This window comes from Phoca vitulina, unplaced genomic scaffold (assembly GCF_004348235.1).
Source record: "Phoca vitulina isolate PV1807 unplaced genomic scaffold, GSC_HSeal_1.0 scaffold31, whole genome shotgun sequence".
In the NCBI taxonomy this organism is placed as follows: Eukaryota; Metazoa; Chordata; class Mammalia; order Carnivora; family Phocidae; genus Phoca; species Phoca vitulina.
The window spans coordinates 7,307,129-7,435,378 of record NW_022589734.1 but is presented as its reverse complement, the minus strand read 5'-3'; the positions used below and the strand labels follow the sequence as shown (position 1 = coordinate 7,435,378).

General features: G+C 41.9%; 1 protein-coding gene across 1 annotated transcript; it reads right to left on the bottom strand.

The window, feature by feature from the left end:
* Window positions 1–6,645: 6,645 nt before the first annotated feature.
* On the bottom strand, window positions 6,646–64,384 carry LY86 (lymphocyte antigen 86). The gene is made up of 5 exons (XM_032424962.1): window positions 64,244–64,384; window positions 32,922–33,008; window positions 31,450–31,578; window positions 10,946–10,998; window positions 6,646–7,032 (listed from the first exon to the last, which is right to left on the bottom strand). The coding sequence occupies exons 1-5, from the start codon at window positions 64,368–64,370 to the stop codon at window positions 6,949–6,951; spliced, it is 480 nt and encodes a 159-aa protein (XP_032280853.1). The 5' UTR covers window positions 64,371–64,384; the 3' UTR covers window positions 6,646–6,948.
* Window positions 64,385–128,250: the final 63,866 nt, after the last annotated feature.

Sequence of the window (128,250 nt, the reverse complement as noted above, 5' to 3'; positions counted from 1 at the left end):
TTTCTTTCTTTCTTTCTTTCTTTCTTTCTTTCTTTCTTTCTTTCTTTCCTTTTGAATATATTAACATAACATGGTATAAATTTAAGGTGTACAATTTGTTAATTCAATATATTTATATATTGTAATATGATTGTCATTGTAGTGATATTTAGCACCTCTATCACATTATATAATTGTCTTTTCTTCTAAGTGGTTTGGATAACTAAGCATTAGTAGGAGGAGTTTCTGTGTTAAGCTGTCTTTCAATTACTTCCATTTCATTACCAAAAATGAGGTGAGAAAAGGAAAGAAAAGATGTGCTATGGTCTGAGTGTCTGGGTCCCCCCCCCCCCCGCCCCGCCCAAATTCATGTTGAAACCTACCCGCAGGATGATGGTATTTGGAGGTGGGCATTTGGGAGATAATTAGGTCATGAGAGTGGAACCCTCATTAATGGGATTAGGGCCCTTATAGAAAGGACCTCAGAGAGCACCCTGGCCCCTTCCACATTGTGAGGACACAGCAAGGAGACAATTGTCGGTGACCCAGGAAGAAGGCTCTTACCAGACACTGAACGTGCCGGCACCTTGATCTTGGAATTCCCAGCCTCCAGAACTGTGAGCAATACATTTCTGTTGTTTCTACGCTCCTTATTCTATGATATTTTTGTTACCGCAGCCCAAAGGGATGGAAACTGGAGGAGAAGTTACAAAGAACATGATCTTGGCTGCGGTGAACATTGTGGAGCATGAGTGTGACTACGTGGGCTCTGGAAAGTAAATGTGGGAAGAAAGCTGCGGGGCACAGAGCCAGGTGGCTTTGGGCTCTGACTGTCCGGGCCTCCTGGCTGCTACAGCCACTGTGTCTGCCCCAAATTTCCTAGCACCTCCCCGCTCCCTGCCCCCTGCCTCTCCAGTCTCTGGTCCCCTTCTCACTATTCAGATTTCCACACTGCCTCCTTGTTCAGAGGCATCCCCTCACTCTCCTTCCTTCATCCATCCCTGCACAGAACCGTCCTGTACTGGGTCAGTCCCATACTTCTCACCACGAAGGGGACTCAGACAACAAGTTAAACATGAAAGGGGTGAAGGCACACTTGGTAAAGAGCATAACTTCTTGCCAGAGAGGGATGGATGGAAAGGAGTTGCTCAGGAGGGTGACAAGGGCACCCTTTGGCAGGGAGATGGGCTCAGACTGGGATCTGGGTCCGCAGTAAGTTTTAATAAACGCTTGCTAATTCATTGATTTTCAGGGATCACAACTAAGCATTAATAGAAAAGCCTGTGCTCGGGTGAAAGTCTCTTTTATTATATACCCTATTTCATTTAAAATTGAACTCATTTTCTAATGACTGCAGAAATGCAGTATGTCCCAGCCCTTAAGAATGAAACGCCAGGTTGATAGCTGAGAGATAGCTCAGAGAACTAGAACTGAGACTGCTTCTTTCATGGGCACCCGGATCTCTAATCCCAACCATCCTTCGAGGGCCAGTTCATGGCTCCTTCTACCACAAAGCCAACCCGTACATTCTCCCCATGAAGCCACAGTGTTTTGCTCCTCTCTCCGGTTACCTACCATGGGCTATCCATCATAAAAGATTATGATACCTTCCTTCTTTCCTTTTCCTAAAATATAAGCTGATGGTAGACAGGAATTATGTATTATTCATTTTTATATGCATACATAAATACATCAGTATTTTATATAATGTGCTTAATACAGTGGTCAGCAAGTAGTTAGTGCTGGATAAATATTTACTGATGGAAGAAAGGAAGGAAGGAAGGAAGGAAAGAAGGAAGGAATGAAGGAAGGAAGTGAAAAAGCCAGGCTATCCTGGACTATTCATCCAATTCATCCAGATGGGTTTGAAAGTGAATGACCGAGGAATTTTTACTTATTTGTTCATTTATTTTTGGTTGTTGCTGAAGACAGGGAAAGTACCTGTGCTCAGATAATTGTTAGCTTCCAAACAACTGTATTATTATTGTTGTCTTTGTCATTGTTTCGACTTCCCAGATGTCTTTCTACGCCCATACATTTAATCAGTCATAGTTTATCTTTATGTGGAAACCTGATCCTATCCTTTGATATTTCAGTAATATTCTCTGGCCCCTTCCCAAATTTTCTTCCACCATGTCTGAATAGAGAAAAGGAGGGGAAGCCACAATTGAATGGTATGGCCTTTCATGGCATGGATGTTTTCTCTTTCCAGACCTTGGTTGGGTTTCAGGGAATCCACAAAAATATCAGCTGGGGAGGGGGGGAGAAATCATTGTTTTCAGCTGAAATAACTTCAATGCATACATTCTTTTCTGCAAGAGTGAAGAGACCAAGATACTGGAGGAAAGAATTTGGTTTTGAAAGGTTTTGAAACGAGCAGGAAATTAGACAGAGGAACTCGTTTTGCTGACTGAGAAAAATGCCCCTGATTCAAATCTGAAATTGAACCACTGAGATGATAAAACCCCTCCCTAACAAATCCGGGTTAAAATCAGGATGTGGCCCTTTCCTTCTCTCCCCAGCTATTTTGGGTTATCTTTGCTGAAGGCAAATGTAATTGTTAAATGTGCAGATGTTACATTTAGTTCTTCCTGTCTTGCATGTGTATCTCTTTGCTTTTTTTTTTTTTTTCCCTTTTACAAGAAACAACTTTAATTAACGATGACATACGTTTTCTTTCCTCCGGCCTGTTTGGTCTGGTTATAATGTTTCTATTTGGGGGGAAACTTGTACCTGAATGTTTGTCTTATAGTCTCTTCAGAGTTCAGCGTTCTAGCAGGTAGCTCAGGGAACATGCCCGGTCCCTTCTTTCTTAGAAGAAAGAAATCAAGGTGCCAAGGGACCACTTCAGCTCTTAAAAAGGAATGTGGGCTTATAGGTGAAGGCAGGGCTCAAAGATCATTTGCCTCAATAGAGTAGGAGGGACAGGAGAGGGAAATTAGGGAACTGGGCTTTGGCTCCAAGGTGAATACCTACCTCTTCTGGACAGAATGGTTTGTGTCCTTCCAAAGTCACATGTTGAAATCTTAACTCCCAGTATGATGGTATTTGGAGGTGGTGCCTTTGGGAGGTGGTTAGATCATGAGGGTGGAGCCCTCATGGATGAAATTAGTGACCCCATGACAAAGGTCCCGGAGAGCTACCTTGCACGGCCTCCACGTGCAAGGAGAACACAGCTCCTATAAACCGGGAAGCAGAGTCTCATCACATTGAATCTGCCAGCAACCTTGATCTTGGACTTCCAACCTCCAAAGCTGTGACAAATAAATATCTGTTGTTTATAAAGCACTCAGGCTATGGTATTCCTGTCATAGCAGCCCAGAGGGACTAGGCACCACCTTAGCAGAATAATAACTCACTTTTATTGAGTTACATGCCAGGCACTGTTGTAAGTGCTTGCCATGCATTCTCTCCTTTAATTCTCAGTACTTCTATAGGTACTTCTATAAGGTGGGTATTATTGCTGACACTTGCGGGTGAGCCAGCCAAGGTTAGAGAATTAAGTCACTCACTCCATTAGCAGGTAGGAGAGAGTTAGAACCGCAGTGCTGGCCTAATTCCAGACATGCTCCCAACTACCCAGCATCTTTCCCCCTTTTCTCCCTTTCCCCCTTTCCAACTCACCCAGTTTCCACTTAGGGACAAGGGTGGTTCCAATGGGGCTAACTCCAATCCAGCGCTGGGTCGGGTCGCATGAGACCTAGCACTCAGAATGAATGCAGGACTTCCGTGAGAGAGCTGTCTCTCTCCCTTTGTACATTGGACAGGTGTGAAACTATTTGCTCTTATAGGAAAGACTGTCCAAGGGTGAAACCAATATTCAGGGAGGCCAGAGGTGCAAGAATCTTGGAGAAATAGAGGTGAAGCACTGATGACAAGTGTGAACCTCTGCAGCAAACCGAGGCTGATGCTAGAAACATGTCGGGGCTCAGCAATCACAGGGGCCAACGGGGTTTTGTATGTGTAAACCAGACTGAGTTGAGTGTCTGTTCCTTATGCCCAAACATTCTAAGTGATGTGATCACACCGCCCAAATGGATATTCAGCTTTCTGCCTGGGCCCTAGTCTTGGGTACTGGCATTTCCTTCCCACCATATATGTGTGCGTGTATATATATATATATATATATATATATATATATATATATATGTTTATATTTATATATATTTATATATTTGGTGGGAAGGTTATAAGGTGTATATATATACCCTGTAACCATACACACACACGCACACACACACATACACACACACACACAATTGACTGTCGAACGACATGGGTTTGAACTGTGAGGGTCCACTTATATGCTGATTTTTTTCAATACAGTGCAGCATTCTATTTTTTTTTTTTTTTCAGTGCAGCATTCTAAATGTATTTCCTCTTCCTTACGTTTTCTTAACATTTTCTTTTCTCTAGCTTACTTTATTGTAAGAACTCAATATTTAATACACAGAACATACAAAATATGTGTTAATTGACTATGTGGTCGGTAAAGCTTCTGGTCAACAGTAGGCTCTTAGTAGTTAAGTTTTTGGAGTCAGAAGTTATACATAGATTTTCAGCTGCATGAGGGCTTGCTGTCTGTAATGTCTGTGTTGTTGAAGGGTTAACTGTTTATGTGGATACAGAGAGTTTCCCTTAAATTATAAGGAGGAGCCTGTGGATGCCCAGAACAGGGCAGCTGTCTGATTTCCACAAGTGTTTTTGGGAACAGAGCATCATCTTGAATCAAACTGAGTTTTTTGGTTTGTTTGTTTGTTTGCTTGTTTTGTTCCTGTTTTTGTTTTCCCTCAGGGAAGTTTACTGAGGAGAAATGCTTAGAATGTTTTATAGTGATTTTGAAACAGTAGGAGCTCTGCTTATAAGAAAATGAGACACAACTTAAGTTCTTTGTCAGTGTGCCCTCCACACTTCGCCTGCAAAGCAGGCACACGAAGAGGTGGTCAGCCCCAGAGAGCTTGCCTTGGGGTTGCCCACCTCCCCCTTAATGCCTCTGGCTTCCTCGGATGGAGTTCCAAACTTCATCTTCATTCCTGTGATCAGCCAGAATGTCACGTAGTGATAATGATTCCTGCATTTCTCCTACCAAGACGGAGCCAGGGAAAAACTTTCTCTTTCTAACTTGCAGGAGAGGAACTCATAGTGAAATTTAAGGTCCATGATAGGACACTAAGGACAAACAGATCTTGGGGCAGGGAAACACCTTCTTTTCCTCTCAAGTTAATCCTTGAGTGCGGCTGCGGTGTGTGGGGCCAGCCCTGTACATGGAAATCCCCTGTTTCATCCAAACCCGTAGGTCTGAACACGCCCCCAACCCACACACATACACACACGCTTACACACATGTACACATATTGTCAATGAATTATAAGAAGATGACAAAGAACAGGAAAGGGAAAGGGAACAGAGGAATTTCAGAAAAATGAAAAGTGAGCTCATTTCCGATTGCTTGTCCCTGCCTCTGGAAGGCTGTGGCCACTGTCCTAAGCTGTTGGAACACGTGAGTACTCAGAACCTCCGCGCAGCCTTTACTCCACACATAAGGATGCTTACGGGAGAGGGAGCAGGGGAATGTCTCACTAGAGGGAATGGCAAAGGATCAGAAATTCAGTCTGCTGTTGGTGTGCATAAAAGGATCACACCCGTGTGTGTTCAGAGGTCTGCTCCCCGGCCGGGCATTAACCACAGTATGTCTTCTTTCTCGAGCATTAATGGGTGTAAGTAAGGACACTGCTATAATTTTGTTTCTCCATAACCCAAAAAACCTTAGATGCTGGTTTTAAAGTTTTAATTCACCAGGCATTTACAGCCTGCTATTCTGGGTAGTTTAATTATGTACAGATGGTAATTAATAGCAATGAACATTTTTAAACTTTGGATTTTTTGCCTTTTCATCTCTAACATAGTGGTATTTTATGGATCTCAAAGACCTGCAAATGATAAAGTCAACCCAGTCACCTGATGCCAGTCCCCCGGGCAGGAGCAAGAGGGCCAGACGTTGGGCCCAGGGACACTGGGAGGATCAGGGTGGGGAGGGGGGCACGGGAGGGTGTCAGAGCTGTGGAACCCACCGTGTGATTCTGCACGTCCTGGGACAGAAAAAGACGGGGTGGCCAGAATGGCTCTGAGAGCGGATAGCAACCTGCGCGTTTACGGAGGCCCTTGGAGGTGTTTCTGAATGCAAATGAACACGCCCACTGATCGACATGGCTTTTTAATATTTCAGGGGACCGCAAGCTCCACACCGTCTGTTTTGCTCCCTGGAGTAGCCTCAGTGCTGAACACAGGGCCCAGGACTTCAGTGTTCAGCAGGTACACATCAAGAATTAATGAATGCATTAATGAGAGCCATGACGTGCTGAGGCCAAGGACAGCCATGCTTGGGGGATGATGATATAATGAGGTTTGGCCAGGCGGGATTTGGATGTCGTTCTTTCTAAGGTTTTATCGGCTCCTCTGTCCTTGTGGCCAAAGGGCCTGGAGCTTGCTCAGGAGGAGGGGGAGGACAAGGGGCACATTTTGCCAGCTCTCTAATTCCAGCCAGTCGGTCAACCTCCTCAAACTCTTGGAACTACTTACGCTTCGCCAGCACCTGGCGCTTTGTCTGGAGGAAATTACACTGTAACTACGGTCTTGCACTAAGAGCCTTTGAACAAACCATGAGGAACAACAGTGGGCCAGCTTTCTTTATTCTGGGTAACAGGGGAAGTGCTCCTGCGGAGCTGTTTCTGCAGGTGAGTCTGGCCATGTGGAGGAGGACGGGCCCACAGGATGGCGTCGAGACTACCAGGAGGTGACTCAGCAGCACATACATGCGTGGAGTCTGAGGACGTCTGGTCCTGGGGCTAAAACCTGCGCCTGCCCCTCTGCTGAGCCTCTCCATCGTCGGCTGGTTTTGCTTACAGAGCAGGGTCAGCTTGAGCAGCTTGTGGTTCCCAGCAGACACAGTGTGCTCCAAGTTTCAGCTGCTCAGGAGCAAATGACAGTGGCATTGGCACAGGCCACGGTGGCACGGTGTTCATTATACAGTTCCAGCAAAACCTGGTATTCTCCCTGGAAAGGACGCAGGGAAAGCATGAGATGTGTGACCCACAAAGCAATCCATCATTCCACTGGTAGTCATCAAGCCCCTCCTAGGTGCCGGCACTGTTTTAGACCCTGGGGATAAAGTAGAACCAGGCAAACCAAACTCACTTTGTGGCGCTTACGGGGCTCCCCGGGACAGACAGACAATGTACCCGATCCTTCACTATGGGTGCTGTGCTCATGCTGGTGCCCGAGACAGAACGCAGGCAGGGAAGTGGGGGTGGGGGGGTGGGCGGGGAAGTGCTGGGCCAGGCAGGGTGGGGCTGGGCTAGTGCTGGTGGGCAGTTTTAAGCAGGGTGGTCCAGGCAGGTCCCGCTGCAAAGGTGACTTTTGGGCAAAGACCTGAAGAAGATGGGGAGCACCCCCGCTGCTCTGAGGGCTGGCACCCTGTGTGTGAGGAACAGGGAGGACGCCCACGGGGCTGCAGGGAGAGAGAACCACAGGAGGAGGGAGAGGACATGAGTCAGGGATGGCCTCGCGGGCCATGGTGAGGACACTGGCTTCCACCCTGACAGGGACACAGGTCATGAGAGGAGTGGCCTGATCACATGCATATCATAATAGGATCCTTCCGGCCACCCACAGAGCCGGTATGGGCAGAGAGTGGAAGCACTTAAGACCAGGTGGGAGACCACCCTGGCTGGAGCAGACAGGCAGAGATGAGGAGAGGAATCCAGACTGGATTCTGGATAGATTTTGAAAGAAGAGCCAATAATGATTTACCGAGGAAACTCATGTGGGTGGCAGAGAAAGAGAGGGGCTGAGGGTGATGCCAAAGATCTTGGCCTGAGCAACTGGAAGGATGAAGTGTCATTTGCTGAAACAGAGAAGACCTCTGGGGGATCAAAATTCAACTGCACAAAACCAGAATGCTCTATGAGAAAAAGTATTGCCACCTTTTAGGGTTCCTTTCTGGCAATGACACTCCACAGAGGATTCTCTTTGTCTGTGCTTAGTGGTTGGGCTGAATGTGAACTTGCAGAAAAACCCATGTGTCGGTTCCGTGCCAAAGCCCCGCCCCAGCCCCCGGAAGCCACGTGGTGGTGACATGTCTGTAGGCTCACCAGCCTGGAGAGAGATGCTCTGGGCCGTGGGAGGTAGTGGTAAGCAGGGCAAAGGGCCCAGGAGGGAAGGATCTCAAGAGATTCCTGGCACATCTTTCAAGTGCCTGTCACCCAGAGAAGAAAAGGGGTTTAATCTGTATAAGCCGGAGGGAAGGAATAAATCAGACCACTGGATGGAGGTTGCATGAGAGGCAGTTTTTGTTAGAGAAGAATAACTTTCTAGCAATTAGCAGAGGTCCAGGAGCGAGCGGGTTCCCCAACAATGAAAACTGCATTCGGCAGAGCCAGGCTGTACTCTTGAATGGTGGCTGAGGTGAGAGGGTTGCTCAGAGTGTCCCGTAGGGTGCCACTCAGCTTGAGGATCTGTGACAGCACAGACTCCCATGAGGCTGGCTGCCCAAATATGAGCAGCTGCGATTTCAGAAGCAGTATAGGAATTTAAGTGAAGCAGTGTGAAAGTTAGAGAATTCATTATGAGTAGAGAGCAGTTCAAATGTGCATCTGTTCGTGGCCCCCTCACCATCACCTTCTTTACGTTTAGTGTCCATGTGCCTTCAGGTACACACCGCCCAAAATTATTGAAAACCAAATGAATTTTTCGTTATTGCCTTATAAGCCTAAGAAAAGATGTAGTATTTGCAGGAAGGTTTCTAGATTATGAATTCCATACTTACATTCCACACATGCATACATACATACGAGATACGCATACTCTGGTTTAGGAGGCAAGAGAATTTGGGCAACTGTGCTCATCAGCAGGGAGGTGGAGGGACACGCTAAGAGGACAAGAGGGGCAGAGTAGGGACAAGGGTCAGAGAGCGGCAGCCTCTCTGCTGTTGAGGAGAGCCCTGAATTTGTGGGTCAGGAATTTACAGTCGTATCCTTGGCACTTACGAAGATTAGGCTCCACACATTTTGGAAGCCCAAAGGATCTCTAAACTCTAATTCAGAAAACAAGTCATGGATTTGCAGGGCTCTGGGCAGGACTTCAGTCAGGGCCAAGGGACTGGCTGTGTTAAAAAGAAAGTAACACCAAGACACTGAAGATTGAGTGCTGAGTGGAAAAGCTTCCAGCCAAGCAGGGATGGAATTAGCACAGAGCCCATCTCTGGGGGATTTGGTGGGAGGAGGGGATCCAGGGCAGGTCTTTTAAAACCAGAAGGCTCACACTGTCTCTGTCCCATATTAGGAAGCAAAGTCTCTGCGCCTTGCTGGCTGGCTGTCAGCCAAGGAAGCCGGGCTGGCCGCAGCTGGCCCTCAACCAGCGTGGGAGCCCATGTTGAGATTAAGGCGGGCAGCTGTCTCTGTTGCGTAGGTGACAGGTTGCATGTGTCCCACTTGGGTCATGCCCCCTGTCAATTTTGGCCAGGTGTCAGCAGGCTGGATGCAGTCAGGGCTGGCCAGGTTTCTGCTTCTTAGGCCCAAACCTCAGAAGGGGAAGAGGACCAATGGATGCCTAAACAACCATGCCCATGGCAGGGACCCCGGAGCCTGGCTTGGTCCTCATGTTGGACAACATGGCTGAGCACTGTCACTGGTTGAAGAACACGGGTCCTGCACTCACCCAGGCATCCTAGCGGAATGCAATAAAGCTTTTTTTTACATCTCTGCCAGATTTTCCTTTCAAAGGGATTCTGTGCCTTTAAGAAGTTCTTTTCCTTTCTATTTCACAGCAATTCCTAAAGAACACTGTCTTAAAAAAAAAAAAAAGCCAATAATGCAAGATGAAAATCAATTGTTTGCAAATTTTAAGTCAATCTCCAGTGGGAGGGGGGATGGAGGGATTCAGAAGGAAAATAGAGAAGGAAAAAGAGCTCAAATGGCAAAGATTTCAAGAAAAAACTAGCTGGGAGAATTTTGGTCCCACATTCTAGAAGTGAAGGGAGTTTGCAAGACTCTAATATTTTACTGAAAGGTCTGCAGAGAAGACTCTGGAGAACCCTGGAGGGGGAAGGTGAAGCTGGAAACTTCCCATCTGCAAAGGCAACACTAGAGAATGTTCTTGAGACATGAGGGCTTGCACCTTCAGAACCCAAAGCCTGGGACAGAACGGAAACACACACGAGAAATGAAACAAAGTTAAACAAATTCGTTATGCAGAAGGAGACCCTTCCCCAGAGTCATACACAGGTTTTTTTGAAAACTGAGAGGATGAGGTTGAAACAAAAAACATAGTTATTACATCTTTGTGATTCCTTTTATGATGTCACATAAGATTGTCTCAAGAGTAGCATATTGAAAATGTATTGCTTATGTCAGAGATGCTTGAATTCAGCCATTTAATAAGGTCACATTATTTTGCATAAAAAGGAGTTAGTGGAAAACTTGACTCTTAGCTGTGAGTATTGCCAGTGAATGCTCAGGTGGGGGCATTTTATTCACCTGGTGGCAGCCATGAGTAATAGTGCAAGCCCGGAACCTGGGAGCTTATAAGCCCTCATGGTTGTATGTGTGTTTTTTTTCCTCCGAACAGCCAGCCTCACTGACAGCCCACACCCCAGCAACTTTAGCCCATGCAGTCCCCGAGGACACAGGCAATCCTGCAGGATGGGACGCGGGCATCCCTCTCCGCGGGAGCTGTCTGCCCAGAGGATCCCAGAGGGTCAATCGGAACATAAAATGTTAAATACCAAAATGGCAAAATCAGTGTTTAAGCATTTGTAAGTGCCCACCATGAGGTAACAGCTTTTTTGTAGAAGGGTTTTCTTAGTGATGGCCAATGGAATATGTTTAAACTTAATTCCCTCCTCCTCCTCTAAGAAACTGCTCAATACAATAATTAACTAACAGAGCGAAACAGAAAACCAAGATCTTACCTGGGGAATTTCAAATCCAGGATTATTGATGGGGCCGGCATAATAAATCTGCTCTGAAACATATACAAAACAGACATAATGTTACTCAATCATATTAAACAAAAATGATTTGCTCATATTATCTGTGCTCGCCGTGCACTAGGGATCCAGTGATGGAAAAGAAGGTCTCTGTCCACACAGTTGCTCATATTCTACGGAGGACACTGACAGCATGTAAATCACTAAACCTGGATTGTAGAAAGTGCTAGAAGAAGACATGCTGGCTGTGTGAGAGGCAGATGGTGTGATGGTTAAGAGACCAGGCTGGAGTTGGGCTGTGTGGGGTTCAATCCTGAGACTGCCTATGATATCTGTTTGATTTTGGATAGTCATTACCCCTTTGGGCTCAGTTTCCTTTTTTAGAATGGGTATAATAATGACAATAATTCATGGTTGTATGAATTCCACTTCCTCGAGCTTTGAGGATTCAAATAATTAATCAATGTAAAGCGCTAATAACAATGTCTGGAAAGCACTCAATAAATAATTTGCTAAAATAACAAACTAGGAGACACCATGTTTTGTTGGATGGCTGGCCAGGGAAGGCATCTCTAAGGAGATGATATTTGAGCTAAGCCCTGGGGAGGGGAATGAGGCAATGTTCAGTAGCTCTGATATAAGAATGGGAGAGGGTAGATGGTTGGGTAGTTTTACTGGGCAAGAATGATAAGGAGAAAAAGTGCAGGCTATTGGGAATAGACTTCTAATAATAGATCATGGACTCTAAGAAGGGTAAGGAAGTAAATGAAGGCAGGGTGGGTTGCTAGTAGAAACAGTGGTAGAGTCAGTTGAATGGGGTTTCCATCATTGCCATCAAGGTCCTAGAATGCATGTGCTGGAAGGACATGGTGAAGCCAGGGAGCAGAAGGCTTGGCACTGAGATTTCAGAAGTGGTGCATTTACTGGGGATGACAACACACAGAGTTGATGTGGGAGTCAGTGGTTGAGGTGGAATGATGGAAAATGTTCGTGGAGGTCAAGCTGCTGGGACGTTATGGTAGTGGGTGGGCCATTCATGTCAATACTGAATATTGAAACCATGCCCAGCTCCTTGTATGGTGACTGCCATCTGTGGGACTCTCCAACCCCATGCACTTAACACGTAAGCACAGTGCCTAAGAGCACAGACTCTGGGGTCAGATTGTCTGTGCTGAGCTTGAATTTTGGCTCCTCTTCTTATTAGTTGGGCAAGTCACCTAATCTTACTGTGCCTCAGTTTCCTCATCAGGAAATGAGGCGGGGGTTATAATAATATTCACCTCACAGAGTTGTCATGAGCATCACATGAGTTAATGCAAGTAAAACTCTTTGCACAGCACCTGGCCCATGGCGAGCAGTCAATGTTTGTCATTAATACATTCACTCATCAGTCTGCACTACGGGGCATCCACCCAATGCAGGCCAGGCGCTATGCCAGGTGCTAGATACAACGGTAGATGAGAATATTATGTGAACCATTTGAATCACTGGCCACCCAGAATTGTAATCACCTGTTTACAGGCTGCTTCCTTCAGTAGCCTGTGCCTTCTTGTTTGCATAGCTCCCGGTACATTGCAAAGTCGAACACACAGCAGGGTGCAATATAGGGTTGTTAGAGAGGTTGTTGAATGAGCAGATCTAGAGCCAGGACGACGTGGGTTTGCCAGCCCACTTCATTCTTGCTCCTGCTATTGTGACCCTCTCCCTGCTGGAAAGCTCTGGGCCTGGGCTATGCTGACACAAGAGACTGGGTTAGGGAATGAGCCATCAGAGCAGCCAATCTGGTGACGAGGGTGGAGGGATGGTGGAGGATGGTGGAGTTGAATAAATGGTTATTGGTTTATTGATGGCATCAGGTATTGAGCTCTCTTAATAGCACAGTGACTTCCTGCCTCACATAGCCCCTGGTGCCTAACCACTGCTCAGGAAATACTTGGAGACCGACCAAACTCTCTCCTTGAAAAGGGGCTTTGGGGCCAGGGGCAGTGGCTGGTGCGTGAGCAGCTGCCTACACGGAATAATATTAGGGGAGTGAGGGTAATCCTTTTTGAAAAAGGCCTCTCCAGGCAATCTGAACCTGACCTTCTACCAGAACACCCATTCTTAGCATAGCCTTTGGCTTCTGTTAAATGCTCATGCCCCCAACTTATCTAGCCTTCCTTGCCATGGTCAATTTCTTGTACCTGGCGAGGATAATGTGCAAACATGGTGGGTACCAGAGGGACAACATTCCTATTTCACTGCACTAAATGAACTGATCCATTTATGTTTTTAAAGGAAATACATATTTGGTTGTGGCTATAAGCAAGAGTTTAATCGGAAGCTACTTCTCTGCTTGATGTGGTTTTAGAAATAGAGATGTTGAAGTTCTGGATCTTATCCTTAAGGATCTTCCTGTGCAACTGGGAAAGATACAATGACGAGCTGTACAGAAAGTTAACTGTGCCAGAAGTGAGCGGTGTATGTGGGCGGTGATTCTAACAAGTGCAGGGAGTTCAGAGGGGGCTGCCTGGGATTCAGTTGTCGGGCTGGCATGCTGTACAACCCGAGGGCATACCACTCACGTTATAATCTACGGGAGTGGTGCCCCCTGGAGTTGTGCAAGGCAGGGGCCCAGCTACCAGTACACCATTCCTTTTTAGGAAATTCTCTCTTCGCCAGTGGATAGTCTCTGACCAAAGCCAGAACAATCTGAGCAGGAAGACAAAGAAGAGACGCAGGGCCAATCTATCCTGGCAAGAGATGGTTTGTTTTATTTCAACTCACCAGTATCTAGGGTTGTTTGCTTTCTGCCTAGTGGTGTAGCCTTTGCACTGCTTCTTTGACTCCTAGATAGCCTTTCAGAAAATCCCTTTGCTTTTGTTGGCAGGAATGGATTTCTGCCGCTCACAGCTCATGGACTGTGAATGCTATGGGCATGAACCAGTCAAGATCACTCACGCAGGCCATCAAACTATGGGACGCAGGACGCAGGAGCGGAGCCCAAGAATGGGGAGTGAGTGTGCCTGTGCATGTCTGGTCTGGGTGGGTTCCCTTGGACACATTTTACCCCTGCTTTATGCATCTACTGATTGTTCTAAGGTGGCGTAGTGCAAAGCGCTTGACCTTGGAAGTAGACAGAACTGACTTTAGGACCCAGCTCTCCTATTTGCCAGCTCAGTGTCCATCCCACAAATCAATTTCTGCACTTGCAAGATGGAAATGGAAATGTCTTTCCTGCAGGGCATTGGGGGGACCAGAGAATTGTATGTAAACTTGCTGAGAAAAGTGGGGTCCTCAGTAAGGCCAGGGTCGGTAGTTATTAGTTGTATTATTATCTACTGGATGGAAAGAAGGGTAACACCCTGAAGACTCACTTGGATGTCAAGGAACGCATCAGGCCTAGGTTTTGGAACCTTTTGGCAGAGGCAACAGCTAGTGAATCCCGTTGGTGCCTTTTGTTTAAAAAATGGATGCGGACAGCTCTTTGAAGAATCACATTAGAATGATATCTAACATTCTATTATGCTGATTTTATGCTCCAAGATTTACGAATTTGTCTTTCAAATGAAGAGGTTCTTTACTGGGCTGAGAGGTTTTCATTAAATCTGTCTCTCACACTTTACAGTTTCATTTGGAGCTTTTTGGGGGGTCTGTGAAGTTCCTGAGAATGGCTGCAGGTAGCTCATGGAACTGTCTTTTTTTTTTTTTTTTTTTTAACCTAATGAAACAACACCTAAAATTAAATTCTCGCCCCTTCCATTCTTAGATCCTCCCCAATTCTGAGATTCCTTTAATTAACATTCTCACACTCCAGGAACTATAAAAAGAGCCCCAGTATATCTGTACCCACTCCTTCCTTTCCTCCATTTGAAATCTTTATCAGTTTTTGGTGTGCTGTGGATTAAAGAAATCCACCTCCCCGGTTCTGAACACATGAAGTCACTTCTGCGAAGCGGCTTTGTTTCTGACCCAGATCTTCGTGTGGTTGGCACATAGTGTCTTTTTCAGAAAGGGAATTGATTTTTAAATTGTGGGAATAAAAGGTCCCAAAGGGTTTTGGATTCGATGGACGTGAGGCTCTGGGCTGCCTTCTGCTCTACAGCCTTTTATCCTCCGGGAGCAGCACGGATGCCCGCCTGGAAGCGCTCCCCGAATGCGTGGGTTCTGTCCCAGGCATTCTCCCCATTTCCTAGCCCTTCCTAGTATCTTACTGCAATTGCCTCCAGTCTTCCAAATTTATTACAAAAATGCCATCAATATTTAAGCACCCTGAGGGTGCTTGACAGTGTAAAAATACTTAAGAGTTACAATTTATCATAAATAGGCCAATTAGTATATTCAGAACAAAGATTTTAAAAATCATCATTTATTTATTTACTCGAGCTTTGAGTCTTTTTCCTACCTGCCAGGCCCAGTTGAGGGGGATCTTTGGGGAAGCTGTGCTGAACTAGGAGGACACAGGGTTCGGCCTGCCTTCCAGGGAGTGGGGGCGCCTCGGGAGCTGGGGAGGCCCCCTGACAAGGGCTCCTGTGGGCAGTGGTCCCACAGTGAAGATGGAGTAGGGAGAGTGTTCCAAGCAGACCAAGAGCCTCGTCTCTGGAGTGAGAGGGAGCGAGCACATTACTTCATCTTAGTGAGCTCTAAATATAATCTTCACTCCTCTCCCTGCCTCCGGGCATTTCCTTTAAGACACCCAAGTCTGGCAGATGGCTAAGGCCTGGGCACGGCTCCTCATCTCCTCCCTGATTTTAGCTCTGCTTTTTTTCAGTCTCTGACCCTGCAGGGTGTAGAAAATGCTTCCTGGCCCCACAGGGCGCTGAGCTAGTTGCTGCTTAGGGCGCTCGTTTAAATTCATAATGAGCTTGCCTGCGTGGGGAGTCTGAGGAGTGTCCCCTGCCTCCGGGGTGAATTTGGCTGTAGACAGACTCCCTGTGGGCCTGAAAGCCTTAAGGTTTCTTCTGGGTGTCAAAGGACGGATTCCAGGCGGTGTGGGCAGGTGGCTCCAGGCTTGGTCCAGGCCAATCTTTATTACTTATTATTTATTATTATTATTATTATTTTTTGGTGTGTCCGCCTTTGTCAGCTCTCTATCCCCTGGGCCATTTCGCCTTTTATTCTCCAGAGCCTGGGACTTCGTTATGGCTCTCCTGAGGGCCGGCCACCGGACTGCAGTGTGGGAAGCACGCCTGTGCCACCTCAGAAGTGATCTGAGTGTCTGCGTGCAGTTGCCCAGGCTGCGGGCCGAGGGGGTGGGTGGGGGCACAAATCCAGCTCCTGCCCAAGGGGCCAGGCTCTGCAGCCTGGGGCTGGGCTGGGTCCCACCCGCAGATCCTTCTGCTGTCCTGGCCACATCCCCTAGCCAGTTTTGAGATCAGGGAAGCCTTGGTATCATCATGGTGCCTCGGATATTGTCCCAGGTCAAGAGCCTGCCACCTCTCCATATTTTCCCGCTGTACAGTGGCCCGCATAGGACAACCGCAGGGACGTTATCCTCTGCAAGCCCTCAACCCAGGAAGACTGGAATCTGGGGATACATTCCACAACCTTCAGAGGGACAATTCTGACATGCACACTGTGGTTCCCCAAGGATCCCAGTGGGGCAGAGCCCTAGTTCCCATCCTGGTAATCAGTTGCCCATTTATCCCTTCCTGGCTTTTCCTCCTGCCCTGAGTCCCTGGAGCTCCTCGCTCATGCCTGCTTTCTGCCATTGCTTCCTAATAACTCCCCACCCCCAAGTCCTTGTCTCTGGCTTTGCGGGGGAATCCCAAACTACCAACACTTCCTGGCAGAAGGTGAACTTTTTCCTAATTTGTACCAAGGCCCCATATGAGCTAGGGATGGTCTTGGAAAGCTGGCTGCCGATATATTTGGGCCTGACTGTGATGATGGAGCCACCCAGCCTAGAAGCTAAATCTGAGCACCCTCGAAGCTACTCTCTGACTTCTGCACCAAAGAGCGGGAAGAAGAATGAATGTCCTGGATTGTCCTTGAGAAGGCTCAGAGCCTCACATTTTGGAAAAGACAGGAGTTGAGAGAGAGGGACAAGTTGTTGAAGACCACACTGGGTGGGTGGGTGGCTGTGAGGGAGCTGGCAAGCTTGGGAAAGAGGGAGCAGAGAAGGAGGGGGAGAGGTGCCTGGCTGGCCTCTCGGTTTCTAGGTTCTTCATTCAGTTCATGGACTCTTACTGTCCCTGAGCAGTGGGCCACTGCGGGCCAGTGCGGTGTAACCTGTAATAAATGAGGTGTAGTCTATAAACTGATTTGAAGCTTTGGGATTCCTGGGCATATCAGATGACCCTTTTATTGGGAGAATTTTTCCTGTTGCTACTGGGAGCTCAGTCATTAGAACACATTCAATTTTGTTTCTAAACCTATCTTGAGATGTCCAGTATGTTGTTTGGCCCCTTTGGTCAGTTCTGGGCATCCTAGCTGTGGTCCTTTTCAAAATTACAACTGTACTTTGGAGCTCATAAGTATCGGATTAGAGTTTGGATTACTACATCTTAGCTTTGTCTGTACTACTTCGATATCTTTCACTGTTCATTCAAATGGACTTATGAGATCTTTGTTTTGGCCTTTTACTACTAGAGAAACTTAATGTTATTTACAACTTGAAAGCATTCACTGTGTCCTTGCAATGGATCATTTATAAAACTATGAAGTCAGAACCTTCCCAGGGCTTCCTTGTTCATGGCCCCACTACTTACACCTCTCTGGTGATTCAGAGACACACTTGCCATCCCTATTCTTTTTTTTCCTAATCACATATTGGCTTTCTCTTAGTAATAAAGTCTTATGAAGGCCTCATTGCTATCTCACCCTCTTTCTCTGCTGGAATGATTCCAACGCATGGGTCATAGAATTGACTTCTAGCTAAATAGCTTCTCTTGTGAGTAGGGTCTATGGCAGGTGGGAACTTTATGGGGTCTCAGACAGGGTGACAGTAATAGCCCAACAAGGTAAACCTTTTCTGAGCAATGATATGATCCCTTAACAGAAAAACTTGTATCTCTCTTCAGGTAAATGAGTGACTGCATCATCTGTGAAGTTCTCCAAGCAGTTTGACTTCTGTGAGGGCATTTTCATTGAAAACATAGAGTTTGGGTTTTCCTTGGATTATGCACAATTAGTTGGTCTTTTTATGGGGTACACAGAGGTCAGACAAGGTGGGTTGGTTTTCCATTCAGGAGTTGTGCAGGCTACTAATGCCCACCCTTCAAGATGTCCATGTCCTCATGCCCAGAGCCTGTGAGTATGTTACCTTCGAGGCAAAAGGGACTTTGTGGATAGAATTATGCTAAGGATTTTGAGATGGGGAGATTAACCTGGATTATCTGGGTGAGTTCGGTGAGATCACAAGGTGGTTACAAGCCAAGGAATTCTTCTAGAAGCTGAAAAAAGGCAAGGAAATGGATTCTCCCCTGAAGCCTCCGGAAGGAACATAGCCCTACTGACACTTTGATTTTAGACTTCTGACATCCCAAACTACAAGAGAATAAATTTGTGTTACAAATTACTAAATTTTTGGTCATTTGTTAAAACAGCAGTAGGAAACTAACACAGCAGTCTTGGATTAAGAGAGGAGGCTCCACGTGATCGACCTGAGAAGGGGCCAAGAGTGATGGCTTGTTTGAATTTGGGTCCCCAACAAAGGGCCCTTCAGAACCATGACATCAGCATAACCCAAGATTTCGGCAAAAGAGAAGGTACTTGGGATTACAGCTTGGGCTGGAGAGTGAAATTTCCAATATACATTCACACACTTGCATTCAGGATAGACTGTTAAAAAAAATTAGAGCAATATAGAAACTACTAGGTCAGTGATGTCTAATGATGTTCTGCAAAGATGGAAATGTTCCATATCTGCATCATCAAAATATGATAGCCTCTAGCTAAACACAGCTAGTGTGACTGATGACCTGAATTTTTAATTTAATTCAAATGTAAATAATTTAAATAGCCACATGTGACTAGTGGCTATCATATTGGATAGTTTTAGGCCAGCGCTGTCTAATAGAAATATAATGTGAGCCACATACATAATTTAAAATTTTCTAGTAGCCACATTTTACAAAAAAGAAGAAAGTGAAATTAATTTAAGAATATAAATATATTTTAACCCCCATCTTAAAATATTATAATTTCAATATGTAACCAATATAAAGATATTAACGATTTATTTGGAAGTCTTTTTTTCATACTTTTTTTTGCACAAAATCTTCAAAATTTAATGTGTATTCTACACTTAAAACACGTCTCGCTCTGGACTGGCCACATTTCTGGTGCCCAATAGCCACATGTGGCTAGTGGCTACTGTACCAAATGGTGCCAATTATTTATTTTTTAAGAAGATTTATTTATTTATTTAGGTTAGAGAGAGAAAGTGAGTGCACATTGTGGGAGGGGCAGAGGCAGAGGGAGAGAGAGAATCCCAAGCAAACTCCTCATTGAGCACCGAGCCCGATGTGGGGCTCAATCCCACAATGCTGAGATTATGACCTGAGCCGAAATCAAGAGTTGGATGCTTAACTGACTGAGCCACCCAGGTACCGTACTCCCCAGACATTGCCAATTATTAAGTCATTGGTGAGGATTTGGGGCCCAGAAGGTGACATGATTTGTTTCCTAGTTTATTCCTCCTACAAGACCTTTTGGTCTTTGCTGCTCAGTTTCCCTCCAAGAGATACATAACTTCTGGCAGTGAGAAGGGAAAGAGAATTTAAATTTTTTCCCCTACCAACTTATTTCTGAATTTCAGTGGATAAATACTTAATGTAACTCTCAAAATATAACTCGTGAATTGGTGGGCTGATTGGATTTCCAGAAATGGATATGAAGAAGACAGTACTGGGGAGAAAGAGGAGAAATTGAATTGATCTCCAGAAACCTGGGGCAGACGCAGGAAAGAGCAGTGTGGTGGGAAATAATGAAATAGACATTGCAGAGGGTGGCCTTTCTCAAATTGGGGTTCTCCAGGGTCCATGCACATTGGAGCTCTCAGGATGTTTGTTAAAATGCAAATACCAGCAGCCCATGGGATCAGAGTTTTGGAGTGGTCCAGGGAGCTGGGAGTTGGCCTTCTTAATTGGCTTCGTAAATGATTATTACATTAAAGTGTGGGAGTTCTTGAGCCAGATTTTTGAAAATCTACAACAGGCTGGGAATTCATAAAGGAGCTTGTATTGTCTTAGAAAATTAAAAATGCTGGGGCGCCTGGGTGGCTCAGTCATTAAGCGTCTGCCTTCGGCTCAGGTCATGATCCCAGGGTCCTGGGATCGAGTCCCGCATCGGGCTCCCTGCTCGGCGGGAGGCCTGCTTCTCCCTCTCCCACTCCCCCTGCTTGTGTTCCTGCTCTCGCTATCTCTCTCTCTGTCAAATAAATAATAAAAAAAAAAAAGAAAATTAAAAATGCTTTGGTCCTAGGTCATCATTAGTTTAAATATGCTGGGTTCGACTAAACTGAAACTGTGACTGATGGCAAAGGACAGTTCAAACACATTATTGGCTCTTACAGATGGGCTTGAATTTGTTTATAGATAGAGAGAAATTTCTCAGGGTGTAGGATTCCTTAATAGGCAATATTGTTCCTTTTTTTTTTTTTTTTTTTTGTAGCAAGAAAAAGTCCTCTTTTGCTTGGTTGTTGCTGGTACCCTCTCCAGGGTGATCAATGTTCGTACTTCTATTTTTTGCGGTTTAAGAGTGAGAGTTTTCTGCTAGTGCATCACGAACCACTGTTTCTGTTGACTCTCTCCATCAGTTTGCAGCAGTGGTGGCTACCCAGCACATCCACAGCTGCTTGAAGGATGCAGACAAAGAATAAAACATGAAGAGAAGAAGGGCTGAAGGCTGAGGCGATGATGCTTCAAATGTCCAATGCCAGGAGAAACGCAAACGGCGGTCTGTCCGCAGAGGCACAAGGAGTCCACGGAGACTCTGCTGTGTCGGCCACCAGAGGGTACACAGCTTGGACTGGAGTCATGTTCCTGCTACCTCTGAGGAGAAAGGTCTTCAACTTCCGAGCCTTGAAAGCTCTGCTGGCCCTGAAGCCCTTGTTAAAATGCAGACTTCCGCTCTGAGATGGATGACTTCAGGGGCCCAGAGCCCTTGCTTGAGAAATCCTTAATCAGCTGCATGAAGTAGCTTCCATTTATCATGCATTGAGTGCTTACTCTGTGCCAGACTTTGTTCTAAGGGCTTTGCATGTATTACCCCATCTTATCCTTCTAACGCTCCCATGCGGTCACTCGTAATTTCCTTATTGTACACATGAAGAAAGTGATGCTTTTCAGAGAGATTGAGTAATTCGCTTGAAGTCACATAAACAGGTGGCAGTGATGGTCCAACTCTGGGCTGGTTTAGCTTCCAGCCCTTTGCTTATCCCTAACTAGGCTAGTGGTTCTCAAAGTGTGGTCCCTGGACCAGTGTCATCAACCTCACCTGGGGACTTGTAAGAAATGTAAATTTTAAGCCTCTCTAGATGTACTGAATTGAAGATTGGGGGTGGGTCCAACAATCTGTGGTTGACAAGTCCTCCAGATGATATGATGTATGTGCCAGTTTGAGAACCACTGGGCTGGGCCAAGCCTCCTGCTTTCCCAGGCAGCCCTGCAGTGTGATGAGGCAGGCCCCAGAAAATTCTTGGAGAATAATACTGGGGTTGGTAGCGTGCTCCTACAGCAACACAATGACAGTGGGGTTGGTAATGGCAGGAGAAACTGCAATTTCCCAGGTGGCTGAGGACCATCACCCCCCTCCATGGGTCTGTTGATTCATCCAAGGGAAGTTGGAACCAAGACACACGAGTTCCCATCTAAGCTCCTTTGTCATCCGGGGAAAGAGGACCAGAAGCTGGGATCAGGAGAGATCGAGAAGGAAGTTACAGGGACAGCAGAGCAGGAAGCCTGAAGCAAAGGAGCTTGCAGAAGGAGGTGGCCTAAAATGGCCCAGAAATCAAAGGTAAGCAAACAGGTGGGACAGAGACAGGGACAATCCAGAGAAGGCATATTTTAAAATTGAGTCCTCAGATAAAGCCGCTGGTTCTCCTTCTCTTAGAGCAGAAATCAATGACCGTATTCCTGGGGCTTGCATTCGTTAGTGTGTGTGCAGTGAATGTGAAACAGTTGAAAAGTGAGGCTCACGGTGGGGGTGCCTTGCTGTGGGCATGCTTTATAGAGATTGTCAGGACCGTCGGTGTAGATTAATGGTGGAAACTCTTCAAGGCGGCACTGGCCTGGAAGGTGTTTTTGCCCTGTCTTCTACTACAGCAGTGCAAGGCACAGGCATTTTGCAGAAAGCATCTGTGGGAATTCTTCCAAATCTAGCCAATTTCCAAATTTCCTCCATTTCACAGACCCATGAAAAAAAAGCATATAGAAACAGAGAGAGCTAGGGCAATAGAAATCTAGCTGATGAGATCTGAACTGCTCATCTAGATAGAACGGTTCAGACCGAATTCAGAATCATTATAGGCAGTGAGGTTGAGACGTTTCTGCAATTAATATAAATGATGTTCAGAGGATGGCCAGGTGCACTCGTTCAGCATCAACCAGGACAGATGACAGACACCTGAGCTAACAAAGGGGAGGGAGGACAGGTAGCCAACATGAGCATCCCCTATGCTTCTGCCTTTGTCTTATTTGTATATGTAAAATCAATGCATATTATAGCAGAATCCCTTAGCTGCTGTCAGAGATAATATCTGCCTTGTGGGAAATATCATGTCAGACTTTATATACAGTTCTCAGGGGACCTACTCTGCTGTATATTGAAATTCATCTAATTACAATGCATTCCCCACTCTGGACAAACACTTAAAGTAGGAACGTTCAGATTTACATAAAAGATAAACCAGGGAGCAATTATTTCCTTGACTAAAGGGTTCTCCAGCTTGTAAAAGGTGTCACTGTAATATTTATTTTAATTACAAGCTTTCCAGATGCAGTTAAAATTAAGTCGGCAGCTAATTTGTTTCTGTAGCTCACATATTGCCATGAAGTGTATCAGTATCCACTGGATGTATCTCCTAACAGATTTTGCTGCTTCTGCAAGGTGGTGAGCCTACCCAGAGTGAGACAGGTGCACCGTGCACTAGCAGTTCTTGTGAAGACTGTTGATTTCTGCACCTTCCTGGGATTCTGACATGACATCATCCCTGGGATTCTAATATTCTTGATATGACATCAAGTCGTCCCAGCTTTTCATTGTGCTTCAGCCATGTCAGTCATGGCTGCCAAGGTCTCAGGGAGAAGCCCTTGACCCATGGGTGTCCTACTTTAAAATCATATATACCTAGTGTACACACGCTTGCACGCACACACACGCACACATGCACACACGCACACGCGCACACAAATGCACACATGCACACACACACAGATGTACTTATTTAACTCTTTCAAGGCTTTATTTTAATTTCAGTTGGTTTTGGCAAGAGGTTGGGTGCAACTAATATCCACATGTTAATCCATGAAGCAATAAACAAATCATTTTTGAAAGCCAATTGTTACCTAGTGCTGTGAAAACAGGGCTCTTTGCCTGGGTTGAACTCATAGAGGTTTGGCCAGAATCAAGTCTGACGGCTGATGTGTCTTTGCCATCAAGAGTGAAATTCCTGTGTTCATTCTATTTACTTTAGGGTCTTAATCTAGGTTTTTGCCCAAACCTCCAGGTTCATTACAGTTGAGAATCTTGTTTCTACATAGCCCTACACTCCATATTCTGGACAGCCAAAACATGAGCCACTCTGTTCCTTTGAGTGCCCCCACCCCACTTTCCATTGGGGTGGAGTGTGTCCGGCAGGGGCTTCTTCCTACTTTCCAGATTGACACTACGGTTTCATGTTCAACACTAAGTCCTACAATCAGTTTTATGCTGTATTTTTAATTTCATCCTCATCTTCCTGAGACAGGATATTCTAGGACAGTTGCTGAACAAAGTGAACCCCAATTTGTCGAGAATGGATATCAAAGTATGTTGGCCTCATGATAAATCAGAAGGGAATGAAAGGGACTTCAGTGAACTCAACAGATTTCCAAGCCGGAGCTATGGGGTCTCGTTTGTGGTGGAAGCTAGTGTCAACAAATCCAAATTTTGGAAGAAGTTTCTATGTCAGATGATGGTGGGGTAGTCTTGTTGGGGCCACGGGGACAAACCACACCTCTGTGGAGAGATGTCACATTTCCAGGAAGGAAGTGGACATTTCCACTTCCACTCATTCTGGAAGGAAGTCAAGCCAGGAGCATAGAATGAGAATGTTAGAGGCTGGCCTAAGACCAAGATAAGAAAACAAAATAGAACAGAAAGACACAAGAAGAGACTTCCTCATTTACTCCTCATGAAATCCTGGGATCCTGAGTGGGTGGCAGAGTGTCAGTTTGGCTGCCCCCAGCTTCGGGTGAGCTGGTTTGAGTCAAAATCCTCACTAGGCTTGTTTCTGTGGGAGACCCTAGCCTGGGTACGTACAGCAGCTGCGGGTCCCTCAAGCTGCTCCGCCCCCTGCCTCAAGGTCCCTCAGGTGGGGGAGGAGGCAGAGAGACATATCATTGCTATGTGTATGGCTTTCTAACGTTCCAGGCATGTGACGCATGTTTTCTTTTTTAGTATTCACTATTACCCGAAAAAGAATTATGGCCACTCCCGTTTATAGATGAAGCAACTGAGAATGAGACAGGTCAAATGATCCTCCAGAAAGAAGGGCCTTCTGTCCCCAGCCCGTAAATGGCAGCTGTGGGAGGGGAGGAGACCATCCATTTCTGGCATTTTCAAACAGGGCTCTTTTTTCCCCTACCATCAGCTCTCACATCAGTCTTTACATTAAGTCCCCTTTCTTTGTCCCAAATCTGACTTGTTGGCACTGGCAAAACATAGTTTAAAGCAAAGTTGTTAACATTTTCCAGAGTAACCTAATCTGAATTTATCTTGAACCTTAGGTGCGTGCTCACCGTAGTGAAAGCCAGATAGTACCTGTGCTCAGTAATTCTGGCTAAGAGCCCTGAATTCTCATTTTCCTCATAGCTGTTGTTCTCAAGCCTTAGCATGAGCCTATGGTCTGTGGTCCAAATACCCCTAACGTTTCTTTTTCTGAGGCCGTGAGCTAAGAATGGTTTTTACATTTTTAAATGGATCAAAAAAATCAAAAGAAGAATAATATTTAACAACACAGAAAAATTACATGAAATTTACATTTCAGTGTCCGCAAATAAAGTTTTATTGGCACACAGCCATGTCCATTCATTTCTATATTGTTTGTAGCTACTTTTGTGTGCAGAGACCATATGAATATATGGCCTGCAAAGCTTAAAATATTTACTACCTTACCCTTTACAGAAAAAGTTTGCTGATCTGTGACCCAAAGGGCTTGTTAAAAGACAGAGTGCTAAGCTCCGACCCTAGAGTTTCTAATTTAATAAGTCTGGGTGGTGACCAAAAATATGCATTTCTGATAATTCCGTAGATGATGCTGATGTTGCTGGTCTAGGGAACACACTTTGGGAACCACTACCTTATATAATGGCTGGTTATGCCCAAAATGATTATTTGATTCCTATAATTTTGTTGTGCCTTTTAAATCCTTGTTTCCAATTCTAGTGGAGGGCTGAAATGAGTCATACTTCTCCAGCAGTATCTTCTTGATGTTCAAAGAGAATATGTAACAGATAGGTTTAGAGCAAGTTCCTGGAGCTCAGCTTCCTGGAGAGAAACTCAGTTCTACCACTTGCTGGCTTTGTGACCTTGGGTAAGTTTCTTAACCCCTTTGGAACTCAGTTTCTTCATCTGTTGATGCGAGGATACTAACAATAGTTTCTATCCTTCAGAAGGTTGGTGCAAGCAATAAATTAGTTAATATACATAACATACCTGTGAAGGTTCCTGGCACATATTATTAAATGCTGTAATAATACTAGTTGTTATTGAACCATCCCTACCTAATGGGCTAAGGTAGGACTCCTCAAACTTGGCAGAGTGTTGGAATCACCTGGTTTGGGTCGTACCTCTCAAGATGCTGATTTAACTGGTCTGGGGTGTGGGGTGTTGGGATCTTCAAAAGTGTAAAGGGAAATTTCAATGGAGCACAACCCAATAAAAATATGACAGCCGCATGTATAATTTTACATTCTTTTAGCAGCCATGTTTAAGAAGGTGAAATTAATTTTAATAATATGTCAACAATCATGTTTTATTGTTGATAAATAATAAATGGTATAGTACTTATATATTTAATTTAACAGAGTAAGTCTCAAATATTATAATTTCAACATGTAACCAATAGAACAATGATTGAGATCTTTCACGTCTTTTGTTTTCCTATTGAGTCTTCGAAGTCAAGCCTGAACTTTACATTTATAGCCCATCTCAATTTAGAGTGGCTACATTTCTGTGGCTGGATAGCCACATGTGGCCACCACAAAGAACAGTGTGGGTCTAACTAATGTACAGCCAAGATTGAGATCCACTGGAGTAAGGGCACAGTTGGCCATTGTGGACCTGCCCAAAGCTATGGAGCTTCTACTGACATTACTGCTCTCTCCTTAGGGGTAGTCATCAGGTGTGTTCATTAGGACATTCAATTAAATCCCAGTGTAGTCTTAAAAACTGATGTCAATTTGAGAGCATCAAGATCAAGTAAAGCAAATAAGTCTACATGACCCAATGCCACCAAAGGCAAGAAAGGCAGGAAGGGAACATTAACAGAGAACAAAGTAAAACAGTGACCTGCTTTGGTTCCTTCTCAATGAACCCACAGCTGGGTAAAGGGGAATGTGAGTATCCCAGAAAAAAATATGGAATGGATATTGAAAGATCTCTTGGCATTCTATGCCACAGGTTGACTCAGAACTTTCTAACTCCAAGTATTGTTGAATATTAAGTAGGTGATGATTCTTTTTGAAAAGAGGAAGAGGAATAAGAGAATTCATGCTATCTATTCTTTGAGAGGAGGGGGTGGGGGGGGTGGGTTAGCCTGATGATGGGTGTTAAGAACGGCGCGTATTGCAATGAGCACTGGGTGTTACACACAAACAATGAATCATGGAACACTACATCAAAAACTAATGAAGTACTGTATGGTGATGATATAACATAATAAAAAATAAGTTAAAAAAAGAAAAGAATAACCTTGTAAATTTATTATGAAAGCAAAAGAGATTTCCAAAAAGATGAGAACAAAGATCTGTAGTTCCACCACTTAGAGATAACCACGATTAGCACCTAAGTGTATACTATTTCAGAGCTCGACGGTGCATGCACTTAACACATTTTACTAAAAACAGTATCTAATAGTGAGTACTCTTTTATGCAAGCTTCTTTGTCATTCACAGAATTTTTGAGTATATTTTCAAGTAATTTAATAATTTCCTGCAACATCATTTAAGAGCACAGCACATCTAACCTGTGTTTGGCTGAACAATGATCTGCTTAATCAATCCCCTATAACTGGACATATAGGCTATTGCCCTCAAACTGCTAATCACACCATAATAGCTAATGCCAAAAGAACATCGCTTGGTCTTTCAATCCAATGAGCTCCTGCCTTAGAGCTAGCTGGGAAAGATGCAGAAGGAAAGGATACAACATTTTATCCATGCAGTCTCAGTAAGCCTGACCCATTTTGTAGTTTATCTGGCTTGGAGAACAACCAGCAGGGTGCAAGGTGCAGAGGAATGCATAGTGATGCCTTGGAAATGATAGCAAACAAATGATATCAAACACCTTCGTGTGCCACCTGCAGTAGACACCAAGCTTTCTCACTGCTCCGCTAAGGACCTGCAAACCCCAGAGGGACTCTGTTTCCTGCTTAATATGTCAACAGCAGCTTGTGCTTGGGTTTGAATTGGCTTCAGCTCTCCACTTTTTCCCTCTCCGGTCTTAGAAATTAATCACTTCTTTCAATAGAATCATTCCTGCAATAGGTTTGTGGGCGGGTTAAAGAAAAATGTAATAACCCAAGAAGCCTCTAAATTTAAGATGTTAGTTTTTCTGGCTTATATAATTTACATAATTATTTGTCCATGCATCATTTGTATATCAGTTTTGTGATTGCTTTATACGATATGAAATTTCCTGGCAATTCCCCGAGTGCTGGCTTCTCAGGCTGCCTATGCAGGTTTTAGCCCTGCAGCAATAAAGCAAATAAATAGCTATAGGGCTGCCCGGCATTCAGATAAGGAAAGCACCACCCTTCTGAGCTGCTGAACTGAATTGGCCATCTTAGTTTGGGGGAACAAAATCTCTTCTGTTTTATTAATTCTATTAAAACTATTCATAGGGAAAAAAACAGGTTTTATTAAACTCGGAGGACCAAGATAATTCACTGTTTGCTAGGATTTTATCTTTCTGGCATGTATAAGCATCATTAGATAGTCACTTTTAAGGTGAGCTGGTATATTGCATTCAATCTGTCATATAAAAATTCAATAAAACAACATTTATTGCATCTTTATTCTGTGCCAGGCTCTCTTTGCCAAGTCTCCAGTGACAGAGGGGAGCAAGAATATTCCTGCCTTCAAGGAGTTCACAGTTTAAGGAGGCAAACACTCACACACACACACAATAGGATGTGATTCTAGCTGAGATAAGTAGGAACGTGATGCTCCAGGAACATCCAGAGGGAGTGATTCATTTGGCTGAGTCTAGTCTGCTTCTCCAGTCCCATCAGATCTGTGTTTGAGAAGACTACCCTGCCAGCAGTAAGGAGGCAGGAAGATCAAGTGGGACCCCATTTCCATCATTCAGGAGGGAGCAAGGGAGACTTGATTCAGGAAATAGAAGGAAGTACAAATGAAGGTTGGCACAGTATTCGTTCTTTCTTACCAAGCTCGTAGCGCTTCCAAGTGTACTTGTTTCCACATTTGGGTTCAAGAACACTTATTTTGGGTAAAAATTGGAAAGATAAGCAAAAGACAGGTGATAAAACTGTAGACACTGGCTATAGAAGAGGTTAACTAGGGACCAACTCATGAAGAGTTCACCATGCCAAGGAACGATATGAATGTACCCAATCAATCAAAAATATTTCTAGTAAGTTCAGAGAGAAAAACTGACTCACCAGTCTATGGTATGTTAGCTAGGAAGAAAAATGTCCCTATTTGAAACAAAGTCAGATCACTGGCCAAAAAGAGTTCTTAAACGATGACTTTAAATAAACTCCTGGCCAGTCAGAATGGCTAAAATTAACAAGTCAGGAAATGACAGATGTTGGCGGGGATGCGGAGAAAGGGGAACCCTCCTACACTGTTGGTGGGAATGCAAGCTGGTGCAGCCACTCTGGAAAACAGTATGGAGGTTCTTCAAAAAGTTGAAAATAAAGCTACCATATGATCCAGCAATTGCACTACTGGGTATTTACCCCAAAGATACAAATGTAGGGATCCGAAGGGGTATGTGCACCCCGATGTTTATAGCAGCAATGTCCACAATAACCAAACTGTGGAAAGAGCCAAGATGTCCATCGACAGATGAATGGATAAAGAAGATGTGGTATATGTATACCATGGAATATTATGCAGCCATCAAAAGGAATGAGATCTTGCCATTTGCAACGACGTGGATGGAACTGGAGGGTATTATGCTGAGCGAAATAAGTCAGTCAGAGAAAGACATGTATCATCTAACCTCACTGATATGAGGAATTCTCAGGAAACAAACTGAGGGTTGCTGGAGTGGTGGGGGGTGGGATGGATGGGGTGGCTGGGTGATGGACATTGGGGAGGGTATGTGCTATGGTGAGTGCTGTGAATTGTGCAAGACTGTTGAATCACAGATCTGTACCTCTGAAACAAATAATACGTTATATGTTAAAAAAAAAAGAAGAAGATAGCAGGAAGGGAAGAATGAAGGGGGGAAATCGGAGGGGGAGACAAACCATGAGAGATGATGGACTCTGAGAAACAAACTGAGGGTTCTAGAGGGGAGGAGGGTGGGAGGATGGGTTAGCCTGGTGATGGGTATTAAAGAGGGCACGTTCTGCATGGAGCACTGGGTGTTATATGCAAATAATGAATCATGGAACACTACATCAAAAAAAAAAAAAATCAATTAAAAAAAAATAAACTCCTGGCCAAAAGGCACAGTTTCTTGTTTCTTCTTTGGTTGATCCATTCCTTAGCCAATAAGATTGTGGGTCCCGGAGCCAGCTCGCCTGGGTTTGAACCAGGGCTCCCTCACTAGCTCTGTGACTTGGCATTAGAGTGTTAATAGTACTAACTCATAAGGCTGGGGTAGAAAGTAAATGACTGACTGGATGTGAAGCTCTTAGAACAGTGCCCGGCACGAATGCTTACTGGTGCGGGTTCTTTCCATCTGCATGCGTGCTTGAGTGCTCAGTACTGAGTACTCTCCGTGTAGCAGGCACATTTGAAGTCCTGGGCATAAAGACCAAGATGCTCCTACCCCAACCTGAAGAAGCTCATCATCTACTGAGGATGACAAACGGGAATAAATGATTGTGCCAATATGGTTATGCACCCCACACTTTGGGGAACGAAGAAGAGGTTGAGGAGGGAGGGCTGAGCTGAGGCCTCAGCTTCAGGGAGCCTGCGCTTTCTTAAATTTCCTGTTTTCTTTTCCTGCACAAACTTTCTCTGTCTGCACCCATTAGTTATGTGAAGGGAACCCCAATTTCTTCTATATCCTTTGTTTAGAAAGCACAATTGGGTAATTACACTGGCTTCCTTGAATGAGGAAATAAATAAGTGGATGTTTCTGGTGTGTGGGGTTAGGGGTGCACTCCCCCTTGGCCCCTGGGACGGGGAAGAATGCCCTGGGAAGGGGGAGGAGAGTGACTTCTGGAAGGATAGTCACAGATCAGACCCATGTTTTAGTTAAATAAACAAAGGTATCTCAGGGCCTTGGTGAAGATGCTGGGAGAGGAGAAGACACAGAGGGAGGTGAGGACTGGCTGGAATGAGGTTCTTATGTTCCTTGGGGTATGTACAGCACGGGGGTAGGCAGCTAGTGAATTGAAAAAAGGAACAGATGATGTCATGGTTTTATGCTGTGTACTTTGAGTCTAGCTACCTAATGCCCCCATTAGTCAACGACTCAACTGGGCAAGACCACAATAAAACAGTGACATTTAGAAAGCTTCATTTTTTTTTTCTTTTTCTCAGAGTCCATTGCCATATTGAGGAGACCCTGTCACTAAAGAGATTGCTGAGGAGAAACCTGGAGATACTTCGCATCTCAGTGGATTTGGGGAAGCTGTTGGTTCTTCATGATGCCAGCCCTTTTTTTTTTTTTTTTTTTTTGCAAGGTGCCACCAGGAACAGTAACATTTTTCTATTTGTAAAGTGTCTCACATGCATGTTTCACTTGGTATTTATACTTAGTATATAAGGTAGGTCCTGTGAAATGAGCTTCATGGTTATTTTTATATGACACACGCTGATAAGCAAGGTTAAGCTTGTCCTAAGGTGAGGGGTGGAACCCCCAGGGCTCCAGCCTCAACTGGAAGCCATTGCTCATCCCTCTCTGGACCCTAGCAAGAGTCAGCAAGACAGACAGCTTACCCCCTTTCCTTCTTCCGCAGAAAGAAAACTTGGGTAGATCCTCTTCACAGACGGGATAGGAGTAATTCAAAATGGATGATCCTTTAGTGAAGAGAGCTATGTCAAGAAACAGCTCTTTGATGTCCTCTCCTAAAGGGAAAGAAAAGATCGGCTTTACTATTAGAGTGGGTTTAGTTTCGTATCAAAGCATTCAACATTTATAAAGCATGAGCCAAAAGGCCTTTTATTTCCAGAAGCCTGCCCTGTGGGAACAATTTTATTCCTTCCTTCGTTCCTTCGTTCCTTCGTTCCTTCGTTCCTTTGTTCCTTCCTTCCCTCCCTCTTCCCTCCCCCCTTCCTTCCTTCGTTCCTTCGTTCCTTCATTCCTTTTTTTTTTTTGTAAAACAGCACGTAAGCAATGCTACAGGGGATAATGGCCGGAGACCTAGGTATGAATATGCCCTTTTATGAACTTGATCTGTTTGGAGCAAGGTAGGCACACTGTTGTGCTTCTCTGCCCAGATGCTCTGGCCCCTCAAGGAGATGGCTGCAGGTCCGGCTTCTACAACTTTCCAGCTGCAGTATTTGCAGTATTACGTGCCTCTCCTGAGAGCGGTTGGATGGGGTCACCCCCCACCCCCGCAGTTGCTAGGTAGATATTGTATCATATTACACAGGAAGCTTTAGGGTGCTCTGCCTTTTTCTCCACTCCTCCTTTTATGTTCCCTCTACTCCTCTTTTTATTCCTCTTTGATTACTCAGCTGCTGCTATAGAATCCAGATATTGGGCAAGGTTCTGGAAATACGAAGATGCACGAGAGTTCTTGGTCGCCAGCAACGTTCCCTCCATTTCTCTGGAATGATTCCACACGCTAAGTTTATTAAGTCCTTCTGTTCTGGTTTTGATAAAACTGCTTTAGAAGGGAGATACTCTAGTAGCTATAGCAATATAATGACTAAGTGTAAAGTCATGTCCAAATAAAAATAAACAATCAACATCCTAGCTCATTAATTGGGGTGGAGGGAGAAGTATTACATATTTTTCCCTTTGTCAAAGGTTTAAGAACTTGCACCAGCTATTTGGGAAATGAAATAAATTAAATGATAAGCCATACTGCTGGTGGTAGACTTGTTTGTTGCTGAGATAACAAAGCAAAAGCTCTCTCTCACATAGACATCAATATTTAGGCTTGACGTATTATCTTCTTTTTGTTGTTGGATTTACGGATTCTGGGTGCTGATATCATCCAAATGAATGCTTCAAGTCTTTTCAGTACAAGAGCACAGCATTCAGTGGGAGTTCCACTGTATCTAGATGTTACCCAGAGAGAGAAGTAAAAATGAAGAAGGAAATAGGGTTGTCCAGAGAGTGGTGGGGACAGTAGCTTAGCCAGCCACTTAGCCAGCTACTGTAGTTAATGGAAGTAATTGCGGTGTGTGGGCCAGGAAGAGATTGTGCGATGTTTTATTTCATGTCAATATTCTTTACTTACTCAGAATGATTCCAAATCTAATGTTGAGATTTGACTTTAAATGTTTAGAACACTGGTCAACAGAAAAGCCAAAATCTTGTAATGGATCTGCCAAGAAGAACACAACAGATTAGGTGTGAGTACATTGTATGCTCTGCAAAGTTCCATTAAAAATTCACACCAAGGATATCATTTCTTTTCCTACATGAATCACTAAAATTGATTCAAAAACATATTGTCCAGCACTTTGTTTTTGCATAAACTCCTGATGCCATCAATAATCCTTCCAAGTCTCTCCATAGTTAATGTTGATCAATGCCATGTTCCAATGGCAGGCTCTCAATCTGAAATGAGCACAGGGTCTTGATGGGTGGGTTATACCCTTACTTAACATTTTTATCATTGCTTGAATTCTTGTGGTTCCTGAACTTTTGGCCTTAAAATTGCTCACTGATTATTTGAAACATTTCATAAAGCATTTATTACATAATTAAAAAGAGAGAAATATATGAAGATTTTCAAAGTTAGGACTTGCCTTTATAATTTTGTCCCTTCCCACCTCAGTCAATGTAATAATTTTTTTCCCAAACAGTCCATTATATGCAAGGTATTGTGCTAGATATGATAGGGACTGCAAAGATAATGTCTTTTACACATACCTTCTGCTCACTCAGAAAGCTCCAGAGGCTCATCTATCCCTCAGAATAAAGTCAGGAAATGTCCTACTGGCCCCACCTTCCATACTCCACATCATGAATCCATCCTCCATTTTTTGAGGTCAGGTAATCACCCAGCAAATTCACACCACGGTTACTTGCTCACTCGCTTTCTTTAATCTGTAATGGTCTTACCCTTTTGGCTGTGGTCTAAGTGAGGTCTTGGTCATTCTCATCTTTTTTTATGAGGGTTTCCCTGATCATCCCCCAAACGTTTTTTGGCTTCTCTGAATTCTTAAAATAGTTTTGTCTGAAATATTTTTTCAAAGTGTATGAACATGTATTACTTTGTACTCTGCTCTTCGACTCATCCTACAACACTTAACCTAAAACACGAAACTCCCGAAAGACAGGAGTTGGGTTTTTGTTTTGTTTGTTTTGGTTTGGTTTCTATTTCCTTTTCCTTTATGTTTCCCACTGGGTCTTAGAGCGAACTGATTTTTTTTTTTTAAATTTTTTTATTGTTATGTTAATCCCCATACATTACATCATTCGTTTTAGATATAGTGTTCCATGATTCATTGTTTGTGCATAACACCCAGTGCTCCATGCAGAACGTGCCCTCCTCAATACCCATCACCAGGCTAACCCATCCTCCCAACCCCCTCCCCTCTAGAACCCTCAGTTTGTTTTTCAGAGTCCATTGTCATAGAGAGAACTGATTTTAACTGAGTTGTCCTCATCACTGAGCTGTGCACTTTATAAGAGCTTTCTGTTTAATCCTCCAGACTCCCCAGTGCATAGCGCAGAGCCCCTCAGTCAGACACATGGAAAGCACCCCATATGCGTAGGTAACGAGAGGATGTACGGACCATGTGTCCCTCAGCTCCAAATCCAGCCTTCTGAGGTCCACTGTGTAGAGATGGGGCTCTCCGTAATCACATTTCTCCTTTGCCATCTGCCAGCAGAGGTGAGAGAGGGAGACTGAGGCTGAGCAGGGGAAGGAATCTGCTCCTTCTTCCATACTTGCTGGTCCTTGAGAGTGTCACCTGGAGATGGCCTGGCACCCTGGTAGTGGCAATTGGTTCCAGTGTCCAGCTCTCTTCTGCACCTTCTCGGAATCAGTGGAGGCTCAGCTGCGTGGGCTCCTAAGCTTCTGTTAGGACAGTTTCTGCTGCAGACAGTCCCCATCCCCAGCAATCTGTGCCTCAGCTCCACAGGGCCCTTCTTTGAAGCCTCCGGGTTGTGATAACTCCAGCCTCTGCCCTCTGTTCTCCCAACCCTCAGGGTGCTCGCTGCTGACCATTGACATGGTCTGTATTTTCCCCAGGGGACCCAGACTCTTAGGACAAATGACAATCTTGAGAGATAGCTATGATTTTCCTCCTTTCACAGATGGAAAATATAGACTCAGAGAGGTTATATTAACTTATCCGGGTCCCAGAGCTATAAGGTGGTAGAGTCAAGATTCGAACCCAGACTTAAACAACAAACAAAAAATGACAGCCCAGGATTGTGCACAAGTATTCACCAAGTAGAGCCTCAAAGCTGTATGTTAATGATTTAATTTGTAAGATGGCCTGGAATATTTTGTGCATGGGCATATGGCATGTGATAATTCTGTTTCATAACTGGTTTTAATTTCAGCTTAGCTATGAGCTCACATTTGTCAATGATGGTGTTCCAGACACTTTTATCATCCACATTGCTGACCTGGAAGATATGTAATTGTCTGTGGTATCTGCCATGGGAATGATCACTAGGCTATTTTGCCTTTCAAATCTAATCTAAGGTGCAGTTTTGTTTGATCAAACCCTCTTGGATCTGGCCATTCATTTTCCTGGGGAAAGGCCATTTTCTCTTATGCTCATTTTCCTTCTTCATAAGCACCTTTGTGCTGTCCCACGCTTCTCTCAGCTTGGGAAATGGGAGCAGGAGGTATGGAGACAATTGTCCCTGCTACATATTTGGCACTCAGTATTGAAAAAGAGAGGCCAACTGACAGACATTCAGGAAAGTGCATCCACAGAACTGTGAATCAATTCAAACTGCTGTCAAAGGAAAGATCCTAGAGCTACATACGTATCCCTTAGCTGATTAGCAGTTACAGAATTGCACTGTATGTTTATCGATATTTTAAAAGTACAGATAGAAAGAATAAACTAAGGGCAGGAGAAGGAAGTAAAACATCTTGGTACTGGAAAAATACTGTTAGGAAAATAATCTTAATAGGGAACAAAGTCACAGAGAAAGCAGTAGGTTGCTTCTCTCTGAGGATGTGTATGTATATAAAAACATTAAGGCAGTTTGTTTCAAAAGTGCTTAGGGGCTTGGTGATCTTTCCCAGCAGTTGTATGTTATGTTTGTTCTATATTTGAGATCTAATTTTATATCTGAGACAGACTATGCAGTTTGCAGTTGTCTTGGGGGAAGTGACATCAGTTCTTCCTGTCCCCCAGGACGCATGTCCTTCCCTGTGTTAATATGTATTTTCACTCAGGCTCCATATTGCCTTGTATTTTCCTTATACCTTTGCCATTCCTCTACTAGAGATGCTGTAAGGCAGGCTCCCAGCCTCAGGGCTTAGCACACTGTCTGAATATTATGCTAAGTTCCAAGTGCTTGTTTGCTGAATAAAAAAGGTTATATACGTAGTAAACTTGTAGAGAATTCTAAGGCAGGTTTTCTCAACCTTGGCACTATTGACATTTTGGATCAGATAATCCTTTTTTTGTGGGGGTTGTAGGATGTTAGCAGCATTTTCGGCCTCTACCCTACAGATACCAGCAGGCTCCCCAACGCCCCCAATCCAGTTGTGACAACCAAAGATGTCTCCAGACATTCAAACTGCTGTCAAAGGAAAGATCCTAGAGCTACATACGTATCCCTTAGCTGATTAGCAGTTACAGAATTGCACTGTACGTTTATCGATATTTTAAAAGTACAGATAGAAAGAATAAACTAAGGGCAGGAGAAGGAAGTAAAACATCTTGGTACTGGAAAAATACTGTTAGGAAAATAATCTTAATAGGGAACAAAGTCACAGAGAAAGCAGTAGGTTGCTTCTCTCTGAGGATGTGTATGTATATAAAAACATATGTGTTTTGTCCCTGGAGGACAAAACCTGCCTCTGGTGGAGAACCACTGCTTTTAAGAACTGTCTTCTCAATCACCAGACAAGTGCCTCAGACTCATGTACCAAAATAAAAGATGGTGGGTTGCATTTTTTAAGTAGTCCTTCTTATGTAATATGAGAGCTGCGGGGGGGGGGTGGGTGAGAGGGGGTACTCCCTTGGACACTTGCCTCAAGTAATTTTTAATACATATAAATTGGATTATCTGAACTTGGATCTTCTGAAGGAATGAAATTGGAAAGTTAATGAGAGCTGGTGTTCCTGGGCTGGGAGGGCAAAGATAAATGTTTCCTCTAGACACTTCATTGTAGAACAGCAAATGAGCTGAGAAAAGAGGCTAAAGCTTCATCGTGCCATATACAATCTTTTCATCTTGAGTACTCTTTCCCTAGCCTCTGTGTGATGCCCCGCTTCTGTCAGTTCTGTCGACATCCATGGCTTCTGACCAAGGGAGGATGGTGGTTGCAGTGAGTGAGCCCAGCATGTTCTCAAACTGCCCCCACTGTTCCTTGCCTCTGGGACACTTGTATGTGGAAGGCAGGCTCCTCTGAACAGCTGAGAGCAAATCGTGGTAAGGGTGAGGAAGAGGATCCGGGTGTGTATCTGCCTTGCATATTAAGGGCAGTGACAGTCCAATGCATCTTGGGGCTATTTTCCTCCTCATTCATAAGGTAGAAGAGATTAGATAAACAGGTGGGCTAAGTGTGGGCAGGGTCTTAACAAATCTCAGCTCCAGAACAATTTTTGTGCCTTAAGCTCTGTTGGTGGGCTGTGCTCTCCTAGTCTGGACTGGAGCTGGGCAGTTGTCCAGGAAAGGACAAGCTTGCCTTGGTAGTTTCTAGCCGGTTCTGGGCCTCAACTGGAACCGGGGAATAGAACACAGAACCCAACAGCACAGGCTCTGGATATGCAATTCCTCACTGGAAGGTGGTGGAGGCATAAGCATGATGGGTCTGGGGGAGGTGGTACCCTCTGCTGGGTTCCCTGCTGGTGTGTTCTCCGGCGTGGGTTGCTGTCCTGGAGTCTATGGGCGTCACCTGACAGGAACATGCTGCCTGTTTGCTGGGTGGTTTGAGGGGCCAACTCTCATGCTACTATTTTTCATATATCATGAGTCTGCTAGAAGGTTTTTTTTTTTTTACCTTATATTTTGAATAATTACATTCTCATAGAAAGTTTAGAAAGATACAGAGAGATTTCACTTAACCTTCACTCTGCTTTCCCCCATTGTAACATCTTACATATAATATAGTACAGTATCAAAACCAAGACACTGACATTGGTCCGATGAACAGGGCTTATTCAGATTGTACCAGGTTTTATATACATTTATGTTGTGTGTGTGTGTGCGCACATGTGTGTATGCACGCAGGTGCACGTGCATGCTTTTACAGTTTGATTGCTTAAGCTTTACAAACTGTTGCCACCCTGAAACAGAGCTGACACTCCTCCAGCCCCACCTCCACTAGCCTTCCCACATCTCTGCCAGGTCCATCCTTAGGCTTGTCCATGTTCTTCCTGCTGCGGGAAGGCAATGTCTCTCTCTCTTTCTCTACCTCTCTTCCTCTCTCTCCCTTGTGTGACTGCGGGTGGGTGTGGGCTGACAAGTTGGAAATCTGCAGGGCAGGTCAGCATGCTAGAAACTCAGGCTGCATTTCTAAGGTGCAGTCTTGCAACTGAGTTGCTTCTTCTGGAAACTTCAGTATTTTCTCTGAAGGCCTTCAACTGACTGGAGGAGTCCCATCCACATTATGGAGGATAACCAGCTTTAATCAAAGTTTATTGATTGTGAATGTTAATCACATCCATGTAATGCCTTCACAGAAACATCTTGATCAAACAGATGGGCACCAGAGCCTAGCCAAGTTGATGCATAGAATTCATCATCACAGGGTGCATTTTGTGCTGTATTGCTAGAACCCTCAATAACCCTTCCAACTGTGTGTTCACAATCCTTCTTGCTCTTATATGGTCCATAGTTAACTTGGGAATCAAATGTCTCTGAGTGGTTCCATATGTTTCTGGGATGGATATACTGAGCCCCCTACCAGTGGCAGGCACGATGCTGAGTGCTTGGGATATAGAGATTTGAAGAAGCCATCTGAGTTTTCAGGAGTATAAGAATAGGGATGTCCTGGTCCATGGAATCACAAAGAGTGAGCCTGTAACTGTGCTTGGGAGTCATTGATGATTGTAGAGGGAGAGGGTGACATGATCTGATCTGTGCTTTTCTTACCTGCAATAATTTCTCTCCCTTCTGTCCAAACCCTGACCCCTTTGAGAGATGTTACCTCATTCCACCAGCTTCTTTCTCTTTATTCCTATGAATTTATGATCTATGCTGATTATTTAGCATGTAACATGGACTACATTGTGTAGTTACTCAATGCTTTATATCATAATGCCTTGCCTTCTCAACCAGTGTCAGATCCTCGAGGCCAGGACCTCGTTATTATATGTTATTATATCATATTCTGTTCTCTTATAGTTTGATGACTCCTCCTCCTCTCATCATATCTAACACCCACCTCCAATGGCAGATGCTAACTCAGTGTTTGCTGGATAAATGGCTCTGACTTTTATTCTCTACTTTCTGAAAACATGTTCACTTCTGTCTGCAGCATAAAAATCAGTTTGGCCAATTTCCAGTAAATGTCTTCAGAGAGGTTTAGACCTCACATAGGAAAACTTTGATTGCCTTTTCTTCTGGTCTTCTGCACCTTCACAATCCAGCTCAACCAAGCCCTCCCCAGGATTCCAACTGGGGTTCCCTCATTTGTCCTTCCCCTGGTCTCTCATAGCACCCTGTGTATAGCTCTATCATTGTGAGTGTGGTAATGATCACTAGTTTGCATCCTTAGAATGCACCAGGGTACGAGCTGTGAGTGGTCAGGAACTATGCTGTGTTTATGCATCATCAGATAACCAGCATCCAGTCTAGTGGGCAAGGCCCAGCATGTCAAACTGTTGGATATGTAGATGGAAATGAGAGAAAGTCAGATAGTTTGATGATCCAGAAGGGTAGTTGAGCTTTCACTTCCAGCTTTGGTGGGGGCCAGCAATTACTGGGAAAGTCTGAGTTGTGAGGACTGATATCAATCTCTCTCTCCCTATACCCAGAAGGCTCTCTTGGAAGGTGCTAGTGCATTAACTTTATCATCACAATAATGGGAATTTTGCTGTGGCACTTAGGATGGAGTTTCTGAGTGTGGTTGAAAATCTAGGCCTAGGCCAAATAGTAGCAGATACTCCTCTGTCATCTTTGAATCCCCCCTCGCAAACCCAAAATAACAAACAGACCTTGCTTTTGACTTCTTCCCTTAATTTGGATGATTACTGATTCTGCAAGTTTGTATTCCGTTTACTCTACAGGCCCACTTGTACATGGATCTGGAAGTTCCCTTTCTTGCATGGCCATATTTTGACTGGGGTGTTTTAATTTGCTTGTGTGATTCACAGGACAACTTTCAAGGGTCACTGCAGATCCCTAAGAAGAGGATGGTGTGTCAGGCTCCATGTGTAAGTGAGATGCCTTTGCTGGAAATTCATTACCATGGCAACAAAAAATTAACTCTCCTCCTTTCTGTCCTTGGTGCCACTAGTGCATTTCTTGTACCCCTTCCCTCAGACCCCTTTCCTGCCTTTGAAGATAAGGAAGTGACTTACAACGTGCTAAATGTATTCTAGCTATGTTGCTCTGTTATTTTCTGATCTCCCCTCGTTTCTGCCTTTCAAATCTTGTCGCTATAGGACAGCACAGGGAGGCCCCCTGATGGGACAGTATTTCAAATAACAGCAGCTCCACCCTGTTCCACTGTCTTTGGTGGTATTTCCTTGGGAACTGACCCGCCTGCCAAAGTCAGGTCTATGACTTTGTTCTTGTTTTATCTTGGGTATGCAGATGGCGGATTCAAACTGCTTACATATGGTTCTTGATATTAAACACAACAAAAATGGAAGGAACACCATCACCTTGGAATGCCACCTGTTTGTAATATAAGAGGCCAAGAACTACAACACTCTTCAGCTGCCTGGTAACATTGATGAATGTGTTCTTGAGTGTGAGGATATGTTTGTGCTGCTAAATTCACAATTCAGATCCCTTACTTGTGTGCTTCTAACCGGGAAACACACGGAATCCATGGGAATTCATTATTGACAAAAAAAGGGCTGTGAACCTGAGCTGCCCCCTTGACATCTGAATCACACTCCCCTGGAATGACCTGAGATCGGCTTCCATCAGATTAAGAGGTGATGGTTTTCGACTCAAAATAGAAACATTAGAGACTGTAAAGAGATAAATGGTAATGAAGATGAGCTTCGATCCAAAAGACCTGGACAAATGTCTCACAAAAAATAACGACCCATTTGAGGCTGTTGTGCTTGAACTTTTGCATCTTAAAGAGTAGATTGACAATGAACTCTAAATGCACAGATTTATTCTGTGTTATCCATGGTTCCACTTAGCGCAGAATCTTAACGTGAGGCTGAGAGGAACTTGAACTTGTCTCCTCGCTGGCAGAAAGTGTATTTTAGTGGCTCAAGGATGGGAATTCCTACTTAGCTTCTCATTCATCTTACTGCATACCTGACATACGGCTGGAAGAGCACCTGACCTTGGGGACACAAAGCAAATCAGAAGATGCTTCTGCTCTCATTTGGATGATAACACTTCCAGCATCTAATTATAATACTACAGGACCAAATACACTCAATAAAAGATACATGTATACTCTAAACCTCTTATTTTACAGTCAATGTATAGTCATCATTTTGTGGTCTTCTGTGTGCAAGGCACACACTCCATACTACTTGACCCAATCCCTCTTCATTTAAAACTCAGTCTTACTGATAGTGTTGCCATTCATTCTTTCAATAGTATTTATTAACTGTTTAATATGTGCTGGACACTGCTAGTGTCTGTGGGACCAGGGTGAGGCAGGAACCTTTTGACCAGGCCAGTCTACCCAGAGCCCTACTGTTGATTGACTAGTGACCAAATTACCAGGGCTTCCCCAAGTCTAGAAGCATCCAAGGAACTTGCCTGTTCTGTTTGGTATAGATAATTATTTAATTTTCTGTTCCTAATCTGGAGTCAACCCATATGGGATAGAAAACTGGAGAAAAGTTAGATTGTTCTTGTTTCTTTTGTTTTTAATGGAAAATTAGACCTCAGAACACATGTCTCTACTATATTTCAAGGGTGAGGATTTGCATTTCACTAGCAGATAAACTTTTTCCCTGGGAAGGAGCCCGGGGAAGCCTTACACTCCTTGGCTTAGGAATGTCAGGAACCGTGACAGTGTTTGGTGACACCGAGACACAACAAGGATGCACCTGTCATATTTCATTTCTGCATTTCCTGCAAATCTGTCTGTTTTCTGACAGGGGACAAGAACCGGGCCATGATGTACAGGTGGTTTACCTGATTATGTGTGGCTATGAAGATGAACTCTGGGACTGTTCTTTAAATGCTGGGCACGCTGAAAAGGAATTCTCTCCTGCTTCTGGAAGCCATGAACTAGGTATGGTTTAAAAGAAAAAGCTAAGGCATTTGTCCTCAGCATCTGGGATTATGGAATATGAAGCATAAGTGAGTAGGGGCTGGTAAACTGGCTGAGATCTAACATCTGACATCAACCCTGTCTTTGCTCATTTATAGAACTGGATTTGAAGCCAAAGGATCAGGTGGTTCTAAGACATATATGAATCATTGACTCTGTCCCCTGTCTTGTGGGTGACCAGGACATTGGGTATTAATATCCCCATTTTGTGATTGAAGAGGTTGAGATCTAGGGCAGTGAAATGACTGATTCCAGTCTCCAGACTCAGCCTGCTGTGGTTCTGCCCTCATACTGCCAAATGTAAGAGACAAACAGCAAGGGAGGTCGACTGACTAAGAGAAGGAAACAGAGCTTTGGACAGAGGCAAAATGAGTTCAAACGCACACACCAAGACCCTGTTCCTCTTATGTCTCAGGCTGATCACAAGGAGGGACAAGGAGGCAGAACTAGCTCCCCAGTTTTGCTAGGCTTGCTGGCTAGGCTCGCTTGCAAGGATTGTTTGCTAGGATTGCGTACATAGCTGACTTATTCTGCAAAACGGCAGGCATTTCTCAACCTAAAGGACACTGGTAAAAGCACAGATGAAAAAGCAAGGGCGTTAGAGGGTTTTTGTAAGAATTAAGAAAAATAATTCATGAAACATCGAGGCCCGTGGTACCCACATTGTAGATATTCAATCATTGGGCAAAAAAAGGGTAGATTCTGTTAGGAGAGCAATGTTGACTCTACTTCTTGTGGTCGTAGAAAACGAAACCAACTACTTCTTTTTAAAATTTTCTTTATCCCCCCCTTCATTTTTCCCTTCCTTCTCCTAACATAACATAATACAATAAAAGTAAAAATAAAATTTTCTTTTTCACGTTAAGAGCACTTTAGGTTTAATATAATTTAGTAAAGTTCAATAGATATTTCTGAAATAAAACCTGGATGTCAGCTAGGGCCTCTCAGCCCTTGAGATATAAATAGGATCTCATTGAACCCGGTTAGTGGTTGGGGATGTTCTTCAGTACTGACTCTCAAACGTGGCCATACACTGGAATCCCCTGGGGAGCGCTGTAAAAATAGTGATGCCTGGGTCTTGTCCTAGACATTCTGGATACTGCCTGGGCATCACGATTCTTATATACTTCTATTGTCCAGCCTTGTTTGAAAACCACTGTCATAAGCCACACCAGGTTGTGTGCTCATTCCCTGAGCTTAGGATCACATGGGTGGGCTTCTAGATCTACTATGTATCACTCCAGGCTGAAAGTTTAACCCCTTCATGGATTTCCTAAGAAATGTCCTCATAAACCTTTTCACAAATTTTATAGATTTTATGAAGATTGCTGGGGGGAAGAGGGGAAGGGTTCACTATATTGCTGGCTCCCTCCCTCCCTGTCTTCATCTCTCTTCTTTCTCTGGAGAAACAACAAAATATTTCCCATTGTCTCGGTGCTGAGGGCTTGGGAGGACCCCAGGCACCTCAGGGCCTCAGCAGCTACCCCAGTGACTTGTAAAGGAATTCTTTCAAGAAAGGCAGGGCTCTGCTTAGTTAGAATTCTTGGAACAGCCCCTAAGAGATTTTTTTTCTATTTTATTTCAGGAACATCGACTCAATGCTGAACACTAACCCAGGCATGGAAAGGTTTGAGATGGGGGCTCAGGGACCAAGAGGATAGAGCTAAACAAGGTAGACACTGAGGGCTGTTGGGGGAAGAGGGAGCATAAGGTGGAGGGCACGTGAGGGGAAGTGGGAAGTGCGGGCTGGGAGAAGCCCAGCCGTCAGGACAGGTGGGCCACCTGTTTGGGCTCGCTCAGACCTCTGCGCTTAGATGAGAGCAATCTCTTGGGGTAGGGATCCGAGGGATCCCTGAAATTAAAACCCAAAAACCAGCTTGTGATTATAAATGAAACACATTCTGGCCTTAAGGAAATGATTAAGAAATCAGCTGTGTCTTTTGTGGCCTTAATTGGCTTTACTCTCCTCTGCCCTCTGTGTCCATAAAGGTGACCGAGGTCCACGGTCAGTCTCAGAAGCTTTGAGTGTCATTCTTGGCAGAGTGAGCCGTGTTGTGTATGTTCGGTGTCTCTCCATAAACCTTCATGACCTTTGGGGATGGAATGTCAACTCATCCCCCTACTTCGTACTGAGCATTTTTTTTCTTCTTAGGAGGCTGCCTGTGTCCCAGGACACAGGCCCAAATACAGGCTACACAGAAAGAACAACCTCTTTATTTTCAGCAGAGAGGTAAGGTTTAAGCTATAAACTCTCCAGACAATATCTCTATAAGAATTTAAGAATGAAAAAAAAATACAGTCCAATTTCTGAATTCTCCACTCCGGTAACATCTTGTTTTGTCTGATTATGCTATGTAATAGGTACTGGGTAATTGTTTGTTGAGTGAATAAAGGAATGTTGATAAACAATCAGACAGGGGGAAGTAAAGGGATTAAAGTGATTTGGGAAAAGGTCCACCTGCTCCTTTACCTCCCCAAATGTTTTGCTAACACATTTCCCTTTTAATAAGTCTCAATCTCAATCCGTCCTCTCCTAATACAAGGGGACATAAAGATCATGTTTCCCCCATAGTTCTCAGTTCCTCCAGTGAGACTGTGTTTGGGACACATATTGGAAGTCAGAGCAGCCCATAGAGCCTGCTAGCAATTGGACTTTTCCTATTTTTGGTGGATGCCCAGAAAATGGAGTAGAGATGCTACTTCAACAGGGGAGACAAGAAACCTAATACCACTTGTTTATTGATCTGATCACAAACATGTTTGGAGCTCCTACCATGGGCTGAGCACTCTGCAGGGTGTGGGGGTTACAAAGACCAGTTAGTTTTTAGGCATAACCCCTGACTTTTTGGAAGGACAAAGGAAAGGTAAACAGACAATCTCCACACAGCGTAGCTACAAGGCGCAGTGAAGAACAAGGAAGGTGTGCATAATCCAGCATGGGTGGTCACAGATGGCCACAAAGTAGATGATGCCAGAGCTTAGACTTGCCAGGCGCAGAGTCGGCCGGGAGGGTCATCGGTGGTCACTCTTGTAGCTCTGACCACAGGCAGGTGCTGTTTGAAGCACTATACGTGTATTAGCTCGAATCCTTGCAAAAGCCTTAAGGGGCTCATTATCTCTATGTTAGAGTCTGGAGAACTGAGGCAAGGAGGATTTAAGGAAAGTGTCCAGGGTCACACATCTGGAAGGGGTTGGAGTATGAACCCAGGTAGATTGTCTACAGGTACTCTTTCTCCAAGAAACTCGGGGCAGAGAGAACAACATATGTAGAAACTCTGAAGTCCCAAAGAGCATGTAATTTCTGGGAACTTCACATTTGCCAACAAAGCCCTTAGGCCATTCTACGTTTGCGGCGTTCACCTTGAATATTATAAATGCAGCCAGTTCAGGGGTGCCTGGGTGGCTCAGTCGATTAAGCATCCAATTCTTTGTTTCAGGTCAGGTCATGATCCCAGGGTTGTGGGATGGAGCCCCACATCGGGGTTCTCGCTTGGCGGGGAGTCTGCTTATCCTTCTCCCTCTGCTTCTGCTTCTCCCCTCGCTCTTTCTCTCTCTCTCAAATAAATAAATAAATAGATAAATAAATAAAATCTTTAAAAATAAATGCAACTAGTCCAGGTTCTTCAAAGACTTGAGGTCAGAAGTGGGTGGTGATTGTTTCAACATACACAGACCTTAAAGATCCTAGGGTCACCTCCGGAAGGATCCTGGAAAGTCCAGAAGACTTAATTTTCTTGCTTCAATTGTTTAGAATGGTACTGGAAAGATCGATTTCTGCCTTCTTCCTATTTCCCAAGAAGCAGCCAACCTTGATGAAGCACAGGGTTCTGTGGCTGTTGGGGTTAAGAAGGGCCTCTGCCCTCAATCGCTGGCCTGCATCTTGCAGGTGAGCTCTGAGTTCTCACAGTGTCTCTGGCTTTGCTGATCATCTGCCCATCGTGTAGAATTGCATGACTGTATCACTGATGTCCAGTTTGACACAAAACCAGTTTACCCTTTGCAGCCCTTAAATACCACCCCCCCACACATATGCACACATCCCACAAAAACAAAAACCCCAGCCCTGTCTCACTTTGGCCTTCTAGGCGAACCATTTGAGGGGACTCTTTCTAGAAGTACTAGGAATAGCTACTACCCAGAATTTAAGTCAAGGTGACAGCTAGCCATTACTCCACCTCACTGAGTTCTCTTTCCTTACCTGTAGGAGACACTTGGCACCACTTTAAGCTTCACACTTCCTTCTGGTGCCGGTCTCTCAGACGCCCGAAAGGCGGGGGCCATGGAGTCTGCACTGTGGGGCTCGGCATCTGCACTGTCGACAGAACCCCCGAAAGCAAGATGCAGGGCGTTGGGCTCAAAAAGCCCAGGTCTTTTTTTTTTTAACTTTTTATTTTGCAATAATGATAGATTTACAAGAAGTTGCAAAAAAAGAGTACAGAGTCCTGTGTATCCTTGACCCGCCTCCCTTCATGGTGACATCTTACACAACTGGATCTCAGAACCAAGGCATCAGCACTGGTACCATCTACAGACTGGTTTTTTGCATGCATGCACGTGAGTATGTGCACACATGTGTATGTGTGGTTCTATGTAATTGTATCGCATGTAAACACCACCACAATCAAGAAACAGACACAAAGGATCTCTCCTCGTGTTCCCTTTGAAAATTATCCCCTTGCCTACCCCTAGTAACCACTAATCTGTTTCCCATCAATATAATTTTGCCATCTCGAGAATGTTATATAAATGGATCCATCAGTATGTAACCTTTTGAGATAGGATTTTTTTTTTTCATTTGGCGTAATGTCCTTGAGATCATTTGGATGGTGATGTGTATCAATAGCTCATGCATGTTTAATCCTGAGCTGGATTCTGCAGTATGGATGTATCATGGTTTGTTTAACCATTCACTTGCTGAAGGACATTTGGCCAGTTTGGGGCTATTACAAATAAAGCTCTTGTGATCTTTCACGTACAGGTTTTATATAGACATAGTTTTCATTTCTCTGGGATAAATACCCAGTACTGGGATGGCTGTGTAATATGGTAAATGTATATTTAGTTTTCTAAGAAACAGCCCCACTGTTTTCCAGAGCAGCTATACATTTTACGTTCTCTCCAGTGATGTAGGCAGGTCCTTTTAAAGAAAAATTCTTGCTAGAGAAGCTTGTTCCCTGGGGAAAAATCAGAGGAGGAGCTTCTAGTGCAGGACGGGGTCAATAACTTCTATACCTGCTCAACCTTGGAGATTGTGACGAGACTCCCTCCATGACATGAGAAGAATGTTCCCAGGAATGATTCAAACACTGGGAGCCATGAAGGGCGCAGCAGCCACAGTTAATTATTGCTAATGCCCCTATGGGGTGAGTAGGCTTGGATGACTGTGGTAGGGAGCTTCCTTCCTTAGCCACCAGCCTTCCTTCCCAATGCCGCACTCGGGGCCCCGGAGGCAGTTTTGGCCACACTCCATCATACGGCGGCCTGCAGAACAAGTGTTAATTCTTGAGATTTGTTTCCCTAATGCTTTCTGGTATGAGATCAACTTGATATATTTTTCATCCCCCTTGGGTACTGCTCTCCCCACCTGTGGTAATGAATTGTCCATGCTTCCTCCAATCCCCCATCAGACTCACAAGAGGAAAAAAATCAATTTACACTTTTCCTAGGAAGCAAGCCTATAGACAGAGCTGACATGTTGTCTCAGTCTGTAGGGCTGCCATGACAAAATGCCACAGATGGGGGGGGGGGGGCTTCAACAACAGACATTTATTTCTCACAGCTCTGGAGGTTGGATGTTCACGGTGCTGGCTGATGCGGTTTGTGGTGAGGGTCCTCCTCCTGTGTAGAGATGGCCACCTTCTCCATGTGTGTTCACGTGGTAGAGACAAGGTGAGCTTGCTCTGGTCTCTTCCTCTTATAAGGACACTAGTCCTAGCATGGAGCCCCCTCACATGATCTCGTCCAACGCTAATCACCTCCTAATACCATTGGAGGTAACCAATGGTATTGTGATTTAGGGCGTCAACATATGAATTTTGGGGGGATACAAACATTCGGTCTTTAACATGTGTAAAGACCCTCCTCTTCACTGGTAGCATGTTGGCAAAAAGACATTCAGTTGACACTCTCTACATGTGACCACCTTGACTTAGAATGAAGAGCAGGGCGCCCTCACAGAGAGGCATCTGAAGGAAAAGGAAGTGTTCAAGGAGGATCACCGGCTCCTTCTTCACTAGAGAATAAGAGGCACAGGATCTCCAGGGCATGAAATCAATGCCTCCTAAAGATACCATGGAGATTTCCTGAGATGGTGAAGCAGGTACCAGACTTTCTACCGGAGTGTCTTGTACTGAAATCAGGGAAGTAGAATTCCTCATTCCTCAAACCAGTTCACCATTTCTTCCAGTATCCCCCACATTGTGAGATGGAGACAGAATAGGTCTGCTGGATGTCTCAGCTCTGCAATAGAGCTCTCCCTGATGGGGAGGAGGGAGATGTTTCTATGGGAAACTTCTCACTAGCACTTTGTCACTTGTGTGACATAGACCACCCCATGGCATGAATAATATAGGACTACAAGCACTTACAAGTCATTGCCAGAGGAGGAAAGAACCAGCTGCCTTTGGCTTGGCAGCCCCTCTGCCAGCAAAATAAACTCCTAAGCAAAGAAAGGGCTCATTTCTTGGCTTCCCAAATCAACACAATCCTACTACTTCCCTCCTGGTTAGAGGATTAAAAATACTTTTGCTAAAAATGACAACAAAAAAAGAATTATATTGGAAGATAGCAAACTGACAGGAAAAATAAGATGGGAAACCCGACTTCAGATTAATAAATGAGAATAGTGCACCTGCCGAATGCCCACAGCCTTCCTGCCCACCCCCCATTCCCACACTCAGGTTAAATGCACCACATGTTGATCACAGCAAAATTTTAGGTAGACCCCTGACTCAACTCCACCTTTCTGTTTCACATCATTGATGTAACCATTTGGATATTGTTCAGCCTTTTCTTGCCATCTGTTCATGTGTTTTCAGAACATAACATTTAAAAACTGTTATTGTGTGAAAGCATTACTAGATAAGACTGGTTCCAAATACTTTCTCCCGGGCTGAAACCTGAGAAAAGTGGAAAGAAAAGTCCTGAGCTGGGAAACCTTTTCTGATACAAAGAGATATAAATTATAGGTGCTGCCAACAGCTTGTAATTATAAAAAATTGGAAGCAACCAAAATATTAATCAAAAGGAGAATGGATACAATTGTAGTCAATACAAGTAATTATATACTCTGCAGCTGTGAAAATGAATTAACCAAAGCTACGCATGCTAGCTATCGCCTGGAATAATGTCAGACCTTGGTCCCCAAAGAAATTGTTCAGGCAGCTCTCTTATTAATTCCAATAATTTTTAGATTAGGTTTTTCTGCATGGCCAGTCCTATTGTATGCATATAATAACATTTTTGTTCCCTCCTTTTAAGTCCTTAAGTATTATATTTTTCTTGTCTTACTGTGCTGGCTGGGGCCTTCCGTGCACTGATGGATAGAAGTGGGGATGATGGGCATGCTTATCTCCTTCTTGGTTTTAAAGGAATTGCTTTCAGCATTTCACCATTAAATCTGATGTTCACTGTGGGTCTATATTTTAGGTCTATAGTTTAGATGTAAAAATCAGAGAGCTGATTTTTATTTTATTTTTTTTAAGTAGGCTCCACACCCAGCATGGAGCCCAACATGGAGCTTGAACCCACAACCCTGAGATCAAGACCTGAGCTGAGATCAAGAGTCAGACGCTTAACTGACTGAGCCACCCAGGTGCCCCCAGAGAGCTGAATTTTAAAGTTCAATCTAGTATTCTTTTTAAAAAAATCAGTTTACCTTAGTCGATTTATATATATGAGAATCTCTTATACATTTGTAATTATTTCTCATTTATAGTTGGGTTTTCGTTCCTTAATGCCCTGATCTTTATATGCTCCTTTGTCTCCTTCTTTCTAACATTCTTTTGGATTGACTCAAGCGTTTAATTTTTTTTTTTTAACTAATTTGAAAGTAATATACTATATTGCTAGTTTTAAAAATAATTACCCTTGAATTTCGAACATGAAAATTCTACTTAATAAAGCTTAAAATGAAACATTACCTTTTTTTCTTTTTGGTTTTTTTTTGGCATTTATTTATTTATTTATTTCTTATTGTGGTAAAAAACACATGGCATTAGATTTATCATCTTAATCATTTTTAAGCATACAGTTCAGTAATGTTAAGTATAGTCACGCTGTTGTGTAACCATACGACAATAGAACTTTTTCATTTTGCAAAAGTAAACATGATTTTAGCCCTCTTCCTGAAAAATACAAGGACAAGGTCATCAGAGTGCTTTATGTCCCATCACCAGCTCCTTCCTTCACGTGCTATTATTATCCTGTAGTTTGTGCTGAATTATTGCTTTGTGGTAGGGAGCCTCCAATACCACTCCCAGCTGTCCCTGCTCCTAATTCACACCCTTATGTAAAGCTTTCCCCTGAGACCCAGTGACTTGCTTCTAAGCAGTAGAGCATGGCAAATGTGTTGGGATGTTGCTTCTGAAATTAGGTTACCAAAAAAAAAAAAAAAAATCTGCCTTTCTTGCCCTCTCATACTCTCTTGCTTAGAGCCTTTGCTCTGTGGGAGCATGGTGCCGTGTTGTGAGTGGCCCTGTAGAGAGACTTCCGTGGCAAAGAACTGAAGCTTCTGGCCAACAGCCACCGAGGACCTGAATCCTGCTAACAGCCCTGTGAGTGAGCTTGGAGTCACCTTCTGGGGCCTGACTCTAGCCACATACTCATAGGAGTTTGGGAGCAGATCTTCTGTCAATCAAGCCTCAGGATGGTTGCAGCCCAGACCAACCCCTTGATCAGCATTTCAAGAGACCCCATGTCAGGCACACCCAACTAAACCACACCTGAACTCCTGCAGAGAGTCTGTGGTTTGAAGCTGCTAGGTTTTAGAGTAATTTGTTATGCAACAGTGGAAAGCAAATACATTCCCTTTTCAAATTGGACATTATTATCATCCTTACATCCATTGCTTATTTGAGTTTCCTAAATCTTTGCTTGCCATTCCAACTTGTATGTCCGAACTCACTTCTGAGAGATCATTTTATTTCTTTCTGAAGTATCCTTTGGAAAGTTCCTTTACTGAGAATCTTTGGCAGGCAAACTCCAGATTTTGTTTGTTCAAAAAAAGTCTGTAATTTAATTTCTAGGCTTGGGGTTTCCTGGATCATGAAGATGATAGAAATTTGGGCCCCAAACCTATGGGCTCTTTCATCTGCAGCTGCTAATTCTCAGGGAAAACTTATTTCTCCAGAGACCGGGTCAGTTAGATAAGTTTCCTTGTCTTCTGCTTTTGCTGAATTATTATTTTTTTCTTATTCACTTTTTAAAATTGTGGATATAACTTTCTGAAGGACTGAGCTTCGTGGAGGGGTCAATTTCCCATCTTGCACAGCACAGGACTATGCTACCAAACTCCCACACAGCCACTGAAGCCTGAGTTCTGGTTCCTGGAGACGGACAAATTTTCTGAGGGTGGACAAGTCTTAAGTGCCAGTTTTCCTCTACATTTGGGCTTTCTCTTTCTTTTGGTTCCTGGAGACTTCCTATATTTTCTTACAAGATTCAGCTATGCTTTCAAAAATCGACACTTGATACCTACTAGCAAGCCTGTGCTTTGTTCAACCACTGGTTCAAATAAACCAAGAGCCATTGGCGATTTTTCTTCAGGTCTTTTTTTTTTTTTAGCAAACACACTCATATAAGAACTGCTCTTTAATTTAGTTAAAACCAAAGCCAAGTGTGCGGCAGAAAAGCTATTGTTCACCCTGGAAAAATTATCTTCCTGACCACTCTCCACACCACTTGGATCCCAAACAGCTCAGTGTAAGTCAGGCTAGAAATTAGAGTCTCTGGGGGAACTGAGGCTCCTACTACTTCCCTTTTGGAATAGCTTTTATCCTGGATTCAGACCCAAGCCAGCTGACTCCACCGGAGTGGGGGCCAAAGGATTTGGGCATTTAGGCATTTGCCTGATGGCTGAAGTTGGCTGTACTTAACAAGCTTTTCTACATATGGAGAAAAGGCCAGAAGAAACAGGACACTGGCATCAAGTTTTAGGACTTTAGGGGCCCAAGTCACCTATCATATGTTAATCAGGTGTCCCCTGTCCCGGTTATTTGTCTCCTAACTGTTGAGGTTCCTAATTTATGAGGTTCAGACCACAGAACAAGGCAGCTCTATTCTAAACATGCTCTTGCTTTCACTGCTTTATAAAACCATATCATTTCTTTTTTTTTATTATTGGGTTATGTTAATCACCATACATTACGTCATTAGTTTTTGACGTAGTGTTCCATGATTCATTGTTTGTGCATAACACCCAGTGCTCCATGCAGAACGTGCCCTCCTCAATACCCATCACCAGGCTAACCCATCCTCCCACCCCCCTCCCCTCTAGAACCCTCAGTTTTGTTTTTCAGAGCCCATCGTCTCTCAAAAACCATGTCATTTCTAAGAAAGGTCTGCAATCAGTACATTTATGGAGCCATTGGTCCTCTCAATATTATAAGAAGACCCCATAGGTCTTCTGTATATACAAAGGCTCTTGTTTCATAGGATCCTGGGCAAGAAAGGATGTGGACAAATTGCCTTAAGAGAAGGGCTGCATAGAAAGAGGATTTTTTGCACTTTGGAGATATAGGTATGAAAGAGAGGTCTGATCTTGCTGTATGTGAGGTCTTTGACTTGAAATTGTGTGAGTTCACCCATCATGGCTTTTATGTTGTGAGAGGAAGCAGAGCTGACCTGGGAGATCCCGTTGTGTTCAGCTGCCATGAAGCTTTGTGGCTATGGTTAGGACACACTGCCTCTCTGGCTCAAGTTGTTCTGAATGAGGAGGCAGTTGGATGGAAGTCCTGAGGGTCTGTCTGGCCAGGACACTTCCCAATTCTGTAAGAGGTCCCCAGTCTACCCTCAGCCTGTAGACAAAGAAAGGCAGAATGCTGACCTCTCTCTATGTGCCTGCAAATGCCAAGCTTGGGGAGAAATAGATGGTCATGTGACACACATGACCACAATAGATGCCATAAGGCAGACTGTCAGAAACTGATCCTTGGCCTCACAGATCAGTAGAGCTTCTCTAGTACCTCACCCTGTGTGTCCCTCTCCTCTATCTGTAGCTGTCCAGCCACTGTGAACTATGATTAGCTACCCTGGCCTTGGACCTGTAAACAGACAGCAAGGAAATGCTAGTGTTGCGTGCATGCTCATCCCTGACTGAGGAGGGTAGGGTGGGAGGACACCCCTGGGAACTTGCTCTCTGCTGGTTGGTGAAACGCAATTAGCAATACCAGACAGTTGCTGGGAAGAGACAGAAAGACAGTGCTTGTTGTTTTGAGCTCTTGAAGACCTTGTCTCTTATGACTCGTCTTTGAGAATTACTTAGCCGGCATGTCTGGGAGCTGCAGCGCTAACAATGGCAGGAAGGAAGTCGGGTCACATCCCAAGCACTAGATGAGCACGTAGCCTCATTCTTAGTTCTTTGGGGATTCAGGGTGTTTCCACCCCTATGGATAGATCAGAGAGAACAATGCACTTTTCTCTACCTTTGGGAGTAGGTAAGAGTAAGGACCAAGAGTTGTGACTGAGCCAGAAAAAAAAATGGAACAGAAGGACTGATGAGCTTGAGGGGTCTCATATAAAATTCGGATAGAAAGCTGGACGACAATCAAATCAGCACCAGCAGTCACAGAGAAGATACAAGTAAAAGGACAATTCAGTGCTATCTTCAAAGCTGATGAGTCAGCTAAATGTTGTGCAGATGAGTCTCAACTGTGCAAAGTCTATCATTTCTTCTAAACAACCCCTCTAATTATACATTTGACATTACCATGGGTGGTGTAAGTTCCCCGGAATGCTGACAGACCAGGTTAATGTATAATAATGCTAGGACGGTGAGTAACATCCCAATGACCCTGGGAAACACACATCTTTTGTGGAAAAAGCACCAGAATACAGGGAACTTTGTGCAAGGAAGGGGCTTCAAGTCTTCAAGTTGTACTAGGTCAAGTTTCAGTAAAGAGAGCTTGCTGACCAGCCATCGATCCCACAGTCAATGGACTGGTAACTTGGAACCTGTATCCTTGGCTAGTCTGAGGTGATATCTTTGGTCTGGGGCATCCTAGACACCTAGGAAAATACTGAAGTAAGTATGACTATAACCCCAGGATGATGTAAGAATACAGGTAAGAGTAAATATCACTGTAACAATGTTAAAGACATAAATGTAAACCCACGTTACCGATATTTTGAAAGATACTGTAGTCTAACAACAAACGGTAGTAAGTGGAATACATTGTGATAATTTGTGTCTGCTTGCCTGCTTTTAAAGATTTTAAAGCATTTAAGGAAATCTGTTTTAGGTTAAATACTCAAGACAATCCTATTAATAAACATGTGACCAATGTATGTGTGTCTGCAATAAAATTAATTTGTTTAATTTACAAAAATTTCACTTAATTGTACAAGTAGTATTTAATGTTTAAGGGGGTTTTATAATACAGTACAGGAAGATTAAACTGAGCACTAAAATATATGGAGGAGCCTTGAATAGGAAAGATCCCAGCTATGGGACAAGATTCTAATGGCTAACAGGCAGAGGGAACGCTGATCATTCTGTTCTGGATTTCTCACTGGGGCTGGCTCAGTTCCCACCTGGCCATAAGGGGCTATGTCAGGCTTCAAATAAGGGAGCCCACTGGCAACACTTCTTCGACTGTAAATTGTGCTTGGAAGCAGCATTTTCTGGGCTGAGGATCTTTTCTTTCTCCTGCTAGCCATTGGGTTGGTTACCACTCACTTCTGTCCTGAAGGCAGAGAGGCGTGGAGGGCAGTGGTACAGAATTTCAAGAAGGGACACACAATGATGCCTTCTCGGATCCCAAAAGGAGGCTGGCGGATGTGACTTGCACATTGCCCACCGTGCATGAATCATCCATCGGCTGCGCCCACGTGGATGGTTAAAGAGTTGTTTCTGGTGGACCCCAGAGTACCTCTTCCGATGCTCACTTGGCTTCTGTAGGGTCCCAGAACAGAGCTACTGGATCAGGGGCCTGAGATATCACTTTACAAGGCATCCCAGAAAAGACCGAACACGTCGGTGTTCACACGGCACACGGTTCCAGCGCTGGTCACCCTTTTCTTTCCATTAAAATGCCACCCGTGTTGTTTGGGGTTTTGGAGGGGAGCATCTGTCTCCCGCCAAACCCCAATATGTGTGACCAGCACTGCTCCTGTGTTGTGCCTTCCAGCTTGCTCTTACCAGCGTGGCAGGGGGCTCTGCCAGGTTCTCCAGCTGCACAGTTTGGGGCCGGAAAGGGGCTCTTTCACCTTCACCTCCCTTGACCTGGACAAAACAAGCTGCTTTGGTCCCCCGCACTCCCCCTTCTGCAGTCGCAAGTCTGAAGCCTTGCCCCGGACCTCACACTGTGGCGGCTTCGGGAATATATCGTCTGTGTTGTAGTCTGCACAGAAATAGCTGCAGAGCTGGACAGACAGTCTTCCCCCATCTCTACCTCTTCAAAGATTCTACTCCAAAACACGAGCAAAGCCGCTTCTCACGGTTTTGCTTGAGGATGGAAAGAGCAGTGAACAGCACCCAGGAAGACATTTCCTGCTGGCACCGAGGAGTCTTTTAGACTTACTCTTGGCTTTTTTCCCTCTCTTTAGGTCCCTAGTCATTAAGGGACTCCGCATCTCTTTTAAAAAGTGCTCGGGAGGATTCACACCGCCTTGGAGGTCTGGCTGAAAGGACCTCACAGAAACGGGCAGGAGGAGTTCTGTGGCTTGGTAGCAAGAGCTCACCTACGAGATTTGTTCTCCTCCAGCCTCTGTTCACTTTCAACTTTTTCCTCTTCCCACCTTTGAAAGTCTGCATCTCAATGTTGACACTCATATATATATATATAGATGCTCATATAAATATATATATATATTTTAAAAATAATTTTCCCATCTCTAAAAGTCTGCGTCTCAATGTTGACACTCATGTTTATATGTATTTAATAAATATATTGATTTTAAAAATAATAGTAGTTATAATTACAGGTGAGCTCTTGCTACCAAGCCACTGAACTATTATTTTTAAAATCAACTTTCTACCTTTAAGTTTGAGCAAAAAGACCTCGCTATGCTCCCAGCAGCTAACTGTTTCATCTTGAGTGCCTGTTTATCCCTTTGAAATGGCATCGTGGTCTCCCTGCCTATTTGTCTACTTTTCTCTAATTGTACAGTATTTAGATCCCTATTAATCCAGGAAAATAAACGAAGAGAGAAATTGCTTTCTGTGTGCAATATTTTAAAGTACTGTTAAATGACTATGTGGCGGGTGATATTTTCCATTATTATTATTTTTTTGATAGTGTTGCTTCTTTTGTGTTGTTTTATGCTCCATTTATTTCAGAATTACTAGGCTTTGAGGAAAGCAGTTTCCGCCTCCTTCCCTTTCCTTCCAGGGCAGTTTTAAAATAACTTTTCTACCAACGCTTTATCAACATGCTTTGCTCTGCAGCCAGGTCATTTGCAGTTTACCCTTTATTTTAGAGGAGTTGTTGCCAGGATTGCTTTGCATTTTTAAGGTCTGATTAATTGTCCTGTTTGACTATCTTGATGGATTACTCAGATGCACGTGACTTGATTTTGACTTTGTAATTAAAGATTTTTTTGGAGGTCAGATAAAGTGCCTGCCCTGCTGAAAACTTCAGCACACATGCAAAACCTATTCAGGCAGATATGGACAAGGCTGACTGCCTTCAAGGAGAGAAGAGCAGGTGTTGATTATGAAGCATGGTGACCAGATGCCATGGTCCCCCGACCCTGGAACATCCCAGATGGCTGGCCCTGGTCCCTTAGGAACCACCCACAGCCCTCAACTTACTGCTGGAGATAGGGCTCCCCCTCCCCCCCCCACTCACCAATTTCTCCACCTGAAAACTGCTGTCAGATGTGGGGGAAATAGGGTTTCCTTATAAAATAAGTAAGCTAACCTCACAGGAGGGCTCCGTCTGAAAAATAACTGTTCTCGCTGGTAAGAGAATGACCTTTCATTTCCTTTTTTAAAAATTTGGTAGATGATGAGACTGTGGACTCTGAGAAACAAACTGAGGGTTCTAGAGGGGAGGGGGATGGGAGGATGGGTTAGCCTGGTGATGGGGATTAAAGAGGGCTCGTATTGAATGGAGCACTGGATGTTATATGCAAACAATGAATCATGGAACACTACATAAAAAAATAATTAAAAAATAAATAAATTTAAAAATATAAAAAATAAAAATAAATAAAAAATGGAAAAAAAATTGGTAGATGTCATTTCCAAATACCTTGCAACAAAAGTGAGCTTGGTACACAGGACTAAAAAATGTAGATGTGGGTGCTCCTTCTCTTCTATGGCTGTTACAGGTCCCTGATGGATATTTGGGAAGAGCCAAACTGGCCCAGCTCTGAATGCATGCGGAGAGGGGAGGCTGGGGTGGGAGAAGATGGGACAATCCTTGAATCAGAAACCAAATCTCTCTCCTCCTCCTCCTCTTCCTCCTTCACTCTCTCCTACCTTCCTCCTCTTCCTGCTTCTTCTGCTAGTGTAGGGTTTTCACTTCCTCACCCAAAGACTTAGTTTTTGAGCTGTCTCTTCTCCCTATCCCTACCCTATGCTTCTGGGATCAGACGCATGGGTTGCTCCATATTGGAATTCCATAATGTAGCTTTAAGTCACTGGAAATGGAGTCAGACACTTAGGGTTGTACCGTGGCTCAGGTATGTTACCTGATAAGATAGTTAATATGTATATGCTTCAGTTTCCATATCTGGAAAATGGACATAAACATGCTACACAGCTCGTAGGACTGTTTGTAAGGATTGAATGAGACCTTATAAATGGAGGGATGTTATAAATTATAAAATGTTATGCAGCAGCAGGAGATTATTATGGAAATGATGATACCCTCAAAGGTATCTTACGAATTCCTGCACTCATGATGGTTTTGGTGTCAAGATTACTTGGCCACACAGCCTCTCTATGGTTAGAATCATCCAGAAGACACAGAATTGGAGGCTCTGATCTGGAGAAGAGCTTGAGAGATTCTTTCCTACCCTTGACCAGGGAGCAGGAACCTTTTTCTATAAAGAGCCAAACAGTTAATATTTCAGGATCTGTGGCCATATCGTCACTATCACCCTACTTATGGGAGAAGCCATAAACAATACAGAAACAAACGAGTGTGGCCATGTTCCAATAAAACTTTATGGGCACAGAAATTGGCATTTCATGTAATTTTCACATGTCGCAAATATTCTTCTTCTTTTGAATCTTGTAGCCATCTAAATGTGTAAAAACCATTCTTAACTCACAGACCATATAAAACCAGGCAGCATGTGGGATTTGGCCCGTGGGCATCATTTGCCAACACCTGTCCTAGACTACTCCCAGGAGCCAGGGGAATGACCAGGTTGACTGTATTGGAGATATCAAAAGGGAGACATGGAGTCATTTGGGCATGTGTCATAGGTATTTTACTTTTTATGACCCTCTTCTCTGCCTGGCTGATGTCAAAGCATGTGAAAGCATATCAAAGTATGTTAAATGACAATACTGAGGTTCACACTCAAGGCTCTTGTCAAAAAATACAACCTAGCTCCTTATCAAAAAACCCAAAACAGTAAACAACAATGGCAACGAAAGTATTTATGGATGGCTGTCTGGAGGACATGTGGCTAGTCCTATAGGCAGTCTAACTTTCCCTTGAGCAATCCAGACCTGCAAGTGCTCCATTCATGGAAGCTTCTACTGCAGCCCTTTGCAAAACTGATCCTGAGTTGCATTTTGGTGCTGAATCCTTGCTCCTTGTTTCCATGAAAAACAGTGGATGGGAATCACATTGCTTCAGGTAGAAATTCCTCTCAGAGATCATCCCAGTATCAGGAAAGGCTAGACGTCTTAAAAACTGATTTTATTTTGCAAGCAATGTAATTTCCTTGTTTGATATGGCTTCAAGGAAGCTCATAATCAAATATACCTCTATTGACTAGAAAATATTTTGCAAATCATCAGCAGCAAAGATTTATGTACTAAGTATGTACTATGCACTTTTCATACAGTTCTTTTCACTTAATCCTCACATAGCCCTGAGAGGTAGGTAAAATTATTATCCCTATTGTAATGGGCTGAATAATGGCTCCTGAATGTCCTAATCCCCAGAACCTGCCAATGTCACCTTGTATAGCAAAAGGAAATTTGCAGATGGGATTAAGTTAAGGATCTTGAGATGGGGAGATTATCCTAATCTCAGTGTCCCCATCAGAGGGAGGCAGAGGGAGATTTGGCATAGAAGAAAGCAGTATGATAAGATGTTGAAGCAATATGCTATCTTGTTGGCTTCGAAGATGGAGGAAGGGGCCATGAGCCAAGGAATGCAGTTGTAGAAGCTGGAAAAGGCCAGGAAAGAGATTCTCTCCTAGAGTTTCTAAGGGAGTGTGGCCCTTCACTAAAGGAAGTTGACTTTGGATTTCTGACCTCTGGAGCACTAAAAGAATACACGTGTGTCATTTTAAGCCACCAAGCGGTAACCATTACTGCATCCATAGAAAACTCATATGCCCACTTTGCAATCAAGGACAGGAGACAGAATATTGCCCAAGGTCTGGAATGAGGTTTGCTGACCTCAGACTCCCAGATCTTACTTCTTACACTGCCTTATCAGTTGTATGTGTCCTGATTTCTCCTGGATTTATTATCCCCCCCTTCCCCCTCCTTTCCCACTACCTCCTTCATCCCCCAATCCTGTGGAGTTTTGCAATCTACCCTGTGAGCTGGTGTGATAGAGGCAGCATATAAATAAATATATTGGTGGGCATTTGTAGCATGTAAATGGGGTGAGATCCCTGGGTTTTTGCTAGCCCTGGGAATTGTCTTATGATTTAGCAAAAGAAAGGCCCCAGGCTGCTTTGTTCCCCCTTCTGTCCCTCTTTACTGTAGCACTAACAGTTGGACAGAACAGGATTTCTGCTTTTTCAGAAAATTGTACTCACTTCCTGGTCAGTATTCAGAGCCCAGCAACTGCTTGTGAGTTTCTTTCTTTCTCCCCGAGGATTTTTGTGTTATTTAGAACATCGTCTGGCCTAAGAGCTCTAAAATTATAAAACAAAACAAGAAGGAAAACATGAACCCAGAAAACAGTAGATCCTTTATTTTTATTTTATTTTATTTTCATCAGATGATGACCCCACATCTGTGTGCATGTTGGGATTCTAGAAGACCCTGACATGCATGAAGGAGATCTGAACACCTGGGTTGGATAGAGGGTCTCAACACATGGCCTTTGTTCTATGTTATAGATGTGAAAGCCTGGGGAGCAGGGGTAGGGGGGCTGCCCTGCGGTGAATCCAGCAGCTACAGGGAGGACTATCTCCATCTGGGGAGGGGTATGCGACCGTTCAGTCCCTGATGACTCAATGGTTTTCAGGAGATGAGGCAGGACCCACCTTTGGAGAAGCTCTAGGACACTGCTTTTGTTTCTGCTGACACCAGAGTATATCAAAGATTCCTTCTGATGTTGAGGCTGTTGATATGATACTAGTTTGACCTGTCATATTTCTTCCCTGGATTATTATTTTTTAAAAATTTTATTTGTTTACTTGACAGAGAGAGAGAGAGCAAGGACGTGAGCATAAGCAGCAGGGAGGGGCAGAGGGAGAGGGAGAAGCAGGTTCCCTGCTGAGCAGAGAGCAGGACATGGGGCTAGATCCCAGGACCCTGGGATCATGACCTGAGCTGAAGGCAGAGGCTTAACCGACTGAGTCACCCAGGCACCCCCTGGATTATTGATTCTATAGGCTACAAACCCTGGCTATGGCCTCGAATAGCTTTCAATCTAATATTCATTCTTCTACCCATTCCCTGAGGGAATCTTTCCAAATGCAATCTCCTCATTGCCAAAGGGATGCAGCCCAACCTCGTCTCTTACTGTATTAGTCAGGCTTCTCCAGAGAAACAGAACCAATGGAAATATATATTAGAAAGAATATGTATAATAAAAGAAGATTTATCATAAGATATTGGCTCACATGATTATGGAGGCTGAGAAGCCTCATGATCTGCCATTTGCAAACTGGAGACCCAGGAAGGCTGGTGGTGTAGTCTGAAGATCCGAGAGAGCCAGATAGCCAGGAGTGCTGTAAGCAGGAGGTCAAAGTCCCAGTTTACAGTCAGGCTGAGAGAGCGAATCCTTCCTCCCTCCACCTTTTGTTCTCTTCAGGCCCTCAACAGATTGGATGGTGACCACCCACACTGGGGAGGGAGGGTGATCTGTTTTTACTCAGGTCACTGATTTCGATGCTAATGTCTAGAAACACCCTCATAGTCACACACAGAAGGTGTTCAACGAGGGCATCCCGTGGCCCAATCAAGGTGACACATCAAATTCACCATCACACCCGGGCTCTCGCCATATTTCCTACCTCATCTCTCATCAGTCCCTGTGTTCCAGCCCTTCTGCAGCCCCCTGAACTCTATGCCTGGTCACATCTCCCTGCTGTCAACATGCCATTCTCTGTGCCAAGTTAGCCTTCCCGCTCCTCCCCTCTATCCACCGGTCTTCTGACAAAACTCCAGACAGCAGGAGATTAAAGCACAGGCTCCAGAGTCAGCCGGGCCTGGGATCAAGTCATTTCAATTCCCCAGATATTTACTTCATGCCTTCTCTGTGCCCCCAGGATGTAATTCTGCCACCATTACTTGCGTGTCTTTGGAAGAGTTACCTGACATCTCTAACCCTCGTTTAGACATCCATAAAGTAATAATGCATAGGAAGCACTTAGCCTGGCACCTATAAACCTTCCACGGACATAAGGTATTATAATTACCATTTTTTGTCATTCTTTGAGGTTAAGGTCAAGCTTGATGACGCTTCCCCAGGTAGGTTTAGACCCCCAAGCTTACCCTTTCCAACCACCATGAGCCCTGGTACATGATAAGTGCCTCTATTCCGGCTCTTCACACAGAGCATTTACCCTATTGTTAAATTGTCTGATCCTCCCCCTACTTTTCGATGAGAACTGTGTCTCCTCCATCCCTTTTCTCTGAGGGGCCAGAGTAGGGCTTGTGCTGACATTTGTTGACTCCACGGAGCAGGTACCCGGAGGGAGGAGTTATCCCCAGAGGCGGGTGATATGCTTTTGTTCTTCTCTTGATGCATCCGCTTCTCTTGCCTTTCTTGGCAGTGACTTGAAAGGCTGTGCCAGGCTTGGCTGCAGGCTGCAGGCTGGTCTGGGGGAGGGACCAGCCATGGCAACCTTTTATGGGAGGATGAATTGGAGAAACAAATCCAGAGCAGTCCATTCATCTCAACTCTTGCTTCTCATCCTGCACCTACAATGCATGGATGCCAACAGAAAGCATCCCATCCCCGTGGGAAGAGCAAGAGTAATGAGATCAATACCTACAGCATCTAGCCATTCATTCTTTTTCACATTAGGAAAAAAAAAGTTTTTGTGCATTTCAGTGTTCAGTGTTCCTTGTTTTTAAAAGAGTAAAATCAAGTTGGACAAATGGCCCTGGAGACCAGCCTCTCCAAGGCAACTCCCTGCATGATCAGCTATCTGCTCAAGTGCAACATCTCCACTGCTCCCCAGCTTATTGTGAGGCTAATTTAAATACTGACAGAGCATCACTTTTCCAACTCCTTCAGTCCAAACTGCATTTTGCTTCCTGTCTACCTCCAAAGTGTCATATTTCACACTGGCATGCTTTTCCATGAGTCTGTCCTTCTAATCTTCATTCAAGATGTGATCCTAAAGCTGAGCTCATTTTTCCCCACTCAGACCCCCTTTGTGGACTGAAGTGTGCCTCCCCCCGCCCCCCCACCAAATTAATATGTTTAAGTCCTAACCCTTAGTACCTTAGAATATGATTTTATTTGAAGATGGGGTCTTTAAAGAGGTGATTAAGGTTAAATGAAGTTCTATGGATGGGCTCTAATCCAATAGGACTGGTGTTCTTATAAGAAGAGGAGATTAGGACACAGCCAGGCACAGAGGACAGACCAAGTGAGGACACAGGGAGAAGACAGCCATCTACAAGTCAAGGAGAGGGACCTCAGGAGACACCAACCCTGCCAACACCTTGATCTTGGACTTGAAGCCTCCAGAACTGTGAGAAAATCAATATCTTGTTTAAGACTCCAGTCCGTGGTACTCTGCTCTAACAGCCCTTGTAGACTAATATATACTCCAAAGTGTTGGTTCAGACTCCTACTGCAACAGTTTCCTGCATTCTATTCCTTAGCTTGTACGGTTTGTTGGTAAAGACGTTGGCCCCATTGGGGTAATAACCATGGCTCATGCTCTTTGGTTATGTCTGGCCCTAGAAAAAACCCTGGCATTGACAGCCACAAGGTAAGTGCTGAATTAATGAATGAGCAATGCTACCCTAGGAATGTCACAGGAAGGACCGAAATCTTCTCTTTTGACATACGTGATCTTTTCACTCAATTTGCGAATTCAGTAACCTGGAAAGGTAGTCCCGGTATACAGTTTGGGGTGGCGGTGACTAATGGAAGCATCTCTTCTTAATTTTGAGCTAATGAGGTTTCATGATTTGGTAGACTCCTCAGTCATTTTGTTTTTTTTCTGGCTCTGCAGTTTTAGAGAAGTGCTCTATTTAGACTCAATGCCTTTTTCTTGTCCTCTTTGTGGCCCTCTTCAGGCTCTTTCCCACTCCCCACCCCGCACCTCTCCTTCTCCCAAGGGCTCTCAATGGCCTTGCAGACCCACTGCAGGCGGAGAAAGTATTTGGGTCCTGGTCCTCTCACCCTTTCCCCACCCCAGCTCAGTGCTTCCGCAGCTCCCATCTGCGGGCCTTCATTTCCCCATAAACACAAACGACCACGTTTTTGAGACCTTACCGCAACTCTGGTAGAGCAGTTCCAGGTTCCCATCCCGGCAGACCGTGTGTGTGGGCCAGGCTTTGCTGCTACTGTGGCTGAGAGATAAGAGAGTCCAGATGAGGAGGGCCGCCGTGAAACCCTTCATGGCCAGGCCTTGCGTGTGACTGACAGGAAAAGAGTGGGCCTTCGGTGCTCTTCCTCTCCCCTGTTACAGGGGTGAATGTTCAGTTTCACTTCTTGTATTTTATGCTCCTGAGGAACCACTGTGAGATGCAAAAGGCAGTTAGCAGAGGCATTTGAATACTGTTCCCCCAGGACCTTGGACACTTGAATCAGCAGGGTGAGGTGGCCTGTGTCTAGGGTGGGCTGGATATTGACTCTCTGCTTTCACAGGGAGGAGCCAGCAAGTGATGCATGACCTTATGCCGTGGGCTCCCTCCAAACAGCCTTCACAGAACGATCCCTCCACCCCCAGGTGGAGTAGCGAACTCAGGAAAGCAAAAAGCACAGGCCTCCATGTGGTTTTCCTCAGTAGCTCCCCGTGTCTCCGTGGGCTCCTGGTGTGGGCTGTGGACCTGGCTGGGGCTGGCAAGCAGCGGTTGCCATTTTGAGGGCTACAGAGTCACGTTTGGGATCTGGAATGAGGCTTTTGCCCTGTTGGCATTTTCTCTTGTCTGGCTCCAGCCCCGCTCTCAAGATTAGGGTTTCAGCAGTGAATTGTGCAGCTGTGAAAGAGAGCTTGTTCTGGGAGCAGCCGATGTGGCCTCCGGAGATGAGGCGGAGGGAAGGTCCCTGAGCGGTCAGCAGTGTTCTATTTCTGGCTTGGCTTGGGGGCCGGGGTGGGGAAGGATGGGGGAGTGAGGGCCTCCCTTTTAAGATGGTGTGTGTGGTGGGGGTTAATTGTCTCGGTCATTGGCGGGATTATTAATATCACATCCCACTTTCTTTTCAAAGCTAAGATTCTGTTCTTTTCCCCTATTCCACTACCTTTGTTGTGCATCACGACAGCAAAATTTCTCAGCCCTGGCTCCCCACCCCCACCCCACTCTACCTTAGCTTGAGAGAATCATAGTCAGGGCCAAGGCCAGCAGATTGGAAGAGCAACAGAGTACACTATTTCCCCCGGGGAGGAACAGCATTTCTCTGAGCTCACTGGGTAAATTGACTGTTTCGGCTGATAGGTGACTTTGGTTACCTCAGAACTTTTTTTGAAGTAAGTGGAATTTAATTACCAGTGAAAATAAATACACTGACTTAATTGATGAATACTTAGGATTTCTTAGGGAACATCACAAAGCGGTCATTTGGGGAAGGGGCAGGTCTGGTTGATTTTTCTTTTCTTTTCTTTTCTTTTTAGGTTCTCACCTACAAATAAGTTAGTGATTTTGGCTTTCAAGTGATTCCCAAAATGTGGTCCCCAGACAACAGCAACATCTTCAACTAGGAGCTTGTTAGAAATGCAAATTCTCGGGCTATATGCAAGACCAACTGAATCAGAAACTCTGAGATGGGGCTCAGCACTGGTTTTTTTTTTTTTTTTAATTCTTTATTTAAATTCAATTTAGATAATATGTAGTGTATTATTAGTTTCAGGGGTAGAGGTCAGTGATTCATCAGTTGCATAGAACACCCAGTGCTCATTACATCACAACACCCTCCTTAATGCCCATCACTCAGTTACCCCATCCCCGGACCCTTTCCCTCCAGCAGCCCTGTTTGTTTCCTATAGTTAAGAGTCTCTTATGGTTTGTCTCCCTCTCTGTTTTCATCTTACTTTATTTTTCCTTCCCTTTCCCTCTGTTCATCTGTTTTGTTTCTTAGATTCCACGTATGAGTGAAACCGGTCTGAAGTGGTGTCTCCTTGTGGTTTTGATCTGCATTTCCCTGATCTGGCACTGTGTTTTAATAATCCCACTGGTAGTTCTAGGACAGGAACATGGAGGTTGTCCCTAGGGATCTTTGGCTACTCTAGAAGGTGTCGAGAAAGCTCTGAACAGTGAATGAGCAGAGCAATTGAGGCTAAACCCTGCACCGCTGCAGAGCATGGCATGACCAACAAACACACCAGTAGAAGGACCCAGGAGGGCAGAGCAGGGAGCAGATATACTGGTAGAGAGCTGTGAGCGGCTGCCAACAGGGAAACCATGTCATCTGAGGACCAGGCTATAGGTCGTGAATCAAAGGCGCTAGTGATGAAAAGAGGCATAATTCAGGAATTGCAGTAACATTTGGCTATATTCAAAATGGACTACTGTGAGGCTCTGGAGGTGTGGTGGGTTGATACAATGAAGGTCAGATTTCAGGGCATCAGCATCAGCTGGGGGCTTGTTAACATCTAGATTGCTGGGCCCTAAACCCAGAGTTTCTAGGTTGCAGATTCAGGAAGTCTGGGGTGGGTCCTGGGAGCCTGCATTTCTAGCAAGTTCCCAGGGAATGCCAGGGCTTCCGGGCCGGGGGTCTGAGAACTCTGCTGCTCCAGATTATAAGATTTAGTCTGTTGCAGAGTATACAGTTTTGTGTTGTTTTTAAATTATCTTAGTTCTTATCAAAATATTCTTCTGCTAAATGGCAGACAACATTTTGTATAACACATAGTACACCCATATAGGAGCACAGAGTGAGCCACTTTCTCTACAGAGTTCTGCTTACTGAGAATCAGGATTTGCCTGAAATCATCAGCGTTGGCTCACCGAGTTCAAGCAATCCAAAATGTCTTGAGGAGTTCTTTAACTAGAAGCTTTATAAAGACAACAAAAGAGTTCATTAACAACGTCCTGTTTCCTAACTATAAAAGAAAATGAGAACCCGTTTATGATAGTTACATAAAATATGGTTTTATATGTGTAAATGGTAACCAACGATACTGTCAGGCTCTCATATTGACTTCCAACACCTCATCAATTAAAGTAAAAAAAGCAGACTTTTTTTTTTTTTTTTTTTTTTATAATCCTCTTCCTCTGTGTTTCAAGCTGCTTTTAGTCATACAGGTTTGCTTAGGGATGGTGCCTTTCTTTTCTTGCAGGGTAGAATGTTATTGTCTGAGAACACAGAACACTGAAAGTGTTCTTAAGAAGAAAACTCTTGGATGCTTAAGCAGGGACTTGAAGAGTAAAAGTTGAGACTCTGAGGACTTGGGAATACAACTCCCTTGGGAAAGTGATTCAATCTTGGGGTGGGTTCTGCACTTCCACAGGCCAATATTGTCTACATTTCATGTGCCAGAAGATGGCAGATAGCCCTAACCGTCCTTTTGCCTTGAGTGCTGATGATGTGGTGCTGCCCCCATGGCAAATTCGTCTTCATCAACTCTTGCATTCAGCTGTGGCTGCTCCCCTTGGGTGACCCTCAGATACTCATTCTATTAGGCATCAATTCCTTGTTATATTGCATGGCCACTCTGCTCCTCTCCTCTGTGGCCTGTGTCTGTTTCTGCCACACTACAGCGGGACGAGTCAGGTTGGATCTCCTCTTGTTTTTGTCTTCCGGATTGAGTGCAGACTAAAAATGACTCCCCTAGTGTGTAGAAGTCGGGAAGCCCACTCCCTGAGGAACACTGCTCAGCAGCCTCCTGGGCTGCCTGCTGAGGTCTTACCCTTTCACTGTTTTCATGCCTACCGTTACGTGGGCTACATGGAAGTCATAGAGTTAGTGCCACCCAACTGAGCTTTCGGTAGTCTTTCCACAATCTCCCAGACATCTGGAAGACTCATCCCAGAAAGTGTGAGATCCTTGTGAAACCCCTTGGATTTTTATTATCATACATTATATGTATGATAAAAAAGTAGAGAAACACCCTGCTTTCTACAGAAAACTGGGGAAAATTCATCTATTTGTCTACTTCCTTCAGATTCATTCACTCATTTATTCAGTAAATATTTATTAAGCACTCCAGCATGCCCGATATGGTTCTAAGCACTGGGAATGTAGCAAACAAAGTCCCTATGATCAGTGAGCTTGATTTCTAGTGGAAGGAGACAATACAGTACTATTGCTTAATAAAAGAGACTTTGTGGGACACTTGGGTGGCTTAGTCGGTTAAGCATCTGCCTTCAGCTCAGGTCATGATCTCAGGGTCCTGGGATGGAGTCCCGCATTGGCTCCTTGCTCAGCGAGGAGCCTGCTTCTTCCTCTGCCTGCCTCTGCTCCTGCTCATGCTCTCTTTCTCTCTCTCTGACAAATACATAAATAAAATCTTTTTTAAAAAAAAGGGGAGACTTTGCTTCTTGAAAAATTGCTTGGGTTTCACACAGAAAATTGGATTGAGTTTTGGGAAATACTTTCAGCTGACTGTTACATATCTATACTAAGTCTTGGTTTATTTATTTATTTATTTATTTATTTATTTAATTTATTTATTTTTAGTTTGCCCCAGACAAATGAGGCAGCTTATCAGGGCTTTCCAATAACTGTTTGTTCCAACAGACAAACTGTATCAGTTCTCTCTGAAATATTGCCCCTGCCCCCACCCGCTTCCTTATTATTACCCCATGTATTATCATTATTAACATTTAATTATTCTGAGGACATAATATGCAAAGCACTTGGTTCTTAAATGGGTCTGTAAGTTCTATGACAAAGCACAAGCAGAAATGATTTTTGCTTGTCTGAGGAACACGTACACTGGGCCCAGGAAGAGGTGGGCTCTTTAGGTTAATCTGATCAATTTCCAATAATGAAAGCGCAACAAATAGTAGTATCTGCTTAAGGCAGAAGAAATTGGTCCGAGATCCACAGAGGGCAGGTCTAGTCTGAAAGGACTGATGTGCATTGCCCCCAAATTTTCTACAGCATGGGCTCAATGAACAGCTTGTAGCTAACACTGTCCTCAAATTGAGAACGCTCTCAAGATTTCATTCTACTAAGATGGAAGTGATTTTAATAAGCCAAAGGAAAAGCATTAGAGAGGAAACCAGAGTGTGGTGAGGAATGAAGAGAGTTCTTTTACCTAGTATGGAGAGGAGTCCTGATTTGCTGTTATAGCTTGAGCCCTAGGCTCAGGTTTCAATAGGTACCTCCAACTGTGACTGGTTCTAGAACTGTCTGCTGATCATTATGGGATTTGCACTCATCACATTTAAGCCAAATTCTTTGATAGCACACTTTGCTGGACTGGCAGGTGGTAGCTGGAATAAAATAACGTGGCTGTGTTTGCATCAGATCCTTGGAGATTTTCTTGACTTCTCTCGCCTGGCACTGGCTGCTGGACCCACCTAGAATTCTTCTGGAGAAATTATCATGGAGAGCTTTCTATTCCTTGAAATAGTAAGCTTCCTCAGGAGTAACTTCAACATATAAATAATAATCTTTAAGATAACCTGTATTTTTTCTCCTCTGGAATAAATAAAAATCGCCAAATGCGATGGACCCTTACTATGTACCAGGTACTCTTATTTATTTAATCCTTATAACAGCTTTATGGGGTAGCTGTAGCTCCATGATCTCCCATCCACAACTTGGAAATCTCAAAGTCTTGAAAAAGGAAAGATTTTTTTAAAAACTCTTTTGGTAAAAAAATCTAATCTAACCGAGAGTTCATAGTCTCCTCCGTTCTTAATTTAAAGTTTTAATTTATCCTACCTGGGTTTCACTGCAGAAACATGAATATGATTGATTAGTGGGTGATGGGTGCAGGCACCAGACCCCACTGAAACTGTTACAAAATATAAATCCTATTACCTTTCTAAAGTCAAGAAATTCTGAATTTTAAAATACGTCTGTACACAAAGATTTTAGTTAAAGCATTCTGGACTCATTTTATGATGGTCCTTGTTCTCCAGAGAAGAAACTGAAGTATAGTTAGTATCTAGTTCAAAACCACACATGTGGTAGGACCGAGTTGAAAGCCAGACAGTTAGGATCCAGAACCCAAGTTCTTGACCCTTGAGGAAAGGGTCTCTTAACTATTGTACCTTTATGCTCACTTATCTTCCCCTTTAGGGATATCAAAGTAAATGACCCCCCACTCCTTGGAAACTGCTTGCAGACTTTGCTCTTCAGCCAACGCCAGGTCCTATCCCACATGGCCAGTGACTAAGTGGACAGATCTATGTGGGACATAAATAACTTCTCATTAGAAGAATATCTTCCCATTAGAACTGTGACGTGACAATAGAAAACAGGACCTTCAAAGTCCAGAAGAGAGGGGCCATGGAAGGCAGCCAGTGAAATGACGAGCCCCTGAAGGAGTCTAATGAATGGCACCTTTCCTCTCTCCTCTGGACACTGCTGAAACAAAGGGTCAGATGATTTCATGGCAAGCCCCTTAATATTCAGAAATTGAGGTCTTTGCTGTTTCTCTGAAGCCTGGATATGTCAGCTCCAATTGTAAGGTTATTGATGAATAAAGCATTGGGAAAAGACACTTTGTACTTTTCAGGCAAAACAGTGCTTTCCATGGCTATGGCCTCTGCTCACCTGGAATTTAATTGTGTTAAAAAGCCATGGCCCTGAGTTGTCACTTTTTGTTCAAAAAGCTGGTCTTTCCTTTGCTTGAGCTTTTGAACGGTAAGATTGGAGACTCCCCATCAGGGAGTCAGAGATGAAGTCACTTAAAAATAGTCTGTCCATCACCAAGGGCTTTCCATTTGATTGCATGAGAATCTTTTATCCCATCTGTATCTGTCTATCCTGACTGCTATGACCCTAGACAGTCTCCTCATGGTCTCCCAGGGTCCACCCCAGCGCCCTCTCAAATCCATGCTCCAATTGGCGCCCAGGTTTCCTGCTGAGATGCAGTTCTGTGAAGAGACTCCCTGCCAAGGTCTGGTGCCCCCTGGCCATGTCCATGAAGCCTTGCCTGATTTGGTCTTCCCTTCTCCAGCTCCCGCTGTCCCTCAATTCCTATAGCAACCTGGCTCTTTCCTGCCCGGCATCTCTAGCACATGTTCTTACCTTGTCCTGGAATTCTCTTACCCCCTTCCTGGTCTTAATACCTATGCTTCCGGGCTACCTGGGTGGCTCAGTCAGTCAAGTGGCTGACTCTTGATTTTGGCTTAGGTCATGATCTCAGATCTCAGGGTACTGAGATTGAGCTCTGTGTTGGGCTCCATGCTCAGCAGGGAGTCTGCTTGAGATTCTCTCTCTCACTCTCTCTCTCTGCCCCTCCCCCCCTCTAAAAATTCAATTCATTAATTAATGCCTATGCTTCCTTTAGAGCTCAGCTTAAGGCTGGTTTCCTGGAGACAACTGCTTAGTCCCTGGCAAGTTCCTGAAATAGGCTCGTGCAGCCGGTGGACCTCACCTCTTCACAGCACTGCTCATAGTCATCATTCAAGGAAGGTCAGATTCCCTGATAATATATTAGGAAAGCTTTCTTTTTCCCTCCCTCCTTCCCATCCTTCCTTCTTTCTCTCTCTTTTTCCCCCCGACTATATGTCCAGTGCCTAGCACATAATAGGTATTCAGTAAAATATTTTAGACTGAATGAATGAAATGCAGAGGATGGGGATGGCCCAGAAAGCTTGCCTTTTTAGCCTTGGTGACTGGGCTTCTGGACTTAGTGGGCCCTCACAAGTAAGGCAAAGCGAGGAGCTCTGTCCCTTTCCTGAGAGTCTATGATCCTCAAGAAGTTAGCACAGTGTGATAACATCTTTTTCCAAAAGTATGTCACAATTTCCTTTTCTCTCTTTTTGCTTCTCATTCCTAAAGAAATACATTCTAACTGAAGGACTTTGGGGATATTTAGGATAGCCCTCCCTTGTAGGGAGATAGGGCAGGAAAGCTAGGGAAGAAGGAAAAATAATCATATGTAATCTCAATACCCAAGGGTAACCACTATTGATATTTTGTGAGATCTTCTTTGAGTCACCCCCCGCCCAACACACACAGGGTTGTATTGTACAAATCACACCTACTGTCACATACAACACTACTTATACACACACACATACATTTAGACTTCTTCCAAAATACAACTTTTAATAACTGTATCATATTCTACTGTATGGATTGACCATGATTTATTTAATCAGTTTATACTTTAGACGTTTAGACTATTAACAGATAAGTAATAGGACATGGTGCTATAGTGAATTTCCTTATTGTTCCATTTTTGTGCAGTCATGATTATTTCCCTAAGGTAAATTCCTGAAAGTTAAATGCTTGGTGAAAAGAATTATCAAATTTTGAAGGCTTTTTATACACGCTACCATATTGTTTTCCAGATACACTGAAAAATATAACAATCTCATCAGCAGCTAGGCATTATTATTTAAAATTGTTTTTGTCAACTGAGTAGATAAATACTGGTTTCTCCTTGTATTTATATGTTTTCTTTCATTCAGTTCATACAGCTGGACATTTTTCACATTATCATTTGTATTTCTTCTTTTGTAAATGCCTGCATATAGCTATTGTCTATTTTTCTACCATGATTTCAAATTTAAACAAAAGAAACCGAAAGTAAGAGACTGCTGAATTTAGACCTTCTTGAAAATCCAATCGACAAACATTTATTGTTACTCTTTTCATGGTGCTCTTTATCCTTGGATAAACTGTGTTAGGAGATGGTAGAGGTGGAAAAGATCCTGCCATGAGATTTGTTTGAGACTTAAGTTTACTCAGAAGATGATACAGACTATTAGTAAAATAAACAGTGCTTATAATGTAGAAATACAGAAGCACCTGGTGGCTCAGTTGGTTAAACATCTGCCTTCGGCTCAAGTCATGATCTCTGGGTCCTGGGATCGGGTCCTGCATCGGGCTCCCTGCTGAACAGGGAGTCTGCTTCTCCTTCTCCCTGTGCCCCTCCCTCCCCTCACTTGTGCTCTCTCTCCTTCTCAAATAAATAAATAAAATCTTTAAAAAAAAAAAGAAATACAAATAAAAAGGAGTCTTGAGATAAGACATTGAATTAGCTCAGATAATTTCTTTATATTTGTAGATGATTAACTTAGAAGTCATGTGGGAAAAAGGGAATTCTCAGGTACCTAGCTTTGGCTGCCTCTTGACAGTGAACACATGATTCCAGGCTGCAGCTCCTGCTTGGAATGAGTGGTCTCCTTAGGGAGCCTCTGAATATTGTGTAAGAACAGTGGAAGAGGCGTGACCAATTCCTTATACTTTGAACAAATAGGAAGTACTATTGCTCAACAACTGGTCTCTCCTAAGTACCCACCAGAAGAGGAACCTATATAAGGGAGAGGTTGCATGATGTGGGTGGAGTCACACTGACCACCGACATTCTGTCCCCAGCACTGACCTCTGTGTGACCTTGGCTTGTCACAGACTCTCATCTGCAAAATGCAGCTTTCTAACGCCATGTTTCAGGCTTGAACACAAAACTAGATTAAATGTGTATGGAAAGTACTTGTTACACTGTTGGCACTAAAAACCTGGTAGTCCTCATTAGGGGAAAAACACTCTGCAAATTAGGACTTTGGTCATAGGTGTGAACAAACAAAGTACTTTTGAAAAAAGATGCTAATGGAGACAACTGTCAATAAAATACTAGTTCTTAATAGTATTGAGTAAGATTAAAAACACTTGAACTTTTTGGTGAAAAAGTAGAAACTGTCCTTTTAAGTTAAATGAGAATAATTTACTTTGCATTCACTGGTAGAATAAAGCCTGTTAATTTTTGGAAAGAATGATTGGAACAGAACTATACTCATGGTTTTTCCAGGCTCCTTGGTTACCGAGTTTTGTCAAGGAAAACAGATTACACATCATAATATGAACACTGACATAGCAACATTTGTATATTTACTCTACTGCTTCTCTCTACCTCTTACTTCCACCTCGTGAGGCCACTTAAGTAGGCAGTCAGATATTACGTGTCTCACTTCTGTGTTGAAGAAAAGAATTTTGCCATTCACCCTTGAATCCCTGCTGCCTTGAATGGTGTCAAGACCATAGTTCTTGGTCCTTAGAGTTAGTTGACTGGATATTGTTAATAATGTACAATTAATATTTTTGAGGGCTTCCAAGATGGCAGGCACTTTTTGACATGGATTTAAGGTAGTTATCATATAATACCCATTATGCAGATAAACTGACATTTAGAGCAATGAAGTAATTTGTCTAAGATTTACATAATGGTAGAGCGGACACTCAAATCTAAGTTAATATCCAAATCCATCTTCTTAACTACAACACTCTGCTGCTGCAGTAAACAGATAAACTATACAGTAAAGGAATAAATTCAAAAAGCTTATTATGGTGGGCTTGGGACTAAAACTGCACTACTTGAGCTTTCTTGCTTACCTTTCCTGTGCACTATTCCAGCTGGAGGTGATGAAAGACTAATCTACCATACCTAGAAATGATTTTTGTTCTATCTATTCTTTGACTTTTTGTCTTCTTTCCTGACTTCTTTGGGATTAAAACAGCATTTCTTTAGTATTCCATTTTATATTGTTTATTGGCTTTTCAGCTATTCCTTCTTGTTTATGTTGTTAATAGTTTTTCCAGAGCAGTATCATCCAACAGGCTAGCCATTAGCTCCATTAGCACCTGAAATGTGGCTACACTAACTGAGATGTGCTGATGGTTTAAAATACACACTAACTTCTGAAAAATTTGTATAAGAAAAGGATGTAAAATATCTCACTAATGATTTTTATGTTGAAATAATAGTATTTTGAAGATACTGAGTTAAATAAAATATCAAAATTAACTTTTTTCGAATTATCCTATGTTTTTAATGTGGCTTCTCTAAAACTTAAAATCACATATGTGGCTTGCATTTGTTTTTGTTATATTTCTATTAGACAGTGTTAATAGGGATTATAGCATGCATCTGTAAGAAACTTGCACTAATGCATTTCCATTCAATCCCTTCCATTCTTTATTCTTTAACACATATTTAACTTCTATGTATGTTATAAACCTCATAATATATTGTCATTATTTTGTGCTTAAGCAAATTTAAGAACTGTGAAGTTCCAGAGATATCACCCTACTTGCAAGCTAATAAATTAACCTGTTATTTTTTCATGAATACTGGCAGAAGACATGAAACTTCTGGGTCAGAGATATAGGGCTTTATCACTCACAGTATAAGGAGCACTATGAACATCAGCATATTTGCATTGATTCCTCCTGCCTTCATGTTTCACATGGGCAGTGTGGTGGGACCAGAAGGATGCGACACATCCAGAATGTTTGTGAGGCAGCTAGAAGACCCATGGTCAAGGGCCTACCACCTTCTGAGCAAGAGATAAACATTGCAGAAAATATAGAAAACAGAGAACAAGCCAGTCTTCCTACTACTGGTTAGTGAGCAATTCTCCAGTACTCACTGCCATTGCTGTGACTTACTTACTTGCCTTTTTGATTAGCTACATTAGCTACTCCTTCTCAGAAGACAGATAAGGCTTGCAATCTGGCACATGCACGGATGCTCATGGCCCATGGCAGATACCCCTTCCAACAGCAGTCAATTGTCTTTGAAAGAAATGAAGAAATGAGAGAAAAAATGATCTTCCACTTTTATCCACATATTTACCATTTTTGGTGCTCTTCTTTCTTTTGTGAGAATCCTAAATTCCATCTATTAATATTTCCCTTCAAACTGAAGAACTTCTTTTAGTATTTCCTGAAGTACAGATCTTCTGATAATGAATTCTCTCAGCTTTTGTTTATCTGAAAATGTCTTTATTTCATTCATTCTTCTTCTTTTTTTTTTTTAAGATTTTATTTGTAAGTAATTTCTACACCCAATGCAGGGCTTGAACTCACAATCCCAAGATCAAGAGTTGCATACTCTACCAACTGAGCCAGCCAGGCACCCCTCATTCTTATTTTTGAAGAGTACCTGAACTGAATATAGAATTTTAGGTAGCAGTTGCTCTTACAGCACTTTAAAGATATCATTCCATTATCCTCTGGTTTACATTGAATCTGATGAGAAATTTTTAGGTGTTTCTACTAACTAATATATATGAGTTACATTTTCCTGCCTCTTTGCAGGGTTTGGTTACTTTCCAATCTATGCTGGGCATTGTGGCTACTATATTATTGAGAGTTTGAATTATGTTGACCTTCAAATAACATTGAAACTTGTTAACAAAAATATGTTGAGCAAGTAACTCACTGCAACTCAGCTTGACCGTGTCAAAATTTGGCTTCAGGCTTTTTTAGGGTGGGCTTCGGGGGCTTGGGAGTTTCTATCTCTTGTATGTATCTTTTTCAGGGCTTCATTTGAATTCCAACAGTCTCTCCGCTCTGGTTGGTCAAACTCTAATGTCTCTCAACACAGTGAGAACTCTAGAATCTCTATCAATTCTCAACTTCTCCTAAGTTTTTCTTTGCCAGGCTTTGTAAAAATTTGCCCTGTGTATAACAGTATTTGGCCAAAAAGTAAAGAGGACCCCATGAAAATCTAGGTACCTCGAATCCCCAAATTCTGGGGATGCTGATTTCTGATTTCTCATGCCAATGAAACTATTGCTCTGTTTTGAGTGTTGCTATCTTGTGCCACAGTTTAGAAAGTACTCCCCCTCCTCCCTAGCAGAAAACTAGGGTGATGTGATCTTATCTGTATTTCCCTTGTTTCAAGTACCATAGCCCCATGCTGCCTATTGTCCAATTCCTGAAAATAATTGCTTCATATATTTTATCTAGCTATATAGTTGTTTAGGGTAGTGGGTAAATTTGATGCTCATTATTCCATCAATGCAAGAAGCCCCTAGAAACTTAGGAAGATTTTTTTTTTTAAATATATCTGAGTCTACCTAACTTCCAAGCTGCGTGTACTTTCCCCTATACAGTAGTTCCAGGATGGTAGATTCTACAGCTCAGTAAATTTTTAAAAACCAGGGGCCAATATAGGAAAATTCCATAGGTAACATCATACTCAAAGGTGAAAGACTGAAATCTTTTTACCTAAGATCAGGAACAAGACATGGATTCCCACTTTTCACCACTTCTATTCAACATAGTACCAAAACCTCAAGCTAGAATAATTAGGCAAAATAATAAAAGTCATTCAAATTGGAAAGGATAGAGTAAAATTATCTCTGTTCACAGGTGATATTCTTATATGTATAAAACTCTAAGGATTCCACACAAAAATACTCCCCAAAATTGTTAGAGATAATAAATGAACTCAGCAAAATTACAGAATACAAAGTAACACACAAATATCAGTTGCATTTCTAGACACTACCAATGAATGATCTGAAAAGGAAATTAAAAATTAATTACATTTACAACAGTATAAAAAGAATAAAATACTTAGGAATAAATTTGACCAAGGAAACACAAGACTTGTATGCTGAAAACTCTATAACATTTTCAAAAGAAACTGAAGAAGACATAAATAAATGGAAAGGCATCCTATGTTCATGGATTAAAAGACTTAATATTGCTAAGATGTCAATACTATCCAAAGGGAGCTACAGATTCCATGCAATCCCTATCAAAATTCCAATGACATGTTTGGCAGAAATAGAAAGTCCATCCTAAAATTCATATGAAATCTCAAGAGACCTAAATAGCCAAAACAATCTTAAAAAAAGAAGAACAAAACTAAAGGACTCATGTTTTCTGATTTTAAAACTTACTTCAAAGCTACAATCATCAAGACAGTGTGGTGCTGGCATAAAGACAGATATATAGACCAATGGAATAGGACAGAGAGTGCAGAAATAAACCCTTCCATACATGGTGAATTTTGATAGGAGTGCCAAGACCAGTCATAAGGAAATGACAGGGTTTTCACCACACGGTGCTGGAAAAAGTAGATATCCACATGGAAAAGGATGAAGTTGGACCTTTACCTTATATACAAAAATCAAGTAAATTGGATCTAAGACTTAAATGTAGGAGCAAAAACTAGAAAACTCTTAGAAGAAAATATAAGGGGAAATCTTCATGACGTAGGATTTGGCAATGGTTTCTTGGCTATAACACCGAGAGCACAGGTAAGAAAATAAAAAATAGACAAATAGAATTCATCAAAATTTTATTTTATTTTATTTTATTTTATTTTTTTTAAAGATTTTATTTATTTATTTGAGACAGAATGAGAGAGAGAGAGAAAGCACATGAGAGGGGGGAGGGTCAGAGGGAGAAGCAGGCTCCCTGCCGAGCAGGGAGCCCGATGCGGGACTCGATCCAGGGACTCCAGGATCATGACCTGAGCCGAAGGCAGTCACTTAACCAACTGAGCCACCCAGGCGCCCCTTCATCAAAATTTAAAAAAATGTGCACCAAGTACACTAACAGTAGAGTGAAAAGAGAACACACCAAATGAGAGAAAATATTTGCAAATTGTATATCTGATAAGGGATTAATATCTAAAATATGTAAAGAACTTCTGCAACTCAACAACAAAACAAACAAACCAATTCAAAAAAGGACAAAGGACTTGAATAAGTGATTCTCCAAAGAAGATCTATGATAAGATGCTCATCATCATAGTCATTAGGAAAATTTAGGTCAAAACTACGGCGAGTTACCACTTCACACACATTAGGATGACTGCTACCTATGTATTAAATGATACAGGGGAAAATAACAAGTGTTGGTGAGAATGTGGAGTAATTTGAACCCTTGTGCACACTGGTGAGAATGTCATAGTGCAGCTGTTGCAGAAAACAGTTGGGCAGTTCTTCGGAAAGTTAAACATGTAATTACCGTAGGATCCAGTGAAGCTACTCCTAGATATATACCTAAGTGAATCAAAAGCAGAGATTCAAACAAACACTTGTACATTAAGGTTTGCAGCAGCATTATTCACAATAGCCAAAAGGGGAGCAGCAACCCACATGTCTATTAACAAATGAATAGCTAGACTAACAGGCACATCCATAGAATAGAGTATGATTCAGCCTTAAGAAGGAAGGAAATTCTGACACAGGCTACAACATGGATGAAACTTGAAAGCATTATGCTAAGTGAAATAAGCCAGACACAAAAGGACAAATTTGTGATTTAACTTATATGAGTCCCCTAGATAGGCAAATTTAAGGAGACTGAACATAGAACAGAGGTTACAAGGGCCGTGGGATAGGGAAAATGGGGAGCTATTGTTTAATGAGTACAAACTGTCTTATTTGGGGGGATGAAAAATTCTGGGAATGGTGGTGATGATTACACAACATTGTAAATGTACTTAATGCCACTTAATTGTACACTGAAAGTTATAAAATGGTTTGAAAAAACTAAAGTAGTGTTGCTAACTTTTTATTTTGTAATAAATGACATTAGGAAAAAAATCCCAAATTATCATCCATTATTGCTATAAATTTATTTATTTATTTATTTATTTGACAGAGAGAGACACAGAGAGAGGGAACGCAAGCAGGGGGAGTGGGAGAGGGAGAAGCAGGCTTCCCGCCGAGCAGGGAGCCCGATGCGGGGCTCGATCCCAGGACCCTGGGATCATGACCTGAGCCGAAGGCAGACACTTAACGACTGAGCCACCCAGGAGCCCTATAAATTGTTCTTAAAGAAAGGATATTTTAACAGCAAAAAAAAAAAAAAAAGAAAGAAAGAAAAGAAAAGAAATACACCTTCTCAGATTAAAACAGAGCTCTTTACAATCAAGACAGTTGGCAACCTCACACTGACTTTGTATTATTTTTATTCTGCTTGGGCCTGGAAAAAATGCTTTGCTTTCTGTACTTCCTCATGTCTGTGGGCAGATGTATCAGAATCATTGCCCATCACCTCAGAAAGGTTTTTTGAGCTGATTTCATAGTGGCCCAGAGCCAAGAATGATTCTATACAACACCGTCTGAATTCTTTACATTATCCCTGGAATATATGCTATACATTTTATGTTGAAATGTTTATATGTGATTTTCACAACAGTCTAATCAACTGTGATAGGCAGTGAAGGAAGGAATATTCTAGAAGTATATTTCTATAACATTTGTGTCTTTTACAGTGACCCCATAGCATTAGTGCAATTTAGGAACATTTTAAAACAGTGTTCGACTAGTCGGTGCAAGTAGAGATTATTAGTTTCATTTTTAATATCATTTCCTCCAACCAAAGACAATGACTACAGGGTCTTCAAAGTCAGCTTCCTGTTGTAGAAACACCAGTTTTGTTTTTCTGATTTTCACGCTTTCAGTAGCAAGAGGAACTTTTAAAGTGATCAGCTTTTTTTTGATTTCTGTTAAGAGGGGGATGTTTTGCTGCTGTAGTGAGTTGTCCTTGGAAGATGAACATAAGATGTTAAAACTGACCGGTCAGGAAATAAATAAATCAACATGCCTTTGCGAAAATGTAAATTCTGGAAATACATAAATATTATTCCCTTATTGAACAGAAGAAATACATCTCTCGTGAGCATACCCTAGTGTTTGCATTTTCCTCAAGGACGGAGCTTCAGACAGAGAAAATGGAGAACACAGCATGGAAGTAGGACTCATATATTATTAGCTTAACCTCAGGTGTGACCATGGCGTTGGTCCTTTAGGGAGAAAGGCAGAGTTAGATACAAAGCTACTGAACTTTTGTTGGCTCTGGATCTTACCTCCCAGCCCTTCCTTCCCTGGAGACAGAGAAGCCTGTTTGGATTGCGTATTTTTATTTAGAAGGTCAGTTGCAACAAGAAAGAAAAGCTTAAATAAACTGCTCTCTACTGCCTTTTTTTTTTTTTTTTGCAATAGCTTTCATAACCAAGACTGAAGATTCCACTTAATTCAAACTGGGAACAGATTTTCAAATGTCAGGGACAGCTGCAGAATGATTCTCTCAAAGTCCCAGGACTCCAAATACTTGTCAGGCTGGGAGAACAAGGAGAAAGAAACTGTCCTCCAGCTGTTCAAATAGACATCATAGAAATAGTTGCCTACAAAAGATTGCCTTTAGTGCCGGCCACTCCTCTCCCCCCCCCCAACCCCACCAGCTCTCTGGCAGATGTTTCTTTATTTCCACTCATCCCAGTTTCCATGCTGCAAACTTAGAAGCTGTGCTTGACCCCACCTCCCTCTTTCCTCCTGTGGTAGTGTGGTGTGTGGAAAGGACATGTTTGTGGAATACACAGCCTGATTTGCCTGCCTGGTAGTGCGTATCTCCACCTCACTGAGGGTCCTTGCCCCTGTCGTGGGGATGATGGCCTTTGTTTCCCGTAGTTGCTGACAATTAAATGAAGTAGTCTATGAAAAAGCTTCTGTTGTGTGTTAGACATTCAGTAAGTGTTTCTAAACTCCCAAATCAAAAACCCAAGCCCCCCCTTTTTTGCATCATTTCTCAGCTTCTTCCCTCCTTTGCTGTGCTCACTCCTCAGCCCTGGCCTGCGTCCCCTCCTGCCTGGGCTATTGGCATATTCTCCCACCTGGTCTCCCTGCTTGGAGTCTTTCTTTCCAAGCCCTTCTCTGTGCCACAAGCATTCTGAACTGCACTAGACACTTGTTTTCCTATGCACAGAATCATTTGTGTGTCCTTTTCTACCCTCAGGATGGTACTAAGCTTCTTGGTCTAGTATTCTTGGCTTTCATAGTTGATTTTCCCAAAGGAGCTCCAACTTTTCCCTTCAGGATTTTCCTGTCTAACCTCCCCATTCACACCAACTGGTTTGCCTTCCGTCCCCTTCTAAGCAGACCATATGAGTTTCCACCTCCACCCCTTGTCCTTCCCAGTCTTTGACCTCCTCTCTTTTTCTCTACTTCAGAGCTACTTCTCCATGAACTTGTCCTAACTACATCAGCCCCAGGTGGTCTCTCTCCTCTGATGTCCATTGCACTATCTCACCACCCCAATGACACTTAATGAAGGGTGTGCTCTATTTTACATAGGTTCTGATCCCTCATCTGGACTTAAAGCTCCTTGAGGAACTGTCAAATATAGCTTTAGATCTTCAAAATCTAGCAGAGTGCTCTTCACAAGACCAATAAATCTGAATTACTGAAAATCTGAGCTTCAAAATGAGATGTGCAAAAAAAAAAAAAAAAAAAAAAAAAAGGTTCCCTTGACCCACCCTTTAGCTCCCTCTTTATGCATGTAGCTCTGTCTTGGATAATTGCTTACCACTATTTGAACATGAGCTTTACTCTTCATTTATTCTTTAACAAATTTTTATTAAGCATCTACTATGTGCTAAGCACTGTGGTAAACACTGAAGGTACAATAGTGAAGAAGGTTTTTCCTAAGTCCATTTGCTTATAGAAGTGTTATTTCAACTCACTTCATAGGTATTTGGAAAAGGGCAGGGTTAAATTCAGGTTTTGTGGAGCCTAAAGCTTTTATAATTTGTGGGTCCTTTTGAAGAAAAAATAATACAAAGTTGTAAATACAAATGAATATTTAAATCAAATATTTAAAATGATAAAAGAAATAATGCACCATTAAATTTAAAATCATTAAATTTAAAATGCTGACAAGTACCACAAACACTTCAAAAATACAAGTAACTTTTTAAATTAATTAGCTATCTGATTCTCCTCTGAAGTACTTGTTTCTCCTAGATTTTTTTGGCTTCAGTCTCCTCAGATGGCAATTTGGTAATATTTTCCTATAAAGGGACTATGAAGATAATTCAGTCTTTCCTCTAGCACTGTTGATTTAAGTTGTTTTGAATTATTTATAGTTTACAAAAAAAGAAAGGTTATTTATTTTCCCAATTTGTTTTTGGCAAATTTTTAGAATTATTGTCAAATTTAGAAAAGCATCTACTGGGTTTTTTCATACAATGTGAGATTTAAGGATTTTTCAACTTTTTTTCTGTATAGAGATTAATCTAAAAAACTCCGTGATTTGGCAACACTCATAAACTATTTTGTCAGCAACGTTCTCATTTAGTGACTTCTTATGAGTTTTAGGTTATGGTTGGTCATATCCATGGCTTGTGACAAATCAGTAAGAGTTCAGTCTTTTCCCATTTTGCTATAGGACTTACTCCTCTTCATTAATTGGAATATCAAACAACCCGAAGAGCCCATACTTTACTTCCACTCAAAATGTATTGTTTTCTCTTAATGAATTACTACTTCTGGTTTAATATAAGGAATATTTTTTGTTACAATATCATAATCCTTACTAAACATATTGTTCATCTTTATAACTTTATAACTTTTATATTCCTTTCATTTTTGGTTGGATTTCTCTTTTAGCTTTTTAATAAAGAACTGCAATGATGACCAAAACAAATACCCCTTTTCTATATCCAGAATTGGGACTCAATTTTTCATTTGTTTTATTGATACACTTCAAAACCTCTTGATTCATTGCAAGTAAAACAGTATCTTCCAGCTTTATGGAAACATTGTTTTCTTTTCAAAAAGAAAACAAAAGAGAATGCCTTGTTTATAATTGTATTTGCTGTGAAATCATCAAGTATTTTCTATAGGAGAGAGCTTCCAATTTGACTAGGTGCCTGTAAGAACCGAAACCTCCACTTACAGTTATAAATGTCTACTGATTGGAAACACTTCCCCAGATTCCATTTCAAACCCTGTTTCTCCCCCATGAATCACATACTTCTATTTTGTGGCAACAACCTACAGGCCTGAACCTTCTACTCAATGCCAGCAGATCAGTAGGGTGGGTGGTGGGTTTCTTTTTTTTTTTAATTTTTTAAATTTAAATTCAATTAGCCAACATACAGTACATCATTAGTTTCAGATACAGTGTTCAATGATTCATCAGTTGCATGTAACACCCAGTGCTCATCACATCATATGCCCTCTTTAATGCCCATCACCCAGTTACCCATCCCCACCCACCTCCCCTCCATCAACCCTCAGTTTGTTTCCCCCATAGTTAAGAGTCTCTCATGGTTTTTCTCCCTCTCTGATTTCTTCCCATTCAGTTTTCCCTCCTTTCCCCTATGGTCCTCCATGTTATTTCTTATATTCCACATATGAGTGAAACCATATGATAATTGTCTTTGATTGACTTATTTCGCTTAGCATAATACCCTCCAGTTCCATCCACATCGATAGAAATGGTAGGTATTCACCCTTTCTGATGGCTGAGTAATATTCCATTGTATATATGAACTACATCTTCTTTATCCATTCATCTGTTGATGGACATCTCAGCTCTTTCCATAGTTTGGCTATTGTGGACATTGCTGCTATGTACATTGGGGTGCAGGTGCCCCTTCATTTCACTACATCTGTAACTTTGGGGTAAATTCTCAGTAGTGCAATTGCTGGGTCATAGGGTAGTTCTATTTTTAACTTCTGGAGGAACCTCCACACTGTTTTCCAGAGTGACTGTACCAGCTTGCATTCCCGCCAACAGTGTAAGAGGGTTCCCTTTTCTCCGCATCCTCGCCAACATTTGCTCTTTCTTGTCTTGTTAATTTTAGCCATCCTAACTGGTGTAAGGTGGTATCTCATTGTGGTTTTGATTTGTATTTCCCTGATGACAAGTGATGTGGAGGGTGGTGGGATTCTTAATACAATTTTATACCAGGACCACCTGTAGTAACTCCATACATGCACGTGACTGGAAACCACAAAAATATAATCCTCCTAGCCAAAAAGAGTAATGTCCAATTCATTCTCCCCTTATCACCATCCCCAAAATGCCCTTGGCCCCTTCACATGACCCTTTAAAAGAAAAGGAAGTGTAATGGAGAATTTGTCAGAGTGGTCTTAACCAATCCTAGGTCTTACAAATTTTACAAATTATGACCTGTGTGACACGCTGTTGAAGTGCCTCGTAGATGTTGAAAGGGGCACTGAAAGGGAGGGTCCTAGAGCCCATTCATTCACTTCATACGTCTACCTCGCAAAAGACAGGTGTTGCCCTGTGATGACTTCCAGGTACTTGAGTCTTTTAGAACAGTGCTTCTCAGAGTGAGATCCGTGGACCCGAAGTATCAGAATCACCTGGGCTTCTAGGAATGCAAATTCTTGCACTCTACCCCAGATCTACTGAATTAGAATCGAGGTCTTTAGGTGGTTCTGCTGCAGATAAAAGCTTGAGAACCGCTGCTTTATGATTATGCTATCTACTATGGTAGTCACTAGCTGCATGTGGCTATTAAAATTAGTTAAAATGAAATAAAACTAAAAATTTCTGGTACTCAATAGCCACATGCAGTTAGTGGCTGTTCTATTGCACAGTGCTGAAATCAAACATTTCCATCGTCACAGAAACTTCTATTGAACAGCACTGCTTTAAGTTATATGTCATGTAGGTTTGCTCTGACTCCCACCCACACAGGGCACAGTTGTATATTTCGACTATAGCATTTATAAACTGTATCAGCATCATTTATTTATATGGGTACTTCTCCATCAGCAAACTAAGTGAGTTCCAGGTCCCTGCGTTATTCATCTTTACATCCACAGAGCCTGGCCTTGAGTCTAGTACATAATGATTGCTAAACAAGTGTTTGTATAATAAACAAATAAGTGAAATATACCAAGATAAACTATTCTTATTGAAGGATGGAGACATTATCCTATGTTTCTTCTATAATTCTAATTTGTGTGCTTATCTTGTTTTATGTAAGAATGCTCTTAAATGCAGTATGAATGCTCTGATTTGGAGGGTACTAAATCTACTTTCATTTGAGGAAGGCCACTGGCCTCAAGTTTACACTTTTACTCCAAAGGGAAAATGGGAACACCCTTTATTTGCTGAGTGTGATTAATTTGGAGACATACTCTCTAGTGAAACAATCTTTTCTTTCTTTTTTTTTTTTCCCCCAGCAATACCAGGCTGTTCTTGAAATAAATAACACAGGAGTGGAAAAACATTGATAATACTGCCACTCAGTCAATAACACTAAGATAAGAGCCAGATTATTCCACCTACTTAAATCATTTTTATCTAGCTCACGAAAGGAAGATAATTTAATTCAGGAGATTGGAAGCATTGATTGAGCTGTGAGTCCCTAAGGCATTTATTAGACAAATGAGACCAGTGAAAAAGAAATGTGTTTTTCATCTTTAATTTCCATAAGAGATTTATAGTCAAACTTGGGAGAGTTGATTTTTAAAACATAACATTTCCCCCCAAAGTTGACATCCACAGGATGAAGATGTAGCAGAGGGGCTGACAGAAGGTGCTCTCGGGTTTTATGCTACATCATTTCCTCTCAAACCTGCAGTCTTTTGTTCTGAAGCCAAAGCCTACAAAACCAAGGAGCAGCCATCACTCCCATCTATTGCATTTTGAATTGTACAGAGCTTCAACAGATTAATTACAGCTATTATTATAGGGAACACCAGCTACACATGATTATTTCTCTCTAGGATGAAAGAGATTTAAAAAAAATTTTAAATTCAGTCTAATAAATGTCTCAATTTGGGCTTAGTGGAGATGAGAACAGAGAATTTGTCTCAGTGCACTCAGCCTTTTCAGACTTTAACTATAAGAAATAAAACAAATGATTCTATGGAATCAGGCACTTCCTTCCTCCCCACCAGGTTGTATTCATGCTAATCTAAGCCATTTCTTCATGGCAACACCACCCCATCCAGCTTTCTTCCAATTCCAGCAGAATTTATTTATCTCTATTTGCTTGCACCAAAGGTGAGGAATCCTCACTAAGGGTGAGGAAGGCTGGCAGGGAGGCAGTGAAGAGAATCCCATGCTATTCCAGACTGGGCCCAGCATGTGCTGGAAAGAGAGGAGAATGCAACGGTCAGAGAGGAGGGACCCCTGGTCAATACTGCTCAGGTGGGTTGCTTCAGCCCTGCTGTTTTAAAGAAAGTTTAGGGTTTTCTTGTGGCTGGAGTCCTTGGTCAACACTTTCCCTGGTTTTAGCCCAGGTGCTTCACTGCTGCCAAGTCTGAATAAGGGACAGAATAATGAAAATGAGGACTAAGGTTCATTTAGCTCCATTTCTAGGAAGTGCATTCTGACTCCAAAGACAGAGCTCTAGACCCATTCATAGGAGGTGGGGAGGTGCAGTGGAGGGGGTATGCATTTTAGGGACAGGTGGACCTGGCTTCAAAGCCCAGCCCTGCCTCTTTAGAAGGTGTTAATTGACCTCTCTGAGCCTCAGTTTCGTTATTTATAAAGGGTGAAGTAGTATAATAATAGCTTTTGAAATTTCTAACTCTAAAAATATGATGCCCCTCCTCACCCATTCAACTAAGTTTTCCCCACTCTTCTCTTTATGCACAAATACATCCCAGAAACCCATAGGTCATGCTATGCTATTTGGCCATTGGGTCACTTTTAATTCCTCTCTCTACCCAATCAAATTTTTTCCAAGTATGGACACAGTTTCCTACACAAGTACAATTATAGTGACTCTTCTGACCAACAGGCCCTCCATCTGGTCTCTGGACATCCCTGCTTAGCCCTTCTTAGGTTTCTAAGGGGGATGTCAAAAACTGGTTGAATCCCCTTTTCCCTGTGCTTCTCCTCATTGATGCACTATTACAAGCTCTGGAAATAATGCAAGATATCACCAGAGAAAAACTTTGAAAGAGAGAAGAAGATGAATTTGTTGGGGATCCCAGGACTAGAGGAACAAATTAGAGGCAGGGCATCTTATGTTGCTCAGCCTACAGAAGAAGGCCATCCAGACCTGGCATTTCCAATCCCCCATCCTAGCAATGGAAGGCAGCCCCAGGAAGCTGATTCCTCCCCCACATCGAAGGGGAGTCCCTCTGACTACATTCAGTGTGCTCAATACCACCGGCCATTAGGAGTCCCACCTATGATAAGTAGATGGGGGGGATGTTCTTCTTTGATGGAGAATAGAATCAATGAACTTGAGGACAGAACAATGGAATTCACCCAATATGAACAACAGAGAGAAAAATAGACTGACATAAATGAACAGAGCCTCAGGGAGTCTAGGACTCTAAAAAAGATTCAACATTTTTGCCACCAGAGTCTGAAAAGAAAAGAGTGGGCTGGAAGAGGATTTGAAGAAATAATGGCTGAGAACTTCCCAAATTTGGCAAAGGGCACAAAGGAAGAGATCCATGAAATTAAGAAAACCCCAAACAGGATAAGACAAAAGAAATCCATGTCAAGACATGCCATAATTAAACCTTTGAAAACTAAAGACCAAAGGAAAGATCTTGAAAGCACATTAAACAACACATTATCTATCTGGGAACACCAATTCAAGGGAGAGTGGACTTCTCTTCGGCGACCTTGGAGGCCAGAAGGAAGTGGTATAATATTTTTCAAGTGCTGAATGGAAAGAACTATCAACCACAAATTCTTTATCTGGTGAAAGTATCCTTCAGGCATAAAGAAGAAATAAAGACTTTCTGCAACAAAGGGGAACTAAAGGAATGTGTGGCTACTGGACCACCCTTAAAGATGGGTTAAAGGAAATTCTTCATGTAGAAATAATTAAAAAAAACACCACGGATTATCAGGAAGGAAGAGGAAACAATGGAAAAAGTAGAAATACAAGTACATGCAGTGGATTAGTCTTTTCCTCAGGAGTTTTGCAAATTATGTAGTGAAGAGTATATAGTACTCTTTTAGTACTAGTTTAGTATATAGTTTTGCAAAATATGTAGTACAATATGTACTTTACCTAACGTCTGGCCTTTGTACTTAGCTCCTCGGGGTACTCTCTAAGCCTTTGGAATGTTCTAACTAACAAGAGTGTTTTTGTTTACCTGAGACCTTGGGTCACATCAAACAACCTATGCTAACAGTGATTTATGGCAGGGAACTTGGGACTTCTGCAGGGGGGTGGAGACTAAGGTCAGCCATCCAGCTTACATAACCAAGTCCCAGTAAAATCTCTGGACAGTAAGACTCAGCTGAGCCTTCCTGATTGTCAATTTTCTGTGAATATTGACACAGATCATTGCTAGGAGAAGTTAGAGTTCTCCATGACTTCACTGGGAGATGCAACTGGACTCCATACATGGAACTCTCCTGTACTCCACACCACGTACCTCTTTTTTTTTCTTTTTCTTTTAAGATTTTATTTATTTATTTGACAGAGAGAGAATGAGAGAGCACAAGCAGGGGGAGCAGCAGAGAGAGAGGGAGAAGCAGACTCTCCACTGAACAGGGAGCCTGATGCAGAGCTCCATCCTAGGACGCTGGGATCATGACCTAAGCCAAAGGCAGATGCTTAACCGAAAGAGTCACCCAGGTGGCCCCATGTTCCTCTTTTCTTGGCTGATTTTAATTTGTATCCTTTTGCTTCAATAAACACTAATTATGAGCATAACAGTCTTCAGTATGTTCTGTGAGTCTTTCTAGCAAATTATCAGGTCTCCTACAGACTTGGAGATGTTTAAACTAGCAGTTAGTGTAATAAGGAAGTGTGGTCTCAGGAACCCCCAAAACTGTAGTCAATGTTAGAAGTTGGGCACTCATGACTCTACACAAATCATAATAGAGGGTTGAAACAAAAATTATAACACCGTCTTATACTCAAGATAATAATATTTAAAAAGGAGGAAGGCAGAGAGGCATAAATAGTGGTGAAGTTTCTACATTTCACTCAAAGTGTTTATATTAATAGCAGTAGACTATTATAAGCCAGATATGTATGACACTCAGAGCAAACACTATGAAAACAACATAAAGAGACACACTCAAAGACACCAGAAATAAAGATGGAACCCTAAAAACTGTTCACATAGCCCATAGAAAGACAAAAAAAAAAGAAAAAGGAAAGAAACAAGAATGAGAAACAAAGAAAACAAACAAATAAATAATTAAATGGCAAACTTAAACGCTAACATATAAATATTTACTTTAAGTGTAAAAGGTCTAAATACATCAGTCAAAAGACAGAGGTTGGCAGAGTTGATAAAGGGAAAAAAATAACGGCCAATCTATATGTTGTTTCCGAGAAACTCACTTCAAATTCAGTGACATAAGTTGAAAGTAAAAGGTTAGGAAAAAGATAAATCATTAAAACACTGATATAGAAATCAGGAGTGGCTACATTACTGTTTGATAAAGTAGACTTCAGAGCAAAAAAAATTACTAGAGAAAAAGACATTACATAATGATAAAATAATCAATCTACCAGGAAGACATAATGATCCTAAATATGTGTGCACCAAAACAAAACCTCAAAATATATGCATCAAAACTGATAAAGCCGAAAAGAGACATAGAAAATCCACAGTTATAGTTGGAGACCCCAACATCACCTTCTTAGCAACTGGCAGAACGAGTAGAACATCAATAGGAATGTAGAACGTCTGAACCACAGTATTTGATCAACAGAATCTAGTTGCTATATATAGAACATTCCACCCAACAACTACACATTTTTTTAAACTCCCATAGAATATTCACCAAGATACATCATATCCTGGGCCATAAAACAAAACTAAGAAAATTTAAAAGAAATTATAGAGTTCTCTGACTATGGACTAAAACTAGAAATCAATATGGGAATGACAACAGGAAAATCCCTAAATTGGAAAATGGAAATTAAACACAATACTTTTAAATAATACATTGTTCAAAGAGTATGTCTCAAAGGAAAATTTTAGAACCACAGAACTGAATGGAAATGAAAATACAAGAAATCAAAAAAAAAAAAAAAAAAAAAGTGAGATGCAGCTAAAACAATGCTGTGAGGGAAATTATAGCACTAAATGTTTACATTAGAAATAAGGAGAGGTCTCAAAACAATAATCTACATTCTTACTGTAAGAAACTGAGGAAGAATAACAAGATAAACCCAAAGTAAACATATTGAAGGAAATAATAAAGAACAGAAATCAATGAAATGAAAAATAAGAAAATAATAGAGAAAATCTATGAAATAAAAAACTAGTTATTTGAAAAAAATCAATAAAATTTTAAAAACCTCCAGCAAGATTGGCAAAAATAAAGAGTGAGGATATTAATTACCAACATTGGGAATGAAATGGGCGATATCACTGCAAATCCTGCAGCTATTGAAAAGATAACAAGGGAATGCTATGAACATATTATGCCTATAAATTGAAATGCTGGCATAAATGGATGCTTTCATTGAAAATAGACTACCAAAATTCAACCAAGGTAAAATAGCAAATTTGAATATACCTAGAACTATTAAAGAAATTGAATTTGCTATTAAACGCATCCTGAAAAAGAAATCCTTAAGCCAAGATGGTTTCACAGCATGTATTTAGGGTCCTCAGGACTATCCCCAGGATCTCTAGCAGGACTCAGGGAACCCCAGATATTTTTTTACTCATGGTTAAGATTTATTGCAGCAAAAGGATACAGAGTGAAATCAGCACAGGAACAGGCACATGGGGCAAAGTTCTAAGGAAACCAAGTACAAGTTTCCAAGAGTCACATCCCAGTGGAGTGAAACAGTTTTTAATTCCTCCAGCAAAATGTAATGTATAGTGATTAACATAACATAATAAAAAAAAATAAAGTGTTTGCTGAAAGCCTTAAAAAAAAAAAAAAAAGAGTTTATGACAACAAATGTGAAGTTCACCTGAGCCTAGGAGTCCAGGGTTTTCACTGGAGTTGCTCATCCAGGTACATAGGGCCTGTGTGACTGAGCACAGTCACTGAAATTCCAGATGTCCAGAAGAAAAGTAGTGGTTTAACACAAACCACAGCACACTAACAGTTTAGGTAGCATTCTTAGCAGTTAGGGGTATATCACTTTAGGGAACTATTTACCACCCAAGTTTCTAGACACCAGCCAAGGGTCAACCTTGCAAGCAGGTCTTTATAAGGACCACAATCTCAGGTCTGCAATGTTAACTCTTTTCTGTACAACTCTTTTGTGTGCATACTTTTCTGCACACAAAACCACTAGACAAGAATTAAAGCCAATTTTTACACAATCTCTTCCAGAAAATACAAGAAAAGGGAACACTTCCTGGTTCATTTTTTTTGAGGCTGTTATTATCCTGATACCAAAGCCAGGAAGTACAAAAGAGAGAAAACTATAGACCAATGTCTCTCATGAACTTAGATGCAAAATTCTCAACAAAACAGGAGCAAACTGAATCCAATAATGTATAAAGAGAATTATGTACCCTGACCAAGTAGGATTTATTACGGCTATGCAAGGCTGGTTCAACATTTGAAAATTAATCAAGTCATCTATCACACCATAATAAAAATCATATGATCATATCAATTGATGTTGAAAAAAATAACCCCTTTTTATGATAAAACCTCTTAGCAAGGTAAGAATGGAGGTGATTTATTACAACTTGATAAAGAGCATCTACAAAAAAATCTGTCTCACATCAAACTTAATGGTAAACACTGGATGTTTTCCCTCCAAGAACCAGAAATAAGGCAAGGATATCTGCTTTTACTATGCTTATTCAACATAGTACTGGGAGTTCTAGCCACTGGAATTAGGCAAGAAAAAGAAGGGAAAGGAATAAAGATTGAAAAAAAGAAACTATTTGCAGATGACATAATTATCTCTGTAGAAAATCCCAGAGAATTTATGAAAAACAAACTCCTAGGACAAATAAGTGAATTTAACGAGATCACCAGATATGAGATCAACACACAAAAATCAATCACATTTCTACATACTAGCAATGAACATGTGTAAACTGAACTTAAAAACACAGTATCACTTACAATCATTTGGAAGAAAATGAAATGCTTAGTGATAAGTGTAAAAATATGTATAGAATCTGTAGGCTGGCAATTTTAAAAATGCTGAAGAAAGAAAGTAAAGAAGTTCATGAATTGGAAGACTCAACATAGCAAGGATGTTAATTTTACCTAAACTGACCTTACAGTTTTAAGCAAATACTATCAAAGTCAGCAAGGTAACTTTTTATAGAAACAAAGAGGCTTATTCTAAAATTTATATGGAAAGGCACAACAGACCTTAGAAAACTAGATAAAATAATCTTGACAAAGAAGAATAAAGGGGGGGGGGGATCAATTTTTCTGGTAGTCTTACTATCTAGCTACAGTAATCAAGACCGTGCAGAATGGGTGGGTACTTAAACATATAGATCAATGGAACAGAGTACAGAACCTGGAAATAGATCCACACAGATATGCCCAAGTGGTCTTGGGAAAGGTACAATAGCAATTCAATGGAGGAAGGATAGCTTTTCAACAAGTGTGCATGCACACACACACACACAAGACTGACCTAAATCTGATATCAGAAAACTAATCAAAATGGATCATGGGCTTAAAGGTTTAAGTATAAAACAATAAAACCTTTAGAAAAAATGGGACAAAATTTTCAGGATCTAGGGCTAGGCAACGAATTTTTAGTCTTGAGATTAAAAGCATAAATCATGAAAGGAAATATTGATAAATTGGGCCTCATTAAACTTAAAAACCTTTTGTTATAGGAAAGTCTGTGTAAAGAGGATGAAAAGACAAATTACAGATGGGGAGAAAATACTTGCAAATGACGTATCTGACAAATGATTAGTATCCAGAATATACAAAGAAGTCTCAAAACCTGACAGTCGAAAAATGAATAATCCACTTAGAAAACAGTCCTAAGACATGAAGAGATATTTCACTGAAGAGGGTATGCAGTTAAATAGTAAGCACGTGAAAATGTTCAACACCATTAGCTAGCATGCTCTGCTAAAAACACGAATGTTCATTGCAGTTTTATAATAGCCAAATCTTGAATCAGCCCAGATGTACTTCAACAAATGAATGGTTAAGCTTACTGGAATGTATACAAACTCTGGCTTGGATGAATCTCCAGGGAATTATGCCGGGTGAAAACAAAAACAAACAAACAAACAAAAAACAAAAACCCAATCCCAAAGACTTACAAACTGTATTATTCCATTCATATACTATTTTTGAAATGGAAATTTTTAGAAATGGAGGCAGATTAGTGGTTGTCATGGGCTTGCGAGAGGTGGGTGTGGTTATAAGAGGACAACATAAGGGAACCTTGTGGTGGCGGAAATGTTCAGTGTCTTGAACTAGGGTGGTACATCCATGGACCTACAGGTGATAAATTGCATAGAACTAAACACCTCCCCCCACTGGTACACACATTCACACACACTCACAGGAGTACAAGTAAAATTGGGGAAATCTAAATAAGATCGTTGTGTCAATGTCGGTATACTGGTTGTTGTATTATACAATAGTTTTGAAAAATGTTGCCATTGAGGGAAACTGAGTACAGCACACATGAAGTTTCTTTTAGCATGATTTCTCACAACTGCATGTGCATCTATGATTATCTCAATAAAAACTTGAATAAAAAAAAGAATACGTAGACTTCCCTACTAAAATCGTGTTTTGGGATAGCTCTAACAAGATTCCTGCTTCTTCAAAGACAGAGAAGTCCCTGTGCCCTACACTTCTCGAAACAGAGGGCCATTCTGGTGGCTTTCTTGCTATCATCACCTCCACCCTGTTCCGTACTGTGGGCCAGAGTTAAATTCAGTTTTTTTCCAAAAACAATTAAAGTTCCTCCCCACTTGGCATCTGCACATTCTTATTGCTTTCTAAATCTTAATGGAAGGAGAGAATAACAGTTTGATATTTTGATAAATCATGCCTAATATACCAGAAAACTCTAGGGACCCAGGCCTCTGGCTCTGGCAGATCCCAGTGGAGAACCCTGCAGTGGCTATCTGGCTGGTCTGCAGCTTCTCACAAGTCTCCTGCAATTCCAGCAACGCAAATATCTGGAGGACCACATAATGAATAATTTAGAGACCTTTTTAATGTAGGCCCTACTTGAGTCCAAATTTAATGTAGTAGGGTGGGCCCCCAGGGTGAACCAAGGACAGGCTTGGCTGGCTTTGTTAGCCGATGTCATGAGGTGGGAGCCTGCTCCGTTCTGCATCTGGGTCCATGGGAGCTGCTGCAGCACCTGTCAGGGCTGGCACTTACAGACCCTGGGGCCCCAGTATAATTTTCTTCAGTTGGGCAACAGGTGTGTTGCTGACTAGAGAGTGGAAGTATCTAATACCTTCACCAGGTTGCACCATGGCGATCCATTCAAACTTGGAGAAGAAAATCTGAAGAGATCCTTTGAAGTTCTTGACCAATACGTTTGGTGGACATTGCACAGACTTTACTGTTATTGGGAAATCATGCAGTGGAAGAGGACCTGGCAGGGGCAGTAGGAAAACTTTTGGACACTGTCAAACAAAAGATTCTGTTCCAGGAAATCGCCCGAGTGGCTCCGAAGAGCCTTTGCCATTCTGTCTATCCACTTTGGTGCGTTCTAGGACAGTCATCCCAGGATGCTATTTTGGTCGTAGGAAGCCAGATGGACCTGGCACAGGATGGAGAGGTGGAGGTGTTGGAAAGGAGCGGATGAGTCACTCAACACTTCCTCAGGAATAGTTAGGAGTGCTCAAATAAAGGAAGCCCCACCCCACCCCCCCCCCCCCCCCCCCCCCCCCGCCCAGAGATGGTGTTTTGAGCAGCTTTAGTAGTAGTTGGCTCTGTCTAGTGCTGTGTGTGTGGGCCAGAGGCTGGCATTATTATGCTGAATGAATCATAATTAGTGTACTATAAATTTGAAGTTGAGACCGAAGAGCCCATGAACTAACTTTGATGCAAAGTCGTCTGGAATTACATTTTTTAAAAGATTTTAAACAAGCTTCCCACTCCTGCCCTCACCCTCCACACTGTTTAAACAAGGATAAAAATCGCCTTTCTAACCAGAATCTCATAAGGGAAGCACTTGGACCAACTTCTACTAAGTGTAAAGTTAAAAAAGTTTTAAACATCCCAAAAGCAGAAGTTCAAAAAAAAATCCAAAAAGGAACAACAATGGGTGTGACATAATCTCTGCCATCAGAATGTAGTTGGGAAGATGCATCACCTACAAAAGAAAAGTTAATAGAAATACAGGGAAGGGGAAATGGGCCACAACCAGCGAAGAGGTGCAGAGGAAGATGGGAAGGATCATTCCTCTATAGAAGGCCAGGGAAGGAGGTAGGCTTGCAGGGGGATATCAAGGACTCATCAGTTGAGAAGAGGAAATAGAGCAGTACAGGTGGAGTAAACTGTCTTAGCAAAGAGGCAAAGGCAGTGATCATTTAGGGACAGTGTTGGTCATGTGTGACAGAAACCCAGCAGGTGGCTTAATCTGATTGGAGTATTATTTTATTCTCATAACCTGGCGTCTTGAGATGGGCAACTCATGGTCGATATAGTGGCTCTATGATGCCCTTGGGGGCCTATTCTCCTTCTATCTTCCGATTCAGCCCTCCTGGGCACAAGGCTTTAGTCTTCATGGATTTTAGCCTTGCATTCACAAGATCATTCCAGCTGAGCTTGGGGGACTTACATTCAGGGCAAGAAGGGGTAGGACAAAGGGCAAAGGCACATACCAGTGGAGTCTGTCCTCTTTTATGAAGCTACGAAGGAAGCATCACCCAGAGACTTCTGCATCCTCCCAGAAATGTGTAAGGTAGCCCTTCCCACCCACACAAGCTGAAAGCACTAGCTGTGCCCACTACAACCCAAAACAAAACAGAGGCTCTATCCGTAAAGAAGAGGCTGAGACTGGATGGTGGGACAGGCACGGGTAGGAAAGTGCAAGGCATGTTGGGAGGCTAAAATTGGAGTGGAGCATAAGTCTGTACAATCGTTTCTGTGTGGTGCAGTTCATTGTTTTCCAATTCCACGCACATCCCCTTTTATTATGATAAGAGATTGGCATATAACATATGCGGTACATTTTATCAATCTGAAGCTTTGGAGGGCTACTGATGCATCCCTTCTCCTTCCCCAGGTCAGAAGGGGACCCTCTTGGCTGGGATGTACCTTCAAGTGTTTGTAATGTACACCAGCTTTGGTGCTGCCCTTCACAGTCCTCGTCAACTTTGGCCAAAGGCTCTGATTATGTCCCGACTTTGTCCGAAGTGACCTCAGTTTACTGATGCTTGGACCTCAACTCCTTGCAATATCTCCCACGTCTTCAAGTACTTCTGGGAGAATTTTCAAATGAATTTATGAATCTTCCCATGGTCTCCATGTTGCCAGGACAAGGCTGTAGGTCCATGTTGCTCTCCCAAGTGGTCAGTATGTTATCACTCATCCTTGCTCTTCTCCTGCTTCCATAGTCCGGCTAAGCCAGGACTCGAGCCATTGAAGTTACATGGGTATCACAGTACTTATGCTCCATGGGGAGGCAGCACTTTCAGCCTAAATACATCTGGTGATGGATTTATGATGGTGGGTTAATAAGTGATTTCTATACATAGCACATATTAAAATTATATATATATAATATATATATATAATAAATTATATAGTAAGTAAAACAATGTAAGAGAACACTATGTCAGGATAGGTTGGGTTGTGTTTCAGTAACACATATGCCAAAATCTCAGGGGTTTGAAACAAAAAGAGTTTATTTCTCAACCACTCAAGGTTCAGGATTCAGAGCTGTGTGCAGCTAATTGTACAGAAACAATTTAACCATCTTCCCTGAATCATAACTTCCCTTTGAAGACTCGGGTGTTAATGTGAGCTCAATCTTGTTAAACCTGGCTTCTTTCCCAGTGAGAATTAGTTTCTCATAAGAAATAGAGACGTCAGCCTGCAGTGTGTAGTGGAAGGTTAGAGATCACGCCTACATGTTTGGTATACTGGAAAGCTAAATCATTTTAAACCGATCTATTCTTTCACTCAATAACTAGTTGTTAGTTGGTTCCAGGTACCGGCCCTTGTAATAGATACACGAAGAGGATGCTAAGATAAGTAAACGTGATCACCGATCTCAAAAAGCTAACAGATTAGGGTCCATTTCCTACCCACCTGCTCTTCTTTATCTATCCCTTGGGTCTAATTTGTTCTAACCCTGGGAATTATAGGAAAATACTAGTGTTGAATTTGGAGGCTCCTTATTTACGCCAAAGCAGACACCCCTCCATTTTTCCCAAACTTGGAAATTTGGGGTTAGTCATATCACCTCTCTTTCATTAACCCTTCTGTCTAATCCATCTTCAAATCCTTCTGAGTTTTTCTTTTGAATTTTCCCCTTCCCTACCAAACCCAAACCATCATTTCATAATTTCACATTGCATTCAATCTATGCAATCTATATAAATCTCCTTAATCTATAATATCTCTTGTTTCCAGATCATTTAATATAAGACACTCAAACAATTCTTTTTAATGGTTTGTATCACTGAGCTTCCAAGTCCCTCACTAATTTCTCTTTGCCCCTATATCATTTTCTTATTCCGCTGTGGGAACTCTCCCTCTGTCCACACTGATCTTCTTGTCTTCTGCACGTTTCCTGCTCTTCCCTGCACTGCCTCATATGCCAATATTTTCATCTGGTGTATATCTTTTTCACTTTTCTACTAATTCTTTGCCTCCTACAAAGCCCAGCTGGAAACACCATCCTCCATTGATTGACTTCTACCATCTCCTTTATCCCTTGACCCCAGCACAAACATGCAATTTGAATTATATTATTGGGTATTTGTTGAGATGCCATTTCATATAAATGTTTAACATTGCTTTCCCATGGTGTTTCTTCTTTCTTCTATCAGGGAAATAAATGTATCTCCCATTCATTTTCAGTCTCATGTTGTACTTGGCTCAACACACTTAACTCAGCAGGCTCTGCATTAATGCATTGACTGACTGAAGCATTTGACTCAGTCTCCAGTCTAATCCTTTCATTCTCTTTTCTTAGCAAGTTGTCAGTTAGCGAGAACATGATTGCCATTAATTTCTGGGTTCGGTTCCCTCAAAGGTGAGTTAACTTCACACAGAGAAAAGGTCTGTTATGTGACCACCTGCTGCATTTCTTGCGATCACTGTAAAGAAAGTCATCTTAGGAGCCTGGTGAAAGGGAGTGTGTGGGACTGAGCATAAGCTCCTTGCTCCTATTAGAAGTATGGCTTAAATACATCTGGTGTTGGATTTATGGTGGTGGATTAGTAAGTGATGTCTACAAATAACACATTTTAAAATTATAAAGGAAGTGAAACAATACAAGAGAAGATTATGTCAGGATAAGTTGGGCTATGTTTCATTAACACATATGCCAAAAACCTCAGGTGTTTAAAACAATAAGGGCTTATTTTTCAACCACACAAGGTCCACGGAATGATGGGTGATCCTTAGGGCAACCATCCTTCATGTGGTGACTCAGCAACTCAAGATACTGCCACCATCTTGTAATAGTCTCCTCAACAATCACCAAAGCTAGGAAGGAGAGGGCTGCAACTCTAAGCACTGGCTCCTAAGTGCTTTGACCCAGAAGGGATACAAATCAATTCCATTCATAGTCTATTGGCTAAAATGTCACATGACCCTATCTAAGGACAAGAACGTGGATAATATGGTGAGCAGTAAATGTCTCTCTCCAGACACAATTTTGTTTCAAAGAATTGACATAGATTTCGAAGTTACCTAACAATCTTGGCTTTGTTGAAGACTAAAACAATATGCTCTATATATCTTTCTAAGACAGTACAGTTGAACTTTGAACAATGTGGGGGTTAGGGGTGCTGACCCCCTGCACAGTTGAAAATCTGTGTGTAACTTTTGGCTCTCCCCAGATTTACCTACTAATATCTTATTGTTGACCAGAAGCCTTACCATTATTATAAACAGTCAACTAACATATATTTTGTATGTTATATGTATTATTACATACTGTATTCTTTCAATAAAGTGAGCTAGAGAAAAGAAAATGTTATTAAGGAAGAGAAAAAAATCTGCATGTAAGTGGATCCACACAATTCAAACCCATGTTGTTCAAGGGGTAACTGTATGTATAACCACGATTGCTCATCTAAAGAATAATTAAACTTATGTGGATTTATGGTACAGAATACTGGCTAAAGATAATAATTAGTTCTTGCTTCGTCAACTTTTCCGTCCATAAATAAATCATGCCACTCAGAGCTGTCAAGCATTGCCTTACTCTGATGGTGATAGCATTTTCTTTTCATCATTACCATACATTTGAGTATACAATGAATGCTCTATGAGAAGTGGGGAGTTTTTAGGGTGCAGAGGGTTTGAAATTATGAAATTAAAAACTTCCTATTGAATTGTATCTCTTTCAAAGGAATATATGTACATCATTAAAGCAAATTATATAAATCTGTAGGGCTTATCACCCCAAACTGCTGTGCCTTTACCCACTCCCCATTTCAGACTCCTACTCCCTGTTTTAACTATTTGGTTGTTGTTTGTTTGTTTGTTTGTTTGTTTATTTGTTTTGTTTTGTTTTTTTGAGGATGTACTTTCAAACATATAAATAGCCAACTTATACTTCTATTTCTTGATTTCTTCCCCAGGTGTGAATGTATGTATTCAATTACTATCATGGAGGTGAAGATTTAGAACTCAAATTCACCTACTTTTTTCACATGCACTCTCTTGCTTGCCCCAACACCCCAATAAAATCACACATAATATTTGCTAAATTAATATTCAGAATCTGTATTATTATGGCCACAGCAACACTGTTTTTTTTTTTTATAAAAAATGAACCAAGTAGTGCACTATAATTTTATTTCTTTTAATGTACAACTTCTTTTTTTTCCTGGAGTTTATAATTGACTGATTAAAAAAATATATATATATTTTTTGCTCCTCTAGTTTTCTGTTTCACTATCAACAATTCATTCCTATTCAGCCAAAGACTTTCCTTCCACATCATTCAACTACATTTACCTGTTTCATTTTCTAGAAGGGATCCTAAAGAAGATTTCTGTGCGTCATCCTACTATCTTCTCTTTCTCACCTCCAGGACTAGAAGCTTGCAAACTACATTTTTACAACTCCTTTGCTAGCTGAATTCTACTTACGTCTGCCAACTGGAGCCATTCACAGAAATTAGAAGGTGTGAAAAGATAGAAGCCATTATGTTTATGGTAGGCCCTCTCTCAACAACAGTGTCAGGGACTCCAGCTCAGTAACAGCAAAGGGTGACCTCTTACTCCTCCAATCCTGCCAAGAGTTCCAACACTACCTCCAGCAGCTATAGGTGAGTAGGTTCCTGCTGGGAACAGCCAGCACGTGACGATGAGCTCTTGGAGCTGCCCGCAGTTGTGTAGGGTGAGTGGTGTGGGCTCACATGAGAACTGGCTCCCACAGAGAGTGGTAACAGCTTTCTATAGTTCTGGATTTCTGGAAACACCACTTGCCCCATTGCTCTTCCAGCCTTTGTAACAATTTGGTAACCTAATTTCCCATATTAGACCTCCTTCATTTTGAAATACCTAGAGTTTCTGCTTCCTTCTTTAGAAACTGATGGATACAGCCATGGCCAGGCCTGCTGCCCTGAAACCCTGTAACGAGAGGGCAAGACATAAAACACAGAAGTCACTAGGCTTGTGACTGTGGTTCAGGAATAAGCCTCTTCAGACCGGTGCTATCCAACAGAAATACAGCATGAGCCACACTAAAAACTTTTTTCTAGCCGGCGCATTTTTATAAAATAAAAAGGATCAGGTGAAATTCATTTTAGTAACATGTTTTCTTTTACCCAACATATCCAAAACGTTATCACTTCCACATGTAATCAACATAATGCAATTATTAATGAGATTTTTGACATTCTTTTTTTTTTCATATAAATTCTTGAAATCCAGTGGCATTTTGCACTTAAACACGTGTGCATCAGACTAGCCACACCTGAGTCCCAGTATGTGTGGTTAAGACTCTTGTACTAGACAGCAGAGCTTTATGTCCACAGGGCTGATACGGCACACTCACCTCCCACCAACCCGAAAACAGTCTAAAATGCAGTGATCTTGTGCCTCAAAACTCTGACCAGGAGGATTCCTCATGGTGTGGGTTGCTGAGATTCCTGAACTGTGAGGAATGAGGGGGGACCAGACATCACTGCCCAGTGTACCGGCCCTTGGCTTGGGTTAATGCTTTGCTGGAGCCATCTTGAAACTCTTAGTGATGTTTAAACAAGAGATCCCACATTACCTTTCTGTACTAAGCCCCTCAAGTTACATTGCTGATTTTGCCTTTTGGACTAATCTTGTAGTTTTCTTTCTTTTAAAAAAAATTCTACTCTTTGTGTTTGACTTTCTGGGGGCTTCCTTAAATTTCTATTCTAATTCTTCCTTTGAATCTTTCACCGTTGCTATGCTATTAATTTCCAAGAAGTCCTTTCTAACCTCTGAATACTCCTTTCTTAATGGCACCTTTTTTTTTTTCAGATATGCAATACCTTTTCTTTTTCTTTATCCCGAGATTATTATTGATGATTTCTTTAAGTTTCCTTTAGCTTCTTATATTTTCTCTAAGTTCCTCCTTTTTTTCTATTTTGTTTGGGCTCAATAATTTATGTTAGAAGTAAAAGTAGATGCATTTGGTTTGGAAAAGACTAAGGACTTTTATCCTCTGAGGCAAGAAAGACCGAGGTAGGGGACGATACAAACATTTTAAGTGCAGAAGAGGCAACACAGGGACGCTCACGGTGAGACAAACTTCCTCTCTGGAAAGCAGGAGAATTTGTCTCTCAAACTGTGAGGTACTGTAAGGGCAAGAGCTGAAGATCAGAAGGAAATACCTGGAATACCTGCATCGCAGGAATCAACAAATGTTGAAAGCCCTGAGTGGCAGTGAGGGCTCATCTAAAGTCCAATAGCCTAAATTTGCTGCTGGCCCAGTCCCCAGTGTGGTGACCTCCAGTTAGGCTTGGCCGGATGGGGTGCCAGACAAGATCGCAGCTGAGGATGTCAGCCAAGGCTAGGGGGTGGGGGATAAAGAAGAGAGGAATGGCGGAGGGGTCAGAGTCTGAGACAGGGAGCTAGCCCTGGTAAGATGAGGCACCGAAAGAAAGTCTAGCCGGAATCATGTTCCCTGAGTTTTTCAGAAAGTGAGGAGCCTGTTCTTCAGGCCTGAGGGAATGGAAGAGCTAGCTGTGGTCAAGGGAGCATAGCAAAGTGAAACAATTCCTCGGTATGGAATCAGAAGGCATGGCTTCACATCCTGGCTTGGCTGGACATGGGAAAGGTCACAAGCATCCCGCTTCATGGCTGTGAATAGAGGAAGTTGGATTTTGATCTCCACGTCCCCTTCAGTCTCAAATCTGGTAGTTCTAGAACAGATTACAGTCAAAGAGGGAAATTTCAGTTACGACATATCACATTAGCCCTATGGAGAAACCCCCTTGGCTCATTTACAGGAAAAACAAGTGTAAAACCCCTGGCAATGCAGGGCCTGCTGCAGAGTCCTCTCCAAGGGACAGATGTGGACCATTACATCACTCGCCCGTCGCCTCGCGCAAGCCCGCACCTGTTGACCGCAACCACCAGATGGCGCTGTTGCTCTAAAATCTAGCGCATTCCTTGGCCTGGAGGTCCTGGGAAAACCTGACCTGAATCTAAAACTTCCTAATCACCGCATTTGATTCGAAAGCAAAACAGCAGAAAAATACTGCGCATCACAACGAGGTCGGAGTATAGCCCTTCACGGTACTGCGTGGCCCGTAGGCAAGTCATCGGTGGTTATTTAAAGTTTGATTTTAGGAAAATGACTTCAAAATGCAGAGACTTTGGGGAGCAGGTGAGCCTGGGCCGGCGTTCCTCCCCTCAGTCCCCGACGTGGAGCTTTCCTGAAGCTGCCGCGGCCTGGCTACGCGGAGGTGGCGAGCTCCCGGGACCCACGCAGCGTCTGTCTGCGCAGTGCCCAGATGGCAGAGGCTGCAGAGGCCTCCAGAAACCTGCGGCAATGTTGCATTTCTCCAACTCTGGCCCGCCACCCTCCCTCACCACCCCAGCTCCGGGGCTGCAGCCACTTCTGGGCTCTGGCCACCCTGCACCCCGAGGGGGCGGTGTGCAGTGGCCGCGGGAGCTGGTGGCAAGGGAAGAGGCCCTCGTTGAGAGGCCCAGTCACCCGGGAGGGCCTAATCACACACTCGAGGAGTCCAGGGAGCCCAGGGCGTGCTTCCCGTTGGTATTTTGGGGAATTACTATGGGCTGTCAGCCCCGGGGGCCAAGTCCCCCGCGCGTCCCGGGTGGTGTGTCCCCTGCGCGTCCCCGGTGGCGTGTGCGTTCCTGGGCAGGTGGGCCCGGCAGCACTGGAGGCTGTGGCCTGAGCTGGGCCCGCTGGCTCCCAGGAGGCCTGAGCAGGCTCCCGCGCGGCCTTGCGCGGCCATCCCCGGGCTCGGGGCTCCCTCCCCGCGGGCGCCCCGCACTCCCTGCAAGCGCCCCGCACTCCCTGCCAGCACTGGGCTGGGCTTTCCCTCTGCGGCGGCGGCAGCAGCTTTAATGGCCCCTTGCTCCTGCCGGGGTCAGGTGCTCCGCGCGGATCTGGGCCGTGGACATGCAAAGGCTGATGAATTTTTCATAGCGATTCACTCGGCTGTCGATCTGAAGGCAAGGCGGCCTCTGGGACAGGAGCCATTAAGGACCCGGTTGTGCGGGGGCAGCTTCTCCCACGACCGCGCTAATTACTGACCTGGGGGAGGGGCCGCGTTGGTCCCACCAGTGCTCTTCTTTGTCCTTTTCGACGCTGTTTGATTCTCCAAGGAAAGCTGGGCCTAGGAATTCCGTGGAAGGAGCCAGGCGTGGTGCAAGCGCTGAAAGGCAGAGTAGGGGCGCCGGTTCCATTTAATCGCCTTAGTGGAGAGTCCCACCCGAGCTCAGCCTAGAGAAGGAGCTTGGGCATCGTCACATCCCTGCCCTCGAGGAGAAGATTCCTAGCTCCCGGGAAATAGGGCTCACAAAGGAAGGGTGAAACAGTTGAATGAAAATGTTTGAGATTTGTACCGAGGGCGGGTTAAATGGGACTGACTGTGAGCCGCACAGGGGTTCAGAGGAGGGAAGGTGGAGCGAGGACAGAAGGTAGTGAAGGGAAAGGAAAAGAGCCAAACACAAGGCCAAGAAAAGAGGCAGACCAAGGACTGGGTCTAACTTTGGGTGTGCGGTGGGAGAGAACACTGTGCTGTGTTAGACAGATAGGCCTACTGTGTGTCTAGAACTGGTATTTTCTTAAAGCCCCATCTCCCCTCATTATAGAACAGTTTGAAAATACAGATAAATAGGGGTGCCTGGCTGGCTCAGAGGGTGGAGCATGTGACTCGAGCTGGGGGTGGGGTGGTGAGTTGGAGCTCCACCTTGGGTGTAGAGATGACTTAAGAAAAAACAAATCTAGGGGCACCTGGGTGGCTCAGTTGGTTAAGCGACTGCCTTCGGCTCAGGTCATGATCCTGGAGTCCCGCGATCGAGTCCCGCATCGGGCTCCCTGCTCGGCAGGGAGTCTGCTTCTCCCTCTGACCCTCCACCCTCTCATGCTCTCTCTATCTCATTCTCTCTCTCAAATAAATAAATAAAATCTTTAAAAAAAAGAAAAAAAGAAAAAACAAATCTAAAAAAAAAAATACAGATAAGTGAAGGAAAATCATTACCCAGAGAACAGCACTGGTTTTTAGTTTTTGTTTTGTTTTGGTTTGGTTTGGTTTGGTTTGGTGGTGGGGGTGGGTTCTACTCAAGTTTTTTGCCTAGTTGTATGTTTAAAATACATACATATGTAACATATGTAGTGTATGTTAAATATTTTTACATTTACGTACTTAAAAAACAATTTCTCGTTATATAAAGTAGTATATATCTTTGTAAATTTTTGGAAAATAAGGGACAATATGAAGACAAAAATAAAAATCACCTAGATTCCAAGGATATTATAATTCTTTGGTGTGTTTCCTTAAAACATTTTTTTCTGTGCATGTTTGATTACACTGAGACCGTATGATACTTATTAATTTTTATACCTGGTGAATATACAAGTTTTACTAGAAGGCTATGTGAAAAGGGTCTCCTAATCTCAAGGTAGGAAGTATCTCAAGGTTTCTGAGTGGTCCACTGAGCTCCCCCACCCCCAAACACTTGAAGTGAGAGAAACAGTGAGGGTTTGGGACTCACAACACTCCAAAGGCATCCCTGAAGGTCTTCCTCACAAATCATCCCAACTTCCCATCCCCCCTTGGCCTCTGGTTGTAGAGACAGTTCAAACGGTGACATCCCTTCTCAAGCACTTAGTCAGAAAATCTAGGCAGACATTGCTTTGTAGCTATCATTCTTTCTGGTGTCTTGCCCAAAATATTAATTTAATGAATTTTAGCACCTGTTACAAAGCAAGAAAAATCCGACTGCAGTGGAGAGTTCTTCCTCTGAAATGTTAAATGCAAAAGGAGTATGGACCAACATCTGTAGAATTTTGACGAAAAGGTGTTTGTGAACCAATAATTTTGTTCTGCTTCAAATTATCCTCCACATTCAAAGCTAACAGAAAGATATTTTTATTAAATAAGAAAATATACCACCTGGTACATTTCTTGGGGGAAAAAAACTTGAAGGGGATTTCCATTTCTGTCTGTGAAGGAGTAGTTTGTATCAGAATAACCCTCATGCTGAAGAACTGTGAAAGCTGACTAAAATAAAATGTAAAATAGTCTGAAAGCATCAAAGAGCAATCAAGGTTGCCAGGATTCAAAGGATCAAGATGCTAGACAGGAGAGGAATCTGTTGAAGTGAGTCCTTTCTTTACAGCTGTTTTGTTCCCCTGGAGCATTTGCTAATGCAGGTCATGGGTGCAGAACCCAGACAGAAAGTGGCAGCTCATAGCTTGCCACAGACAAAAAAAGTTTAGAGTAGAAGGTTGCCAGGACTTGATGGGCCATGAACACGGAGTAAAGGGAATTGAGTCTGCAGGCAATTTCTCTTCACGGCATTTCTGGATTTCCAAGCTGTGCATGTGAAAAGTGAAAGGCCAAGCAACCAAACAAAAGCAGCTGCTAAGAGGCTTAAAAGCTGAGCGAAGATGCTGTCTTGCTCATGGGGTTGGGTAGACATGACTTTCAGTTCAGACCACGGAAGAGGAGGAGTCCTGGAAACACTTTAGGCTGTCAGTTGAGACCCCAAAGATTAAGCCACGGGAGTAAGGGCAAACAGCCAGGGGGCAGCCTTCACAGAACATCCAGTATGGGTCCAAAAGGCCCCAATTCTTGCCAGGATGCAGACAGACTGCTTCATGTACTTTATCTTTTGCCACAAGCCAAGTGAGGCCTTTCTGGGGAAAGACAGCCTATTGTAGGGCAACACAATGTTTTGTATTCAGCCCATATTGACCAGGGAAGAAATCAGGAGGGAAAGAGACACTGGCTGGCAAGATGGAGCAAAGGGGAGTTGTTGCTGTATGGGGGAAGTGACTGTGCTTCCCTGGAGGGTTATAGGATGCTCCTTCATGGGCCAGATGTGGTCTGTGTGGGAGGGAGAGCCGGCCGGCAGCCATTTTAAGGTCTGCTCAAGAGGCCTAGCTGGATGAAATAATGTACTCCAACTGTGAGAGTCTGTCCAAGGCAAACTGCCAGAGGACCCGGGGATGAGGGGAAGCAGCCAGTTGAGTTGGGAAGAAAGATCCCTGGGTCAGGAGTTGCTGTTGGAAAAATCCAATGGGGGAATCGTTCAAGCGCCCAAGAAAATGTCCATGAGAGAAAAAAAACAGCCAGCCATGCATCCAGCACAAAAATGGCTCTGCTCTTGCCTGATTCCTTTTTCCTAATCCCTTCTTCCTTGGTCCTAATCCAGGGATGATCAAAGACCAATGTTGGCAAACTGTGGCAGGTGGGGGGAAGGAGAAGAGGGACAATGCCCAGCTCCAGATTTCCCTCCGAGGTAACTAGAGGAGACAAGATCTGACATTAAATGAAAGGGCTTTGATAATTGTCAGGGACTGACTATTTTAGTTTCTGAATGGCAGTTGTGTTTGCAACTTAAAGTGACAGTGGGATCTAAGAGTGAGTGGAGATGTCATGGACACTGACGCGTGTTCATCGGAGGGCCACCAGGTACACTGAAGAAACACAAATAAATCATTCCTGGGGGACAACATTCTTCTATAAGCCCCTCTGAATTCCCATGGTTTAAATATAAGCTCAAAATTAAAATTATAAGCACTCAAGACAACAAGCCATAGCTAATAAGAATTAGCAGAAGTAAACAACAGATTTAGATAATTACTTTAGCTATTAGATTGCTCAAATACAGAAAATAAAATATGAAATTTTTGAAGAAATAAAAAATGGAATCACCAAAATGAGTTAAGAACAAGAGACTAACAACAATGACTAGAAAGATTTGAAAATTAGCAAACAGAACCTAGAAATAAAAAATATAGTAATTAAAATTAGAACTCAATGTGTATTTCTAACATGTTACATACAATCTAAAATAATTCATTAGGGGCGCCTGGGTGGCTCAGTTGGTTAAGCAACTGCCTTCGGCTCAGGTCATGATCCCGGAGTCCCGGGATCGAGTTCCGCATCGGTCTCCCTGCTCAGCGAGGAGTCTGCTTCTCCCTCTGACCCTCCTCCCTCTCATGCTCTCTGTCTCTCATTCTCTCTCTCTCAAATAAATAAATAAAATCTTTAAAAAATAAAATAAAATAAAATAAAATAAAAATAATTCATTAACTAGAAGAATGTTTCTGCTCTTTTACCCACATAGAGTAAAGAAAGGAAAAAAATATAGAAGAGAGGTATTGTAATCATGGAAGATAAAATGGAAAGGTCTAACATATGTCTAATCAGAGTTCAAATGAGATAATAGAGAGGATGGGGGTGGGGGAGAAGCTATTTTTCCATGAGTATAGGAGAAATAAGCAGGGTAAATAAAATATATTTTATTATAGAATTTCACTGAATTCTCAGAAAGAAAAGATACGTCATCTACAAAATACAGAAAATTATTAACATCAGAATTCTCATCAGCAACAACGGAAGCCAGAGGATAGTAAAACTTTAAAATCAAAATCTCCAAATTGACACGAGTGAATAACTACCTAAAATTCTAATTCAAATGAAACAACCTCTGAAAATGCACAATATAATGTTGTTTTTTTTAATACAAACAAGAATAGAGAGAGTTCGGCTTTAAGAAACTTACACTAAATGAATTTCTGAAGGATGCTTTAGAAAGAAGGAAAATGATACCAGAAGAATACCAATAATTAACTGTTTAAAGTAATAATGTTAGTAATGTTTTATATGTGGGTCTTTAAAAAACTGGATAAACTAAAATAATGGAAAACAATAGCATATAAGTTGTGAGGGAAGAGAATGGAGCTAAGGTTTTTGTATTTCTCAGGAGGAGGGTAGAGTTTTTTTTCCAACTTTACTGAGATATAAGGTCATATAACATTGTGTAAGTTTAAAGTGTACAGTGTGATGATTTGATATATGTATATTTTTCAAAATGATCATCACAGTGAAGTTAGTTAACATTTCCATCTCTTCACATAATTATAATTTGTGTGAGTGTGCTGTAAATATTTAAGAATTTATTCTCTTAGCAACTTTCAAGTTTATAATACAGTATTGTTAAGTATAGTCATGCTGTATATTAGATACCCAGAACTTATTCGTCCTATAACTGGAAGTTTGTACACTTGACCAACATTTCATTTTTTCTGTTAGTTCCTGGCGACCATCATTCTACTTTCTGTTTCTATGAATTTGGCTCTTTTTAGATTCCACATATAAGTAAGATCATACAATATTTTTCTTTCTCTGTCTATTTCATTTAGCATAATACCCTCAAGTTCCACCCATTCTGTTGCAAATGGCAAAATTTCCTTTTTTTAATGACTAAAAATATTCCAATGAATGAATATATATATATGTAGTTTCTTTCTGTCTATTCAGGTAGGAGGGTGGAGATTTGATTAACTTTTGACATTGTTAAGTTTGCGTGATAAAATTTTAGGAGTAAGCACTGAAAGATTAATAATAAAGTTTATAATTTTCAAATTAGAAGAGGGGAAGATTGAGTAAGAAAAAAACAAAGCTCAATCAATCTAAAAGCACAGAAGGAGAGAAAAAAAGCATGGAAAATGCAGGATAGCTGGAAACACAAGGTAGTATTTTTTATATGGTTGGAATAAATACAAATATTTCCATAATTACAATGAATATAAGGGACTAAACTTATTAATTAAAAGGCAGAGCTTAATCAGATTGGGTAAAAAACAAAATCCACTTATTTGAATTTTGGAAACAATAAATCTACAAATTAAAGACATAGAAAGGTTAAAAATAAAAGAATAAACCAGGTCAAAAAACAAAACAAACAGAAGTCCAAAAACCCCATAAATAGCAAAAAACAAAACACCCCAAAGTACTTCTCTTTATGTTAAACAAAAAACAAATTATTAAGGCTATGAAAGTTAACTATGAAACGTTAAAAGAGTCAATTTATAGGTAGTACATAACAATTCTAAATTTATATGCAGTAATGAAGTGGATATAAAATATAGAAAGCAAAAACTACACAAGTTCAAGGAGAAATGCAAAAATCCTCTGTCATAATGAGAGATTTCAAACTACCTGTCTAGTATTTGAAAAATACATAAAAACAAGTAGAGAAGATTAGAAAACATAGTTAAGAATTTGAGTTAATGGATATAAATTGAGTCCTGTACCCAATAACTGGAGAACACATATTCTCAAGAGTACACACAGTATTTGCAAAAAATGACATATAATGGTCCTCAAAGCAAGTCTAGAAAAACTTCAAAGAAGTCAGAGAGACATAAAACAGAATTATAATAAAAACATTAAACACCAAAATGTGAGGATGAAGCTAAAAGAGTATTTTGAGGACAATCTAAGTGATTATACAAGAATTATTGATAAGTGTTTGCTTATTGCCATTTTGTTCATTTTTTTCTGGCTTTTTTTTTTTTTTTTGTAGTTTCTCTCTGTTCCTTTCTTCTTCTCTTTGTCCCTTCCCTGTGGTTTGATGACTTTCATTAGTTTAGGTTTAGATTTCTTTCTAATTTTCTTTTGTGTATTTATTATAATTTTTTGCTTTGTGGTTCCTGTGAGGTTCACAATGTATCATTCTATGTGTATAACAGTCTATTTTAAGCTGATAGCAACTTACGTTTGCATGCATTCTGAAACTTTACATTTTTACCAACCTGCCACATTTTATGTTTTTTATTATTATTTTTTTATTAACATATAATGTATTATTTGTTTCAGGGGTACAGGTCTGTGATTCATCAGTCTTACACAATTCACAGCACCCACCATAGCACATACCCTCCCCAATGTCCATCACCCAGCAGCCCCATCCCTCCCACCCGCTTCCGCTCCAGCAACCCTCAGTTTGTTTCCTGAGATTACGTTTTTGATGTCACTTTTTATATCACTTTTATGTATCTCTTAACTAATTGTTGTAGTTATAGTTACTTTCACTACTTTTCTCTTTTAACCCTCTTAGTAGCTTTATAAGAGATTAATCATTACCTTTCTTATATATTTACCTTTTCCAGTAAGATTTTTACTGTCATAGGGACCCCTGGGTGGCTCAGTCGGTTAAGTGTCTGCCTTCGGCTCAGGTCATTATCCCACGCTCCTGGGATTGAGTCCTGCATCAGGCTCCCTGCTCACTGGGGAGCCTGCTTCTCCCTCTCCCTCTGCCATTCCCCCTGCTTGTGCTCTCTCTCTGTGTCAAATAAATAAATAAATAAATAAATAAATAAATAAATAAAATCCTTAAAAAATAAAGATTTTTACCTTCATATACTTTCATGTTATCAATTAGTGCCATTTCTTTTCAGCTTAAACAAGTCCCTTTAATATTTCCTGTATGGCTGGTTTTGCTTGTCTGGAAAACTCTATCTCTCCCTCAAATCTGAATGCTAATCTTGCTAGGCAGAGTATTTTTGGTTGGAAATTTTTTCCTTTCAGCACTTTGAATATATCATGGCCCTCCCTTCTGGTCTGTAAACTTTCTGTTAAGAGATCTGCTGATATCCCACAGGATTTCCCTTGTATCTAACAATTTGTTTTTCTGTGGGTGTTTTTAAGGATTATCTCTTTATCTTTAACTTTTGACATTTTAATTATAATGTGTCTTGGTGTGGCTCTCTTTGGGTTCATCTTTTTTGGAATTCTCTGGGCTTCCTGGGCCAGGATGTCTGTTTCCTTCTCTAGGTTAGAGAAGTTTTCAGCCATTACTTTTTTTCAAATAAGTTTTCTGTCCCTTTCTCGCTCTCTTCTCCCTCTGGGATCCCTATAATATTCCACTTGATGTTGTCCTGGAGGTCCTTTAAGTTATTGTCATTTTTTTAAATTATTTTTTTCTTTTTCTTTTTGCTGTTTTGCCTGGTTGAGTTCTATTGCTTTATCTTTCAGCTCACTGACCTATTCTTCTGCTTCACCCAGTCTGCTGTTGAACCCTTCTAGTGTATCTTTCAGTCTAGTTATTGTACTCCCGGCTCTGTGTCTTCTGTTTGGTACTTTCTTATATTTTCTCTCGTTGTTGAAGTTCCCACTGTGTTTATGCATTCTTCCCCTGAGTTTGGGGAGCACCTTTATGACCATTCCTTAGAATTATTTATCAGGTTATCTTCATATCATTAAGGTCATTTTCTGAGTTTTGTCTTCTTTCATTTGGAACATAGTTCTCTGTTTTCTCATTTTGTTTGATTCTCTATGTTTGAATGTATTAGGCAAAAACAACCACCTCTCTCAGTCTTGAAGGAGTGGGCCTTATGGGTATGATTCTTCTCATTTAACTTTGCCCTAGCTCTTGGTTGTCTTCAATCTTTGTCATTGTCTAAACTGCTTGGTTTATTCTTGGTATGCTGCCATTTTCAAAGGTGTGCAAAGACCTATCAGTGCAGTGCCCTGGGGTGGTGGCCTACCAAGAATTGCCTTTCTGACTATTACAGTCCTATGGAGCTTTGAAGTGCCAGCCCTCTTGGCCACCAGGGCCAGGTGATCAAGCATTGTGCCCTGCATGGATTGCCCATGCCAGCTAACTTCAGCAAGGCAGGGGGAGGGTGTAGAGGGCAGAGCATGCTAGCTGGCTTCAGAAAGGTGGTGCAAAAAAGTCTTGATTTTTGTGTGCCCAGTGGCTTCAGTAATGCCATGAGAGAGTGCCAAGTCTGTATGCCTCTGCTGGCTTTTGGCTGGGAGTGGGAGAATGTCACTACCATTGTGCTCTCCAGCCCCAGCCAGAGCATTACAGCTGCCTGCATTTTCTGACCTCAGCAAGGGCTGGGATCACTGGCCCCTACCTGGGAAGGGTGCTGGGTCTGAGCTCACCCTCTTGTGCTAGCCTGCTATATGTAGAGCACAACGTTGGTGTCCACCAGTGCCTTCATCTCCAAGGAGCATTTCATCTGCCCCCCACCCCTCCAGCCATCATTCCAAATCAGCAAATAAATCTCCCTCAAGTATAGTCTGTCTAGGTATTATTTCAAAGTAGGTACTTTTCAAACTACTGAGTCTCGTGGTGAGCAAGACCATATGTGAACCCTCCAAGAGAAATGCCTTTAGCACTTTTGGACCCCCAATGTCAGCCCAAATTGTTGATTTTCCAGGCCCATCATTCTAGGGGCTCATCTCTCTGATGCAGATTCTAGGGCCTGGCATGCCCAAACCCTCGTTCTTCCTGGAGAAGCACTTGTCTGGTGAGATCCCTCCCTATTGTATGTTGCCACACCAGGAGAGTTTTTTTTGTGTGTGTGTGAGACCATTTCTCTGATTCTCCTATTGATCTCAATGTGACTTTTGTCCTTTGTCATGGAGAAAAGTTCATCTAGTTTTCAGATCTTTTTCAGAGAGAAATGATCTATAGGTAGCTATAGATTTGGTGCATTTATGGGAGAAGGTGAGTTCAGGATCTTCCTATGCTGGCATCTTGGAGCCCTTCCCTCCCTCCACCAGGATTTCTTAAACAAGACATAAAATAAAACTCATAAAGGAAGAGGTTAATATATTTAACCACAAAGAGGGAGGCAGAGCCAGATCAAGAAGGGCGTTAAAGGCTCTAGAATAGAACTTGATTATTATACTGAATATCATGGAAAGACATTGATTATTATGATATGATTTATATATATGTATTTAAAGATTTTATTAATTAATTAATTTAATTTTAGAGAGAGAGAGAGCTAGCAGGAGGAGGGACAGAGGGAGAGAATCTCAAGCAGACTCTATGCTCTGAGCATGGAGCCCGATGCGGGGCTGGATCTCATGACCCTGAGATCATGACCCGAGCTGAAACCAAGACTCTGAGGCTTAACCAACTGACCCACCCAGGTACCCCTAATATGATTTATTTTTATTTTTTTGAAAAATCCCTTTGTTTGCCTTATTAGATAACAGGTAAGGGGTAGGAATAGAGGAAGAGAATTACTAAGGAGATTATTATAGCAGTCTAGTCACAAGGTCAAGGAGCTTGGAGAGGGGTGGTTATGGTGGAGACAGAAGGGAATGGATTAAAAATGTATTTTGGAAGAGGAGCTCATAGAGTGGGCATAGGTTACAATTGAATGGACCAAATCAAAGATAATTCAGAGGATTTTTACCCTGAGCAACTGGGCAGCTGTGATGCTACTTTCTGAAATGAAGAATTCAAAGAAGGAATTATTTAATGAGAGGCTGAGAAAATATTTAAGAATTCCATTTTGCCTATCAGTCAACCAGTTGGCTTGTTAAAGAAGACATTTAGGGGCACAAGTATGGAGTTTGCTGCTGAGGTCAGGGGTGGAGATACCTGACGTGGGATAGTCATCAGCATATGGATGGTATTTATAGCTGTAGATTAGGAAAGGAGGTTTAGGGTCATGATACAGAGGATCTATATGCCAAAGACATTTTATACAACTCTGAGTCCTTCATATCTACATTGACATTTAGCACAACTATGTGCACAAATGTATTTGATGATTAAAAGTTCCTGGGACTGGTTGAACATTAAATAAATGTCCTACTTTCTTGCAAGGTACTAGATGATAGATAGATAGATAGATAGATAGATAGATAGATAGATAGATAGATAGTTAGATAGATAGATAGATGATAAAAGAATTTAACACTTCCTTCCACTGGTGAATATTAGTAAATATTAAGACATTTTAGTGTTTGTGTTTAGTAAGAAGACAGGCAGAATCAGAAGAACATGTTTTTTTATTTGTTTGTTTGTTTGTTTGTTTTCTGCTAGCCTGCCCCTACTAAGGTATGAGACCTTGGGGTAAGTCAGTTGGTCTTTTTGTTCAGGGACTTCTCATCTATTGGGATAAGGATCTTGGCCCATATGACTTCTAAGATTCTATGATTACAACTGAAGTGGCATAATAAAATTTTATTGATAGGAACATTATCATCCCTGGAGAGGGAAATGCCTTTGTTGAAAAACAAACAAACAAACAAACAACAACATCGTAAGTCACGTGCGGTTTGCAAGAGAAAAGGAAATGAAAGAGCTAAATGTTCTGTGCTAGAAATAACCCATTCTTAGTACAACATTGATGTTACTGTGAGAGAGGGTTTGGGAGAAGGAGAGAGAGTCAGCAAGATGCTGACAGAAGCTTTAGTTGTGTTGCTGTAACCAGTGAACAATTCATGACCAGGCAACTGAAAGTGGTTTGGAAAAAGGACTATACTCTACTCAGTTTCTGTGGTTTGCATTGCTGTGATATAAATTTTTTTGATATTCCCAAACTTCTAATAAAATCTGCCATGTTAAGTATCATGTGAGCATGGTTTTACTTACTTGCTTGTTTGGTAAGTTTTGTTTGTCTTTATGAAAAAGAAGGAAAGCACCATTTCCGTATCTGGATTGATTTGGTACAGAACAGAAGGGCATGTAGGGAATTATGATATGATTCACATTTACAACTAATTCTGTGGAAATAAGGGGCTTACAGCCAGGAGTAACTATGAGAATGGAGGGTTCTCCTGGGAAGTCACATAAGTCTTTGGCAGGATATCAGACTGTCCACAAATCTTGATATTGTTCAAGCCAAAGGAATTAAACGATCAGGGTAAGTCCCGGCTCTCGCCGTCTCTCACAGACTATTCATCAAACTTGTAGATTTTAGAGGAATACTGAGTAAGCAGAACAATTCTTGACATAATACTTATTTTGCTATATATATTAAAAAAACACTTCTTTGCATATTCAAAGGAATTCCACCTATTTTTTTTTTTTTTTTTACTTCTGATTGGTATTAACAAAGAGATTTATAAAACCCTCCATCTGGTCATTTATGTTTTTATCTAGCCCTTAATGGGAGTAGGTGGAGAAAAATAGCATGAGTTTAAAACATGTGCTTGCATTTACAAGTGAGCCAAAAATTAAACCAAGATATTTTCCAATACAGAAGAAATAGCAATTGTATTTGTGGTTTTTGTCATCCAAGGTGTTTCCTGTTTATCTCTACAGCATAACAAGGAACAATTCAGCTTGAAGAGGGAAAGATGCACAAACCATGGCCTCATCTGAAAGGTGCTTGAGATTGACCTAAGTTGTTTTTAAAATTTCGTCTTGGTAATTACATCCACCATCCAATTTCTTTTTTCTAATTACTCTAAAATGAACAGTAAGAAAAAATAACCCACGATTAACTTGTTATTTTTGAATTGGCCTGAAAACAGTTTTGTTTTGAACAAACAGTAACTTGTGTCCACTGATCCTGTGGACCAACAGCACTTGAAAGAGGAAAGAGAAACTTAGCCAGAGACTGTGAACAAGCTCTTACTCTAATGGGCTGACCCTCTGCCTTGGAGGACTTTTATCTCAAGGAACCGGAAGGGTATTGGGGTGAGGTCTTTGAAAAACTTGAGAACAGGACAGAGGCCAGAGGACCAAAGAAGGCTAAATGTGGTTTTGGTTTTCTAAAAAGGGAATTAAAATAGATATATTTTTTTTTAAAGATTTTATTTATTTATTCATGAGAGACAGAGAGAGAGACAGAGGCAGAGGGAGAAGCAGGCTCCCCGCGGAGCAGGGAGCCCGATGCAGGACTCGATCCCAGGACCCTGGGATCATGACCTGAGCCGAAGGCAGACGCTTAACCGACTGAGCCACCCAGGCGTCCCTAAAATAGATATTGATGACTAATGCCAGGTGAACTCATCATATTCCATTTTTAATTTCAATTTTAAAAATGATATTCCATATTTTGACATGCCATGACTTTTTAACCAAACGAATGTAGTGTTGGTTGAGTGTAGAGAGTGGGGCCAGGATGCCTATTTTGGATTTTGACTCCACCGCATATTGTCTGTTAGACCTTGAGCAATGTAATATATTTCACTTCAATTTCCTCTTCTATAAAATGGGGATAATAAAAATCTCTTCAGGGAAATTTTGTGGAGATTACAGAGTTATGAAAAAAATATTTACCAGTAACTGGTAAATATAAACACTATACAATTATTAGTGTAGACAATCCAAAGGTTTTTATCGAGTATTTAGGTATTGCTCCTGTTTTTCTGTAAGCATGATTAATGTTCTGATGAACATTCATTTACAAAAGTCTTTGAAAACATTTCCAGTTATTTCCTTAAGATAACTTCTTAGATGTGAAAACATTTGGTGACAGGGTACATACAATTTTAAGTCTTTTGATTCTTATTTCCAAATTGACTACCAGAAAAGCTTTTCTTACTCTTCCTACCAGTGAAACTCTAGACATTTCCATTGAAAAATAAATATATGTATGTGTATATCCCAATTTCCTGAGGTGCAGGAATGTGGAAATATTGTTTCACTATTGTTTTAATTTGCATTTATTTGATTAGGATTCTTTCCTTGATTAATGCTCTAAGCCACTCTTTATAATTCTAATCCCACTTGCTAGCTACTCTTATTATTTCAGACAGTTATCATATTTCCCTCACTGGTGGATGTAGACCTGTAATTCTTTCAGCCGTTTATCATAAGAAATAGTTTCCAGAATAGGCTGCACTATTCTGAATGTATTCCAGTTTATCATTGTCCCTCTTAAAATATGGCGCCAGAGTCGAACATAATACTCCATGTGAGGTCAGACCAGCTGTTATGTGTGCCAGGGAATAGGATGGTTCAATTATAATGTGTTTTTCTTTTGAGAATCCATTAGTGTTTAGTTCCCTTTGAGTTTCTATTGAATCTTGCAGTGACTTAGAGTGGATTTAGGACAGAGTAGTTTTTTGACTAAAGGACTATTTTTAAAAATTGTGTTTTAAATGTTTTTTTTTTTCCCCCTCCTACCTGTTATACGCTGTTCTAAGACCACATGGTGTAACTATTATCTTTTGGGCTCTGAATTCTATACCTCCATTAGTGTGGCTCTGGGTTGTGTTAGCTATTTTAGTAGACATCTTACACTTTGCATCCTATAGAGATGATAGTTAATGGATTCTTTCTATGTAGAATGATTTGAGGCACATATAAGGGAATGGAAATAGCTAGATCTGATTCTGAGAGATTTAGCTCAGCCTTGAAAAGGGAGAGAGAGGACTTGTTAGAGTTTTTCTGATTACTCTTCTGATTCGCCACAGGCATGGTTATTACCACTGTTGTTTCAAAATGCATATACCCCTTAGAATTTAATGTCTATACTCATTCATTTTATTACCTGCCAACCTTAAGGAAGCAGGTGGTGGATGGGTGAAATATTTTGAGAGAAGGTAGCATTGCATGTTAATGTGTGAAGCTGACTTACATATTATATATACTTTATTGTATTCTTTTAAAGTCTGAGTGTTATTGTGACCTTTGAGGAAGCTTTAGGGAATAAGCTAGTTAGAATTAAGAACTGACTGTTATATTTTAATATAACTGTTGAAACTGTTACATATGGAGTGTTATTGTTACTGTTATTGATGGGATATACAAAATATCAGACCTAGAGGGCAGTGGTGGGAAGATAGGGATCCTGAGTTGAGTGAAAGGTTATTTACCAACTGAGTATCTAACTTGATTCTGAGCACTAAGATTTTTTTTTTTAATTTTTTTATTGTTATGTTAATCCCCATACATTACATCATTAGTTTTAGATATAGTGTTCCATGATTCATTGTTTGTGCATAACACCCAGTGCTCCATGCAGAACGTGCCCTCCTCAATACCCATCACCAGGCTAACCCATCCTCCCACCCCCCTCCCCTCTAGAGCCCTCAGTTTGTTTTTCAGAGTCCATCGTCTCTCATGGTTCTTCTCCCCCTCCGATTTCCCCCCCTTCATTCTTCCCCTCCTGCTACCTTCTTCTTCTTCTTTTTTTCTTTCTTAACATATATTGCATTATTTGTTTCAGAGGTACAGATCTGAGATTCAACAGTCTTGCACAATTCACAGCGCTTACCAGAGCACATACCCTCCCCAGTGTCCATCACCCAGTCACCCCATCCCTCCCACCCCACCCCCCACTCCAGCAACCCTCAGTTTGTTTCCTGAGATTAAGAATTCCTCATATCAGTGAGGTCATATGATACATGTCTTTCTCTGTTTGACTTATTTCGCTCAGCATAATACCCTCCAGTTCCATCCATGTTGTTGCAAATGGCAAGATCTCATTCCTTTTGATGGCTGCATAATATTCCATTGTATATATATACCACATCTTCTTTATCCATTCATCTGTTGATGGACATCTTGGCTCTTTCCACAGTTTGGCTATTGTGGACATTGCTGCTATAAACATCGGGGTGCACGTACCCTTTCGGGTCCCTACTTTTGTATCTTTGGGGTAAATACCCAGTAGTGAGCACTAAGATTTTAAGAGCTGTCTAGAATGTTGAAGCACATACAGGAGACAGATAGCATGCTGAGTCCAGTGGGCTCTGGTATAAAGTGAAGAGAGAGGCATATGAAGATATTGAATAGCAAATTCACTTGGATAAGGTTTTCAATTGGTGGTCAACCAGTGCCAATCTCCTATGACCATACCCTCTTCTATCTTGAAGGTGAAGAGCCACCTGGTGATTTTGTGATTTTATGTGATGATATCTAAAAGGTATGACTCTGAAGTGAGCTAAGTCAAAAAGTCTAGGATGGGAGAAGGAAGAGGGATGGGCATTTTAACAGAGCCCTGTGATCTTATTTAACTATCAGATCAAATTTACCAAGTGACCTTTAGTTGGATTACTCTTATGTATTACACACAGAGGAATTCTTTTAAAATGTGACATAATTATAACTTTATGAATTGAAAGCTTATGAATTGAAAAATTCTGATCCAAATGGTTATTTATAAATGTGAATAAAAATAACTTCTTGCATTGAACTAGAAGAAATTATAGTTTTAGTTTTAAGAAAAGGAACAACTTTAATTTTCATTAAATGCTGTTTTTGACTAGAATGCTCATGACACTGAGAAACTCTTAGATCCACTTATTCCACTGCCTATTTTTCTAATTGACATTGATATTTTGTACTGTTTGATATGGACAAATGTCTTACCCATAAAACTCAATTGTTTTTTTAGCAATTGTAAATGTCATTTTGTTTGTAGAATTTGGACTTTGATACATCAGCTTTCCTTCACTGGCCACAGAATCCAAGAAAGTATAATGGTTCCTACATCATTACAGTGACTAACCTTATATTTTGCAAGTTCATAGACCCACAGTGTGCTATTAACAACTAAATAAAGGATGGTCAAGAAAACATAAAGGAAATCTAGTATAATTGCCACAGCCCTTGAGATTCACACTCTCTAGGGAGAAGCTTCTGTAACACATTGTACCTTTCTAAGGCAGATCTGCTGGGACATGGCATGCCCTGGTGTTGGGGTTTGCCAGAACATTCTTTTAAAAAGAGCTAGCTTCCCTACTGAACTGCAGCGTTAATTTTTCATGGACTTACAGTGGGATGAGGAGCATAAAAAGGAGACAGAGGTTTAGGAAAATAGTGTTGAAACAAAATAAAAGAAGCCTTGCCCTGGTTTGAAATAGAACATGGAGACTGTTTTTGAAAGTTTGTTCGTTAGCAAAGACAGAAGTTAAAAATGAAACATTTTAATGCAATTAACTCTTTGGTGCAAATTTCCTGGGAAAAAGGAAGGAAGGCTGTGCCAAGTCTAGCCCAGTTTAGTGTCAGACTGAAAGCTGCTTGGAAGTGGTAATGATCACATTTCTACTCTGGCAGGAGAGTCTCTCTAATAAAGAGTTGCTTTGACCAAAGAAGGAGGAGCTTGCCATGGTTGGAGTGAAATCCACAGGCTGTCTGGACCTCTGATTCTCCACCTGCTAAATGAGGGAACGTTAAGTTTTCTCCTATTATAAAATTACCCAAATCTACATCAAAAAGTTGTGACACATAGAATATTTTTTACTTTAAATCTGGATTTGAGCTACTGTTTTTAATAGCTATACTAATATACTAAGCTATACTAATATAGTATACTAGTATACTATATACTATATACTAAGTATACTAGTATACTAAGCTATACTAATATTCACCTTTTATCCGTTCTGTCTCTTTATATTGATCTTAAGTAATAAAGCTGTGCTGTTTTGTTTTTTGGGTTTTTTTGTGCTTCTTAATATTCATATACCTAAAGTCAGCATTTTGGCTCCAATTGCTACTCAGTCTGCCAGGCATTATTTAATGTCACTTGCCCTACAAATATGTAAAAGTGAAAGCCATGTTGGTCTTTTTGCCACTTGATTTTACTTTCATTTCATTTTTTTTGGACCTCAGTTATACGAAGTTCGATTAATCGTACTCCTCAGTTCATAAGTGAACATCACTGGTCGTGGTATTGAGAGCTGTGGTAGGGAACTTCGAAGATGGTTCTGTGATCCTACCTCCTGGTGCTCACTCACTTGTGCAGTACCTTCCCCTTGAGTGTGTGCTGGACCTAGTGACTTATTTCCGATAAATAGAATATGGCAAAAGTGAGACCATGGCTTCCATCTTGCACACCCTTTCTCCCATTCACTTGTTCACTCTGAGGGAATCAAGCTGCCATGTTGTGAGCTGCTTTATATAAAGACCCAGATGGCAAGGAGTTGAAGGAGGCTTCTGTCCAATAACCAGTAAAGAATGAAGGCCTTCAGTCCACCAGCCCACAAGGAACTAAATCCTGCTAATAATCACATGAGTGAGCTTGAGAGTAGATCCTTCCCCACTAACATGCACTGTAATATTTCAAATATTTTTCCTTGAATATAGGTGAATTATTGGCAAACTTAACAATGCTGTTTTATGTGTTTGCATTCCTTACACAAATGGCATTGTGATATATATCTCATTCCAGTTTTTACTTTTATTACTTTATGTCTTTGGGATCTATTCAAAGTTCTTCTGTTAATATAGTCCACTACTACTGATTATTATGCAATATTTTATTGTGGACATTTTGATGGTCCATTTCCAAGTGATGGACACTTAGGAGGCCCCCAAGTACTTGCTACCACAAAATGATATTGCAATGGGCATCACCATACCTATCTTCTTGTGCACGTGCCTATTCATATCTAGGAGTTGAGGTTAGTGGGCCAATTCAGGGATAATTAAGGGTGCTTTTAGCATTCCTACTTAAAAGTTCCTTAAATAAGTAATAATCTAAATTGTCTCAGATAACAAGAGTACTAGAGGAAACATTAGCAGCTTGGTGTCCTAATCAAGGATCCAGATGTATTCCATTTTTCTTCTCTACCATTCCTCTGTAAGTCAGTGTTATTTTCCCCAGTGGTCACAGGTGGTTGTAGCAACCCTGAGCATCACATGTAGACGTGATCACAGCCATGGAGACAATGAGGGCTATAGCTTCCCATATATCTCTTTTATCATAGAGGAAATCTTTTTTCACACAGCCTTTAGTAGATGTTCCCTTGGGTCCCATCGATTAGCACTTATATATGTTGCAGTGGAGACTGGGAGAGCAAGTGTCTGGAATTTTGGGCCGCCAGAGTGGAAAGTCTGATGGTTAATTTTAGATGTCAACCTGACTGGGCCACAGGGTGCCCAGATATTTAGTTAAACATGATTCTGGGTGTGTCTGTAAGGGTGTTTCTGGGCAAGATTAACATTTGAATCAGTAGACTAGTAGAGTGCCTCTCCCACGTGGGTGGGGCTAATCGAGACCACTGGAGGCCTGCATGGAACAAAAGGTGGGGTGAGGGAGAATTTGCTCTCTCTGCCTGTTTTTGAGTCTTCTCTTGCACTCAGTCTGGAACTCACACAACCAGCTGTCTGGGTCTCAGGCCTTCAGATTTAGACTGGAACTATACCACCGTCTTTCCTGTGCCTCCAGTTCATAGACAGGAGACTGTGAGACTTCTCAGCTTCCTTAATGGCATGGGTCAGTTTCTTATAATAAATCTCTCTCTCTCTTTCTCTATGCATATCCTATTGATTCTGTTTCTCTGAGTACCCAGACTAATACAAGAGGTATTCTCTGCCAACAAAAAAGAGTAGAGGAGGCTGTGTGGCAGTTTTTACTATATAGTGTACATGCTATTTACATTCACTAAAAACTGACAAAATACTACATCAATGCATCAGTCAGCTGTTGTCAAAATGATGCTGTGAAACAAACTGCCCCCAAATTAAATGGCCTGAAATAGCAATAATTTATTATCACTCATACATCTGTGGGTCAGTTGGGAGTTCAACTAGAGTGGATCTAGGCTTTAGGTTGGGTTCAGGTCTGTCCCATCTCTCTCTCATCCTCCTTGAACTGCTGGATTTAGCTATGGTATGTTCTTCTCATGGCAATGGCAGAAGAACAAGAGATCAAGCCCAACACCAAGCACATTCCAAGCCAGCATTCAAGTCATTTTTGTTAGCATACTGTTGGCCAAAACAAGTCATATGACAAAGCTTAAAGCCCAGGAGTAGAGAAGGGCTTAGGGAAGCCTGCTGTAAAGCCATGTTGAATCACATGGCCAAGTCCAATGAGGAGGAGAAATATATCCTTTCTATGGAAATGATGGAGAGGTAGTGAATGCACTTAGATAATAACCTAATATACCATAACCAATATTCTCCCACATGCATGAGTTTCCCATACGCCGACATTGTCACTAACACTCGGTATTTACCAACATTCATATTTTGCCAACAGAATGAGTATAAAGTTATCTTAATATATAGATCTCTGATTATTGGTGAATGAAGTTGAATATTTCTTCACATATTTATTAGTTAGTTGGGTTTCTTCCTTTTGTGAATTATCTATTCATATCCATTGTGCATTTTAAAATGGTTTCCTGTATTGTTCTTATTAATTTGTAGGAGTTCCTTCTATCCTATTGATATTAACCCCAATACATTTTAGATGCTACATATCTCTTCATTCACCTATACATTAACTTTGTGGTATTCTATTGAATAGAAATCATAATTTTTGTTGTAGTCAACATCTTTTTCACTTTATGTTTTTGGAGTGTAAAAACTTATTCCACACATCTTAATGTCACAATATTAAAAAATACTTTTTATATTTGCTTTACAGTCTTAATTTTTATATCTAGGTTTTTAATCAATTTAGATTTATATTTTTATATGTTATTAGGTAGACATGTTTATTCGTAGTGAGCCAGTTTTCCTAATATCAATTACCTAAAAATTCCATCCTTTCCCCACAGATTTATAATGCTTCCCATGTATCTCTACCATAGAATAAATTCCTACATTTACTTGGATTTGTTTCTGGGCTTCCTATTCCATTCCATTGATGTCTTTGTCTTTTCTGATGCCAATACCACCCCTCCCCCTGGCTTTTTTTCTTTTAATTACTTCATCTTTGAGGTATCTTAATTTCTGGTTGGGCAATTTTCCTTGCTTTGTTCTTCTAGACACCTTTTAAAATAAATTTATCAAGGTCATACAAAATCCTACTGGAATTTTGATTGGAATTGCATTTGATTTATAGATCAATTTGGGGAGAATTGTTTTGTTAAAACAAACTCTTTGAGAAAAGAGACAAAGAACTCTTTGTTGAAAGTGTATAAAGAGTAGCTTCTGAAGTCAACATATTGGAGCAAACTTCTTTGGGTTAAATTAGATACTCTTTCCTAATTGTCTGGAATAAGCCTGGGATCTCTCAATGTGTTCAATTTGTATTATCATGATAGGAGCAAAACCATAAAGAGGACATGTGTGTATTTTGGAATTCAATTAGTTGTAGGTGACAATCATTTCTTAACCATAAGACTTACCCTCTTTTCTTTATAGTATCTGACCATAAGTAGTAGTGCTTAACTTCTTCAGTGATTTGTTTAGTTCTTTAAGGGATACTACCACTTCTAGCTTTACAGTTACGATTCCTGGAGCTGTTTATATCTCTTCAAACTTGCCCAATGTTGCATTTGTTCAGCTAGGTTACCTAATTATCACACTATGTTAATGAGACCAAGCTCATTAGAACCGTCTCTTTCTGAGTCTTTCAGCATCCTAACCCTGGTAAACCATCTTGCAAATGTATGCTATTGAAAACAAGGGAAACCTAGAGAGTGTGCTTGAGAAAGTTCAAACCCTTCACCACTCCTGGAAAGACCTCGAGAGTCACAAGCTTACTAATAGCCTAATTTTCATATAGAAAGGACAGACCTGATCATTATTTGTAGCTCATTTAGGGTAGTTAATGAGGAGTAACCTAATGACGAGGCTAGAAAAATATAGCACAAGGATTGTCTTGAATTGGCTTACTCCTCTTTGTCCAGTGAAAGTCTATTTATCTTTTTAACCCTCCAAAAGGGAGTCTAAAGGGGTGACTCATTTGAATATTTAGCAACATCTTAAATACAGTTTAGATTCAGTATTGTACTTAAAAAAAACACTGTTTAATGAGCGCATTTCTAACATATAACTCACTGAGAGGATAAACATGCCTTTTCAGTGTGCTATTTAAGACAGAAATGTATTAAATGAGCCCAGAATTGTTAAACTTAGCTCTATATATGTTCAGCAATTTTCTACTTTTCCCTTGCTTTGTCTGCATATCTCCCTTTTCTTTCCAACCTCAGCTGGGTTCTTTTTAAAGCTACTGTCTTCTAAATCATGTAATTTTCAGTAACAAGACAGCTAGGTGACATATTGCAATATCGGAATTGTTGAGTCAGGGCTCCGTCATAATTTCACAACTGTTAAAATCCCCACATTGGAAAATATGACTAATTTCTTCTAATTCTCAAAAGTCTTCTCCTGAGAAAAATCGCATTTTGTGCTACTCAGATGTCATAAAAACAGCTCCCTCATGGCTCCTAACTTAGTTCATGGGGGCTAACCTAATAGTAAGTTGATGTTCATAACCAATTGCATTAAAAGCTCTCCTCATAATTCTGTTTAAGAAATGAATAGGGCAGAAACCACCGTACAAACCCGAGGTTGAATTTTATCTAAAAAAAATGTTTTGTGTCCAGTTCAAACACGTGTGTTCGTGCTTTTGAAGGTGCTTTTAAAATTCCTCATAGATGTTGCCCAAGTTCTTCTTGGCTTGCAGGGACCTGTACTTTCTAGGTAACTCCAAATGCATTCTCTGAGTTACTGAGAGACAAGAGAACTCTGAGATATTTGGGTACATGGAAGGTCACCACATTTCTTTTGGCAAAATAACCAGAGCCACAGGCCCAGGTGAAATTGCTGTTATAATTGCTTATAAATAATTGTAACAGCTGGTATTTCTCAGTGTTTAATATGCACTCCTCCTGAATTGTCCAATCCTTACAACCCACTGAGGCAGGTGTGATTACATTCTGCATTTTATAAAAAGACACCAGGTGTGCAGGGTAGTTAAATGACCTCATTCTGTATATGAGGAATTTGAGTCTCTCTAATTGCAGTTGTTGCTCCTTATAGCCGACAATGTAAATGGTTTGCTCAGATCACCTGATCTTTTCTTTATGCCATTGTTGTGTGCCCGTTGGTTTTGGAGTGCTTTCCTTTTCCACAGCCTCAGGGCACTGAAGCACTCCTGGCCTGCACAATCTGGAAGCAGGAGGTGCCATGGGAATTGGTGCCATTTATCCCCTGGATGATGGCTACAGAAGTATGAAAGCTCCAGCCCCTTGTCTTGCAGAACGCACCTTATGCACCTTGCACTCTTAAGCTCCCTGCTGACTCAGGCTAAGGCTCCTTCTGCAGGATTCTGCTTCCATCTGCCTTCTGGCTTGGCCTCTTTCCTTTGCTGTCCTGTTCGTCCACTCTGCTACTGGTTTCCCCTAGGAGCCTTTCCTCAGAAAATTGTTTGCTCATGAATCCTCATCTCAGGATCTGTTTCTGGGGAGCCCAAACAAGGTGCTAACTCCTCTCTCCTAGAGTTCCACAGGACAGACTTCTCTTGGAACATGAAAGGGAGATTTACATTAATATGCTCAAACTCACTTGCAGAAGCTGTGAGTCTTGGAACTTAAAAAAAAAAAAAAAAGGAAGAAAACTAAATCACATCTTTAGATGCCTTTTCTGCAGTGTGCACCTTATGGGGATACCTGAGGGTTTTGTTTAACCTTCCACTCCATCATTCCAAGGACTAGCCATTTACCTTGTGGTTCTCATGAATTGTTCTGGGAAGACAAGTCAGATCTTTTTTATGCTTAGGGCATCCTTTTTCTTTAATCCAGTCAACTCATTCTTAATAGTCTGTCCTCAAACCACATTCCGTCTTTTTAGTTGTGATATTTCTCTCTGATGTAAAAGGCCCATCTACCATTGAAAGCAGGATGAAACCTGTTATAATACAGAGTTTTCTCAAAGAGGAATACTTATCCTGAGGCAAGAAGTGATTAGTACTAAGTATTAGGAGAAATACTCAGCTCCTGAGTATTTGGGGACATGGAGGTTGGGGAACGTGGTGGGGGGGGGGGTCTTGGGGGAAGTGTGTGCATTTGTGTCATCCAAGAAACATGTGACTCGAGAATCATACCCTTATGAGCTCATCAGTGTGACATGGAGTGGGGAGAGAGAGAAGGGAATCCTTTCTCCTCTTCCTCCCAACACTGGGAAGTAGCAATGATGGTGTTTTCTCGTGGCCAGGGACAGGGCCTGCAAGGGTTTTAATGGCAGTATATACTCTTGTGTTCAGTGCAACACAGATCCTAGGAGTGAGGAAATAGTGCAATGAGAGCAAATACTCTGCCTCTCAAGAGGGACCCCATGTGGCACCAACAGCTGCCCCGAAGAACAGGATGCTTCTCAGCACACTTCTGTGGATGCTGAGGGAGTATAATTAAATTTTATGTTTTGGAGTTAGAACAAGTTGGGGTTTCTCATTCTTTCTGTAACCTTTGTATTGCTCTCTACTGTTGTGTAGGGTCTCCGATTTCTTTGATATCTTAGAATGTGCTCAGGAAGATAAAACTAATGAATCAAGGCAGTGCTTTCCCTGAGGACTTTGGGATGTTTCTTCTGACACTGGACCTGGGGAAACAGCCTTTCTGTCAGGACTAAGCTTTTAGTGGTTACACATTATCTGGTTGTTGGTCGCACCAAGTCTTTGCTGCCATCCTGAGCTCCGAGAGGTTCGCATGTCCTGTTCCCTGAATTCCTCCTGTTTATGGCCCAGCAATTCTTTCCATGCCTTGGGGAAGCTTGGTTTCTCTTTGC

Coding starts and splice junctions, on each gene's coding strand:
- LY86 (XM_032424962.1), bottom strand. CDS start 64,370: ATGAAGGGTTTCACGGCGGCCCTCCTCATCTGGACTCTCTTATCTCTC. Junction 33,009..64,243: donor ACTGCTCTACCAGAGTTGCG/GTAAGGTCTCAA, acceptor TCTTCTTGGCAG/ATCCATTACAAGATTTTGGC. Junction 31,579..32,921: donor TAGATTTGGAATCATTCTGA/GTAAGTAAAGAA, acceptor CTTTCCCTTTAG/GAGAGGACATCAAAGAGCTG.